Raw genomic sequence first — 144,179 nt, forward strand, 5'->3', positions numbered from 1 at the left:
TCCTCCTGTCTTCTTCACACATCCTGCCTGATCTGTCCTCCTGTCTTCTTCACACATCCTGCCTGATCTGTCCTCCTGTCTTCTTCATACATCCTGCCTGATCTGTCCTCCTGTCTTCTTCACACATCCTCGGTCAGAGGATGTTGGTAAATAGAGGAAAACCCCTGACAATAAGCCCCTTTCTATTGCTCTATTATTGTCCTAGAAGTACACAATGTACTGACCCATCAAGTTGCCCATCACATAAGAACAATGAATTGACTAAATGGTCAGGAATGCTAAACCACAAAGCTGGGCCATATATTGTATACATGTTCTGTGACCCATTTTCACCATCTTCCCTAACATCTTCCTTACACTCTCGAATTGTTAACTTTTTGGTAGCACCAACTGGTAAGACACTTCTGGAGGGCGATCACGTGTGCTAGCAAAGCTGAGGTCCTGGGTTCAAGCCTCGGTGTAAGCCGAATCTGGAGGAAGTGGTACTCACTAAGCATGTAGCGTGACGTCCTGTACTTAAGGGATAATTGTTTTAAATGTTTTTATTTAACCTTTATTTAACTAGGCAAGTCAGTTAAGAACAAATTCTTATTTACAATGACAGTCTACCAAAAGGCCTCCTGCGGGGACGGAGGCCTGGGATTAAAATACATAAATAAATACAGGACAAAACACACATCACAACAAGAGAGACAACACAACACTACATACAAAGAGACCTAAGACAACAAAATAGCAAGGCAGTAACACATGACAACACAGCATGGTAGCAACACAACTTGGTAGCAGCACATAACATGGTACAAACATTATTAGGCATGGTCAACAGCACAAAGGTCAAGAAGGTAGAGAAAACAATACATCACACAAAGCAGCCACAACTGCCAGTAAGAGTGTCCATGATTAATTCTTTGAATGAAGAGATTGAGATAAAACTGTCCAGTTTGAGTGTTTGTTGCAGCTCGTTCCAGTCGCTAGCTGCAGCGAACTGAAAAGAGGAGCGACCAGTGATGTGTGTGCTTTGGGGACCTTTAACAGAATGTGACTGGCAGAACGGGTGTTGTATGGGGAGGATGAGGGCTGCAGTAGATTTCTCAGATAGGAGGGAGTGAGACATAAGAGGATTTTATAAATAAGCATCAACCAGTGGGTCTTGCGACGGGTATACAGAGATGACCAGTTAACAGAGGAGTATAGAGTGCAATGATGTGACCTATAAGGAGCATTGGTGGCAAATCTGATGGCCGAATGGTAAAGAAGGTCAAGCAGCTCGAGAGCACCCCTACCTGCCGATCTATAAATGATGTCTCCGTAATCTACCATGGGTAGGATGGTCATCTGAATCAGGGTTAGTTTGGCAGTTGGGGTGAAAGAGGAGTGATTACGATAGAGGAAACCAAGTCTAGATTTAACTTTAGCCTGCAGCTGTGATATGTGCTGAGAGAAGGACAGTGCACCGTCTAGCCATACTCCCAAGTACTTATATGAGGTGACTACCTCAAGCTCTAAACCCTCAGAGGTATAATAACATCTGTGGGCAGTGGGGCATTCTTCTTACCAAACCACATTACCTTTGTTTTGGAGGTGTTTAGAACAAGGTTACGGGTAAAGAAAGCTTGTTGGACACTAAGAAAGCTTTGTTGTAGAGCATTAGAACGCCTTAGAAGCCGGTGTTTGGAGAATATATTTGCACGAGTGTTGTTAGGCCCGAGAAGACGTTGAGGGATGCAAACCATGTCAATATATCCTTCAAACACCGGCTTCGAGGGCATTATCACCTTTGTACAATGGATTACCAACTAACAACAGTAGCTGCATTTGCACTTGTTTAAGCTGTTTTCTAGTGACATTTATGAGCTAATGAGGCGCGATTTCACCTTGCATACAACATGTGCTCTCTTGTCAGGACACTGTTGTTCAGAGGAGCTAGCCAACAACACAGCTAACACAATTACTTCAAACTGAAGCTGGAAACACTGCAAACTAGCTGCACGTTTAATTTGATCTTTATTACATTTTTATAGTGTAGTTCAAGTTTATAAATTGCTTGGCTGGGCTGATGAGACAGTGGATTGCGCAGTCAGACGGAACAGAGTAAGTAGGCATTCTAACGTCGTAGATTTAGCCAGTGATAACTTGTAGAATAGACACGGACTAGAATGTGGTTTTAACCAATCAGCATTTAGGATTAAAACCACCCGTTGTATAAATATGCATAAAGAAGCAGGACTTGGGTCAGTGACTGTATGACTGGTAGGGTTTAGGGAGGCAGAGGGCTAACCACAGTATACCCAGTCAATTCCCTTGTTCCTGTCTCCTCTTCCCACCACAACTTAAAGCAGAAGCATCAGTAGAACATGCAGAGAGTCCTGGACTGGAATGTGTTTTGGTTGTGGTTTTAGATTTGTTGACTGCTTCAAGAGAGTCAGAGCTTCACATCTGCCTAGCACAGTTTCCCCTTCTTTACTGACACACACACACGCATACACACCCACACACACCTATAGTATACCTTGTATAGATTTTAAACCAGGGTCAAAAATAGAATGCACTGTAAATCTATACAGCATGTCAAGACAGTAATGGCATTTTTTACCCCCTCACTGATATGCTTAAACATGCACGTCTGTCAACTGAGAACTCACGCTACTTTGACCCATGTCAACCCCACCCAAAACATACTAAGCACTAGTAAGAATACACCTACCAAGTTCTTACTGCACAGTCATGAAAACAAAACAGATAGACAGGCAATGATCTACTGTTTTATAATCTTCTTCTTCTTCCTCCTCCCATGCACCCGCCTCTATGAAATGTTTTCTTCCCTTCCGAACAAGCTACGGTGGGCTGTATTATTGGCCTACTAATACACAGCAAATTGGCTGTGTTGATTTTTCAGTGTAACATTTCTAGTGTTGATTCAGATGTTAAATGAACTCTGTAAGTGTTAAATTAACACCCATTGGCGTAAAATAACCACAGTATTGGTGTTAATAACCAGTGTTAAACCAAAACCACACCCATCATTATCATATTTCCGAGCACACTCTATTGAAGGTAGATTTTTTAAAATTATTTGTTTCAATATCTATGTTTCTGCATCGATTAATTCACCTTATGTTACTGAATTATAAATAACATACATTTTTCTAAACAAATCCAATCTGTTACTTTGACTTATGGCACCGCATTACTGAAATGCATGTTCCAGTTTAGATGGTTTAGGTAGTCTCATATCTCAGTCTTCCCAACCCGACAGTCATTCTGAATCCCTTTTCGACTCTGGTTTCTCTTCATTAAACACAACCCTGCATGGTGGATATTTTCTGGGGTTGTGTCCCTCTCTCTCTCTCTACCTTCTCTCACTAACCTTTTCTTTGGACAGACCAGATGGCAGCAACGGTACCAGTGGCTTGACCACTGCTGAGGCTGTCTCTCTGTTCCATTGGACAAGGCCGAAACCTGACTCCACGGACCGTCCAGAAACAGAAGCGGACCGGCTGCCTGAGGAAGAGACGACAGACTGCAGGCCTTGAGGCGAGTAAAGTGCTTGTGAGGCAAGCCTTATTTCCTCTACCCTTGGCCTGCAGCTCTCCTCCCCTGCCTTCCTTTTTCCTATCTGCCCTCCAACGGCCACCACCGACCAGAACAGGACCAGCTGACCAGCAATCACCAGGCGCAGACCAACAGAAGTAGTGACCAGACCAGACACCATGCGAACCAGATGCGTGGCGGAAGGACCAAAGACCATAACCAAAACCACCATCTCCCACCTGAGCAAGATGTCCATAATGAACCCAGGAGTGACGCACCGCTACAACGTGGTGTGGCTGACACTAGTCCCCTAAGGGGAGGCTGCCAGGGACGGAGCCGCCAATCGCCGGAGCGCAGAAGCAGCACCAGGAGCAGCAGCAGCAACAGCAACAACCAACAGACCAGAAACCATGACCCGCCTGGAATTCAGCAGGGAAGTTCTCCAGAGAGGTATGGGCTTTGTGCCGTTTGATATGAATTGCCTGGTGAAACCCCCAGGGACACAGCAATCATTTGAAGCCAGTTTCAAGACCGCCAATACAAATTTAAAGAAGAAGAAGTAATTCTGAATGCAGGTGAATAAACATTTCAAATGTTGGATATCCCCACGCTGGCTAGAAATTCAATTACACTCTGCAAACCAGGATGTGTAGTGGCGACTCATCATTCAGGGGGGTTGCCTATTTTGCATGTTATTTTTGCATTAATATGTGTCACATATTATTTATGTGTCGAACTGCTTTGCTTTATCTTGGCCAGGTCGCAATTGTAAATGAGAACTTGTTCTCAACTTGCCTACCTGGTTAAATAAAGCTGAAATAAAAAAATTAAATAAACATATCAGTTTACCAACAATGTAAAAAATAGATAAAAAATAATTGAGTTAATAAAGCCTCCATACAAATATACTCTCTTTTTTGCTTTCTTGAGTAAAGCAAATCCAAAATGCAGGTGTTTCAACCTAGATCAGTGCTTTCTGTGGTGGTGGGGCAGCCAGCGGAAAATACGGAGCGTAGGGGTTGGTAATGTTCTCTATTTGCGCCATGATTGGCTGAGTGTTCTGTCACTCATGGGGACACTACGTCACTGCCAAATCTAAGAGTAGAGCTCGAAAATTCAAGCCCCTTGGGTGCTGCCATAGAGTTACATCAGAAGTGCCCATCCAAGAAGGCTCAAGGTCATTGACCACAGATATAATAACTTCAAATCACATTATATCTACAGTAGCTTTGATTGGCTTTGATTGGACACATACTTTCAAAATCTTAGCTATCAGTCATGAGTCATCATGATGAATCAAGTCGACAATCTACTGGCGAATCGTTTTTAATCCTTGTCATATGAAGAGAAATAATGAAGAGAAATGATAGATAAATGTATCGGTGCTCATCGGCCATTGGACAGAAACATTACACATCAAGTTAGAAATCGCCAATTCAAACAATGAGTGATTTGGAAGGAATCAGTGGCTAACTGCAAGTATTGAAAAGCAATCACTAGCCTGCTACTCAGTGGAGTGTGTGTGTGTGTGTGTGTGTGTGTGTGTGTGTGTGTGTGTGTGTGTGTGTGTGTGTGTGTGTGTGTGTGTGTGTGTGTGTGTGTGTGTGTGTGTGTGGTCCCAATTCTGGGTTTAAGGGTCTATTTCCAAGCTTAAAATGATAAACATTCAACATTGGCCATGCTGTCAATCCATCAGGATTTCTGTCACACTCAAAACAACTTAACTCGGAACTGTGAAATCTGACTTTAGTGAGTTCAAGACAACTGGGAACTTGGGTGATTGTGGAGGCCAGGTCATCTGATGCAGCATTCCATCACTCCCTTCCTTGGTCAAATAGCCCTTACACAGCCTGGAGGTGTGTTGGGTCATTGTCCTGTTGAAAAACAAATGATAGTCCCACTAAGCCCAAACCATATGGGATGGCGTATCGCTGCAGAATGCTGTGGTAGCCATGCTGGTTAAGTGTGCCTTGAATTCTAAATAAATCACTGACAGTGTCACCAGCAAAGCACCCCCACACCACCACCACCACCATCACCATCACACCTCCTCCATGCTTCACGGTGGGAACCACACATGCGGAGATCATCTGTTCACCTACTCTGCATCTCACAAAGACTACTACTACTACTACTACCTACTCTGTGTCTCACACTGCGGTTGGAATCAAAGATCTCCAATTTGGACGCATCAGACCAAAGGACAGATTTCCACCGGTCTAATGTCCATTGCTCGTGTTTCTTGGCCCAATCAAGTCTCTTCTTCTTATTGGTGTCCTTTAGTAGTGGTTTCTTTACAGCAATTTGACCATGATTTGGCCTGATTCACAGTCTCCTCTGAACAGTTGACATTGAGATGTGTCTGTTACTTGAACTCTGTGAAGCATTTATTTTGGCTGCAATTTTTGAGGCTGGTAACTCTAACTCTGGGTTTTCTTTTCCTGTGGAGGTCCTCACGAGAGTCAGTTTCATCATAGCGCTTGATGGTTTTTGCAACTGCACTCGAAGAAGCTTTCAAAGAGGGCCTCCCGGTGGCGCAGTGGTCTAAGGCACTGCATCGCAGTGCTAGCTATGCCACCAGAGATTCTGGGTTTGAGCCCAGGCTCTGTCGCAGCCGGCTGTGACCGGGAGTTCCATGGGGTGATGCACAATTGGCCCGGTGTTGTTAGGGAGAGCTTGGCTGGCAGGGATATCCTAGTGGGATACACCAGTGACCCCTGTGGCGGGCAGTGTGCACTGACCATGTCGCCAGGCCCACAGTGTTTCCTCTGACACATTGGTGTGGCTGGCTTCTGGATTGGATATGCATTGTGACTAGGTTGGGTTGTGTTTCAGAGGACACATGGCTCTCAACCTTCACCTCTCCTGAGTCTGTACAGGAGTTGCAGTGAGACAAGACTGTAACTACTACCAATTGTGGAGGAAAAAGGGGTAAAAAAATAATAAACTGACTGACCTTCTTGTCTTAAAGTAAGTCATTTCTTTTTGCTTATTTGAGCTGTTCTTGCCATAATATGGACTGAGTCTTTTACCAAATAGGGCAATTTTTAAAATGTTTATTTAACCTTTATTTAACTACGCAAGTCAGTTAGGAACGGATTCTTATTTACAATGACGGCCTACCCCGGCCAAACCCTAACCCGGACGACGCTGGGCCAATTGTGCGCCACCCTATCTTCTGTATACCACCCCTACCTTGTCACAACACAACTAATTGGCTCAAGAACAAAATAATTTCCACAAATGAACTTTTAACAAGGCACACCTGTTAATTGAAATGGATTCCAGGTGACTACCTCATGGAGCTGGTTGAGAGAATGCCAAGGGTTTCCAAAGCTGTCGTCAAGAAGAATCTCAAATATAAAATATATTTTGATTTGTTTAACATAGTTTTGATGTCTTCATTATTATTCTACAATACAGAAAATAGTAAAAATAAAGAAAAACCCTTGAATGAGTAGGTGTGTCCAAACTTTTGACTGGTACTGTATGTATACTGTAGCTAAGAAAGTAATACTAAGTGTAGTAAGCTGTTAGCAGCCAATGTGCCTCACCCTAATCATTTGGTCTATTTCCCCCTCTTAATTTCACCTACTGTTCTGACTTGGTGGTGCACATGTAGCCTATAACTTGTTTTAGATAAATATAATCATTGAATATTGTAAGCGCTTTCATTGTCTGCTTATATGGCCCCTTTATTTATCCTACGGTTCTGACTTGGTGTACAGGGAGGACACTGTAAGAATGGCCCATGTTCTGAATTCTGTCGCTGTACATTTCAAAAGTGCTGAAGAAATCTCAATTGTCCATAGATTATTTTTTTAAAGGCAGTAAAGGAGGCTGAATTAACTGTTTTGCTGTCAGAGAAGGCTCTGCTGATAGCCAGGTGTACAGTAGCAGTGGTAAAGTGTTGGGACTGCTGTTGGGACTCTACTGTTGGGACAGTTTTATGTAGACCCTAACAGTTTGTGGGCACCGTTTGTTACCGTTACAGTGCAATTAATGTATTGTTTAGTGTTGTGCTGTGTAGTGGCTTTGCTGGCATTTTATGCCCCACTAAGATTTACATGCTAAAATCGCCTCTGGTTATTTCATAGTTTTGATATCTTCACTATTATTCTACAATGTAGAAAATAGTCAAAATAAAGAAAAACCCTTGAACGAGTAGGTGTGTCCAAACTTTTGACTGTTACTGTATCTCTTATTCCAATGTAAAGGGTTTGGTATAGAGGCAAAAATTTCATCAACGCACGAGGTCTTCGCGCCATTGGCTGCTGCTGATGAGGGCGGGTAGAGCGTGCGAACCCCAGCTCGGGACTGTGAGGGAGCGAGAAAAGTGAGACAAAAAAAAGGAAAACGAGGGAATTGCTCAGGACTCTCGTTCAAGCATCCGAACAAATCTGTCCTCCCAGTACTGCAGTTTCTGCCCAATTTGAGCCATCCAATCTGCCTGTGTTACAGCTAAACTAAACACGACACTGACTATCTTTTCGTGGGACCTGGCATGCGCCACGGGACGCTTCGTAAACTTTGTGCAGCAGAGGAGGCTATCTGACAACGGACTGGAGTGACAGAGTGAATATACAGTTTGCCTATTAATTTACTAACTCGCAGTAGACGTGGAGGAAGAACGGGGAGACGGGTGGATTATTATGCAACAAGTGGAAAGGTGAGTGAGGACTTGGAAGGTTGCCAGGTGAGGTCGTTGCGGTACGTTGTGAGCTCGGATGCTGCGGCTGAGAGGTTCGGGACATGCATTACGCACGATTCTTACTCACTTAATAAAAGTGCTACCGTTTCTATGGTGCATGCTTATTTGGTTTACTCATGTCTGCTCTAGCCTGGTGGTGTTTAAACACAGAAATATATGCCTATGTCAATCAATCAACCACAAATCACCAGTCTCCCTCAGGCAAAAGCACTTGAACAAGACCAGACAACTGATTTGCTGTTTACTTGTCAAATTATTTAAATTGTACATTTTTTATTTCATATATTTTTTTCAATTCAAATTTATTCGGATCCCATTAGCTTTTGCCGAGGCAGCAACTATTCTTCCTGGTGTGCAAAATGCTGGCTAATTGTTTTGAAATCAGGTTTTTGATACAGTCAGACTACACTGTCAAACCAAGTGTTGAGGATCTGAAAACATAACTAAAAACCTGTCTGTAACACTTTTTGAACGCATCAAGGCATTTAGAATGTAAATGAAAACACATAAGTGTTTAGATGGCTGTAACACTTTTAAACACACTCATATATTTATTCAGCACAAGGTGGTTAGGTTAAACACTAAACGCTGGGGGTGTTGTTTTAACACTGTAGGGTGTAAAGCCGTAAAGGCAAGTTTCTAATGATTAAATGCACTCTAAACGGGATGATGGGAAATTAAACACACTGGTGTTTAAAATCTGAACACTTGGGAGATAAAGGTATTTTCCTGGTTGGAAACTGACTGGAAAAAAACTGACTATCATGTTTAATCTTGCATTCTAAGCGAATGTGTTTAAGATGAGAACACTTATTGGCAAATCTAAATGCCTAAAGTTTAAGTTTTAAACACTGACGTTTAGGTTATAAACGTGTCACATGTTTCATGGTTTTACAGTGTAGGCTACTTCTATTGCTTCACAGTCTCAGACATACTCAAATTGTAGCCTTCGGGGTAAGCATATCTCATTACCTCAGCATCCAGCATCAGAATGCTGAAATCACCTGGTTCATTAGATTTTATAATCTGAAGAAGAAAAAAGCTGAGTTTGAAACACAGAGAGAGTAAGTGAATAGGTTTTTATGCACCTGGCCTGAACTCTTAGAGAAGAACCTTCTAAAAGCAGGCATTGGGTCATGGGTCATTTCACAAAATTAGTCCCTTTGATATTTTCAATGTAGACTCAGTGAAATTATGTTGCCTCGAGCAGCACTGTAGGTATTGAGATGAGCGAAATGTAAGACTTCGCTCTCACACACAGTATCTGCGTATGTGCACTGGTTCGTATGTGCACTGGTTCGCTTCACACTGTGACAGTGTGGTAGCCAGAGTACCAAAACAATGGCGAAGTTGAGCCTTGCGCTTTAACGCTATTAGTTGTTGCGGAAATTGACCCACTATGCTGTATACTTGCTGCATCAACGTCATATCACAGAGTCTACCTTTGAGTAGAAAATGTACACCAATATTGCCGTACCAGGCAGTGATGCAATTGCCGTACCAGGCAGTGATGCAACCGGTCAGTATGCTCTCGGTGTTGCAGCTGTAGAACCTTTTGAGGATCTCAGGACCCATGCCAAATCTATTTAGTTTCCTGAGGGGGAATAGGCTTTGTCGTGCCCTCTTCACAACTGTCTTGGTGTGTTTGGACCAATCTAGTTTGTTGTTGATGTCTTGGTTACGTTGAGGGATAGGTTGTTATTCTGGCACCACCCGGTCAGGTCTCTGACCTCCTCCCTATAGGCTGTCATGTCGTTGTCGGTGATCAGGCCTACCACTGTTGTGTCGTCAGCAAACTTAATGATAGTGTTGGAGTCGTGCCTTGCCATGCAGTCGTGGGTGAACAGGGAGTAGAGGAGGGGACTGAGCACACACCCCTGGGGAGCTCCAGTGTTGAGGATCAGCGTGGCAGATGTGTTGCTACCTACCCTCATCACCTGGGGGCGGCCTGTCAGGAAGTCCAGGATCCAGTTGCAGAGGGAGGTGTTTAGTCCCAGGATCCTTAGCTTGGTGATGAGCTTTGAGGGTACTATGGTGTAGAACGCTGAGCTGTAGTCAATGAACAGCATTCTCACATAGGTGTTCCTTTTGTATAGGGGGGAAAGGGCAGTGTGGAGTGCAATAGAGATTGCATCATCTGTGTATCTGTTTGGGCGGTATGCAAATTGGAGTGGGTCTAGGGTTTCTGGGATAATGGTGTTGATGTGAGCCATTACCAGCCTTTCAAAGCACTTCATGGCTACGGACGTGAGTGCTACGGGTCTGTAGTCATTTAGGCAGGTTACCTTTGTGTTCTTGGGCACAGGGACTATGGTGGTCTGCTTGAAGCATGTTGGTATTACAGACTCAATCAGGGACATGTTTGCCTGTTTGATGGTTCGTCGCAGGTCATAGCGGGATTTCTTGTAAACTTCCGGGTTAGAGTCCCGCAACTTGAAAGCGGCTGCTCTACCCTTTAGCGGTATGGGGTATGTACGTACAGTCACTGTGGGGACGACGTCCTCAATGCACTTATTGATAAAGCCAGTGACTGAAGTGGTGTATTCCTCAATATCATCGGAAGAATCCCGGAACATGTTCCAGTCTGTGATAGCAAAGCAGTCCTGTAGTTTAGCATCTGCTTCATCTGACCATGTTTTTATAGACCGAGTCACTGATGCTTCCTGCTTTAGTTTTTGCTTGTAAACAGGAATCAGGAGGATAGAGTTGTGGTCGGATTTACCAAATGGAGTGCGAGGGAGAGCTTTGTACGCGTCTCTGTGTGTGGAGTACAGGTGATCTAGATGTTTTTTCCCTCTGGTTGCACATTTGACATGTTGATAGAGATTTGGTAGAACTGATTTAAGTTTCCCTGCATTAAAGTCTCCGGCCACTAGGAGCGCCGCCTCTGGGTGAATGGTTTCCTGTTTGCTTATTTCCTTATACAGCTGACTGAATGCAGTCTTAGTGCCAGCATCTGTCTGTGGTGGTAAATTAACAGCCACGAAAAGTATAGCTGAGAACTCACTAGGCAAGTAGTGTGGCCTGCAATATATTGCAGTATACTCTACTTCAGGCGAGCAAAATCTAGAGACTTCCTTAGATTTCGTGCACCAGCTGTTGTTTAAAAATATGCACAGACTGCCCCCCCCTCATCTTACCGGAGGGTGCTGTTCTATCCTGACGGTGCAGCGTGTATCCCGCTGTCACGTCCTGACCTTAGTTCCTTTTCTATGTCTCTATTTTAGTTTGGTCAGAGCGTGAGTTGGGGTGAGCATTCTATGTTTTTGTTCTAGGTTTTGTATTTCTGGTTTTGGCCTGGTATGGTTCCCAATCAGAGGCAGCTGTCAATTGTTGTCTCTGGTTGAGAACCATACTTAGGTAGCCTGTTTTCCCACTATGAGGAGTGGGTAGTTATTTTCTGGTTAGTGTTTGTTGCACCTGTCAGAACTGTTCGTTTATCGGTTTTGTTCGTGTATTCATTCTTGATTCAAAGTATTATGGATACGTACCACACTGTACTTTGGTCCTCCTTTCCTTCCACCAACGAAAATCGTTACACCCGCTAGCTGAATATCCATGTCGTCATTCAGCCACAATTCCGTGAAGCATAGTATATTACCGTTTTTGATGTCCCGTTGGTAGGATATTCGTGATCTTACCTCGTCTAGTTTATTGTCTAATGATTGCACGTTGGCGAGTAATATTGACGGTAACGGCAGCATTCCTAGTTGTCTTCTGCGGGTCCGGACGAGGCATCCGGCTCTTCGTCCTCTGCGTCGCTTCCTTTTGCGAATAATTGGGATGTCTGCCCTGTGGGGTGTTTGGAGAATGTCGTGTGAGTCCTGCTTGCTGCTGTTGTTGTTGTTGTTGAAGAAATCTTTGTCTAATCCGAGGTGAGTGATCACTGTCCTGATATCCAGAAGCTCTTTTCTTCCATAAGATGTGGTTGCAGAAACATGATGTACAAAATAATTTACAAATATCGCGAAAAACCCCCACATAATAGCACAATTGGTTAGGAGACCGTAAAATGGCGGACATCTCCTCCGGCGCCATTTTCAGTTGCCCTTTAATATAGATCACATGGGCAATTCAATTAATCCGTTTTTTTATATGAATAAAGACATGGTAAAGGGCCGAAATTCAGAATTTCTGCCCCTCTGTGCACACTCTGTGACATCTCTGAAGATTTTAACCCACTTAACCCCAACATTTCTTCAAATTTCATTGTAAAGCCCTAGGTATTTTGTTGCTTTGACGAAGTCATTTCGAAGTTATTTATTTAATGTGATTCAAACTGTCCCTCATTTTAGGGTCACCCCTTTTACTTGAACTGAACTATTGTTTTAATTTGGTGAAACTGTTCCTCTTTAAAAACAACAAAACGAAGAAACATTGAATCTCTAATAGTCAAATCATCATAGTGTAAAAGCAGGTGAGCTGGTTCTACTCTTTTTGGCAATTTTCTGGTGTTTTTTGGTGGAAAACTAAATGGGTCGAGCATAACACGTCAACCCTGTTACCATGTATAGACAGGCTAGAAATGTTTGAACTACTACATTTTTTGGGGGTGAAGTTTGCATTCAATTGCCCATCCCTGTTGCATAAAACCAGCTTTGAATGTTAAAATTAAGTTACATTTTTTAAATTAAATCCCACCAACTCATTTCGTGGAACGACCCTCCTGTTAATTTAAAAGAACAGGATGTCTTTGATCAAGTATCAGCCTATGTTCTTTCTACATTGGTATCGTATTCTGTGGCATACAGTTACTGTGAATATAGAGTAGGTGCGGTGTTTGACTCAGGTGATGACATAAGCGTTGACTTTGTCTGCTTGGCGACATTAGATATTTCACACTTTGTGTAAAAGTCTTAAAAAGAAGATATTTCACACTGAAGAGCTGGGCCCCTTATGTGTCTACCCATGTTGGGAACTGGTGCCACTGGTGTTTATTTCAAGAGGTTTATTTCCAAAGGTCCATTAAAATGTTATTTTGAAATAAATTGTAGCCATTTGATATCAGGCTGGGGACAATGCAGCGGGCCCACCCCACCCTATTTAAGTAATAGTAGGGAAAACTACAGCCAGGCCTATATGCTGGCAGATAGTTGTTCTCAGGTGGTCTCATTTTTCCCATGCTATTCTCTTTGATGTGCTGGAATGGAACAGTTCAGGAATCTTAGCTGTTGTAGCTTATACTCCAAACTATCTGCAATATCCATGTACTGTATGTCGTGACTGAAATTGTTGTCAGGATTTTGCAGGAAGTTTGGAGTATATCAAAAACAGTTAGGATTCCTACGCTGTTTCATTCCACCACATCAAAGAGACTAGCATGGGGGAAATGTGATGAGTCAGAAAGCACCAGTTAGTTACCACCACCACCCTGCCCCTGGCAGCGGTTTAACAATGTCAGAGGAAGCCTCAGCATCAGCCACCACATCCCACCCCACACCTGCCTGCCCGGGTTGAGCCACACTGGCCCATCTGAGAACAACTCTGCCAACATCCTGTTGTTTCCCCTGCTATTATCTGTCACTGGCATGCTACCATGACAAATATGGCGACCAGATCCCAATGAGACAACTTTAATTTGCTGTGCAAAGCCCCTCCTCTCCCTCTGTTTTTTCCCCTCATCTCACTTTTGTTTTTTCTCACTCTCTTTCTCCCTGCTATGTTCTCTATTTTCCTGTCTGTCTGTCTGTCTGTCTGTCTGTCTGTCTGTCTGTCTGTCTGTCTGTCTGTCTGTCTGTCTGTCTGTCTGTCTGTCTGTCTGTCTGTCTGTCTGTCTGTCTGTCTGTCTGTCTGTCTGTCTGTCTCATTCCATCCCTTTCTGTGAGCTGTTATGAATTAAGCGGTCATCTGTATCAATGGTTTCAATCGTGTGTTCCATTCCCTGGGAAACTTCTGTCTTTGCTGTGGGTTTCTGCCTTTTGCTGGGGTTTTTTAACCTCCCCAGTGCCACAGCGACTGAGACTGCATAGTCCCCCCTTCTCTGAATTGTCTTTATTTCCTCCTCACCTTCTCTCAATAATCACTTTCCTGTCTCTCCCTTCCTCTCAGACTTCACTTTCACCCCTCTATCCTTCTTTTTCATCCATTCATTCTGCTACTCCTCATCCATGATTTGTTTGCTGCTCATGGCGTGCCACTTTCCTGGGCTGTGTAGTGTAGAGACCTGGACGGTTACCAATCGTGTCATCTGTGGAAGGGAAGACTGCTGTTGGTTACTGTCTGTTTGCTGTGTTAGTCCATGTTGGTGTTGTCAGGGAGCTGATTCTCTATTGTCTTCAGAGAGTTTTTGAATAGAAATGAAGTAAAGCTGAGGTAGTGTAAGGTATTTATAAAGGTTGGGGAGGTCTAGACATACGGTAGTATAGAAATGATCTGACTCTTGTGTGGGTTTAGTGTTAGATAGCTGACTCTTAAGTGGTCATTAATGTCTCATGGAAAATGAACAGGACAAAGGCTATAATCTAGACAGGAAAGAGTATCTTTGTATGTTTGCCTCGGCTTCTCTCTCCTTTCTCTGTGTCTATGTGGCGAAAGTGACTCATGACTTTCTTATAGATGTTCTCACAGTGAGCCAGGTGAAGATGCACCAGAGGCAGGGAAACTTGCAGAGCTTAAAGAAACCTAAAAATGTCTTACAGTGAAAAGTCTTTATGTTTGGAGACAAGTTCATGAGGTCCCTGACATTTCATCTGCTACATCTTGTAATCCCCAGGGGCATGTTGGGAGCTTGTGCAAACAGGGTTATGGACCTCTCAAAGACAATTGATCAAAATGGAGTCTCTTTGTTTAGTTTGGCTGATAAGAGAGTGTGGACATGACCGAGCTTGATGCTGTAGTGCGTTCCCTGATAGTCGGAACTAGGAAACTGATACATTTCCGACCTGGTAATTCGATGAACGCGGCACGTGTTTAACTACAACCAGTTAGCAAGTCTGACATTTCAGAGTTCCCATATGCACTTTAATGGGGCATTACCATGGAGGTCACTGACTGGGTTGTCTGTCCTTTTCTTGACTTCAGGCATGTACTGTAGGACTATACAGTAGAGTTCCTCTTTAACGTGACTCCCATTATAAAATCGGACAAATGCTGTGTTACCCAGTGTACAGTAGACTGTACAGAACACTTAGGCCTACACGACATCTCACCGGTGAGTAAAATAGTGTGATAATTGACTGCGACATTTTCCCCCCCTGTCCCCCTCCCCTCTGTCCCCCTCTGTCCCTGTGTTGATGTCACGCCAAAGGAACCTTGCTGTTACACAACAGTCCTCTCTGTCACTCCAGGCGAATGGCATCTCTCACCAACTGTAACACTGCCATTTCACAGCTGCTCTCTTGGGAGAAAGTACAGTGTGTGTTCACTGTCTCCTTACTTTCCTTCCATCTCTTCTTTTCTCCCTTAGCTACTCTTTCCTTTTCTTGTTAATTTCTTTCTATCTCTCACTCAGACCCTCTCATTCTCTTTCCCCTGCCTCTCTCTCTCTCTCTCTCTCTCTCTCTCTCTCTCTCTCACACCCCGCCTCTCCATCAATGACTATGTAAGGAACACAGCTCAATCAGTCAGTGGTCTATTAGGTCACCCCAGGGCAGCAGTGTCATTGTTACCAAAGGGATGACCTTATGACCTCAGTGCTATGCTTCATACCCCAGGTGGGTTACAGTGGGTGTGGTCATACACAGGTGTGAAAGCTGCTCCCGGAATGTGCTAATGCTGCGTTCATAACCATGTGGGAAGGTGGTAATTACCAGTTGTGAAGTCATAAATACCAGTTGGATGCATTCACGTGCTTTGAACTCATTTAGAAATGCAGGTTAGCTAATGGCCAACAATCTGCATCAAACATAAACTAAAAGTACAGCTATCATGCTTGTAAATAAATTATAGTTCTTAAAAAAACATATGAATCGGCCTACAAGAACCTGTCGGATGTCGCATTGAGTTTTTGCTGGGGAAAAAGCCAAATGCAATGAAATTCCGTTTCTGTGGAATTTGCGATTTTGGTTGTTTTGGATACTTTAAATCCTTTACTTTATTGTAATATAACAATATTGTATGATTACTTAAGGAAAATGGTTAATTTCCTAGTTTTTTTTTACATTAGCTAGCATGCCCAATGTGAACACTCTATCTCAAACTTCCCAGAGTGTCACAGCTGACTTGGTCCATTCAAGATAGCCTAACATGCTACAGATGAATGGAATCAGCTGAATTAGCTAGCTAGTTAGTAATGTAGTAGTATAAAGTTGTAATTTACAATCAATGTAATGTAGTTATCAATACAAGTGGTTCAGATTTTCATTTTGTCTACAACTAGCCGTAGACCTGGAGCAAAAGCCAAATGTTCATAAAAGAGGTCCACACTTTCTTCCGGTGTTGCTTGATCAGTGGGTAGGCCTATTAGCTGGCCAAAATGACATGAAAAGTGATCCAAATATATGAACAGTATTGCAGTATCCTAAAACTTGGTGTAATCTTGCTATAATTTTTCTGTCATTTTGAGCCGCATTCAATTTCTTGCTAGCCCTGGCCAATCACCTTTACTCCCCTCAAGATGTAAAAGCATTGGATAGGTGTAGATGAATTATCTACCAACACAGGTACAACAATCCACTGCTTTTAATATTTGAGGGGGTGTGAATGAGTGCCCAGGTAAGAAGGGGTGCAATTGGGATTGGGTTCCTGTCATCGTAGCACACGTAGGCCATCTTCCCATTTTCTAGTTGTAATCAGCTGACAGCTGACTTTTACGAAAAATAGCGACATTTGCTTGTTGTTTGATTTACAAAGTTAGTTGTCATTACTTTGAGCAAAGCTGCCAGTATGCGCTGAATTACCGGTAATCAAGGATTATTTTACAATCGTCTGTCACCTCATCATGAGTGGAGAGATGAGAAAGCATCTTCACTGACGAGCAAGGTATGTTACACTAGTTAATTAGCTAGCTAGTTAGTTACTGTAAGTACACAATGCATTACCTAGACTTTATAAACTATCAGGCCTTCACTACCTGCATCTACTTTGTATTTGTTTAAGGTAAGCTATGGCCAATGTTGTTGGAGTGAATACAACTGAAGACAGGTTTGAAGACATGCTGGTATAGCTAACATTAGCCTAAATGTTTTACTCACTATTTTCAGTGCCATGGTATTTTTCATCCCTATATCCCACACAACAAGTTAGCTAGCTAACAAGTTCATGTTAATTCATTGAAAGCGAGATACAGATTAGAGACACACAAAGGTTTGAACAGGAATAGAGCCACTTTGTTTTAAAACAGTTGTCTCCATGACAATTGACTTTATTGTGGACCCAAATAAATAAGACTGATAAAGCACTGAAACATGTCCCCCCCCCAGGGTAAGATGATGAAGGGAAGGGGCCGGCTCATGGTTCTGGTGGCCAGAGCTGGATCTGAGGTGGCTGTCACCATTGAGCATTCAGCAAAGGTAATAATTATGAACGAGTAGTTTTTGTCTGAATGTTTTAGAGATCTCTTTGATTGTATGTTTGTCATAGAGAGTCAAATTCATTATTATCAATATGAATTAAATCCTTCTTTCACATTGCCATCCGGGCCTTCAACAAAACCAGGTATCAGTCAACACACAAAACTACTCATTCACTTTATTGGCTTTTTCACACTATTACTATACTATTTTCCTTGCCTCTCCACAGTTATATTGATGTTTTGTGTGATTGTGAGTATTTTGTATTGTTTTTACTTTTCCTAAATGACAAATGAATCTAATCTCTCAGCAGATGAGATTGTCTCCATGACCAGGAGAAACATGGGCAACTCGTTCCAGTACCCATTCCTGCAAGCTGAAGCCTTCCAGTGTTGTATATAGCCAAATCAAACAGATCTTTCTTTACTGTTTTTCTTTTTAAGAATTTGTTGTTGACGGTTCTTACATGTTCTGTTTGAGCTGCTTTTGAATGACAAGTTGTATTAAAAACATTATTGGCATTGTTGAATTCGATTTTCATAATAGCAAGCTAGGACTGATGGTTTGGTTAGCTAAACTACTGTAGCAAGTCTGTTTGTTTGGTTATCAAGGCAACTACTAATTTGCTAGCTAATTTATTGGTGATTGTTGAATACAGTTCTACTGTCAAATAACCATTTCTAGTGGCAAATGTGTTAAATTATAGCCATGGTACAGTATAAAAGGGATAATCAACTCAGGGCTCTATGCATTCTCTGGAAAATAATGTAACTCCATTGAAGGTCAGTTCCACTCCACTAGGGCGTCTTGGAAACACCTTCCATGTCGTTCATTATTTTTCATAGAACTCATAGCCCCTTCGTTGATTATCTCATATGTATAATAATATGATTATTTAATGCAAATGATACCAGCAGTTTTAAAAATAATAAGTATAGTGACAATCTCTTTTGAAACAATCAAGCTGAGTGTTGGTGTTTTTCTCTCATTCGTCTCAATGGAATTAGAAATAAACTTAAAGGAATCTTTCATTGCCATTTTCTCAGTTTTAACATTTTGGCTGAAGTCAACTTTAAAAGCTCATAACTCGGGTTCTGATAAAGCTATCTCAGTGATTTAAAAAAAATCTGGATTTGGGACAGGGTAGTTTTCAGAGATATAAAGAATTAAAAGTTTAGCGTTTTCCTAAGCCCCCACACATATTAATTGATAGCTTTTTTATAAATAATGTTTTGTTACATTTAACTGCAGAAAATGCTGTTATCGAGGTCATTTCTTTAGTAGGTGACGTCAGAGGTCAGTTGTGGGAGAAGTCGGAGTTCAGGGATGATTGATGATTTTCCCACTAGTAGTTACAAGTTGGGAGGGCGTTCAAGTGGAATTTCCCCAGTCGTATGTGGTAAATACCACCTTTCCACTTCATTGTGAACGTAGCATAAGTATGGACTCTTATGGGGGTGTCCTTGGATCACACCATGTGGTAATAAATGATGGTGTTATAAAGCTTTTAATAGCTATGTTACATTGATGAATACCAGAAGGACAGGTGCAGTCTCAGAAGGTAAAACAAAATGTGAGCGAGAGAGTCAGAAAGGATGGAGAGCCAAAGGAAGAGAGAAGCTGGCATATACATTTGTATTATTATTATCTTTTTACTTGTTATATTGTATTTACTTTGCCACCATGGCCTTTTTTGCCTTTACCTCCCTTATCTCACCTCATTTTCTCACATTATATATAGACTTATTTTTCTACTGTATTATTGACTGTGTTTGTTTTACTTCATGTGTACCTCTGTGTTGTTGTACCTGTCGAACTGCTTTGCTTTATCTTGGCCAGGTCGCAATTGTAAATGAGAACTTGTTCTCAACTTGCCTACCTGGTGAAATAAAGGTAAAATAAAAAACTTTTAAAAAACTAAGAGGGGAGAGAGAAGACAAGAGAGACCACGTGAATGCACTTTGTAGGATGTTTACCATGCTACAACTGATCATATAGTTTTCAACTGGTGTTGTTTTTATATCTAACTGTCATCGACATATAGTGTTTCAGTTGTAAATTTAAGATCTTAAAAACATGTGGTCCAACTGTGTTCTCACAATCTGGTTTCCTTAACTCTACCTTCATTTATATATTACCTCAATTACCTTGACTAACCGGTGCTCCCTGCACATTGACTCTGTACCAGTACCCCCTGTATATAGCCTCCACATTGACTCTGTACCGGTACCCCCTGTATTTAGCCTCGCTATTGTTATTTTACTGCTGCTGTTCAATTTTTTGTAACTTTTTATTTTCTATTTTTTACTTAATACTTTTTTCTCCTTAACTTCTTAAAGCATTGTTGGTTAAGGGCTTGTAAGTAAGCATTTCACTGTAAGGTACCTGTTGTATTTGGCGCAGGTGACAAATACAATTTGATTTGATTTAATTTCACCATAAAAGAACTGTAACTTTATGGATTCCGCATAAAATGTAAAAAAAAATAACATGAAATGTAAGAGGGTGGATTTGGTTTCTGTTAATTGCGCAATTGTGAGTAATTCCATTTTCTAGGTGAGGAACCCATATAGAGGATCTTGATTTGTCTTAGGGTTTCAGAAGGGACAGGGACACTACATCTGGAATTAAAGATGTATGTCGGTTGCTTACGAGAAAAGTTCAGGAAATGGCGGTTATGTGGTTTTTAAATAATTCAAGGGGAACAAACATTTCAGACTCATGAGTTTCTGCCTTCAGACGATTATCTAAAAGGGTTGTTTTTTTAATCTGCAGATGCTTTTATCCAAAGCGACTTAGTCACCTAAAGGATCTAAGATTGTGTATGTTTCTAAATTTGTCCTGCTGTCGATTGTTGAGATACAAGAAGTTCAGCACGAGTTCTGCATACCAGTACCAGGACAAACATTTACCCCTTCACAAACAGAGTGAGCTTTGTGTTAGATATTCAAATCGCAACTCTAAATAAATTCGACCCTTGCTGAAGGCAGGTGTGCTTGTCTGTGTTTAGTGACTGATAGGATGAGTCAGACATTGACTCATTCATCCCAACCACAAGCCGCGGGCTGTATATGTGTGTGTGTACCCAATATGTATGTGTGCGTACATGTGTGTATGTGTGTTGTGTATGTGCGTGTGTGTGTGTCTTTATGGACATATTGTAGACTACACAAAGTAATGCAGTGTCAGCTTCTAAAGGTCTCCAGTCTAATGTAGTTGTTAGTGAGTCTGGCAGTTTATTTGCGTGTTAATTGGTGAGTCCCAACATGACCTCTTTCATGTGTGAGAACAGCTTGACATTGTCTGCTCTATGGGCTAGGGTTAGTTCATTAGTGTGACATGCTATGCTACTGTAAATACTTACAGATGCTGGGATTTTGATTCACTTTACAGACCAATACATATACTCTGTCCTCTCTGCCTCTGTTACTCTGTCATACCTACATATAAACATACAGTTGAAGTCGGAATTTTACGTACACCTTAGCCAAATACATTTAAACTCAGTTTTAAAAATTCCCTGTTATAGGTCAGTTAGGATCACCACTTTATTTTAAGAATGGGAAATGTCAGAATAATAGTAGAGAGAATTATTTATTTCAGCTTTTATTTCATTCAACACATTCCCAGTGGGTCAGAAGTTTATATACACTTAATTAGTATTTGGTAGCATTGCCTTTAAATCGTTTAACTTGGGTCAAACGTTTCGGGTAGACTTCCACAAGCTTCCCACAATAAATTGGGTGAATTTTGGCCCATTCCTCCTGACAGAGCTGGTGTAATTGAGTCAGGTTTGTAGGCCTCCTTGTTCGCACACGCTTTTTCAATTCTGCCCACAAATTGTCTATAGGATTGAGGTCAGGGCTTTGATGGCCACTCCAAGACCATGACTTTGTTGTCCTTAAGCCATTCTGCCACAGCTTTGGAAGTATGCTTGGGGTCATTGTCCATTTGGAAGACCCATTTGCGACCAAGCTTTAACTTTCTGACTGATGTCTTGAGATGTTGCTTCAATATATCCCCGTACTTTTCCTTTCTCATGATGGTATGTATTTTGTGAAGTGCACCAGTCCCTCCTGCAGCAAAGCACCCCCACAACATGATGCTGCCACCCCTGTGCTTCACGGTTGGGATGGTGTTATTCAGCTTGCAAGCCTCCCCCTTTTCCCTCCAAACATAACAATGGTCATTATGGCCAAACATTTCTATTTTTGTTTCATCAGACCAGAGGACATTTCTCCAAAAAGTACGATCTTTGTCCCCATGTGCAGTTGCAAACCGTAGTCTGACTTTTTTATGGCGGTTTTGGAGCAGTGGCTTCTTCCTTGCTGAGCGGCCTTTCGGGTTATGTCGATATAGGACTCGTTTTTACTGTGGATACAGATACTTTTGTACCTGTTTCCTCCAGCATCTTCACAAGGTCCTTTGCTGTTGTTCTGGAATTGATTTTCACTTTTCGCACCAAAGTACGTTCATCTCTAGAAGACAGAACGCTTCTCCTTCCTGAGCGGTATGATGGCTGCGTGGTCCCATGGTGTTTATACTTGCGTACTATTGTTTGAACAGATTAATGTACTTTCAGGCATTTGGAAACCAGACTTGTGGAGGTCTCCAATTTTTTTCCTGAGGTCTTGGCTGATTTCTTTTGATTTTCCCATGATGTCAAGCAAAGAGCCACTGTGTTTGAAGGTAGGCCTTGAAATACATCCACAGGTACACCTCAAATTGACTCAAATGATGTCAATTAGCCTATCAGAAGCTTCTAAAGCCATGACATCATGTTCTGGAATTTTCAGAATTTTAAAGGCACAGTCAACTTACTGTATGTAAACTTCTGACCCACTGGAATTGTGATACAGTGAATAATAAGTGAAATAATCTCTCTATAAACAATTGTAGGAAAATTACTTGTGTCATGCACAAAGTAGATGTCCTAAGCGACTTGCCATAACTATTGTTTGTTAACAAGACATTTGTGGAGTGGTTGAAAAACGAGTTTTATTGACTCCAACCTAAGTGTATGTAAACTTCCGACTTCAACTTTATTTAATTCAAAGGTTTGTAATCTGTATAGCCAACAGTAGTTATGATTATGAAGGTCTACGTTTGTTATGGTATCAGAACAGAACATGGCTTTTTCCCTCTCTTAACCCATGGCAGGTTTGAAGTGGTCCCTGTTGGGACGACTTGTACCAAAGTAGCGTCTGGTTGTTATCTGTAGTCGCTCTTCTGTTGAAGGATTGCGAAGTGAGAGGTTTCACTCTCGCCAAAATCTGCACTGCAAATTGGCCAGTATTACCTAGTGTTGAGTTTTCAGTGTAACATTTCTAGTGTAGATTCAGGTGTTAAATGAACTATGTAAGTGTTAAATTAACAATTGTTGGTGTAAAATAACCCCAGTGCTGGTGTTAATTACCAGTGTTAAACCAAAACCACGCCCATCATTGTCATATTTCCTAGCCTAATCTATTGATTTTTAGAATTAATCTCATGCTATTCAAATATTAATAACATACATCTTTCTAAACTAATCCAATCTGTTACTTGGACTTTTGCACCTGTTACTGAAATGGTTGTTCCAGTTTAGGTCGTTTAATTTCGTAGTTGTCCCAGTCTGGCAGTCATTCTGAATGCAGTTTGTGGGTTATATAAAAAATAACAAAACATGTTGGATATCCTCACTCTGGCTGGATTCTAGTGATGTTACATTTGATACCGGAGCTCTGAGGCATGTCTCGAAATCGCTAAGCAACTAACTTCGAAGCAGTGTGCCGATGTGTGTATCACTTTATCAGAAGTAATGACTTCCGAAGCTTAGTTTGATCACATGCTTTTTCAAACCGTGTGTTGGAAAATGCGAGATCCCAATGATTTTGCCGTGGTTCCGGTGCTTTCTTTCGATTCCAAGCTGCTTTCAAACACCGACCCCTACTGGACACTGTACTTACAAATCTAGTTAGGATTTTGTACAAACTGTTTCACCTGACCGGTAGTTTAGCAGAGTAGGGAACTATGGAATATTCAGGGACGTGAGGGTGAATCCCATTAAAAATACACACTATTTAGATTTTTTTTCATGTGAAACCACACTTTCTGCACTGTTGTTCAAATAATTAGTTTTATTTAGTATAGTATAAGCTTCTGTCTTAATAAGCATCCTATATAATGCCATAGATTCTGTTTTTTGAAAAATATTAAACTAGAAGGCGAAAAAGGGATGCATGATGTAAGATGCGGACCTGGTATTCCAACTGATTCTAGGCTACTTCAGATAATGGCTTACCGCTGCTCCATGGAGTTTTAATCAACAAATAAAAAGCTTCCGTCTGGTATTCACACGCTGCTATTTATTGACCAGCAGATGTCACTATGGTAGATCTCTGCGGATGGTTATGGTTAATCGAAAATCCGGATTTCCGAACAGACAGACGTTAGTGTTTAAACACTTATGAGAGTAGGCTATCCATTTGTGGATATATTTTTTAAGGCACATTTTTAATAACGAAAAAGCTTTGTTTAAATGAAATTGTCCATGTTATATTGTTACACAGAACGATATACCATGACATTTTAAATGCTTAATTGAATAAAACAGCAAACTTTAGAATGTAGTGTTTATACGGCACATTAAGCTACTCTGCTTCAGATGTCACGTGTCTTTGACCGTCCATTGTGCACTGTAAGTGTAACCTACAGTTCTGAGGATGTTGATAACTGATTGTTTTAATGTTGAAGCTCATTTTCTATCATGGGTTATGGGATGGGTTTTACATGAAAAGGCATTTTACTATCATAGAGCATTTAGCCCTCCGGTCAGACCTAACAGCGGTATGCTATTTTCACCTCTTCAAATAGGAATTAACCTATAGGCGCACACCAACAGAGGGTCCAGAAGACCTGACACAGATCAATGCTAAACACTCAACAGAAAACTATTTTTTTTTTAAACTCAGAATTAGTTCTATGATGGTGAATATCAGACTCTTTCACTGTTGATGTTGGCCTAAGCTCCTGTTAGCCAAATACTACTGGAATAGCACCCTGTTGTGGCATATTGCATTATTCTGATTGGGCAATAGAGTAGAGAATTGTAGTTATTTATTTTTAGACTAATCATTATATTATTTGAATAGTGAAATAATTTCAAATGTCCACCCCTACTTCTGTTGTGCATCACCTTGCCTGAACAGCCATGTCGCGGAAAGAAACAGACCCTATTGCCAGATCCTAAACCATTGGATGACGCAAGGTATTTCATGAGGCAAGGTATTGCATGATAAATAAGAGATGGCTCTGAACAGTGATCACTAGCTAATCGTCTGAGGCCTGTGCTTAATAGCTTGGTTAAAAAATTCCAAAATAAATAATAACTTGTATCCTTTTCCTCCTGACTAAGGCCTCAGACTAAGGCCAGGAGTTTTTTGTTGTTGTGATATTGGTGTTCAATGTGAGTAGTCTTTCTTCACTGAATGTTAGTTAGTTAGTTAGTTAGTTAGCTCCATTGACCTGTGATATGGTGAGGTCCTTGTAGGGAAGTGAGGGGGATGCAAGGCAGGCTGTAGAGTGATGTGTCCCTCAACTCTGTGACCCCCAGAGAGACCTCACTGACTTATTGAGGATAGACTGTGGGACAGCTGTGAGGCAGACCACACTCAGGCTGTGTTTATGTGTATATTTTACAACTCAGTGTAGATGTGTGTCTACAGTGTAGATGTGCATGTGAATGTGTATTTTGTAACGGTTGTGTGCGCCTGTGTGCAGGTTATGAAGATGTGGTGCTGGGTTTTCCCCCTGGCGTTCCTGCTGTCCTCAGTGCACCAGGCTGAAGCCCAAGGTAAATTGACCCCTCTGCCTACAGTAAAAGAGCTACGACTCCCAGAGCTAAGATACAGAGACTCACTAATGCACCTCTCCTCAGGCAGGTGTAATAATGTTGGACCAGCAGACATAGTGTTCCTGATAGATGGCTCATCCAGTATCGGCAGGGCCAACTTCCTGCAGGTCAAGGGCTTCATGGCCGGTATCATCAAGCCCTTCACCAGCTCCGTGGGCCAATCAGGGATCCGCTTCGGCGTTGTGCAGTACAGCGACACCTCAAGGTCAGACACTGAGAGTTTTGTCTGTTATGTTTGTTTCTAGTGACAATATCTATCTATAACACTTGACTCTCCATTCTTGTCTCTTCCTCTCTTTCTTTCTTACTGCCATAATAATAGTGTATGGTTTTTCCCAGGTAGTTAAGTTGTTTATTGTTGTGTGTTTTGTCCCGTTCAGAGTGGAGTTCACCTTCACCACATACCTGAATGGCACAGAGCTGGTCAGCGCTGTGGAGAACCTCAACTATAAGGGGAGGCAACACTCGCACCGGTGCTGGCCTCAAATTTGTCGCTGACAACTTCTTCAACCCCACTTCCATCCGGAACGTCTCAAAGGTTTGAGGGGGGATAGAGAGGGCTGAAAGACAGACTATATTTTGTCCTGTGACAGACCATGACATATTTCTCCCCCCCCCCCCCCCCCTCTCTCTCTCTCTCTCTCTCTCTCTCTCTCTCATATATATATATATGCAGGTCTGTATACTGATCACAGATGGGAAGTCTCAAGACAGTGTAAGCGACCCAGCTCAGAAGCTACGGAGTCTGGGAGTGGAGATGTTTGCAGTGGGTAGGTTTGGGAAGACATTCAAATCAAAGTTTATTTGTCACATGCACAGGATGCAGCAGGTGTAAACAGTACAGTGAAATGCTTACTAGCAAGCACTCCTCAACAGTCTAGTAGAAATATCAATATGAAAATATCAAAGTCAGATGACAAAATCGAAATATTAACAAGAAATATAGAAAAGCACTAGAAGTAGGCGAATAGAAGGTCTGTGCAGGTATATAGCTAGGTTTAACTGTTCCGCAGTCTTATGGCCTGGAGGTAGAACCTGATGTTCCATGACCTGATGTTCCCGACACCGTCTGCCAAATGCCAAATTGACTCATTAAACCCGACCACAAGCCTCAGGCTGTATATCTTGATAGTTTGGGTGTGTACAGTATTTAACTGGTTGTTTTTGTCTCTGTCAGGTATAAAGAGTGCAGACCAGACTGAGTTGGCTCTGATAGCCACTCCTCCTCAGAGAGACTACACATTCTTTGTGGGGGACTTTAAGTTGCTTAACACACTGCTCTCCCTGGTGGGCCCGCGTGTTTGTTCCAGCTCTGGTGGAGTGTACGCTAGCGATGGTAAACACACACAGCTCAGTACAATACATTACAGTCTATTACACTATAAACATCCCCTCTCTATATTTATCTCCCTTTCATTGTCTTACCTCTCCTCCACTCTACCTCTCTCTTTCTCTCTTTTTTTTGCAGATGCCTTCTCCGGTCCCTCTAACCTCCAGTTCTCAAGCCAGACCTCTGATTCGCTCAGGTTCCGGTGGACTCCCGCAGGGGGGCCTGTGACGGGCTATGTGGTGCAGTACACTCCCCTCTCTGGCCTTGGCCAGCCAATCACAGCGGAGCTGCGTCAGGTGGGCATTGCTGGTTGGGTGGTGGGGGGTGTGGTGTTCATTCCTGACTCAGGGGATGGGCAGCAGCTCATACTGTAGATGTGACCCAGATTCTAATGGCTCATTGCAGTTCTGGGAGTGGGTGCAGCCAGGGAGCCTGATTACATGGCATACAGGCAGAGAGAGAGGGATTGGGTTGAGTAGGAACATGTTTCAATGGATGGATCTGGAGTTTAATTGAATTTCTGTGTCTGTGCAGATTAAACATTGGCAGGAAAATAGTGAAATTCCACCTCTGTGACTGGGTGTGTGTTTTGGCAATCATGACTAGGGTTGCAAAGCTACTGGTAATTTACCAAAGTTACCAGAATCCTCTGTAATTCTGGTAATTAACAGGACATCTCTGCTAATGTTGGTCATTTATACAATAATTACCTTTTTTTTTATTCATATATAGCATTCATTTGTTATACTGTATCTGTTTCCATATGGTTCATGAGTTTCTAGTGGATAGACCATATGGTTCATGAGTTTCTAGAGGATAGACCATATGGTTCATGAGTTTCTAGTGGATAGACCATATGGTTCATGAGTTTCTAGTGGATAGACCATATGGTTCATGAGTTTCTAAAGGATAGACCATATGGTTCATGAGTTTCTAGTGGATAGACCATATGGTTCATGAGTTTCTAGTGGATAGACCATATGGTTCACGAGTTTCTAGTGGATAGACCATATGGTTCACGAGTTTCTAGAGGATAGACCATATGGTTCATGAGTTTCTAGAGTATATACCATATGGTCAATGAGTTTCTAGTGGATAGACCATATGGTTCATGAGTTTCTAGAGGAAACTCATTCATCCAAACGCCAAACTTTCTTCCACATTAACTCCATAATATCGGCTGAAACATGGTAAACGTTGTTTAGAATCAATCCTCAAGGTGTTTTTCACATATCTCTTCATGATATATCATTTCTGGAAGTCTCCTCTCTGTCTCAATCACATGGATGAATGCGAGCAGCTTAGAGATTACGCAACAATTTCAACAAAGGACACTGGGCAGACCCCTGGTAAATGTAGTCTCTTATGGCCAATCTTCCAATGATATGCCTACAAATACGTCACAATGCTGCAGACAACTTGGAGAAACGATAGAAAGGGCAGGCTAATTCGTGGCGCTTTCACAGCCATATAAGGAGACAATGAAAAACAGAGCGTCAAAAATCCTGCTCATTTCCTGTTTGAAGTTTCATCTTGGTTTCGCCTGTAGCATCAGTTCTGGGGCACTCACAGATAATATCTTTGCAGTTTTGGAAACGGTAGAGTGTTTTCTTTCCAAAGCTGCCAATTATATGCATAGTCGAGCATCTTTTCGTGACAAAATATTGCGCTTAAAACGGGCACGTTTTTTTATCCAATAATGACATTAGCGCCCCCATAGGTTGAAGAGGTTAATAAAAAAAAGCATCTAATCAACAATTGCATTATTTGTAATTAACTCTGCAACTCTTCCAACTTTGACTTTTTTCACAACTGCCACCAGTTTGGTGCCAAAACATTTACAACAACATTACATTACATTTAAGTCATTTAGCAGACGCTCTTATCCAGAGCGACTTACAACAAAGAGATATTGACATACAGTCGTATAATAAATAAATAGATTTCATACTGAATCCCTCAGATTGAACACCAATGGTATTCACTATAAGTTGATGGTTTATATTTAGGATAATGTTTTACAGCTTTGTCATTCTTTTCTTTTTTAAATCATCTTATTTTAATATTTTATATATTTGATGTGATGAGGCCACACGGAGAGCCAGAGGTAATTACACTTTTGATAATCTGAAGAACCCAAAAGGGCCACTAGATGTCTTGTGATAAATACATAAAATCCTTTAAAGTTACCAAAATTCTGGTAGTTTACTGGTAAACTTAGAATGTTTCCAGTAGTATACCATCCCTTTGAAACCCTACTCATGACCATAATGAGGAATGACATAGATTAAAGGAAACATTTACCCCAGTCAAAGGCTTTGACAAAACCTGTTGCTATGTTATTACATTGAAGACCCATTTACAGCAGTAGCTTTGTATGTCAGCTTACATATATGTATATGTCAGGGGTGCACAAGTGCAATCCTCAAGTTCTGCAATCCTGCTGCTTTTCTTTTCTTTGTGATCCTGTTTGGCTAGAAAGTGCACACACGCCTAGTTTTTCAGGTAGAAACCAGTCTCTTCAATTCAGATGACGCTGCAGCCCCTCAGGGGAGCAGAACAGAGCACCTCTGTCTCATGTTCTAAGCCCTCCTTCTCCCCCCTGCAGGAGACGGTGTCTGCAAGTCAGAGGAGCTTCGTGGCTAGAGAGCTGAAGTCAGGGACAGACTACCTGGTGACGGTCATCGCCCAGTATCCCAACAGTGTGGGAGAGCCTGTGTCCGCCAAGGCAAGAACCAGTGAGTTCACAGAGAGGGTGGGACAGAGGCAGCAGAGGGAGGGAGGGGGGAGGGGAGGGGAGAAGCTGAGATAATTAGAAACCAATGCACAAATCAGTGAGTACACACGGAAAGATGCAGAGGGGAAGAGGGGGGGTGGAAGCCTGGAGGAGAGAAGGAGAGAGTAAAATGTCAATGCATTTCAATTCCATTTCACAGACGGGTGTGGAAGGGGAGGATATGGGGATGACAGGAAGAAGCAAGACCACTTTATGAATGGAGCTTTATCTTTACTTTCAACCTATGTATATTTAAGATGAGTTCTGGATACCATACCAACACAGTCTTTCTTACCTCTCAATGACATGTCATATCATCTCCTCTCTCCACATCTCTTTCTTTAGGCACTAACAAGTTCTCTCCCGTTTCTCCTCAATGTGTCACTCTCCAATGTGAAGCCAAACCATCCTCGTTGAACACAAGTATGTCTCATCTGCCTCTCATCCCTCCCTCTCCACCCCTTGTTTCTCAGACTCGCTTCCGGGGGTGTCCGGTCTTCGTCTGGTCCAGGCTGGTTTCTTCTCCCTCTCGCTGACCTGGGACGCTCCCACCTCACAGTTCCAGGGCTACCGACTCACCTATGGTCCCCGAGGTGAGACACGTGCACGCATGTACAAACACACACACTCATGCTCACACTCACACAGACACACCTATACTCCGACTACTGCTCAGTCAAGCATACTCTCATTCTTTGTGACAACTGCTGATGTAAACATGGCTTTATAACATAACAGATGAAGGAGATACATGCTTTCATGTTACAAAACACTAAACTCCTTACATCTTTTCTTTGCAGGTGAGAGTGTAACAGACACAGAAAGGGGGGAGAGAGGGAGGGATGGGGATAAAAACCTACATGTGGCAAGTTGAGAAATGTAAATCTGTGTGTAGTTTTAAGGACAGCAGGGTAGTATGCAGTACTATGGTGGAGATACGACGTCTCACCTTATACCGCCCTCCGTCGCTCCCTGCCTGGCAACGAAGAGTTGTATTACCCAATCATTACCACAAATATCACATACACTTTTACAGAGACGTTAAAAACTATGCAGGAGAGACATAGGGAAACTTCAGGTGTGTAGTAGGGATTGAATGTGGCTGCAATTCTATACAGGGAAAGGGTGTGTTATGTCAGATAGATCTATTTATGGGGTGTGTTGAGGTGCGTGGTGTGACGTGCCCCAGAGGAACTACCACCATACGCACACAACATAACTCAGCGAGGCAGCTCCATCCCTGAGTCAGGGTGTGGCAGGAGTACCAGTCTCACATGGAGAACGTTTAGGAGGACAGATTGGCACTCGTGTTTGTTTTAAATTAGGTCAGTGTGTATTCTATTAAGGGTGCTACACACAATTTCCATAATATATCTGCAGTAATAGTGGAATGATAGTGTTTCATAATATCCCCCCCCCCCAAAAAAAAATTATTTGGACACATGCAAAATCGCATTCTAAAATGCAGAATTTCTATTTTACAACAAAGGGAAATCTGTTTTGAATTTGTGACTGGCCGTTTCCACTAAATGACAGTGTAAACATCGCTCTGTCATTTCCTGGTTGCTAAAATTCTACACTGTTCGCTCAATTTCAGAAAACAATCACTGAATAGTGTAGGAAATCATTCCTTTGTACCATCTAAATCGCTGTGAAATATATTTTCAATATAAAAAAAACATGTTTTTACAGTTTTTATAGCCGTTTGAAGCCGGTGTGTTAAACGGCTCAAGCGCGAGTCTCCACCATGTTACGTAGGGTATTTACCAACAAGGAATTCAGCAGGAGAATTTCTGCCCTCATTCATTTTCAACAAGGGCATGCAGAGAAGTGTTTGGGGGATTGTGAGTGGCGAGAACCATGCTGGCGCCAGAAAAAGTTGAGCTCTTCACTAGTTTATGAACATTTCAAGCAAAGCGTTGTCAAGAGGAGGCACCGACTCTGGTTTTACGAGTTAAAGGAGCAGACATTGAAATGGGTTTAGAATATTTATGGAAAAATTTGAATGGATGCAAGAAGGATTCAGGAGGGGATGAGAATGGGCTGGATGAAGCCTAAGGCAGGTAGACATCATCACGCCATGGTAGTTGCTGTGGTGATGGCAACCCCCCCAGGAAGAACCTAAGAGACACCTGATAAGGCTAGTACCACACAGTGCCGTAGAAAGCGACATGCACTGCACAACACAGAGGAGGAATCTTAGTTTGGTGAGGTTTAAGTAGGGTGGCAGTGGTGATTACGGAGAGTGAGGACAGGTGTGGAGGCTGATTAACAATGAGTTGCAGCTGATGATGTTGAGGAGCTGCGGTCACGTCAACTAGTTAAAACGTTGCAACAGGCGTGGAAGCTGATTGGCAGTTAGTAGCAGTTGGTGTTTGTTGAGTTAGTAAGTAGCTGCGTTGAGGGCAACTAGTCAAATTGTTGCATTCAAGTCTGGTCCTTTCTCCTGATTTTATGTTAATTCTTAACCCCATCAAAACTCACCGTTACGGGGAAATGGGATGCAATAAGGCGGGAGATTTGTTTTGAATGCAGCCTAGTACTGTTGTAATTCACCTAGTTTTCACATGGGGGAGCCATTCTTTGAGTAGGAGCAAGCAACTGCAGGCCCTAATTCATGCACCCAGTACATCCACACCCACAGAGATGGGCAAAAGATACATTTTGATGTGTCTTGTTACAAATACAAGATACTCTAAAGACCAATGTATCAAACTAAAATACAGGTATTTTGTATTTTCTAAATACAAAATACATTTGCAAGGACTACAACAACATTCTCAGTAATGGTAACAAAAACATTCCACTTGCTATGACTGTGATATGTGGTTGTTTATCTACTTTAGTTGAATGCAGTATGCACTGACTGTAAGTCGCTCTGGATAAGAGTGTCTGCTAAATGACCAAGCATGCTTTGCAAGTGTTCATATTTACATTTTCTTATCACACCATAGTGTCATCAGACTTCTGATACTAATGCAGGGTGAAAGGGGGTCACTGTTATAAAAAATGATATAGAATAAGTATTTTGTATTTCAAAAATATAAATTATAGGTCTTGAAAGTATCTTGTTACAAAATATGTGGATTGTAGTTTAGGCCAATGACATACATATGACAAAATACTCAAAAGTAATTGAAATACGTATTTTCCTCTCACTAACAGAAATACTGCCATCTCTACACAATACACACACACACACACACACACACACACACACACACACACACACACACACACACACACACACACACACACACACACACACACACACACACACCCTTGTCTGTGGTAGGATGAAGATCTGTGCCCATTTCGCCAGGCTACACATTCCTCTCAGGCTGGCGCATTGCCTTGGCAACAGCCTGAAAGTGCGTGTGGAGCTGGGTGGGGCTGGGGTTGCCTCAGACTGCAGGTCAGACAGACAGACATACAGAGAGGCAGGCACGCACACACACACACACACACACACACACACACACACACACACACACACACACACACACACACACACACACACACACACACACACACACACACACACAAACAGTTCTCCAAACTGCTCTTGATCTTCCTCATATTATACACATGCACTACAAGTACAAGCATGTGCATTTAAAGATGTGTATAGTCAGCTGTGTATTTACTTGCCTGTTGCCTGCTCTAACCCTTGTGAATGGCTGGCTGTGATTGATTGACAGGTCAGCCCAAGGCCCAGCTATTGGAGCAGTCTCTGGCTGCAGACTCTACTTCTGTCACCCTGGAGAGGCTACTGCCCGACACAGAGTACGTCCTCACCCTCTACCCGCTGTTCCCCCGAAACTCTGCCTCCCCCGCCACCCTCACCTCACGGACATGTAAGTACACCACACCCTCTTTCCCATTACCCTCAGTCAGTACTTGCATGATGCATCATATCATCTTCTGTTTACCATGAACTTCAAATTATTGGTGTATTTGTATTTGTTATGGATCCCCATTGTTATGGATCCCTACTCTTTCTGGGGTCCAGCAAAAGTAAGGCAGTTTACAGTGCCTTGCGAAAGTATTCGGCCCCCTTGAACTTTGCGACCTTTTGCCACATTTCAGGCTTCAAACATAAAGATATAAAACTGTATTTTGTTTGTGAAGAATCAACAACAAGTGGGACACAATCATGAAGTGGAACGACATTTATTGGATATTTCAAACTTTTTTAACAAATCAAAAACTGAAAAATTGGGCGTGCAAAATTATTCAGCCCCCTTAAGTTAATACTTTGTAGCGCCACCTTTTGCTGCGATTACAGCTGTAAGTCGCTTGGGGTATGTCTCTATCAGTTTTGCACATCGAGAGACTGAATTTTTTCCCCATTCCTCCTTGCAAAACAGCTGGAGCTCAGTGAGGTTGGATGGAGAGCATTTGTGAACAGCAGTTTTCAGTTCTTTCCACAGATTCTCGATTGGATTCAGGTCTGGACTTTGACTTGGCCATTCTAACACCTGGATATGTTTATTTTTGAACCATTCCATTGTAGATTTTGCTTTATGTTTTGGATCATTGTCTTGTTGGAAGACAAATCTCCGTCCCAGTCTCAGGTCTTTTGCAGACTCCATCAGGTTTTCTTCCAGAATGGTCCTGTATTTGGCTCCATCCATCTTCCCATCAATTTTAACCATCTTCCCTGTCCCTGCTGAAGAAAAGCAGGCCCAAACCATGATACTGCCACCACCATGTTTGACAGTGGGGATGGTGTGTTCAGGGTGATGAGCTGTGTTGCTTTTACACCAAACATAATGTTTTGCATTGTTGCCAAAAAGTTCAATTTTGGTTTCATCTGACCAGAGCACCTTCTTCCACATGTTTGGTGTGTCTCCCAGGTGGCTTGTGGCAAACTTTAAACGACACTTTTTATGGATATCTTTAAGAAATGGCTTTCTTCTTGCCACTCTTCCATAAAGGCCAGATTTGTGCAATATACGACTGATTGTTGTCCTATGGACAGAGTGTCCCACCTCAGCTGTAGATCTCTGCAGTTCATCCAGAGTGATCATGGGCCTCTTGGCTGCATCTCTGATCAGTCTTCTCCTTGTATGAGCTGAAAGTTTAGAGGGACGGCCAGGTCTTGGTAGATTTGCAGTGGTCTGATACTCCTTCCATTTCAATATTATCGCTTGCACTGTGCTCCTTGGGATGTTTAAAGCTTGGGAAATCTTTTTGTATCCAAATCCGGCTTTAAACTTCTTCACAACAGTATCTCGGACCTGCCTGGTGTGTTCCTTGTTCTTCATGATGCTCTCTGCGCTTTTAACAGACCTCTGAGACTATCACAGTGCAGGTGCATTTATACGGAGACTTGATTACACACAGGTGGATTGTATTTATCATCATTAGTCATTTAGGTCAACATTGGATCATTCAGAGATCCTCACTGAACTTCTGGAGAGAGTTTGCTGCACTGAAAGTAAAGGGGCTGAATAATTTTGCACGCCCAATTTTTCAGTTTTTGATTTGTTAAAAAAGTTTGAAATATCCAATAAATGTCGTTCCACTTCATGATTGTGTCCCACTTGTTGTTGATTCTTCACAAAAAAATGTTGTGGAATAACGTTCCATGTAGTCATGGCTCTATGTAGTACTGTGCACCTCCCATAGTCTGTTCTGGACTTGGGGACTGTGAAGAGACCTCTTGTGGCATGTCTTGTGGGGTAAGCATGGGTGTCCGAGCTGTGTGCCAGTAGTTTAGACAGACAGCTTGGTGCATTCAACATGTCAATACCTCTCATAAATAAAAGTAGTGATGAAGTCAGTCTCTCCTCCACTGTGAGCAAGGAGAGATTGACATGCATATTATTAATATTAGCTCTCTGTGTACATCCAAGGGCCAGCCGTGCAGCCCTGTTCTGAGCCAATTGCAATTTTCCTAAGTCCTTTTTGTGGCACCTGACCACACGACTGAACAGTAGTCAAGGTGCGACAAAACTAGGGCCTGTAGGACCTGCCTTGCTGATAGTGTTGTGAAGAAGGCAGAGCATCGCTTTATTATAAACAGACTTCTCCCCATCTTAGCTACTGTTGTATCAATCATTTTTGACCATGACAGTTTACAATCTATGGTTACTCCAAGCAGTTTAGTCATCTCAACTTTCTCAGTTTCCACATTATAGATTTAGTTGAGGTTTAGTGAGTGTTTTGTTCCAAATACAATGCTTTTGGTTTTAGAAATATATAGGGCTAACTTATTCCTTGCCACCCACTCTGAAACTAACAGCAGTTCTTTGTTGAGTGTTGCAGTCATTTCAGTCGCTGTGGTAGCTGATGTGTATAGTGTTGAGTCATCCGCATACTTAGACACACTAGCTTTATTTAAAGCCAGTGTCATGTCATTAGTAAACATTGAAAAAACAAGTGGCCTAAACAGCTACCCTGGGGAATTCCTGATTCTAACTAGATTATATTTGAGAGGTTTCCATTAAAGAACACCCTCTGTGTTCTGTTAGACAGGTAACTCTTTATCCACATAATAGCAGGGGGTGTAAAGCTATAACACATATGTTTTTCCAGCAGCAGACTATGATCGATAATGTCAAAAGCTGCACTGTCTAACAAGACAGTCCCCATAATCATTTTATGATCAATTTCTCTCAGCCAATCATCAGTCATTTGTGTGTGCTGTGTGCTGTGCTTGTTGAGTGTCCTTCCCTATAAGCATGCTGAAATTCTGTTGTCAATTTGTTTCCTGTGAAATAGCATTGTATCTGGTCAAACACAGTTTGAGCCATTGTTGTGAGCCATTGTTTGTGAATGGAAGAGGAGAACAGAAGATCTACAGTTGTCATGCTCCTGAGCCTGACCTCACAGCAAGCACAGTGCCTTGTGGCAGTCATGTGAAGGCTACATTAAGAGGAAATCATTTGGAACTGTTTTTGGATGGATGGATTTCATGCCATGTAAACCATACCGATTGGCCTCATGGCCTCATGACTTTATTTGAACCATAGGTAGAAAGGTAACAGTGATCAGAAAGGTTGTCATCGCCAGATAGGGAGCTTTGCACGTCTTTCTCTGACACTATTCTTTCAAATTGTTAGAAAGTCATACTTCCATCTGGTGGTAACTATTTGCGCTGCAGTAAACATAAAAAGTCTGAAGCTCTCATATATTGTTCTTCTGTGCCCCTATTTCAGTATGTGCACTGTGTTTACAACTATTTTTGTGTGTGTTTGCGTGTGCGTGTTATGTCTGTCTTGCAGTGCGTCTAGAAGCGGCCCAGCAGCTGTCAGTGGATACTGTGTCAGAGCGTAGTGTCCGGGTGTTGTGGAGAGGAGTGGGTGGAGCCAGGGCCTACAGACTGGTCTGGGGACCATTCACTGGTAAGGAGAGAGACAGTGACATTTGACAGCAGATTATGTGCCAGTATACCCATGCACCAATCAATATAGACTTACCTTATTAACATGTATATTTACACAGAGAGGTTGTTCTTCAGAAATTTATAGTGACACAGAATGGAGTTTATGAGAGAATCAGCAAGGCTGTTAATACTTTGAATAGTGAGCAGTCAGTGACACAATTTATACGTGCACAACAACTGTCCTTTTCTTTCACCCCTCCATACCTTCCTCTATCTTCTCTCCTCTGCTCTCCTCTCCTCTCCCCCACCCATCTCTCCCTCTCTCCTCTCCCCCATCTCTCCTCTCTCCCCATCTCTCCTCTCCGCCCTCTCTCCTCTCCCCACACCCTTCTCTCCACTCCCCTCTCTCCTTCTCCCCACCCATCTCTCATCTCTCCCTCTCTCCTCTCCCCCATCTCTCCTCTCTCCCCATTACTCCTCTCCGCCCTCTCTCCTCTCCCCACCCCTCTCTTCTCTCCCCCGTCTCTCCTCTCTCCCCCTCTCCCCTCCCCCTCTCCTCTCCCCTCTCTCCTTCTCCCCACCCCTCTCTCCTCTCTCTCCCCTCTCTCCTCTCCCCCACCCACCCACCCACCCATCACTCCTCTCACCCCACCCCCTCTCCTCTCCCCACTCCCCTCTCTCCTTCCCCCCACCCCTCTCTCCTCTCCTTTCCCCCACCCTCCTCTCCTCCCACCCATCTCTCCTGTTTCCTCTCCCTCCATCCCTCTCTCCTCTCCCCCTGCCTCTGTGTCTCTCCCAGGTCGTGATGTGGAATCTGTGGAGGTGGCTGGTGACAGTGAGACTCACACCCTGTTGAACCTGCAGCCAGACACTGAGTACATTGTCACTGTCATTGCTCTCTACGAAGGCAACACAGAGGGTCCTGGTGCGACCACCAGGTTCAAGATAGGTATAGAGCTACACACACACCCATGTATGCATGGCAGACACGCATACACACACACACAACACGCATACACAACACACACACACAATTCAGTAACTTCCTAAGCACATTACAAAGTTAAGCAAATTTGGAGAGATCACTGAAACAGATTTCCCTCTCCTCCTCTCTCGCTCTCATTCTATTTTCCTCTCGTTCTATTTTCCTCTCACTCTATTTTCCTCTGTCTTTGTCCCATTAACTTCCACTTGTGGTTCATTTTAGCCAATGAAAGAATGCCTTTATGAAAGACTATTTCTGCTGCGTCCAACAGACCATAGTGTAAAGGAGGATAATAGAGGCACCTTTTTTGGAAGTTAAATCTGTTGCACACATGCATACTGTGCAGAAAACACACACACAAACACACACACACATACAGCTTCCTGTGTATGACACATTTTTGAGGGATGTCTTCACTTAACAGGGATTTGTGTTGTTTGAGTTAAAGCTGAGTCATCATCATGTTTATTGGTCTGGATTATAATCAGAGAGGGGGTAGCGTACTGTAGTTATTTAATACAGAATGCCTCCTAATGCTCCTCTCTGGGATCTTTGATCTCAAATGAAAGGGGAAACACACAATGTTTGTGTAGCTAAGAGTTGTTCTAAATAAGTGTACCGGCAGTCCAACTAAGATGCATTATGAATTGAAATCCCGTCTAATAGCTGATTATAAACTGGGTGGTTCGAGCCCTGAATGCTGATTGGCTGAAAGCCGTGGTATATCAGCTATAGCACGGGTATTACGAAACATTTATTTTTACTGTTCTAAATACGTTGGTAACCAGTTTATAATAGCAAGGCACCTTGGGCGTTTGCGGTAAGAACAGCCCTTAGCTGTGGCATATTGGCCATATACCACACCCCCTTGTGCCTTATTGCTTAAATATCCCCTTGTTGGTTCCGTTTTTCTGTGCTCTATTTTATTTACTTATCAAATAAGGAACACTCAAAATGTGCACTTATAAATCATAACAATTTTAATCAAAATACAGCTGTAGACAGAAGTCAAAGATCAAACATCACACATACAACTGATGTCTCTCCTGAGTTCTGCCCCATAGGAAAAGTCCCAAGTTATTTTATTAAGCCCGAAGTCCAGCCCTAGTGATGTTACTGCATACGTCATTACCTGCTACTCATCCGACCAAGCCCATGCATACGCAGCTATACAAACTTACAAGAGAGAAACAATAGTTCCAGTGTTTTCTAAAGCCTCAGCAGTAAATGTCCACTCCCCCAAGTTGATTTATAGAAGTATGTCTGACTAGCCTCTTATCTATTTTACTCCCCTGCAGGGCTCTATGTTTATCTTTGAAGTGCTTTCTCACAGACCCCATGCAATAATTAACACATTTCTCAGACCATTTCTTTATAATATGCAGAGACTTAGTAAAGACTGTGGAACAATTTAAAAAACTTCAAATTAATATATACTGTATATTGTTAATCAGTAGTCTAGGACCCTATAAATGTGGAGTAGGAGGAGTCCCATAGCCCCCCCCTCCTTCTATTAATACAATATAAGCATAGTCAATTATTATATTACATCAAACATTTGGTGCAGCCCCTATCATGACCCCAATTTGACCCCATCACCCTGAATGGGTTTTTAAGAGGTTCTGGCATACCATGATATATCAGTTGATAAGACCCATGGTTGGGTTGTGTCTCTGTTCCCCCCATGCAGAGCGTCTGGAGCAGCAGGTGCTGAGGGCAGCCACCACCGGGCCCTCCTCCATCCGCCTCACCTGGAACTACATCCAGTCTGCCAGGGGATACCGCCTGGAGTGGAGGCAGGGGGAAGGTCAGACACACACACACACTCATGCTTGCATACACACGTAAGGACACACACACGTACACTCACACATACAAGCAAAAGTTTCATGTACTTTCGAACCCCTCAACATTGAGTACACCGATCCACGCACACAAACATAGATGTACCCTCGCTGACTGACTGCCTTACTGTAGTCTCTCTCTCCTCAGGTGGCAGAATGCAGAGTCAGTCATTCTCCAGGAACACCACTATTTATGATCTGTCAGGGCTGCAGCCCAGCACTGAGTATGTCATCACCTTGTTCACCCTGTATGAGGGACGAGAAGAGGCCACCCCCGTCTCCACCTCTCCCACAGGTCCGAGATAGGGTCAGGCGCGACCCGCTTTGTTTTAGCCCCTTTGTATTTTATATTTACTTCTATATTTCACTTATTATTTGTATCTTATTTGTTTCGCCATTTTACTGACTTCCCCCCCCCCTCATGTGTACAGTGGAACAGCCGGTGGGGAGGGTGTCCAACCTGCGAGTGGTAGAGTACCTGGGCAGCACTGTGCGACTGGGATGGACAGGGGTAGCCGGGGCAACGCAGTACCGTATCCTCATGGTCAACACTGAAGGTAAGGGCACATCTCAAATGACGCTTTATTCTCTCCCTATATAGTGCACTACTTTAGACCGGATCTCACATATGTTTTAACACTCTGTACTTACAGCGCAAACAGAGGAAACCCGCAGTATCCCTGGAAGCCAGACGACCCTTGACCTTAGGGGTCTGACAGAGGGCGTGTCTTATGGGGTCAGCGTGACAGCTGTGGTGGGAGACAGCGAGGGGGACCCAGTCACTGTCTACATCAAATCAGGTGAGACACACACACACACAAACACACTGATTGTATGCTAGTACATGCTCCAGCCTGTGAGAGAGAGGATGTGGATGGATTGAATGCGTGCAGATCTTGGCTAAGGGCTGCAGGGTGTTTGCCAGTTTGGTAAACAGTGCTTTGCTGTGGCTTTGTGATGAATGGCTGCCAGCTGATTGTCAATGTGAATAGGTGGTGAATAGTGATACTGAGGGGAGGTGAGCTGAGGCAAGCACAGACAGAGATAAAAGAAGAGGGCTGTGTTTAGTAGGCAAGATGTTTTGAAATGGGAAATGTAAGTTTGATATTGTGCATGGGAAATAGTTTGGTGGTGCACTGAACCGCAATGTTCTTATCGATGTGTGATTTCAGAACAAGCATTGGAGAGAGTGACAAACCTGCGTGTGACAAACACCAATGGTCGGCGACTCCGAATCGCCTGGACAGGGGTTTCCGGGGCGACAGGGTACAGGGTCACTTGGAGACAAGGCAACAGTAAGTGTCAGCTGAATTATGCTTGGAATGATTTTGTGATAAACTAGTCCTCAGAAATACAATGTTGTGATAACATAATTATAGCAGCAGTCCCTATTTTATATGTATGTGTTACTTTCTCTCACCTCGTCTTTTATATAGAGCAGTGTCCCAGTGTGTCTTTAACATTGTGTATCTCTCCTAGATGCGGAGCAGTCCCGTGTTCTGGGGCCAGAGGCCTCGTCCTACACGGTGGAGGGGCTGCAGCCAGACACAGCTGTGGTCCTGGGCGTGGCGGCTGTGATTGGTCAACGTATCGGGGAGGTGGTCACCCTCTCGGCCAGGACCAATGGCAACAACGGCTCAAGCACGGTTAGCGGCCTGCGTATCATTGATGCCACCTCTCAGAGGATACGCATCACATGGTCACCAGTCTCCAGGGCAACTGGCTACAAGATTACCTGGCGCAGTGGAAATGGTAGGCGTGGTTAGGATAAGTGAGATGGGTGTTATCTGACGTATAAATTACATTCCTAAGGATCCTTACCTTAGGTCTCAAAGCGCATTAAGGCTCAAAGAACACATTGTATTGGGATTGTCTAGTAGTTGCTGTAGTCTAGTAATACAGTAGTAGCAATCCCCAGTAGCGTTCACCTCGTTGCCTGACCCATAGAGAATGATAGAGGCCTCTAGTGGCCAAAAGGCTGTTTTAGCATGGCCAGAGCCATTGAGGGCTTACACCATTTTAATGTAGTCAACTGTGTGTGGCTTACAACTTTATTGGCTGATATCCCTGTTGGAGTCATGTTCAAGCAGTTCATCAGGAGGGATCAGCCAATTGTAAAGAAAAACATTTACTACTTCAAAATGGAGATTGCCTCAATGGCGCTACCTGTGCACTCCCAGACCGCATAATTGGAACTAAACTCAGCAAAAAAAGAAACGTCCCTTTTTCAGGACCCTGTCTTTTAAAGATAATTCGTAAAAATCCAAATAACTTCACAGATCTTCATTGTGAAGGGTTTAAACACTGTTTCCCATGCTTGTTCAATGAACCATAAACAATTCATGAACATGCACCTGTGGGACAGTCGTTAAGACACTAACAGCTTACAGACGGTAGGCAATTAAGGTCACAGTTATGAAAACTTAGGACACTAAAAGAGGCCTTTCTACTGACTCTGAAAAACACCAAAAGAAAGATTCCCAGGGTCCCTGCTCATCTGCGTGAATGTGCCTTAGGCATGCTGCAAGCAGGCATGAGGACTGCAGATGTGGCCAGAGTAATAAATTGCAATATCCGTACTGTGAGATGCCTAAGACAGCGCTACACGGAGACAGGATGGACAGTTGATCGTCCTCGCAGTGGCAGACCACGTGTAACAACACCTGCACAGGATTGGTACATCCGAACATCACACCTCCGGGACAGGTACAGGATGGCATCAACAACTGCTCGAGTTACACCAGGAACGCACAATCCCTCCATCAGTGCTCAGACTGTCCGCAATAGGCTGAGAGAGGCTGGACTGAGGGCTTGTAGGCCTGTTGTAAGGCAGGTCCTCACCAGACATCACCAGCAACAATGTCGCCTATGGGCACAAACCCACCATCGCTGGACCAGACAGGACTGGCAAAAAGTGCTCTTCACTGACGAGTTGCGGTTTTGTCTCACCAGGGGTGATGGTCGGATTGGCGTTTATCGTCGAAGGAATGAGCGTTACACCGAGGCCTGTACTCTGGAGCGAGATCGATTTGGAGGTAGAGGGTCCGTCATGGTCTGGGGCGGTGTGTCACAGTATCATCGGACCGAGCTTGTTGTCATTGCAGGCAATCTCAACGCTGTGCGTTACAGGGAAGACATCCTCCTCCCTCATGTGGTACCCTTCCTGCAGGCTCATCCTGACATGGCCCTCCAGTATGACAATGCCACCAGCCATACTGCTCATTCTGTGCATGATTTCCTGGAAGACAGGAATGTCAGTGTTCTGCCATGGCCAGTGAAAAGCCCTGATCTCAATCCCACTGAGCACGTCTGGGACCTGTTGGATTGGAGGGTGAGGGCTAGGGCCATTCTCCTCAGAAATGTCTGGGAACTTGCAGGTGCCTTGGTAGAAGAATGGGGTAACATCTCACAGGAAGAACTGGCAAATCTGGTGCAGTCCATGAGGAGGAGATGCACTGCAGTACTTAATGCATCTGTTGGCCACACCAGATACTGACTGTTACTTTTGATTTTGACACCCCCTTTGTTCAGGGACACATTATTCCATTTCTGTTAGTCACATGTCTGTGGAACTTGTTCAGTTTGTCTCAGTTATTGAATGTTGTTATGTTCATACAAATATTTACACATAAACGCAGTTGACAGTGAGAGGACATTTCTTTTTTTTCGCTGAGGGATGCTTTCTCTATCATTCTTTATGGCCTGACCCCATCTGTCTACAGGAGTGGAGTCCTCCCGCACGGTGGCCGCTGATGTCACTTCCTTCACCATCGACAGCCTTCAGGAAGACTCCTCCTACCGGGTCTCAGTCTCCTCACTGATTGGGTCTCGGGAAGGATACCCCACCTCCCTGAACACCAGAACAGGTAGGTACCCTATCACTCCATTACCAAATTGACCCCTAACCCCTTCTCTTCTTGATAACCCATAGTAGATTTGAATGAGTTGGTTAACTGTCAACAATATGGTAACAGCTTCACTTAGCCCTCACTTAGTAAATAAAAAAATTGATTGAATTAATTAAACGAGTGCTATCCTATAGAACAATGCTTGTAAATTGGTGACTGATCTCTTCCACTTCTCTGTCCTCAAGAGTCAGACCAGTTGGTGGTGGGAACAGTGACTTCACTCAAAGCCCAAGAGTCCCGCGGTGAGGTCGTCAGAGTAACATGGGTGGGCGTGCAGGGAGCGACAGCCTATCGTGTGGCTTGGAAGCGAATTGACGGTGAGAGATTTGATTAGCTTTACTCTTTTGAAATGTGAATGATATTCCCATTATGTTTCATTATTAAATAGTGTACTATCCATAGCTCATTATAATATAGGAATTACCTCTATTCCCACCAGCCACACTTAACATAAATATATATATATATATATATATACACACACACACAGAAAATTGGCCAGTGTTACCTCGTGTTGAGTTTTCGGTGTAACATTTCTAGTGTTGATTCAGATGTTAAATTAACACTCGTTGTTGTAAAATAACCCCGCTGTTGGTGTTAATAACCAGTGTTAAACCAAAACCACACCCATCATTATCATATTTACCAGCATCCTCTAATGCAGGTGGATTTTTAGAATTGCTGTTTTCAATTTCTATGTTTTTGTATGTGCATTGATTGACTAATTCACCTTGTGTTACTCAAATATAAATAGTATACATTTTTCTGTTACTTAGACGTTGCATCCGTTACTGAAAGGTTGTTCTAGTTAACCCATAAGAGTCTAAGGCTTTATGCTTTGTATTGTGTTAAATAATTACATTTTAATGATAACATATTCACTTAGGATCTCACTAGGATTGCCTGAAAATGGATGGATATATGAAAATGGATGGATATATGTCTTTGTCACTAACAAATACAGTCGTAGGTGGTAATTTTACACTTCACACGAAAGGCAAAGCTCTCTGGGAAATATGTACATAAGGCTTGAACCTAAGCAGTTTGTTAATTTAACACTCCGTATAGACACTGGACCAGTGTTAAATGTCACACTGTCACTGTTGATTTAACAGTGGAGAATTTGCTGTGTATTAATAAAACATGGCAGCCATTTTGTGCCAGCCCACTCACCACCACCCCTTCTGTCTTGGTATAGGTGGGGAGGAGAGGAGTCAGCTGGTAGGTGGTGACCTCACAGCGGTGGACCTGGAGCAGCTGGACCCAGGGGCTCAGTATGAGGTGCAGGTCATGGCCCTGGTTCAGAACAGAGAGGGATCCCCAGTCTCTGTCAGAGTCACAACACGTGAGTTACACTACAGTCTTAAAGAAAAGAGACTGTGCAGTTACATTGTACCTCTGTTTGATTAGAATGGATATGAAAACATTGGAAGGTACAACTTTACAGAATTACTATGAAGCAAGGTTGGGGTAAATTACAGTCAAATCACAAAGTAAACTAAATTCCTATTCCAAATGGTCCTCATTGAAAAGCACTGAAGATAATTGGAATGTCAGTGTACTTCCTGAATTCACTGGAAAGCGTACTGCTCTGTACTGTGTTCCCTCTTTCAATTTTTTCAGTATTTCCTTGCTCATTGTGCATTTCTGTGTGTGTGTGTGTGTGTGTGTGTGTGTGTGTGTGTGTGTGTGTGTGTGTGTGTGTGTGTAGCTGGGGAACCTGTTGCTGTGGACCGTGTGGAGGGAGTCAGGGTGCTGGAGGCTACCCCAAGGGTGCTGCGTCTGGTCTGGAGAGGAATGGCTGGGGTCACAGGGTACCGCCTCTACTGGAGATCAGCCCTGGGTAAACACACACATACACACACACACACACACACACACACACACAGGTATGTAGATAAAATGCTCATCCAAACAAATGTTTGCAATTTAATATTTATTTACGTTTTCTAATATTCTCTACTGGTTCCATGCAGGTGAGGCTGAATCGAGCCGTCTGATACGCCGAGATGCGACCTCGTTTGACCTGGATGGTCTGCGGCCTGGGGTGAGCTACACAATGAGGCTGGCTGCCATCTTCAGGGACAGAGAGAGTCAAGCTGTCACTATCACAGCCTCCACAGGTACACTTCTCTGCCCACACCATCTCCTCTCCTTTCATTCACTATAGTTATGGACTGGAGTTTTCCTGGCCATGTGACCAGACTAAGATCAAACCTTATAAAAGCCCAAGGTTTTTGTGGTTATGGCTATAGGTTCTAACTGTTGTATAGTCACAACCTCTTAATGTTCTCTATCACACGATTACTGAAGTCACTCACATACGGTTGTCTCTCTCTTAACTGATCACTCACTCCTCCTCTCCTCCCTTTAGCTCCCCTACAGCCTGTAACAGGTCTGCGTGTGGCAGAGGTTACCCAGAATTCTGTGTTGTTAGGCTGGGTTCCACTGACTGGTGCCACAGGATATATCCTGCGCTGGAAAGAGGAGAGAGGTGAAACAAAAACACTGCATAATGGGGTCACATTTGGTAGTTTATTGACTATGTTCCACAATGAAAGGTTGATCGCTAATCGTTGTTTGTGTGTGATTGTGTGTGTATGTACTTGTACGTACTTGTCTGTGTGGGTGCCTGTGTGTGTTTGGTCTCTAACCAGATACTGGTCCGGGTCAATCCACCACGCTGCCTGGGTCATCCAGCTCCTACAGGGTGACAGGGCTACGTCTGGGCCTGAGATACCGCTTCACCCTGCAGCCCAACTTCCAGAGGGAGGTGGGCCCTGAGACCTCAGTGGACGAACGCACTGGTAAGACTGATCACTCCTTTTTAACCAGTCACTCCATTCCATCCCTTCTCCTTAGTCCTCATACTGGCCCATTATGTTCCAACCCCTCCTCTCTCACTGTGTCTCTGTCTTCAGTGTGTGTGGGTGGTCGTCTCGACGTGGTATTCCTGGTTCCAGCTTCCAGGGGCCGGGCCAGCCTGGCTGATTCTCTGCTCTCCCTCCTGACCAGCGCTGCTGGCTCCCTCACCACCATTGGAGAACGGGACTCACAGGTACTGTACACATACAGACGTCTGTGATATGTGTGTGTTGGCTGCTAGTTTTCTTCTGTGTGATTCTGTGGCATGTTCTTTCTGTATCCTCCAGCTGGGGATTGTAGTGTACAGCGCCCGACCCAAGGTCTGGTTCCTGCTAAATCGCCATAGCAACAGTGAGACGCTGCTTCAGGAGATCCTGTCCACGCCTTTTGAGGATGGCCCAGGGAATGCTATAGGTGTGTGTGTTTTGTACGTACTTGTGTGAGTTTGTGTGAGTGTGGATGCCTGTGCATGTGTATATGTAACATTGAGAGGTATAGAGATCCTTACTTCAAATAACCCGTTTTTGCATGGACATTGCCATTGAGGGCTTCTGCCATTTTAGTGTTAACTTGGTGGGGATTTCTATAGGTTGGGAGCGATCAGCCAATGCTCAGAGCATTGCCTTCTTCAAATTGGTTTGCCTAGTTTGTAAATGGTTTTAAGCTATATCACCGCCATCTAGTGGCCACAATAAATGAATGACACATAACATTTGGTTCAAGACTGCAGGTGGCAGTAAATCACCAATATTAGCTATACACTTTTTTCAAACATCAAAAGAAGAAGAAAACGTACTACTTTAAAATAGATATAACCTCAGTGGCGATTCCAATGCTGTCACAGATACCATAATGGCACAGATACAAAGTTGAGATCTCTATACATCTCTATGGTGATATTTAAATGTATATCTCCCCCTGCAGGCCAGGCAATGACTTTCACCAGACAGTTCCTTCTCAGCCCCACAGCTGGTCGTAGACCCAGAGTCCCTGGTGCGGTGGTGATCATTGCAGATGAAAAATCCTCCGACAACATCACTGTCCCAGCCAGTGTTGTCAAAGCCTCAGGTAGCCTCACACAGACTGTGTTGAGAGCATTAAACACACAAGCACATATACAGCAACTGCACATCTCTACTAATGGAATTTTCTACAGTCAATTTTAACCTACAGTCCCTTGTCACACACTGTTTTAAAACTAACATTTTGAACAATAAATAGAAACATGCCCAATATTTTGTGTGTGTGTGTATCAGGAGTGACGGTGCTGGCGGTGGGTATAGGTAGGGCGGACTCTGAGGAGCTGCGCCAGGCAGTGACAGATGGCAGCACCCAGAACATTCTATATGCCCGTGATGCCACCCAGCTGGGCACCCTGCACGCCGACCTGGCTGACCTGCTGTGTGGCGTCGCCAGGATACCAGAGGGAGTGGTGAGATAAGAGGGGAAAAGTTGGTGGGGAGGGGAGGGGAGGTGAGAGAGAGAGATTAGAAGTCAGACCATGCTGTAGATCCCATGATTTTGCTGTCAATGTAGCCTCTCCCGGTCAGTCAGTGAATCATTTCCAGGGACTCAGTGACAACAATATGGTGGAGTGCTCTGTGTCTCAGTGTGTATGTTGCTGTTTTCTATATCAGGGGCCAGTGACAGAGCAGTGTACCGTACAGTGTCCTCGGGTGAGTTACTGTACTTTACCTCATCCATCCACACACACACATAGCCATCATTACACTCTCACCACACCTTTCAACTTCTGTGTGCTCTCTTTTTCATCCCTCTTTGCCCTGCTATCTCTCATATCTGTCCATTTTACTCTCTAGGGTGACAGGGGGGAGCGAGGAGGAAAGGTAACAATTGAATTGTTTTAATACCATTTTCTGTTACTGTATGTTGTCTTGGAAGCTCTATGGTCAGTAGTTGTGTCAGATGTCCTGATCAGTTACTCTGTTACAGGGAGAGAGTGGAAGAGACGGTGCTGACGGACGCAAAGGAGAGCCTGTGAGTCTTTCACCACTGATTACTGATCTAATACTGATAGCTCAAACATTAGCATCCACGTATCATCAACTGAGATTGTGTGTGTGTGTGTGTGTGTGTGTGATTTCCAGGGTCGTGATGGTTTGCCTGGCAGGGAGGGCCCCAGAGGGCCTGAGGGGCGACAGGGTCAGCCTGGCCGAAGTGAGGACCCCTCCGTGGGGGTCAGAGGGGAGAAGGGGGAGAGGGTGAGTACACATTAACACTTATACTCAACACTTGTACTGTTGTAGTGTACTGCTGTAGTGATGTAGTGAACAGATGTAGGATCTTAATTTGATCACTCTTGTTGCTAAGAATGTTGCTGAGGATATGCAAACTTGTAGTGTATCTGAGGTTTAAAAAGGCTTCTAAAGTTTGTAATTTCCACTTTAAAATGTCAGATTTGATTTAACCCAACTAAAAATGTATCAACCTCTTCAAACATGTATGTTCATTATAATCCACATTTCCTGTAGGATTATTTTCCTGCTGTAGGATTATTTTCCTGCTGTAGCAAACTGGCTCAAATTAAGATCCTACATCTGTACTGCTGTATTTACTGTTGTTTATTCTCCAGGGTTTTCCTGGTCTGGATGGGAATCCAGGGTTGCCAGGGCGACCAGGGACTCCAGGCCCTGGAGGTGTCCCGGTGAGTAGTCAGGGGCCACAGTTACTGCCAGGGGCAATCACAATGTGTAAATCAACTTGCCAATAACATAGGTTTTTTATCCTGATGTTCTAATACTGTAAGTAGTTGATGGTCAACCTGCTGTAAGTATGTAAGCCTTTTCTGAGTGGCCCATAGGGGCAGGCAGCTTGATGTACAAGTACATCCCCTGGAGAGGACACTAGGCTGTCGCAGGGCCTTAGCCCCAATCCATCTCCTTAATGCTGAGTGCCAAGCAGAGAGGCATCTGGTCCCATTTTTGGAGTTATCAAACCCCCAACCTTTCAATCTCAGGGTGGCACTCTAACCACATTGCCACTGAATTGGTCCAACCTGCTGTAGATGTGGTTTAACAAAATATTGTTTTATGTTTTGCTATTTATGTTTTGCTCTTTTGTCTTTTTCAGGGTTCACAGGGGCTATCGGGTGTCAGAGGAGATCCTGTGAGTATTCCTCAGCAACGCCAATGGGATCTGTTTATACTGTATCTTGTCTTTATGTGTGTGTTGTTGTATTATGAAGTTTGATGTTTTCTCTGTGGCAGGGTGATCCTGGGGTTACAGGAACACCAGGGACAAAGGGTGACAGGGGCGACAGGGTGAGTACAGCACATCTCTTCATCCTCTGTGAACTATTGTAGGTAATCCCATCTGCTGTGTGTGTGTTGGATGTTCACAAAGCTGTTTCTCTGGTGTTGTTCCAGGGTGAGCCAGGGTCAGCTGTTTCAGGAGGAGGTCTGCCCGGGAGGAAAGGGGAACCAGGGATCCCAGGAATACCAGTGAGAGACACACACACACACACAGTCTGACACGTGTGATGGTAAGTCATATTCTCTTCAGTTTAAATAATTCTGAATGACGATGAATGACGTTCTCTCTGTTACCTAGGGTACCCTAGGGCGTCCAGGGAATGACGGGGCCAAGGGCTTTGTGGGACCTGCAGGGACCCCTGGACAGGATGGTCGCCCAGGGATACCAGGCACCCCCGGCCTCTCCATTAAGGTCAGTTACCCTGGTCAGGTCTGGCCCTTGACACAGTAACTAGTAACAGAACACATGGGGGGGAGAAAGAGATGAGTACCAGCAGAGGGGTACCAGCAGCCTGTAACCTGTATAACCTGTAAGGGCCTTTCGTGGACTACAGGAAATGGAGGAGCGAGCACGCCCCCATCCACATCAATGGGGCTGCTGTAGTGGAGCGGGTCGAGAGCTTCAGGTTCCTCAGTGTTCACATCACTAAGGAATTAACATTGTCCACACACACCCACACAATTGTGAAGAGGGCACGACAGTACCTCTTCCCCTTCAGGAGGCTGAAAAGATTTGGCATGGGCTGTCAGATCCTCAAAAAGTTCTACAGCTGCACCATTGAGAGCATCTTGACTGGCTGCATCACTGCTTAGTAAGTCATCTGCAAGGCACCCAACCGCAAGGCGCTACAGAGGGTGGTGAGTACGGCTCAGTACATCACTGGGTCCGAGCTCCCTGCCATCCAGGACGTCTATACCAGGTGGTGGAAGGCCCAAAAACATTTCTCTACCCACCCAACATTTCTCTCTGCTACCGCACGGCAAGCGGTACCAGTGCACCAAGTCTGGAATCAACAGGACCCTGAACAGTGGTTACCCCCAAGCCATATTAAGGCTGCTGAACAAGACCGCTAAATAGCTAAATACCCAGACTACCTGTATGGACCCTTTTTTGCTCTCTTGTACTGACACTGACACACACTGGACTCTACCCACACACTCACACATGTTTACACTGACAGCCCAACACACACACACTACATACGCTCACACACGCATAACATGTGCACACATGCATACTGATGCCAAACACTCATACACACACACACACTTTCACACTCACCACATACGCTGCTGCTACTCTTTATTATCTATCCTCTTGCCTAGTCACTTTAACCCTACCTATATGTGGGGTGTTAGGTAGCCAAGTGGGTAGCGCGTTGGACTAGTAACTGGAAGGTTGCTAGATCGAATCCCTGAGCTGACAAGGTAAAAATCTGTTGTTCTGCCCCTGAACAAGGCAGTCAACCCACTGTTCCTAGGCTATTGTTGTAAATAAGAATTTGTTCTTAACTGACTTAGTTAAAAACTAAAAATATGTATGTAGTTACCACGCACCATGCACGTTGACAGGTACTCCCTGTATATAGGCATGTTATTGTGTATAGATGGGTTGGTTGTTCAGCAACAAAACTGACGTTTGTGCAACTATGGGGCAAAACAAACTGGGTCAAGGGGTAGGCAACCCTGTTTCTGGAGTGCCTCTGGTACTGTAGGATGTTGTTCCAACTATGCACCACACATGAACAACTGAGCTAATTTATCAGTTCAGTGATTGCCTAAATTCAACACACCTGGTCTTCTAGGTCAGTTAAATCAAAAACATGAAGTACCTGCAGCACTCCAGGACCAGGGTTGCCTACCCCTGGCTTAGATGGTTGACAACATGTAAACTATATTTTGTCTACAATGTTTTTTGAAAACATAAATACATTTGCACAAAAGCACTTGTTGTCTCTCAAATACATCACTACAGTTGTTGGTTAGCTCGCTCGTGAATTTTTGCCATTATAACATTGACATGAAATCAGTCAAAACACCTCAAAACAAGACATGGTATCAAGATCAAAATGAAACTAGATGGAACGAGTCACTTACGATTCCCCACATGGCAGTTTCTTGTCATCGTCAGTTGCTAGCTGGCCATCCAGAATCACAACACGTACAGACTTCTGCCCCATTAAAGCGCTTGCATCGGTTCCCTGATGTTGTCAGCTAATCCATCTATTTATTCCTCATGTCACATTTTTATTTTAACTCTGCATTGTTGGATAAGGAGGCATAATTAAGCATTGCACTGTTAGCGTACACCTATTGTTTACAAAGCATGTGACAAATAACATTTGATTTGATTTGACATGGCCACATTGAGGTGAAAGAGCTGTTACTCGTTTTACAGGCACTAGTGATGCGGGGGTTGACTCATAACCCGCAGTGCCCGCAGTTATATCTGCAAGGGGGATGGGTTTAGGGTCATTAAATATTGTGTTTTGTACTTGGGAACAGGAGTGGAGAAATATATATTTTTTTTCTTCTGCATCTTGAGAACATGCAATGCTCAGTTAGATAGCATCTGTAGAGGTGCTTTATCATAAAAGCTGATAGTATTTCAACCACATAAAGTATGCCAAACTGAAATCTTATCAGAAACATGTTGGGTCGTTTTCACAGCTTTCTTTTCCCTTACAACTGGTCAAACTGATGTAATTGGACATTTTGCGTAGGAAACCTTTCACGTTTTTTTTGGTTGCTTTATTGTATTTTCTCCCAAGTTCCTAAACATCTTAGGAAGCATTTATAAAAATAAAAATAAAAATTATATCGATCTATTAAATTATTCCGTTGGGCAAGGGTTTATTTAGTCTTCTAGGGCAACGTAATGACAGAAGAGAAGCTACATGTTTCTAATTATAGGGCCTCAGATTTCACTTGATCACATAAAGTCAGGCGGTTGCTGATATGGTATTATTAGCAATTGCGGGCGGGTGGGCGGTGAACAAACAGCTGACCTGCGCACCACTAACAGGCACCTTATCAGTTCAAGTTCAATTCAAGTTTCTCCCAAAAACATGCCCCCTTTTCAAAAGTTCTCAGATGGTTCTAACTTGGAATGGTTGAAGTGCTGTGAGGGATGTTCATATATCTTTTACTTCCTCATGTAAAATATATCTTCACCCTAAGAGTAACCCCCCAACAGTATGGTTGTGATACGATAATGTGGGATTACATTTTAAATTTCTAGGTTCTTTTCATTCTCTGCCTTTGAGTATATCTGTCACCATCCTCTTTATGTTTTCATCTTCCACCTGATCATGCCCTTCCATCAGTTTCCTTGACAACCAGCATCTTTAGACTTAGAGAGGCCTTGATGTTTTGTCATAGTGCAGTAGACTGGCATTGTGTGCGTGTTTCTGTGGGTGTGTGTTGGCGCACGTGTGCGTGTCTAGAATTCAAAATGTATTCCTATACTGGGATGTAGAGTCTGCGAAACTACAAAGCTCAATCACTAATCATCTCTCTCTCTCTCTCTCTCTCTCTCTCTCTCTCTCTCTCTATCCCACTCTCTCTTGCTCTCTTCCTCTCCCTCTCTCCTTTCAGGGAGACAAGGGCAGCACCGGAGAGAGGGTGAGTTGTACAGGGCTATCGCTAGCTTGTCTTGTAGATTCATTGCATACATCTCTGGAGGAATGATGGGGCATAATGATTGTGACCTCTCTGTTATCTGTCTCTCTCTGTCTGTGTGTCTGTTTGTCCTGCTGACAGGGACCTCCAGGAGTGGGCAGTGGCTTGGCTGTGAAGGGGGAGAAGGGATCACTGGTAAGCTCGACGTGTGTGTATATGTGCCTACATTTGTATCCTGCAGATCTCTGGGGTGATAATTATACTGTACACATCTATGGTTTGATGTGTTACCATAACTGACTTATTTACCATATCTTGTTGTGTTCAGGGGTCTAATGGAAACCCAGGAGCTCAGGGTCTCAGAGGATCTACAGGACAACAAGGAGCCAAAGGAGACAAGGTTGGTACTGTGTGTGTGCCTGTGTGTGTGCGCCTGTGTGTGTACAGTATATGTGTGTGCACTGAGTGTTTTTTATGTTTCAGGGGGAGAGTGCAGAGGGGTTGCCAGGACTGTCTGGGAAGGCAGGAGAGCCTGGTGATCGGGTAGGATACACATTTACATACAGTGCATTCGGGAAGTATTCAGACCCCTTGACTTTTTCCACATTTTGTTACCGGAAAGGTCCTTTCCCAAACTGTTGCCACAATGTTGGAAGCACAGACTCAACTAGAATGTCACTGTATGCTGTAGCGTTAAGATTTCCCTTCACTGGAGCTAAGGGGCCTTGCCCAAACCCTGAAAATCAGAGCCAGACCATTATTCCGACTCCACCAAACTGTACAGTTGGCACTATGCAGGTAGTGTTCTCCTGGCATCCGCCAAACCCAAACGGACTGCCAGATGGTGAAGTGTGATTCATCACTCCAGAGAATGCTTTTTAAGTGCTCCAGAGTCCAATGGCAGTGAGCCATTCCAGCCGACCCTTTGCATTTCACATGGTGATCTTAGGCTTGTGTGCAGCTGCTCGGTCATGGGAACACATTTCATGAAGCTCCCAACGAACATTTATTGTGCTGATGTTGCTTCCAGAGGCAGTTTGGAACTCGGTAGTGAGTGTTGCAACCGAGGACAGACGATTTTTACGCTCTACGTGCTTCAGCACTTGCCGGTCCCGTTCTGTGAGCTTGTGTGTCCTACCACTTCGCGGCTGAGACGTTGTTGCTTCTAGACGTTTCCACTTCACAATAACAGCACTTACAGTTGACTGGGGCAGCTCTAGCAGGGCAGACATTTGACGAACTGACTTGTTGGAAAGGTGGCATGCTATGACGGTGCCACGTTGAAAGTCACTGAGCTCTTTCTTCAGTAAGGCAATTCTGTGCTCGATTTTATACACCTGTCAGCAGCGGGTGTGACTGAAATAGCCAAATCCACTAATTTGAAAGGGTGTCCACATACTTTTGTACAGTACATACATGCGTACATAAATATATTTTTACTGTAAAATGAAGGACATACTCAAGTCATGTACAACATATTCCAACACGTTTGTGTGTTTTAGGGTCCCCGTGGGCCTGCTGGGAGCATTGGACTCAAGGTTAGACAATGCAAAACATTGAATCAAATAGAATGTATATTTGGGTGGTTGGGTGGGTTTGGGTGGATGGATGACCCTGCTCTCTCTATCTTCTCAGGGGGACCGGGGCCAGCCAGGTGAACCTGGATCACAAGGTGACAGGGTGAGTATGGATACAGCCCCTCTAACCCAGTTAGACTGCTGCTGTTAAACTGGTTTGTCTGCTGTGGGTTGTAACTGACTGTGTTGTCTTTCCAGGGGGAGAGAGGACTTGCTGGCTTGGCAGCGGAGAGGGTGAGTACAGTACCATGCATTTGGTTATGCCTCTTTTCACTGTGACCTTGTTCATGACCATGACGCTAGATATTGTACAGCTACAGTATAGGAGTTTCACATTTGTTTTACGTTTTCATGTGTTCACTAGTATTTATCCTTATCCTTGCTCGCTCACTTTTACTCCTACACTGAACCGAATCCATTTGTATTAGCGTGAAGGTCACAGGTATCGGAAATGCCTGCTGAGGGTTGTCATGCTGTGTGTTGTTCTGACCACAGTGTGGCGCTGTGTGTTTCAGGGGGAGAGTGGACAGCCAGGCTCTACAGGGGCTCCAGGCCTGAGGGTGAGTAACCATGTCTTACTGTACCTCTACATGATTTGAGTCATCTTCACATCGTGACCCACCACTATTGATTGATGTTGTTCAGTTATAGGATTTGATGATGCATGCAGAGTCTTTAAATATTTGTGATATTTTATTACAATGCGTGAGTGTGTGAGTCATGTGTGTGTGTATATGTGAGTAAGTGTGTGTTGACTTGCTCACAGGGTTTGCCTGGCACCAGTGGATTACCAGGAGAGAAGGTGAGGCTAATACTGTCTGACTGACTGATCATTTAAATTGAATCTCCACAAAATAAACATGAGTGAACTATATAATGTAATCAGAACAATGACATCAACTAAACATAGATGAACATCAGATAAAAACACCCTAACCTGTCTGTCTCCAGGGCAGTGAGGGCGCTAAAGGAGAACCTGGCCGGAGTGTGAGTCACCTCATACATGGTTTATTTTGATGCCTCATAATTAGATGGACCGATATGTTTTATTTTTATGGATTTTTATGGAAGAACTTCTCTACATGAATTGAAAAGGCAGAGATCAGTATTGGTCAATGTAATGATATTTCCTCCTTTTGTATATTTCTACACATCCAGGGGCCAGGATTAGGTGGGAAGAAAGGTGAACAGGCAAGTTTCTCACTTTTACTTCCTCATACTTCCCATCTCCATATTAATGGTTGATATGTTGATGTACTGGACACAGTTACAACACATTCTCCATAGACTCATTCTCTCTTCCCCCTCCTCTCTTTCCTCAGGGTGAGCCGGGTCTGCCAGGTCCAGAGGGGCCCAGGGGCCAGAAGGGCGATCCAGCCCAGAAAGGTGAAAAAGTGAGTTGGTACCCACAGGTTACATGATGGTGCGCTGCATGAAACAGGCACTCCATGCCCTTCGGTGGTGTGTGTTTGTGCTCGGCATGTGTGTGTGTACAGGGGATTTAATGATGTTCTCTATGCAAGCGGGTATCAGTGTTTTATGCTGTTCATCTGTCTTTCTGTTACTCACTGTCTCTCATTCTCTAATTTCTCTCCTCTTTCATTCTTCCAGGGTTCCCCAGGTACTGGCTCTCCTGGCCAGGCTGGATCTAAAGGAGAGCAGGGGGATCGGGTGAGTTCAGAGGAAGCTGTGATAATTTATCAGTCTTTATCTAAGCTACAAATCTTCTTGATATACATTTTTTTTCTTTATTGTTTTCTATATTGTAGAATAATAGTGAAGACATCAAAACTATGAAATAAGATATGGAATCATGTAGTAACCAAAAAAGTGTTAAACAAATCAAATATATTTTATATTTGAGATTCTTCAAAGTAGCCACCCGTTGCCTTGATGAAAGCTTTGCACACTCTTGGCATTCTCAACCAGCTTCACCTGGAATGCGTTTCCAACATTCTTGAAGGAGTTCCCACATATGTTGAACACTTGTTGGCTGCTTTTCTGTCACTCTGTGGTCCAGGTCAACCCAAACTATATCAATTGGGTTGAGGTCAGATGATTGTGGATGCCAGGTCATCTGATGCAGCACTTCATCACTGTCCTTGGTCAAATAGCCCTTACACAGCCTGGAGGTGTATTGCGTCATTGTCCTGTTAAGAAACAAATGATAGTCCCACTAAGCGCAACCAGATGGGATGGTGCATCGCTGCAGAATGCCGTGGTAGCCATGCTGGTTAAGTGTGCCTTGAATTCTAAATAAATCACTGACAGTGTCACCAGCAAAGCACCTGCGCACCATCACACCTCCTCCTCCATGCTTCACGGTGGGAACCACACATGTGAAGATCATCCGTTCACCTACTCTGCGTCCCACAAAGACATGGCGGTTGTAACCAAAAATCTCAGATTTGGACTCAGACCAAAGGACAGATTTCCACCAGTCTAATGTCCATTGCTCGTGTTTCTTGGCCCAAGCAAGTCTTGTATTCTTATTGGTGTCCTTTAGTAGTGGTTTCTTTTCAGCAATTTGACCATGAATGCCTGATTTCATGCAGTCTCCTCTGAACAGTTGATGTTGAGATGTGTCTGTTACTTGAACTCTGTGAAGCATTGTTTTGGGCTGCAATTTCTGAGGCTGGTAACTCTAATGAACATATCCTTTGCAGCAGAGGTAACTCTAGGTCTTCCTTTCCTGTGGCAGTCCTCCTGAATGCCAGTTTCATCATAGCGCTTGATGGTTTTTACTGCACTTGTAGAAACTTTCAAAGTTCTTTAAATTTTCTGGATTGACTGACCTTCATGTCTTGAAGTAATAATGGACTGCCGTTTCTCTTTGCTTATTTGAGCTGTTCTTGTCATAATATGGACTTGGTCTTTTACCAAATAGGGCTATCTTCTGTATACCACCCCTACCTTGTCACAACACAACTGATTGGCTTAAAATCATTAAGAAAGAAAGAAATTCCACAAATACATTTTTAACAAGGCACACCTGTTAATTTAAATGCATTCCCGGTGACTACCTTATGAAGGGGTGGTAGGTAGCCTAGTGGTTAGAGTGTTGGGCCAGTATCCGAAAGTTTGCTAGATCGAATCCCCGAGGTAAAAATCTGTCGTTCTGATTTGTTTAACATAGTTTTGATGTCTTCACTGTTATTCTACAATATAGAAAAACCCTTGAATGAGTAGGTGTGTCCCAACTTTTGACTGGTACTGTCTCTGCAGAAAGCCCCCAAAGGTATATTGTAAAACATAGGTATCATTCATTGAGCTTCCCTGTGTAGCTGCTGAAAGATGCTCAGCATGTAGGTCATGTCCTACATACTCAGACTGACAGTCTGTAAACACCTAAAAACATGTTCTTTCCCCTTTAGGGACTCTCTGGCTTAGCTGGAAGACTGGGGATCAAGGTGAGACACTTGCCTTGACTGGCTTTTGTCTTTTTTTATTTGAACTTCTATTTAGTATTTCTGTTGCATCAGTGTTGCTTTCTCATAAAGTAACTTGTACATTCTTGTAAGTAATTCTTAGCTTTCTCATAGTAAAACTACTGTGTCGTGTCCAGCTGATGTGTTCTTATTGGTTTTGTAGGGAGATTCAGGTGAACCAGGAGAGAGAGGGGAGACAGGACGAGCCGGACCCGCAGGAAAGAATGGCATCCCAGGGAAAGAGGTCTGAGACACTACCCATTCGACCCTGGAGCTTTTCACCTCTGCCAAACCCCTGCATGTTATACTATCACGCACCCAATGCAAATCATCCCTGTTTCAATAGTAGTCACTTACTGCGCTAACGACCTGTTATCACTCTAATACTACTACTCTGTTATAACTATACTACTATTATGTTATACCTATTGTATTTTCTCAAACTCTGCTTCTTCACTACTGGGCCCATTACCTTTTTACATCTACACTTTTATTTCTCCAGTTCAATCAACCTAGAGCAGTAGTCACCAACCTTTTCTGAACCAGAATCACTTTCTGAGCCGAAATGCAACCCGAGATCTACCGCTCAGATTTCTTTAAAAACATGACTTCAAAAATGTAAGCCTATGCAACATTAACCAATTAAAAACAGTTCTGCAGTGATGAGGTTCGTGCAGTAGGCTACAGGACCAATATAGTCGTGGCCAAAAGTTTTGAGAATGACACAAATATTAATTTTCACAAAGTCTGCTGCCTCAGTTTGTATGATGGCAATTTGCATATACTCCAGAATGTTATGAATAGTGATCAGATGAATTGCAATTAATTGCAAAGTCCCTCGTTGCCATGCAAATGAACTGAATTTGCACTGCAAAAAAAACATTTGCACTGCATTTCAGCTTTGCCACAAAAGGACCAGCTGACTTCTCCCAACCATCCAGGAACAGTTTGGTGACGAACAATGCCTTTTCCAGCATGATGGAGCACCTTGCCATAAGGCAAAAGTGATAACTAAGTGGCTCGGGAAACAAAACATCGATATTTTGGGTCCATGGCCAGGAAACTCCCAAGAACCTTAATCCCATTGAGAACTTTTGGTCAATCCTCAAGAGGAGGGTGGACAAACAGAAATCCACAAATTCTGACAAACTCCAAGCATTGATTATGCAAGAATGGGCTGCCATCAGTCAGGATGTGGCCCAGAAGTTAATTGACAGCATGCCAGGGCAGATTGCAGAGGTCTGGAAAAAGAAGGGTCAACACTGCAAATATTGACTCTTTGCATCAACTTCATGTAATTTTCAATAAAAGCCCTTGACACCTATGAAATGCTTGTAATTATACTTCAGTATTCCATAGTAACATCTGACGAGAATATCTAAAGACACTGAAGCAGAAAACGTTGTGTAAATTCATATTTGTGTCATTCTCAAAACTTTTGGCCACGACTGTATATTATCACTGCATTTTGGCTACGCTTGAATTGCACTGCCAATGTTGTTCTTCTCAGACCATTTTGACATTATATTTAAAAAATGTAGGTATATGATCACACTGGTAATAGATTGTTTGTTGTATTACTTGTGAGGCACAGCTGAGTGAGTATAATAAATTGCTTTTTTGCTGGACTGATGCCCTGCATCTGAGGGAGGGAACAGCGGTGAGGCTGCCTCTCACCCGACTCACCGTCCCGGCTCTCTCCCTTCCTCCATGAGAAAAGGGACAGACGTTTAGCTCATGGCAATACTTAAGTCAAACTGCATTATTTCTGCTTCATGCACCAATTCATGTTGTTACTCCTATGGCCAGAGAAAGTGAAATATTCCTTGATATAAAAAAAGACACAAGCTGCCAATAATAACAACTTAAACATAGCCATGGGAAGTAGGGATGCTGAGGTTGCTGCAGCAGGCCCTGAAAAGTAAGAATGTAAATTTTTGTATATATATATATATATTTTTTTTTATTCTTACAAAAGTAGTGCACTGGGCCTTTACTAGTCCTGTATTAACGGACCGGTATAGCTGACTGTAGTGCGGGCAAACAAAGTGGTGCACTGGGCCTTTACTAGTCCTGTATTAACGGACCGATATAGCCAACTGTAATGCAGGCAACATTTTTTTTTTGCGTCGAACAAAGTGTTGGCAGTGCTGAATAACAAATGAAACATGAACTTACTCATAAACTCAGCAGCTCTTTGCTGTATTCATTGTGTCTCTCTCTAGTCATGGTTTTAAAAGTTTTCAAATCTGTTCGAGGCTTCTTTTTACAGTCTATAGTGCGAGGAAACTGTACAGACACGGTGATCTGAGCTATCTGATTGGCCAGTGGGAGGCCTATAAGTGCACTTGATTTTCCCTCTGGGCCTGACAAGGGTAGGCCGAAGTTCTACATGAAATGGTTGAAAATGGGAACATTTGCCTTCCTGATGCTAGGGCTGCTGAATCAGGTGCATCTACCACCCACAGTGTGAAACAAATAAAAAACATAGGAACGCAAGGCTTTATCGTTGAGTTTTTCACAGAAATGTTTGGTGATTGACTAGGAATGGGTTGGTGACAATTAAACTATTAGTATGTTATTCAAGACTGTACCACAAAGGGAATGAATGTCATACTGCCATTCCAGTGCAAATAATAACTGTACTAATACAGTGTGTCTAAATCTGACCTCTTTGTTGTGTAAGTGTTGTTATGATATAACGATAACCTAACCAGTCATATAAGGCTTTCTTTCTATCTCTCTCCCCCTCATACCCTGATGACACTAGAGGTACATCACCACTAATGACTATTACTACAACTACTTTTTGGAATAATACCTAAACAATACTACTACTACTAAGTCTATTTCATGTCTACCGCAATCTCTTTTCTATATACAGTGCATTCGGGAATTATTCAAACCCCCTTGACTTTTTTCCCACATTTTGTTACGTTACAACCTTATTCTAAAGTATTGTATTAAATCATTTTTTCCCCTCATCAATCTACACACAATACCTCATAATGTCAAAGCAAAAACTGTTTTTTAGAAATTTGTGCAAATCTATGACAAATAAAAAACAGAAATATCACATTTACCTAAGTATTCAGACCCTTAACTCAGTACTTTGTTGAAGCACCTTTGGCAGCGATTACAGCCTCTAGTCTTCTTGGGTATGACACTACAAGCTTGGCACACCTGTATTTGGGGAGTTTCTCCCATTCTTCTCTGCAGATCCTCTCAAGCTCTGTCAGGTTGGATGGGGAGTGTCGCTGGACAGCTATTTTCAGGTCTCTCCAGAGATGTTCAATCGGGTTCAAGTCTGGGCTCTGGCTGGGCCACTCAAGGACATTCCAATACTTGTCCCAAAGCCACTCCTGCGTTGTCTTGGCTGTGTGTTTAGGGTCGTTGTCCTGTTGGTAGGTGAACCTTTTTTTCTCAGTCTGAGGTCCTGAGCGCTCTTCATCAAGGATTTGCTCAGTTCATCTTTCCCTCAATCCAGACTAGTCTCCCAGTCCCTACCGCTGAAAAACATCCCCACAGCATGATGCTGCCACCACCATGCTTCACCTTAGAGATGGTGCCACGTTTCATCCAGATGTGACGCTTGGCATTCAGGCCAATTAGTTCAATCTTGGTTTCATCAGACCAGAGAATCTTGTTTCTCATGGTCAAAGAGTCCTTCAGGTCCCTTTTGGCAAACTCCAAGCTGTCATGTGCCTTTTACTGAGGGGTGGCTTCTGTCTGGCCACTTTACCATAAAGATAAAAGACAGCCGCACACTCTTGGAGCTCAGATGCAATAATTTAATTACCAACATTTCGACAGCCAAGCTGTCTTCATCAGGGTATAATCACAAACACTGCGGGATGACTCGTTTATGTAGTGGCAAAAGACACAGGTGTCTGTAATCATGGCCAAAAGTGGCCTAATATCATTGGTTAATTATCAAATATTAAAATGGTAGACAAAGAACAGCATACAAACAACAAATGGATAGCATACGATCATAAATTAATTTGACTACACAAGCTTACAAACAATTACAATGGCAAAGTCACAATAATCACAAGAATGGCTTCAGATCAAAGTCTACGTTGAGACCGAAGGGAGCTCTTCTAGATCGCTCTACCATAAAGGCCTGATTGGTGGAGTGCTGCAGAGATGGTTGTCCTTTTGGGAGGTTATCCCATCTCCACAGAGGAACTCAGGAGCTCTGTCAGAGTGACCATCAGGTTCTTGATCACCTCCCTGACCAAGGCCCTGCTCTCCCAATTGCTCAGTTTAGCCGGGTGGCCAGCTCTAGGAAGAGTTTTGGTGGTTCAAAACTTCTTCCGTTTAAGAATGACTGTGTTCTTGGGGACCTTCAAGGTTGCAGACATTTTTTGGTACCCTTCGCCAGATCTGTGTCTTGTCACAATCCTGTCTTGGAGCTCTACAGACAATTCCTTCAACCTCATGACTTGGTTTTTGCTCTGACATGCATTGTCAACTGTAGGACCTTATATAGACAGGTATGTGCCTTTCCAAATCATGTCCAATCAATTGAATTTACCACAGCTGGACTCAAATCAAGTTGGAGAAACATCTCAAGGATGATCAATTGAAAACAGGATGCGCCTGAGCTCAATTTCGAGTGTCTTATCAAAGGGTCTGAATACTTATGTAAATAAAGTATTTCAGTTTTTTTTTTTTTTTTAAGTAATGTGCTAAGGAGTGTTCTAAACTTGTTTTCACGTTGTCATTATGGGGTATTGTGTGTAGATTGATGAGGAAAAATTGTATTTAATCAATTTTATAATACGGCTGTAACGCAACAAAATGTGGAAAAGGCGAAGGGGTCTGAATTCTTACCATTGCCTTATGTGATGTTGTGTGGTTCAGTTTTAAAAGTTTGATGTATTTTGACTGTGTCAGTGTGGTGTTCTCCCCCTATGATTGGACTAAATTATGGATCACTGTGTTTTGCAGGGAGCCAAAGGAGACAAGGGTGACGAAGGCACTCCCGTAAGAAACAATCTCTCCTTCCAGCTCTCTATATATCATTTGTCCTGTGACAAACCATGATATCTCTTTTTCTCTCTCTCTCTCTTTCAATTCAATTCAATTTAAGGTCTTTATTGGCATTGGAAACATATTTTTTTAAGTGAAATAGGTAATAAACAAATGTGAAATAAACAATTAATACATTTACTGTAAACATTTTACTCATAAAAGTTCCAAAGTTCGCTCGCTCTCGCGATCTGTTTCTGTCTCTATCTCTCTGTCTCTCTCTGTCACTCCCTTATTGCCTTATCTGGTTCTATCAGTTCCATTCAAAGTGTTCCATGTTTGAATGCCACTTCTCTCTCTGGCACCCATTCTCTTTATTAATATTGGTGAGTGAGAGATGTGTATTATTGTCACATGATTCAGTCACGCCTCAGACCCTCTGCTCATCTGACAGGGGATTGGTGGAGTCTAGAGACAATAGCAGACAATAGCATAGCATGTATCTGTTTCTATGTCTCCTCACTTCCTCCTTCCCATTTTCCTCTCCTCCATCGGTCTCTCTAATTTTCCGTCTGTTCTCGCTCTCTCCACCAGGGGGAGTCTGGACTCCCAGGGAAGGCAGGGGAGAGAGGACTAAGGGTGAGTAGTCACATGTCTCTGTCACATACATGGTGTAAATGAATGGACAAAGCCATTGATCACATGACACCATTCATTCCAATAGCATATTGAAGCCAAATGAAGTCGGTTAAGATGGCGTCTCAAGGAGACATAACATGCACCGTTTGAGCTACTCCTGGAATGGATGTTGCAGGCTAGCTCAGTGCTGCCGCCTCTCATTGTTGAAGGCCGACCTGTGTACTGCAGGCTGCCATTGGCAACTAAATTATCCTTATATCTTTTTCTGTGTGTGATTTTAAAAGATTTGGTTCAAGGACATATCATTTTTTGTACCATGCATAATTTTCAAAAAATATATAAATGCAACATGCAACAGTTTCAAAGATTTTACTGAGTTACAGTTCATATAAGGAAATCAGTCAATTTAAATAAATACATTTGGCCCTAATCTATGGATTTCACAGGACTGATTTTTTGGTCATAGATACCATTAAAAGGATCTCGTCATGGTATCTCTATGCATTCAAATTGCCATTGATGAAATGCAATTGTGTTCATTGTCCGTAGTTTATGCCTGCCCATACCATAACCTCGCCACCACCATGGGGCACTCTGTTCACAATGTCGACATCAGCAAACTGCTCGCCCACACAATGACATACACGTGGTCTCCGGTTGAGGCCATTTGGACATACTGCCAAGTTCTCTAAAATGACGTTGGAGTTGGCTTATGGTAGAGAAATTAACATTCAATTCTCTGGCAACAGCTCTGGTGGACATTCCTGCAGTCAGCATGCCAATTGCACGCTCTCTTAAAACTTGAGACATCTGTGGCCCTCTTTTCAGAATCGTCTTGCTGTACTGTATATGGTGATTGATCATGACCTACATTAGTGATCAATCAGTGAAATTGCTTATCCATATATTTATAAATTATTATTTCTTTACTTAGATTTGTGTGTATTAGGTATTTGTTGTGAAATTGTTAGATATTGCTGCACTGTCGGAAAAAGAAGCACAAGCATTTCGCCACACTCGCAATAACATCTGCTAAACATGTGTATGTGACCACTACAATTTGATTTGATGAACCATGACCAACATGATATGAAGTGGATGTTGTCAGGACAGATGAAACCCTGATGAAGACCGCTTAGCTGTCGTTGATTAAATGCAGTTTTGCATCTGAGCCATCAGTGTGCAGCTTTTCCTTTCATTTCTAAGATGTTTTTAGGACTACCATGGTAACTAAGCATAATCTGTGTGGGTTTTATCCCCCGTCCTCAGGGCCTTGCGGGTCAGTCTGGACGAGCAGGAGAGAAGGGAGACCTGGGAGACCCTGGAGAGCATGGACGTAATGTGAGACACATGTTTATGTGACAATGTGACACTCCTCTGACAGACTGAGCTGATATACTGTCTGTGTCTTCTGTGTAATAGTTATTGAGAGCATGGAAGACATGTGAGACACATGTTTGTGACGTGACACTTCTGTACACCCATGAATCAGTCAATAATTAATGTGACACTCTTCTGCCAGATTCATCTGATACTCTATATGTGTCAGTATTTGTGTTGGTTACTGTGAGTAATACAGTAGCAGTTGGTGTCTGTCTGTAGTGACAGTTTGTGTGTGTGTGTGGTGTGATGTGTATGGTGTGTCATCCACAGGGCAGCCCAGGACCTATCGGACCAAGAGGAGAGAAAGGAGTTGAGGTCAGAGGTTATGCTGTTTGTTATCTAATCTGATAGAATAGTTCCAATCTGCTCAAAGTAACAAAACTGTATGTTGTTTATGACACAATAGGGAGCTCAAGGCCGCCCAGGACCTCCAGGGAAGGTGGTGAGTCCTGATAAGATTATAACTCTTTAACAATATGTTCATTTAGCAGAGGCTAAATGTGACTTTCAGTCAACAAATATGGCCCTTGTGAGAATCATACCAAAGAAATAGTATTACAAGCACCGTACTAACTGAATGAGCAATCAGAACCACATAGCTACCTACATGTGTCCTCCTCCCAGAGCGCTAAGAACCTTGGCGTGATCCTGGACAACACCCTGTCGTTCTCAACTAACATCAAGGCGGTGGCCCGTTCCTGTAGGTTCATGCTCTACAACATCCGCAGAGTACGACCCTGCCTCACACAGGAAGCGGCGCAGGTCCTAATCCAGGCACTTGTCATCTCCCGTCTGGATTACTGCAACTCGCTGTTGGCTGGGCTCCCTGCCTGTGCCATTAAACCCCTACAACTCATCCAGAACGCCGCAGCCCGTCTGGTGTTCAACCTTCCCAAGTTCTCTCACGTCACCCCGCTCCTCCGCTCTCTCCACTGGCTTCCAGTTGAAGCTCGCATCCGCTACAAGACCATGGTGCTTGCCTACGGAGCTGTGAGGGGAACGGCACCTCAGTACCTCCAGGCTCTGATCAGGCCCTACACCCAAACAAGGGCACTGCGTTCATCCACCTCTGGCCTGCTCGCCTCCCTACCACTGAGGAAGTACAGTTCCCGCTCAGCCCAGTCAAAACTGTTCGCTGCTCTGGCCCCCCAATGGTGGAACAAACTCCCTCCCTCACGACGCCAGGACAGCGGAGTCAATCACCACCTTCCGGAGACACCTGAAACCCCACCTCTTTAAGGAATACCTAGGATAGGATAAAGTAATCCCTCTCACCCCCCCTTAAAAGATTTAGATGTACTACTGTTCCACTGGATGTCATAAGGTGAATGCACCAATTTGTAAGTCGCTCTGGATAAGAGCGTCTGCTAAATGACTTAAATGTAAATGTAATCTCTCTGTCTCTAACTTCTACAGGGCGATACAGAGCAAAAGCTTAAAGGAGAAAGAGGAGAAAAGGTATGTAGATGTCCCTTACTTACTTCTAACATTGTACGAACACATCTTTGTATGTATACAGCACAGTTCTCTCTCTCAGTACACCTAACCTCCCAGTGTCTGACGTCACTTCCTGTGTCTAGGGAGATGCTGGTGACCCGGGAGAGCATGGGGGCAAAGGTCAGAAGGGCGAGGCAGGGTCCTCAGGGGCTGCGGGGCTCCGGGTGAGTAAGACTGCTGTCTCTGTCTCTTATCTAACCTTTATTTAACCAGGAAAAGCCCATTGAGACCCAGAGTCTCTTTTTCAAGGGAGACCTGGCCAAGAAGGCAGCAACAATCAATACATTACAGAATTAAAACACACAACAACATGATCCAGCCTAAAAAAACTCCTCTGTAACAGTCTCTCATCAACATTTTAAATTAATTTAGTGGCGCTAACATATCTAGATGAAGCATAGATTGTAGACTATTCCATGCACAAGACGAGAAGGCAGTCTTGCCTTTTACTGTAAATGTCTGAGGACTTTAAGTAGCAACCACCTAGCAGACCGGGTATGGTGACCAGACTACAGAGGTGAAGAGGAAGTTTACTCAAAAGGGCTTTGTAGATTAACACATTCTGTAGATGAACACATACAAATGTAGCTTAGTGCCATATAAAGTGAGGTCCAACCCACCATTTGGTAAAAGGTGCAATGGTGGGTGAGTGACTTGGCATTTGTAATAAAGGGCAAGAATGCATGATAAACAGAGTCCAGTCTCTGTAAGACTGAGGCTGCATGCATATACAACAAGTCACCATAATAAATTACAGAGAGAAAAGTGGCCTGAACGAGCTTTTTTATTTATTTTGACCTTTTATTTAACTAGGTAAGTCAGATAAGAACAAATTCTTATTTACAATGACGGCCTACCCCGGCCAAACCCGGACGACGCTGGGCCAGTTTTATGCCGCCCTATGGGACTCCCAACCACGGCCGGTTGTGGTACAGCCTTGAATCAAACCAGGGTCTGTAGTGATGCCTCTAGCGCTGAGATACGGTGCCTTAGACTGCTGCGCCACTTGGCTCCTTTCTAGCTATAAGGGGGAAGCAAGCCTTATTACGAAAATAAAAACCCAATTTCTAATTGGGTTTAAAGAAACCTTGTCATCCAACCATATACCTAGGTATTTGTAGGATGACACGTTTTCAATGGATAAGTACCCTTGATGGGTCACTGCCTCTAAACTACCTCTAAACTTTAAGCAGAGTCTTACGGGGCTATCCTTCCAAATCTAGTTTCTTGAGAAACCTAAGCTTCGGCGGTTACTGAGTATACTGACCTGTGATGGCTGTCTGTGTGCTGTAGTCTGTGTAATTCTTACCCTATGTCTTCTCTCTGTCTCACCTGCTCTGTTGTTTGTCTGTGTAGGGTCTCGAGGGACAGCGTGGACCTCCAGGGTCGAGAGTAAGTCACTGTCTGTCTGTCATGTGTGTCTGTCTGTTTTTCTGTCAAGTGTGTCTGTCTTTCTGTCTGCCTGTATGTTTATCTCTTATGTTTGTCTGTCTGTCTAATCACTCTATGCCTCTCTCCTCCCCTCTCTCTATTTCACTCATGGCTCTTTTTTAAAATTTTTCTCCAGGGTGACACAGGAGAGAGAGGAGGCCCAGGAGAGAAGGTCTGAACAACACATGCTACAGTGACTTCTCACATTCTCACACAGGCAGATTTTCTAATTGACAAATCCTGATAGGATATGGTTCTCCAAACTGGCTGGTGATTGGCAGGTTGCGCTGTCCTTCATTCCACCGGATCCTGTTTACCAGTCTGCAGATTCCCAGTGGGATGAAGCTCAGTGGGGCCTGCTCACAACATCACCATAGCCTGAGACATGCAACCTACTACTGTATACACACATGCTCTGCATCCTAAAAAATACCTCACTGTAGTAATTTTCAAACATTGAACTAACTCTGAGTAATGACGCTGAAGCACTGAATTGCCTTTCCACAGTAGTAGTAGAGTTTTATCCTCTTGTGCAAAATGTTCCCAGGTCCAATACAACCACTGTGCAGCCCTTAATCTGATCATACTCTATGCATCATGTGTGCTCCTCTCTGTAGGGAGAGAGAGGTGCGTCTGGGCTGGATGGACGCAACGGTCTGGATGGCAAACCAGGGGCACCAGGAGCGGCCGGCCTGAGGGTCAGTACCTCTGTCTCTGTCATACAGACATTACAACAGCTGTAGATTCTCAGGGTACTGTGAACATGACATAAACATTACTGTCTTTAGTTGTCTCTCAATTCTTTTCCCTTGGTGTTACAGGGAGACCCAGGGAAACTAGGGGATCCAGGAAGAGATGTGAGTACCACTGTTCTCCAGGCCAGAATCAACCCCTAGACTCGGGGTGCACATCCCCAGTCCCAGAGGGCTGCGCTTCTGCTGGCTTGTGTGGCTCTCTGGTACATTCATTAGTCTGTTAAAGTCAGTGAGTGGAGCTGTTGCCATTTGTCTTATCTGAACCTTGGAGAGGTCCCATTAAGAAATGAGAACGGACTTCATGCAAAGATTATCTATTATATTGATGGTCCACTGGCCGCTTTAACAATGGAAATACATGTCTGCAAAGGTGAAAGGCAGGTGGGAGGAGGCGAGATCAGGTGGGAACATTCTGATGATCTTTTGTAGAAAACTTATCAATACACTCGTAACAACCAAAGCATTATGAAATCAAATAAGCCTCAGCTATCAAAATAGCAATTCACTTTCATCTTAAACAAATTCGTCACTTTCACATTGCCCTCCAGACAAAAACACCTCACCTGCTTATAGCGTTAAGCAGAACAAATCTGCTTAATCTGCGCGGACAGAGTTTGGGCGACCCTCTTACTTTGCCTCTTGCTTTCAGCTTCAGGATAGTATCGCATCTGCCAAATTACTAAAATGTCAATATACGTGGAACAAAAATATAAACGCAACATGTAAAGTGTTGGTCCCATGTTTCATGAGCTGAAATAAAATAACCCAGAAATGTTCCATACGCACAAAAACCGTATTTCTCTTAAATGTTGTGCACAAATTTGTTTACATCCCTGTTAGTGAGCATTTATCCATTGCCAAAGTAATCCATCTACCTGACTGGTGTGGCATATCAAGAAGCTGATTAAACAGCATGATCATTGCACAGGTGCACCTTGTGCTGGAGAAAATAAAAGGCCACCCTAAAATGTGCAGTTTTGTCACACAACACAATGCTACTGATGTCTCAAGATTTGAAGAAGCATGCAATTGGCATGCTGACTTCTGGAATGTCCACCAGAGCTGTTGCCAGATAAGTTGATGTTAATTTCTCTACCATAAGCCGCCTCCAACATCATTTTAGAGAATTTGGCAGTACATCCAACCGGCCTCACAACCGCCATCACCTCATGTTTCATCCAACCGGCCTTCATCCGCCGCCATCACCTCATGTTTCAGCATGATAATGAACACCCCCATGGCGCAAGGATCTGTACACAATTCCTGGAAACTGAAAATATCCCAGTTCTTCCATGGCTGCACATGTTTGGGATGCTCTGGATCGACGTGTACGACAGCATGTTCCAGTTCCCGCCAGCAACTTCGAACAGCCATTGAAAAGGAGTGAGACAACATTCTATAGGCTACAATCAACAGTGCTTCATTGAATATGAACTTGCTTATTTATCCAATGGTGTGACAGACTATGTTTGTTCCCAAGCTCTGGACTCTGACTCTATTGGTTACACAGACTCTTGGCCTCCCATCTTATTCTAACTACCTCTCGCCGGCTTTGTATTCATGTTATCTGATGAAATTGCTGTACAATATTATCTTGTTGCCATCTGATGCACATCCAAATGTCATAAACAATCAACACTGCAGAGTTCTCCCAGTCCTCTGCCATGCCCTGATTGTATTACTGCTGATGATATCTGGAAATGTGCATATACACCCTAGCCCATCTACTGTTGCTAGCCCCAATTCAGACTTGTTCTCTGATATCTGTTTCACTGATTTCTGCTCTCGTAAAAGTCTGGGTTTTCTGCAAGTTGACACTTCAAGCTTATTACCTAAAATGGATAAATTCAAAGTGTGGGTTCACAGCTCCAATCCAGATGTGTTGGTCATTACTGAAACGTGGTTAAGAAAGAGTGTTTTCAACACTGATGTTAACTTTTCTGGTTATAACCTTTTTTTGGGTGGAGTGGCAATCTTTACCAAGGATCACCTTCAGTGCTCGGTTGTCTCCACCAAGTCTGTCTACAATCAATTTTATTTGCTGTTTTTAAGCATTAACCATCAGCACTGGCCTGTACCCTACCTGCCCTAAGATCTCTCCTGGCCCCTTACACTAAGTCTGAATGTGTCCTGCTAGGTGACCTAAACTGGGATATGCTTAAAGCACCTGGCCAAGTCCTAAAGCAATGGGACTCCCTAAATCTTTCTCGGATTATTACCAATCCCACAAGGTATGACTCCAAACACCTAGAAATAGCTATTCTCCTTGGTGTTATCCTCACAAATAATCCTGATAGGTATCAGTCTGGTGTTTTCTGTATTGACCTTAGTGATCACTGTTTTACAGCCTGTGTTCGTAATGGCTGCTCAATGAAACAACCTGTCCTGACTTGTCATTGACGCTTGCTAAAAAAAACTTTAAAGAGCAACCCTTCATGACCTCTGTATATTGGTATAGAATCACCTCTGTCGAAGAGGCTTGGTCTTTCTTTTTTGGTATTTTCAGTGGTATTGTTAATAAACATGCCCCATAAAGAAAATTATAATTAAAAACAGGTTCAGGCTCAGGTTCGACCGTGATCTGGCAGAGTATCTCCACCTCAAGAATTTCATTTGGCAGACTAGCTCTTGTTCAGGCAAATGAGAAATAAATGCACTCAGGCTATCCAGAAGGCCAAAGTTAGTTACTTTAAGGAGCAGTTCTCTCTCTGTGGGCCTAACCCCAAGACGTTCTGGAAAACAGTTAAAGACCTGGAGAATAAACCCTCCTCCTCACATCTGCCCATGTCCCTTAATGTTGATGATGTGGTTGTTACTGACAAGAAGCACATGGCTGAGCTCTTTAATCACCACTTCATTATGTCTGGATTCCTATTTGACTCAGCCATGCCTCATTGCCCGTCTAACATTTCCTCATCTCCCACCCCTTCTAATACGGAACTATCCCTAATGCTCCTCACTCTTTTTCCCCTGTCCCACTACAAAGTTTCTCCCTGCAGGCAGTCACTGAGTCTGTGGTGTTAAAGAACCCCTAAAAAAACATCTGGTTCACTGCAACCTTAAAGGTCCTAAATGATGTCACCATTGTCCTTGATTCTAATTCATGTTTTTATTGACTTGGCCAAAGCCTTTGATACGGTAGACCATTCCATTCTTGTGGGCCGGCTAAGGAGTGTCACCAAGGGAGTACCCTAAGACTCGATCCTAGGCTATACGCTCTTCTCAATTTACATCAACAACATAGCTCAGGCAGTAGGAAGCTCTCTCATCCATTTATATGCATTCTTATACTCAGCTGGCCCCTTCACAGATTTTGTTCTTAAATGCTCTACAACAAAGCTTTGTTAGTGCCCAACAAGCTTTCTCTGCCCTTAACCTTTTTCTGAACACCTCTAAAACAAAGGTCATGTGGTTTGGTAAGAAGAATGCCCCTCCCCACCAGTGTGATTACTACCTCTGAAGGTTTAGAGCTTGATGTAGTCACTTCATACAAGTACTTGGGAGTATGGCTAGTCGGTACACTCTTTGTCTCAGCACATATCAAAGCTGCAGGCTAACGTTAATTCTAGACTTGGTTTCCTCTATCATAATTGCTCGTCTTTCACCCCAGCTGCCAAACTAACCCTGATTCAGATGACCATCCTACCCATGCTAGATTACGGAGACATAATTTATAGATCAGCAGGTAAGGGTGCTCTTGAGCGGCTAGATGTTCTTTACCATTCGGACATCAGATTTGCCACCAATGCTCCATATAGGTCACATCATTGCACTCTATACTCCTCTGTTAACTGGTCATCTCTGTATACCCGTCGCAAGACCCACTGGTTGATGCTTATTTATCTCCATCTCTTCATTCAAAGACTCAATCATGGACACTTACTGACAGTTGTGGCTGCTTCACGTGTTGTATTGTTGTCTCAGACTTCTTTCCCTTTGTGCTATTGTCTGTGCTCAATAATGTTTGTACCATGTTTTGAACTGCTAACATTTTCTGCTGCTATGTTGTGTTGCTACTGTGTTTTTGTCATGTGTTGTTGTCTTAGGTCTCTCTTTATGTTGTGTTGTCTCTCTTGTCGTGATGTCGGTTTGTCCAAAATATATATTTTTTATTCTAGCCGTCACTTACTGTGTTTGAACACTAGAGGGCACTGTGTTGCTGTGTGGTTTCAGCCCTCACCCCTCCACTCTGTCTGTCTGTCTCACCAGGGGCTGCCAGGACTAAGAGGTGTACAGGGCCTCCCAGGCCCTATTGGGCCCGCTGGAAATACAGGCACACCTGTGAGTTTGCCAACACTGTCAACCACACAAACAAAAACGCATACATGCACGATGCACCCACACACACACACACACACACACAAAGCTCCACTTTCCAAAGTCTCATTGATGTCTCATAAGCCTAATTGTTGTGTTTCAGGGCAAAGCAGGAGAAGATGGAAAACCAGGGGCTGCTGGGAAAATGGTAAGGGATCAGTCCGACCTGACATCCTGCAGGGCATTACCACACTACATCAAACCTCTGATTAATAACAAACTGAATTAAAACAATTGCATGCGATTCAGTGCTATTCATTATGAGTTTTATAGTCACCAGTTAGTCCTTTGTGTCTCTGTCTGTGTAATTACCATTAAACATGTTTGTCACATCCTCAGGTTAAAGTGCACTGATCAAATGTGACTCTGATGCTTTTATTCTACCTGAGTGGCTGTGCTGACTGTGTGTTCATTCCAAATGGCACCCTATTCCCTATATAGTGCACTACTTTTGACCATGCCTATAGGGCTCTGGTCAAAATGAATGCATTATGTAGGGTTAGGGAGCCATTTGGGGAGTTACCCATCTGTTGTAATGTTAAGTGAGGAGGAAATAGGATGATCAACCAAAGCCTCTGCAATACATTATCTATCTAACTGAGAGGCTTTGCTTGATACAACAACACAGTGAGCTTTTATAAATGCACATTTCAGTGTTGTAAGTTTGTTATTGTGTTGTTTTTCGCAGGGTGAGGATGGCGTACCAGGGGAAGATGGCAGAAAGGTCCGTGTTGGTTAAGGCAACATTCACATAACTTTATTCTGTGGTCCACTGTCTTGTAAACATCACGGTTTCCTCCCATTGCTGTGCTGTTTATGATAATTTGGAGTTAATGTGAGTGTCTTTGCAGTGTCACTGTTGTCTTTAGTTGTGTAATGAAAATTATGTTTCTCTACCTCACAGGGTGACAAAGGAGAGGCTGGGGTTTCTGGAAGAGACGTTAGTAACTTGTTACCCTGTATCTTTATCTCTCCCCTCTCGTTCTCTTTCTATGTTTGTACAATGTCCTTTCTTTCCTCCCCTGCTGTCTCTCTCTTCCTCTCGCTCCCTCTTTGCCTCCGTCTTTATCGATCCTGCTCTCCTCGGCTCCTGAGCATCTCTCGATTATCCCTGTTCCGTTTCTTTCTCGCCATCAATCCTCCTCCTAGTGTGTTTTTATTAAGCGTACTCTCCTGTGACATTGATATTTCTATCACACCCTACCTTCACGGTGGAATCAATAGCGCTCTAAGCAGCAGCTGTATAAATGCAACGGTGGGTAATGATCAAGCTCTGCCTTTGAGGGCCAGACGCTTCTGAGAGGGGATCCGCACGGGCATAGAATGTCAAGGCTTTGGTTTCATGTCCAAATTCATAGAAATTATCTAGGACATCTGCCTCCTTTCTAGTTCAGGCCAGACCCCTTAGGAATAGAATAGAGTGTCCGTGCTGGTCTGAAGTTGTCAAGTGTGTGTGTGTTTCAGGGCCGTGATGGGCTGAAGGGGGACCGGGGCCTTGGCGGGCCTGCAGGGCCAACTGGTCTATCTGGGCCCCAAGGGGTCCCTGGCACCATCGGACCTCCAGGACAGGTACAGAACAGTCATATGCCTCTGCTTCCTAGAATGTGTGTGTGTGTCACTTGGTGCTCTGATTATACAGTTATCTCTCTCGCCCCTCTCTTCTCTCTCAGGTGGTCTATGCGAAGGGAGCTCCAGCACCATCTATCCCTGGCCCTCAGGGGCCTTCAGGAAGCCCAGTAAGTTACTATGTTGGATATGAGCCGTGCAGTATAGCAGTATAGCATAGCCTGATGTAGCAGTACTGTGTGCTTGTCTTAAGTACATTTCTAATGCACTCTGTTTCTGATGCCCATCTCTCTCTGTCTCTCAGGGTGTGCCTGGAATCCCAGGGACCGCAGGAGCTAGAGTAAGGCATTTCCATAGAGATCATTTACGATTATTTATTTCTATGGTCAGTCAGTCTGCTCTAGCTCTATCCATCCATCTGTCCTTCAGTCTGATCTCTGACCCTTTCACTCTTGTATTTCAGGGGGAGAGAGGAGCAGTGGGCAGTAAAGGTGAAAGGGTAAGTGTGTGTGTGTGTCTGACATATGAATGTGCACACATGCTGTTTCCTGAGTGTGTGTATGGGTGTATGTGTTAGTGCATCTTTAGTATTACTGATGTGAGATGTTATTGACAGGGTGACCCAGGAGAGGACGGGCAACCGGGCAGGCCTGGAACAGCAGTGGTAAGAAAATACGCATTCAAGAAAGGAGAATAACCCCAGCATGTGACTGATAAAGGCATGACCATGTACTGTATTCACTCCTCCTTGACACTGTTTGTGCCTCTCTCCCATCAGGATGTGCAGAAGGCCCTCTCTAACCTTGGCATTGAGGTAAGTGGATATTAAATGTTTGCAACGATGTGGCATTAAGGCATAGCTGTGCTGTATTTGAGTCTCCTTCCCTTTTACCAAGCCTGGGTTCTATTCATTAGGACACACTGTATCAAAGTGTTGAAACCTTTACTTCAACTTGAAACAAAGTCCAAGTAGGCCCCTCCTGTTTCAGTTTGCTTCCTTTAGTTTGGTGCCTGATGAATACGACCTTTCTGTCCCTGTACTGTCCTGTCTGTAGATGCAGGACCTGAAGGTGCTTGTGGATAACAGGAATGTGCCAGGCAAGAGTGTGCTGGAGAAGGCTGAGAAGGGCCAGAGAGGAGACAAGGGAGAGGCCGGGCAGAGAGGACCAGCAGGGATAGATGTGAGTGAGCGGTCTCCAATTTGGGGGCAGTGTGGGGAACAAAGAGACTATATCAAGACCCCACGCAAATGTTGTATTAGAGTGAACTAAAACATGGTGTTAGTGTGTTTATTTGACCGATTATGTAATACATAACTCTCTGCTTACTCTAAAAGTGATTCTCTGTATAACTGCATGGATTTTGAAAACAATGATTTCTAGAACAGTATGTGTAAGTAATGTCTTTACTCATTTCCATGTCAGGGTGCCCGCGGGCTGTCTGGGGAGAGGGGTGTGAAGGGAGAGCAGGGGGAACGGGGGCCTGTAGGGGCCACAGGACCCACAGGGAGGGCCATTGGAGAGAAGGGCCCAGTAGGACCCACGGGACAGGCTGGAGAGCCAGGAAAACCTGGAATACCTGGAGTACCAGGGAGAGCCGGAGAACTGGGAGAGGCTGGACGAACTGGAGATAAGGTGAGGAGGAGGAAGGAGTGGTTTAAGGAGAGAGAGAGGGAGAGGAATATGAAAGGAGGAAATAAAAAATAAAAAAGAGAGGAAGATCATGTGGATTAGAGATGTGTCATGTGATACCACTTTGACTTCCAGGGGGAGAGAGGAGAGAAGGGTGACAAAGGAGAGGCTGTGAGTATATTCATCACCACAATAATCATCATTTAATGTACTGTATATACTGTATGGATGTTGACCAGAACATGACTGTTCTCATCTCCAGGGGAAAAACGGGCTAGGTGGCTCAGTGGGCCCTCCTGGACCAAAGGTGACCCATACAGACTACTTTTCTAATAAGTCGTCATTACAGTAAACATATCATAGTTCACCCAGAGGTTACTGAGTGCAGGTTATTTATTGGGGTGTGTGTGTGTGTTTAAGGGTGCTGCTGCAGTAGCGGGTGAATCTGGACTCCCCGGAGCAAGGGGCCTCCCTGGGGTCACAGGGCCGAAGGGAGAGCCTGGCGCCTCAGGGCCACAGGGATCCAAAGGCGACAGGGTCAGAACACCTCACTCTTAATATTGCAGTACTTCATCATGCAGCCTGATGTGAGTCCCTGTGTTTAATAAGCTGTGTGTGTGTGTGTGTGTGTGTGTGTGTGTGTGTGTGTGTGTGTGTGTGTGTGTGTGTGTGTGTTACAGGGTATTGCAGGGCTCCGTGGAGATAAAGGTGATCGGGGTCCATCTGGAGAACAGGGACGCGATGGTTTTCAGGTGACTGTGTGCTTTACAATAAGTGGCTATCCCTCATCTACAACTGAGGTGTCAAACATGCATTCATTGTGCACCCCTTGGTGAAAAGGACTTTGACACCTCCGTGCTACACTGTGAGATGAGATGTGACTGGCTCTAACCATATAGGTTAACAGTTGACACTAACTGATACCAGGTTGTATTACCCTCATCATTGTGTGATTATGGTGCGGAGGAGGTTGTGAAGACAGTGTTGTAGTGGTAGCTAGTAGTAACCAGGTTGTGTTTTGATCATTTCAGGGGACAGCAGGAGAACCTGGCAAACCGGGACAGGATGGGAAGCCGGTGAGAGGAGGAGGGCTGGGGTTGAAGGAAAGATTAAAATGATGATAATATTGTAATCATATGATAAGGTTACTGTAGCTAGGCTACCTAATACATTTTCAGATAAAGTCGGTCTGTCAGGCTTTTATTTTGATTGATATCAATAACCATACAATTATACAGTGATATACTGTGGTGCTTCTTTGTTGATATATTATGCCATTTAGATGTGACTGCATGGATGCATTATGCATACTGTGCACTCATCTGTTTTCAAAGAGACAGCTTCCAGGAGACAGATCCCAGACATCAAAGGACAAACTGGAGTTACACAGTTTTCAGGTCTTCAGTAGAATGGCTGCACTACAGTATATAGTTAAGCAGATAATGTTGTGTTTGAGTTCCAGTGATCATAACATGTCCAACCATACAGTAGGTGAGTAACTGAAGCATTGATGTTGATGTTGTGTAATCAACCATGACTAACTAGGGCCCAGAGTTTCTCCTGGTCTGTAAGAACTCAGAGCCCTAGTAGTCATAACATGAGGAGGATAGAGATGGGTAGAAGGAGAAAGATAAATAGATTTGAAGGTGTGGAGGTGGAGAGATGATAAGATAACTCACGCTTCTTGTTTCATCCCACAATGTTTCGAAGCAGGGTCCACAAGGGCCAGCTGGTCCTCAAGGTCGCTCAGTGAGTAACAGTAACCCAGCCATGCAGCCTCCTTTAGGGCTGGCCCTGCGTAGGAAAGCCTGTGGATTGGCTGCCAGTGCTAGGCCGCTGATGGAGCTGATGTATCTGTTTTCCTTTGGGCTGAGGCTACGTAGAACCTTTAGACTGTAACCTTTTGCAACTCTGCTTCTAACAACTCCTCCCCCTTTCTTCTTACCTCCCCCCATCAATCTGTCTAATTTTGATATATTTTACACCCTTTCTGTCCCTCCCTCTCTTTTCAACACTGCCAATTACCCTTGTGTCCTACTATCCTACTCTTTCCCTTCTTCTTCTCCCCCTCTCCTTCTTCCTCTCCTCCCTCTCTGACTCTAGGGCCTGCCTGGGTTCCCTGGAGTGCTGGGCAGACCGGTAGGTTCTGTGCTGCTGGCTGGCATGCTTGTGACCAGGGAAATGGGGGCTGGGGGGGTACCAGGTGTCAGGTGGAGGGGTACAAGCACGACCCAAGGATGCTGTGACGGTACCAGTTTCCACCGCACTGCAGCAGAGGGGTTTGGAGAGAGGGGAATATTGTCAGGGGACGCTAGTATCATCAGTATCAACATGCACACACAGTCACAGAGTCCTCCACCGCACCATCCTCTGCATTCATGTCTCCACTTTAATTTTCTTTCATTTGAATTAGGGCCCATCTCCCAGGGGTCTGAGACTAGAGTTTGGCTTTGATAGGAAACTCATGAAATATTAATCTGGACCACCTGTTCCCAGAGTACCACTGATGGCTGGAATGTTTTATGTATTAAACACCACACATTTGTAACACATATGCCACATACACTAACCAAGATCAATTGGACACAATAGGGTTGTGAATAGTGAGATGGATTACCTGCCCTGTCAGAATTGTAACAGATGCATTTTTGCTTAGTGTCATAGCTCTCTGTGCATTGTGTGCTAGCTTTCTGTGCTTGTGGCTTCACATGCTCTTTTGTCTGCTTCTCAGTCCTCCCAAAGCACTGTTTGTACATTGAAAATGATGTGTGTGTCTTCGTGTATTGTGTGTGTATGCAGTTGTGTGTGTATGCAGTTGTGTATTTGTTTGTGTGTGAACACTTTTTCTTTGATGTTCACGTATGAAATGTATGTCTTTTCTTATTTATTTTTTATTTGTAACCTTTATTTAACTAGGCAAGTATGTCTGTACAAAGCCTACATGTATGTACAGTGGGGCAAAAAAGTATTTAGTCAGCCACCAATTGTGCAAGTTCTCCCACTTAAAAAGATGAGGCCTGTATTTTTCATCATAGGTACACTTCAAATATGACAGACAAAATGAGGAACAAAAATCCAGAAAATCACATTGTAGGATTTTTTATGAATTTATTTGCAAATTTGCATCGATTAATCAATCTAATGCTACTGAAATATAAACAAATCTAAAGTAATCCAATCTGTTACTTGGACTTATTGCACCCGTTAGTTACTGAAATGGTTGTTCCAGTTTAGATGGTTTAGGTAGTCCAATATGTTAGACTTCCCAACAGGCATTCTTTCTGAATGCGGGTTAGGGCGGGGTGAATAAAAATTCAAATTGTTGGATATCCCCACTCTGGCTGGATTCCAATAGGAATTACACCTCACTTTGCAAGCCAGCAAAATGTGACTTGCATGCCTGAAAACCATGGGTTTCAGGCCACTATATTAGGGTAAACAAAGCCCTCAAAATAATGCCTTATTGAGCACTTGTATTCTGTTGAGTAATTTAATTTTAATGATGACATATTTGCTTAGGATCTCACTTGGTGAAGGCAACAGGACAAAATAATAATTCTGCAACAACCATGTCTCTGTCACTAACAAATGCAGTCATGAGTGATAACTCTACAATTCACCAGAAAGGCAAGGCACTTTAAGGCTTTACACTAAGCAGTGTGTTAATTTAACACTTTCAGTGTTGATTTATCACTGGAGAATTTGCTGTGTATGTGTTTGTGTGTCGTATCATGCATGTGTTCTCTGTGTGTGTTATGTCTTGGGCATGTTAATCCAGCATGCTCTTATCTCTTGTTTGCAGGGAAACCCTGGAGAACCTGGAATTAGAGGGCCAACTGTAAGTATGATATTTTAATATCCGACATGCGCGTGTGCACACACACACACACAGAGCTGCACTTATACTGATGCTATCTCTTTTGTAATTGTAGGGTCCGATCGGTACCAATGGACCTCCAGGTCCGTCAGGAGTAAAGGTGAGAACTTCTTCCGTCATAGACCTACAGTATCATTCATAGTTCTAGCTCTGTGGGGTTATTGCTGATGCATTTAGTAGTGTTGATATTTTTTGGCCTACAGTAGCTTAGTATTACAGCACTGGAATGATCCATTTAAGGGTTGTATTTGTTGTTCTGAGAATGTGTTTTGATCTCTGACAGGGTAATCAAGGAGTGCCTGGGGTTGGTGTTCAGGTGAGAACTTTATATGATAAATATTGTGTTGTATATTATGGGCCAGTTTCCCAGGCTGTCATGATGGCATAAATGGTCGGGAGACAGGCGCAGGAATGTCTAATAGGGGTTTTTATTTACCCAAATCACAGCGTGTCGTGTAAAGGCAAGGGGACGAAGACCAAACAAACACTATACAAAACACAAGGTTGAAACCCAAACAAAAGAGCGAGGAGTACCTCGAATAAATAACACAAGCGCACAATGATTATCACACGGGACGAGACCCGTAATCATCTGCACAATACACGTGGTACGAAAGCCAAAACAACATAGCACAGGTACTCACATGACCAATGGACATCGGAACAATAATCGACAAGACAATGGTGAACCAAGGGCACACTTATACAATTACTCATCAGGGAATAGGGACCAGGTGTGCATAATGACAGATCTGTGGCACAAGCAGAGATTTAGGCTAGTCCAAGTCTAGAAAGTGTTATCAATATAGATTGTCCATTGAGAGAGCTTTTTAGTCCAGGACTAGGCTTAATCTGTGTCTGAGAAACTGGCCTTATATGTTTTCCTATTAGATGTTTATTGCCTCAGTGTTTTTAGAACTACTCACCCACTTTTCACAGTGAAAGTCACAGAGCTTCATAATAATCTATTTGAATTGACCCTCCTGTTCCACAGGGACTTCCTGGTCCCGAAGGCAACATGGGAGTGCGTGGACCTGCAGGGCCTCCTGGAGCTGTGGTAGGGCACAGCATCAATCATCTATAAACCAACTCTCATACTGTATAGTTTTACCGGCTAAACTGGTGTTGTAGTACATTCCCATTGGACTGGGGATTCCTCGTATGCTCACACCTTTACCTTTAAGCTTACTGTAATTAAAAATGCCATTGACACAATAATGTGTGTTTTAATGTTGTTTAATGTATTTTAATGATACCGTCTCTTCCCAGGGTCCATCTGGGCCTCCGGGTCTACCAGGGCAGACAGTGAGTACAGCAGCTCCGTGGGACTCACATACTGTACTGTAGAGCCAACAAACACACACCTCTATCATCGCCATGGTTAACACACAGCAAGCCATTCACACAAACATCAGTTCTGGTGGTGACATTAAGTGTGTCTCTCCACAGGGGGAGGGGGGCAAGCCTGGGGTCCCAGGAAGAGACGGGATACCTGGAAAAGAGGGAACACCAGGGTTGCCAGGGAAACAGGTGTGTACTGTGTATGGTATCTGTCTCGCTACATCCTACTGTATGTCTAGGATGTGTTAGGATGGCATCAGGTTTAGTGTGGATTTTTCTTTGAAAAGGTTTTTTAGAGTGCTGTGTTGGATCTTTATTACAGGGTATCGCTGGACCAATGGGGTCCGCAGGGTTGAAGGGGGAGCTGGGGGACAGTGGCCCCCCAGGAAAGGTGAGTCAGTGGGGTGAGAGGGGATCAGGGAAGTGACGTGAGGTTGAATTGAGCTGTACTCAATTCAACCTCACAATGCAGAAATTGCTCCGCTACTTCTGGGTTGCTAAAATTCACGTAATGTCAGTTTATGTGGCCAAACATACAAGTATAGTGTAGAGAATCATTGTACCATCTAAACGGCTGTGAAATATATTTTCCATAACCCCAAATATTATATTTTCAGTTGTTTGAAGCTGAAAGTAAAAGGCGCAGAAACTAAACTGAAGAACGGGAAGAATAGACATAGAGCACATGGAACAGATCTACCGCTTCTTAGACTTGCTTTCAATGAGAGTGACAAATCTATAACACATATTTCTATGTGAATTTGGTCTGATCGCCCAAAAAGTTACATATTGCAGCTTTCGGACTTTCGGAGTCCACAGCCGCAGAGCCTAGATAGTCCGGCGGCCCATTGTGAGACTACCGTCCGCGGGGGACGCACAGCCTGACCTACTCCCCTAAATTCCCAACCAACGCGGCTCCATGTACTCAGCGCCTATTCATTTGATTGTGGTGACAGTTGGAGAAATAGCTTGAGCTGCTCTGCGATATCGAAAACTATGAAAGCCAACAGTCCAATATTCTAGAACATGTTTTGGACTCTTGAGTGCTTTAATCAAAAGCTCTATCTGCACATGATTCCCTCTTGTATTTACTGTAAATGGCCATGACTCACATCCTCTTTATCCAACGTCTCTCCATTTCAAAGACGAGGAAATCATTGGCATGAATAGGAGGGCAGAGGCACATGTACAAATACACAAACAAGGACACACCAATGCTCAAGCATATGAGCACGGAAGCACACATATAGACACACACACACACATATATACACACACACATACATTCACATCATTCCCCCGGAAGCTTTAGCAGGATGTACTACGGTTCTTGAGAAATAAGAGCTTTTGAAGGGACAAGATGTACTGTACTTATAGACAGCACATCTGTTAAACTCTTCCTCTAGTTTGTGTGAAAACCAAATTAAAACTCCCATTCATGGTCTTATGCTCTAATGAAGGTCAAAAGGCCAAAGCAGTAGCACAATAAAAAAGTGATACTTTGCATAACATAGTGGGTAGGAGTTTCCTCAATCGTTTACTATTGCTGTCCATCTTCAGTGCATTTGCAAACAACCTAATCCAGATATGTGAGTTTCACGTCATGTTCTCCCTACATATCCCCATCACAGGCTGTAGCAGGACCCCCTGGTATGAAAGGAGCACAGGTGAGTGATTGTCATGTTTACTCTTCCAGTCGTGGTAACATCCAGTCATCGTGACTAACCTGACCATGTCTAACTGGTGTATGGAGACACAATAGATACAACTCGGAATCAGTGAATCACAATACTGAATTAAACTGCATCATAGGCCAACAAACAGATGTATTGTAAACATTTCTGAGAAAATGGCGCTGGAAGAAATGGCAGCAGTTTTATGGGCGCCCAACCAATTCTGCTATTGTGTGGGGTTTTTCCGCATTATTTTTAACTTATTTTGTGCATAATGTTTCTGAAACCGTATTTTACGGCAAAAAAGAGCTTCTGGATATCAGGACAGCGATCACTCACCTCGGATTAGACAAAGATTTTTTCTTCAACAAGCAGGACGCACAGGACATTTTCCGAACCCCCGACAAGGCCAACATCCCAGTTATTTGCAAGAGGAAGAGACGCAGGTACAGAGGACACAGAGCGGGATGCCTCGTGAGGATCCGCAGAAGGAGAGTGGGAAAGCTGCCGTTACCATCAATATTACTCATATTACTCGTGGCTGAATGATGACATGGATATTCAGCTAGCGGGATATACGCTGCACCGGCAAGATAGAACAGCACACTCCGGTAAGACCAGGGGGAGTGGTCTGTGCACATTTGTAAACAACAGTTGGGTGCACGAAATCTAAGGAAGTCTCTAGATTTTGCTCGTCTGAAGTAGAGTATCTTGTGATAAAATGCAGACCACACTATTTGCCTTCAGCTATACTTTTTGTGGCAGCTTATTTACCACCACAGACGGATGCTGGCACTAAGACCGCACTCAGTCAGCTGTATAAGGAAATAAGCAAACAGGAAACAGCTCACCCAGAGGCGGTGCTCCTAGTGCCCGGAGACTTTAATGCAGGGAAACTTAAATTAGTTCTACCTAATTTCAATCAACATGTTACATGTGCAACCAGAGGGAAAACTATTCTAGATCACCTGTACTCCATTCACAGAGATGCGTACAAAGCTCTCCCTCACCCTCCATTTGGTAAATCTAGCCACAATTCTATCCGCCTGATTCCTGCTTACAAGCAAAAATTAAAGCAGGAAGCACCAGTGACTCAGTCTAAAAAGAAGTGGTCAGGTGAAGCAGATGCTGAACCACAGGACTGTTTTGCTATCACAGACTGGAACATGTTCCGGGATTCTTCCGATGGCGTTCAGGAGTACACCACATCAGTCACTGGCTTTATCAGTAAGTGCATCGAGGACGTCGTCCCCACAGTGACTGTACGTACATACCCCAACCAGAAGCCATGGATTACAGGCAACATTCGCACTGAGCTAAAGGGTAGAGCTAAAGGTGCGGGACTCTAACGGGACTCTATGTGGCAGCGCTTGCAAACTATTACAGACTACAAAGGGAGGCACAGCCGCGAGCTGCCCAGTGACACGAGCATACCAGACTAGCTAAATCACTTCTATGCTCACTTCGAGGCAAGCAACACTGAGGCATGCATGAGAGCATCAGCTGTGTGATCACGCTCTCCGTAGTCGACGTGAATAAGATCTTTTAACAGGTCAACATTCACAAGGCTGTGGAGCCAGATGGATTACCAGGACGTGGCCTCCGGGCATGTGCTGACCAACTGGCAGGTGTCTTCACTGACATTTTCAACATGTCCCTGATTGAGTCTGTAATGCCAACATGTTTCAAGCAGACCACCATAGTCCCTGTGCCCAAGAACACGAAGGCAACTTGCCTAAATGACTACAGATACGTCCGTAGCCATGAAGTGCTTTGAAAGGCTGGTAATGGCTCACATCAACATCATTATCCCAGAAACCCAAGACCCACTCCAATTTGCATACCGCCCAAACAGATCCACAGATGATGCAATCTCTATTGCGCTCCACACTGCCCTTTCCCACCTAGACAAAAGGAACACCTACGTGAGAATGTTATTCATTGACTACAGGTCAGCGTTCAACACCATAGTGCCATCAAATCTCATCACTAAACTAAGGATCCTGGGACTAAACACCTCCCTCTGCAACTGGATCTTGGACTTCCTGATGGGCTGCCCCCAGGTGGTGAGGGTAGGTAGCAACACATCTGCCATGCTGATCCTCAATACTGGAGCCCCTCAGGGGTGCGTGCTCAGTCCCCTCCTGTACTCCCTGTTCACCCATGACGGCATGGCCAAGCACGACTCCAACACCAACATTAGGTTTGTTTATGATACAACAGTGGTAGGCCTGATCACAGACAACGACGAGACAGCCTACAGGGAGAAGGTAAGAGACCTGGCCGGGTGGTTCCAGAATAACAACCTATCCCTCAACGTAACCAAGACTAAGGAGATGATTGTGGACTACAGGAAAAGGAGGACCGAGCACGCCCTCATTCTCATCGACGGGGCTGTAGTGAAGCAGGTTGAGAGCTTCAAGTTCCTTGGTGTCCACATCAACAACAAACTAGAATGGTCCTAACACACCAAGACAGTCGTGAAGAGGGCACGACAAAGCCTATTCCCCCTCAGGAAACTAAAAAGATTTGGCATGGGTCCTCAGATCCTCAAAAGGTTCTACAGCTGCAACATCGAGAACATCCTGACTGGTACGGAAATTGCTCGGCCTCCGACCGCAAGGCACTACAGAGGGTAGTGCGTACAGCCCAGTACCTCACTGGGGCTAAGCTGCCTGCCATACAGGACCTCTACACCAGGCGGTGTCAGAGGAAGGCCCTATAAATTGTCAAAGACCCCAGCCACTCCAGTCATAGACTGTTCTCTCTACTACTGCATGGCAAGCGGTACCAGAGTGCCAAGTCTAGGACAAAAAGGCTTCTCAACAGTTTTTACCCCCAAGCCATAAGACTCCTGAACAGGTAACCAAATGGCTACCCAGACTATTTGCATTGACCACCCCATTTTTAAGCTGCTGCTACTCTCTGTTTATTATCTGTGCATAGTCACTTTACCTCTACCTACTTGTACATATTACCTCGACTAACCTATGTCTCTGCATATTGACTCTGTACCGGTACACCCTGTATATATATATCCTCGTTAATGTTATTTTATTGCTGCTCTTTTAATTATTTATTTATTTTATTTATTGTTTATTTCAGTTTATTTAGTAAATATTTTCTTAACACTTATTTATTTCTTAAAACTGCATTGTTGGTTAAGGGCTTGTGTAACGGCGTTCTTCGTTTGTGGAAAGAGAGTCGGACCGAAATGCAGCGTGTCGGTTACTCATGACTTTAATGAATGAAATGCGGTACATGAAATAACTCAGAATACAAAACAACAAACAGAACGTGAAACTAATTACAGCCTATCTGGTGACTACAACACAGAGACAGGAACAAACACCCACGAAATACAAAGCGAAACTGAGGCTGCCTAAATACGGTTCCCAATCCAAGACAACAAGAATCACCTGACTGATTGGGAATCGCCTCAGGCAGCCAATCCTTTACCACACCCCTAATCAGCCGCGATCCCAAATATACAAACCCCAATACGACAACAACATATAAACCCATGTCACACCCTGGCCTACCCAAACATATAACGAAAACACAAAATATATTGACCAAGGCGTGACAGCTTGTAAGCATTTCACTGTAAGGTCTACACCTATTGTATTCGGCGCATGTGACAAATAGAATTTGATTTGAAATCTGTGTGGCCCTCCTTTGAATTTCGAAATCCCGGTGTGGCACTCAAACCAAAAAGTGTGCCCATTCCTGCTTTAAAGGAATAGTGCCATAATGCCAGAGTCAGATGAACTCATGGATACTATTTTTATGTCCCTGCATGCAATTTGAAGGAAGTTGAAGGTAGTTTCGCAAGCCATTGCTAACTAATGTTAGCGCAATGATGTGAAGTCTACTGGAACATGGGGCTTAATTGCCAAAATTTTGCGTTATCCCTTTAATAATAAGAGAATAAAGCAGAATGGCAATACTAAGGTGAGGACCTAGATGCAATATAATAGGATGGAACAGAGTTTAATGTATTTGAAGTCTATTGATTGAAATTGGTTCAGGGACCTACTGGTGCGACCTTACCTGGGACAGTGGGAGAGAGCGGGCTGCCAGGGCTACGGGTGAGTCTCATTGGTTGAACCAATTATCAACATATTTCAGCTATTATTCAGGCATTTACTACACACATTATACTATACAGATTATTATAACAAAAACATGTTTAGTGATGGCTTAATTATACATTTTTAAAATGCAATTTTTCTAAAATGGTTGTCCTTTAGGGTGAGAGGGGAGACAAGGGTCCTGCAGGCATCAAAGGGGACCGGGTGAGTAGTCACTTAACACACAATGTTACTCAACATTCACAGACACAGTGATCAGGGAAGTTATTGTGTGTGTGTCTGTTTCGTTGAAATAGGGAGCTGCTGGTGAAAATGGGGAGCCTGGAGAAGATGTGAGTCACCTTTTGACATTTTGTAACATCAAATATTTCACATATCTAACAGATGTCCCTCTTAATAACTTCTCCATCCACTTTCTGTCTCTCAGGGGGGCAGAGGACCAGCAGGGCCTAAAGGAGACAGGGTAATACACATCACCAGATGATTCCCTGTGTCTGTGTTTCCCTGGCTGCTAACCATGTGACAGTACTGACCGGAAATGTGTTGCAGGGAGAGAGAGGCATCGGACTGGCAGGGCCTCCTGGTCAGCTGGGACCTCAAGGGTTAAATGTTAGTATCATGAACTTGACAATACATATAAATGTTCTCATAAACATGTAAATCACATACATGATGTAGCTATGTTCATATTAACATATGCAGACTTCTCAATCTCATCTTCCCTGAGCTAAACATCTCCATAACTACACCATTCCCACAGTGAATGTGAACCCCTGTATGTTTGTGTTTTAGGGGGACACAGGTCTCCCGGGCCCAGCAGGCCCTCCAGGAGCCCAGGGCGTAGCAGGGACCCCTGGTCTGGCCGGCCTGAGAGGAGAGAACGGAACTCCAGGACCCCCAGGACCTCTAGGACCCAGGGTGAGAGGGCCTATATCGCCACTATACTATAGTTATTACTTGGGTGACTGGTGTCTTTTTAGCCCTGCCCTGTGTGGAATGTTTATGATGTCTCATCTCCAGGGTATCCAAGGCTTTACTGGTCAGACAGGGACTCCTGGAGCTCCTGGGCCACCCGGACCCCCTGGCTTAGCTGTGAGTGAACTTTGGATTGCATCATGATGACTTAATTGAGTGTGTGTGTGAGAGAGAGAGAGAGAGAGGGAGAGAGAGAGAGAACCCACTAGGCAGAAACTGGTTAAATCTTCATTGTTTCCACGTCATTTCCACCGAAGAAATCAATGCGATGACTTTGAAACAATGTGGGAAACTAATTGGATTTGCAAAAAGTCATGTAACAGCATTTCATATTTTTTTCACCCAACTTTTTAACTAAATCCAATGACATAGGGAAATGTTTTGTTGAATTCACGTTAGTTGACAACTCAACCAAATGTAAATCAAAGCTAGACATTTAACATTTATGTGTGTTTGCGTTTTTGTGATGTAAGTGTTTATGATCAGTATACCGTTTTTTTCCTTACCAGGGTTCACCGGGCACTGCTGGAGGCAAAGGGGATAAGGTGAGTTAAGAACGAGATAAACACGTCTTCTATACTGTATAATATATTATCAAATATGATCAAATCAAATCAAATTTATTTATATAGCCCTTCGTACATCAGCTGATATCTCAAAGTGCTGTACAGAAACCCAGCCTAAAACCCCAAACAGCAAGCAATGCAGGTGTAAAAGCACATATGCTCATAAATCCCCCTCTTTAGGGAGCGATTGGAGCGGGAGTACCTGGATTGAGAGGCGAGAGAGGAGACCCAGGACCCAGGGTAAAATCACATCACCATTTGAGTTTGAATTTCAATTGTATCTAATTTTGACAGTTACATGTTGTATTGAAGATTTGTGTGTGTGTTGGGGGATTTACAGATCTATGTGTCTTATGTTTGCAGGGGGAGGAGGGTCGAGGTGGTCAGAACGGGGAGAGAGGACTAGCGGTAAATCTCTTACCTACTGTTAACATCACTGTCTTTTTACTGGGAAAATAATAAAACGCATTTTGATAAATAAATATTTTTACTTTCAAACGGCTCTCCTGTGAAGTCGTGACTTACGACATACGCCTAGTTTCCTGAATCGGGTCACAAATGGCAATTCATCCTGACCAATTTTGATTCTACCGCCTCCATGGTGTTTATTTGTTTGTGTTTGTTTATTATTAGAGGTCATTGGCCCATTCCTCGATATTGATCCGACTTAATAGAGAGAGTGAAAATGAGAGAAAGGATGTGCGAAGGCTGAAGTGGACATAGATAGAGCTCAAAAGAACTGTAAAAACGATGTGGCTTACGCAGTGCACAAATAACTCAAACAAAAGGAAAACTAATGAAAGCAAAAGACGTCAACATCATCGTCAGCATCATGCGTATACAGTTCAATCGTTTCACTCTCCATCCCTAGTATATCTTGATTGTAGGAATCAATGCAATCCATTATTGTCATGCCCATTTCCGCTCCAAACATAGAACATAGGTATATCCTGTTTCTCTGAACATATCACTAGTAATGCAGTTCATCTGTCCTTACGATATGTTTTATCCTCCACTTTCATTCAATGATATTGACCTTGTACTACATAGCTCTTTTAAAAGCTGCCAGCCAGGCTCTGACCCTCTTCACTTCCGGTACATTAGTCCTACTGAGAGTAAGGCTTTTGTTCTAGGCTGAGACAACTAAACCTGGTCCTTTGTAGATCAGTTGGTAGAGCATGGCGCTAACGCCAGCGTAGAGGGTTCGATTCCCGGGACCACCCATACCAAAAAATGTATACATTCATGATTGTAAGTCACTTTGTATAAAAGCATCTGCTAAAAGGCAGATGCTGAGTATGTTCTAGCTCTCACCTAGAACATACTCAGCCTCTCTCACATTAGTTGCCTGGTAACCTCTAGAAAGGGGGTTGGATATTGTAGAGTACCATTTAAAACTCAGGTGAGAAACAGACAGCAACTCTTCTATTAAAGTATAGTCCTTCCTCATACAGGAGAGTGCTAGTCAGTGTGGATATAGAGAGTTGTTTATTGCAGTTCTGGATGATTACAACCATAATGGTGATGATTGCTGGTGAGGATGTGCATGTTGGAGTACAAATGTTGGGATTTCTGTGTGTGTCCTGTACTTGATAAATATATTCCTCTGTGTGTGTGTGTGTGGTGTGTGTGTTCTGTACTTGATAAATATATTCCTCTGTGTGTGTGTGTGGTGTGTGTGTTCTGTACTTGATAAAGTTATTCCTCTGTGTGTGTGGTGTGTGTGTTCTGTACTTGATAAATGTATTCCTCTGTGTGTGTGGTGTGTGTGTTGCGCTCGCGTGTGTCTGCGTGTGTTCACCAGGGCTCTCCAGGTGGCAAAGGAGGCAGGGGAGATAAGGTGAATATTATTATTAGATTATTGTATTTTGCATCATGCTCTCTCTCTATCTCTCTGTCCACTGAGCATTCTGCTCATGTAAAATAGTGAATCAAATTGACATGTCTGACTAGTGAGTCCTACTCTCAATATATTTCAGGGTGAATTGGGGCTGCAAGGTGGCAAAGGAGAAAAGGTATGAATTTGAATGTGTGATGAGTAATATTGTTTGTGTGCGCGTGCGTGGTAGAATAATGTGGAGAAGCGCAGAAAAAGAGCTAAGGAGAGACAATGAGAAAAAAAACATTCGAATCAAAAAGCTGTGAAAAGAATTACAAAAAACGACATATACTGCTCTGCCTAACAGTGATGTTGTCCCCTTTCAGGGTGATACTCTCCTGGTGGGAGGACCTACAGGAGAGAAAGGAAATAAAGGAGAGACGGTGAATGACCCTCGATATACCCCACAACACTTATTATTGACTAATCTAATAAACAATTGATCACAAAAATACCGCAGAGCACCAAGTATTGACTATGACACTACTAATCTCTCTGTGCGTCTGTGTGTGTGTGTGCGTCTGTGTATGTGTGTGTGTCTGTGCGTCTCTGTGTGTGCGTGTGCAGAATGGTCATTTACAACTGTTGTTCTCTTCTTTATCAGGGTGACCGAGGGCCCAAAGGGGTGCAGGGGGAGAAAGGCTTGAAAGGCAATGACGGCCCAGCTGGGGAGCAGGTGAGGTTGGCCTTGACAATGACACCATTGGAGTTTTCAAGAGCATAAACAGATCTGGGAGCAGGCTATTAATAACAGGTGTATAACTGTGTGTGTGCGTGCATATGTGTGTCTCCACAGGGTCTGAGGGGTGAGCCAGGAGACAGGGGCTCTACAGGGTTCCAGGGAGCCAGAGGTCCAGGAGGACAGAAGGTGACTTCATGACCTGATCTGTGTCAATGCTTTCATCAAAACTGCTGTGTCATCTATGTCAGAACCAATAGCATCAATAGTCAATCAATATTCATCAATGTCATAAAGTCCTCTGTGTATTATGGATTACTTTGCATGCAGTTTTCCCACCCATCGTATGGGAATATATCATCACACAACAGTGTACCCTGTGAAAATGAGCAGTGTATTTCTCAGACTGGATACTGTAGGTGACCCATTAAAAATGCAGTGCTTTAATGGGTTTGTCTTTGTGTCTGAAGGGAGAGGCGGGACAGCCTGGTGTACCTGGAGAATCAGTGAGTCTCCCATTTCACCTTCAGTTATGAAAACAATGTGTATTTTTTCCTGACCACATGATCTGAAAAACTATATTATAGCCTATAACTAGGATCCAAAGTTCTTCCTGGTCTGGTCACATGGTCAGGAAAAACTCCTGGCCCAATGACTAACTCCCCATTTACTCTCCTGTTGGTGGATTAAAGCCTCTGGTTGATTGTGTGTGTTCTCCCAGGGTACCCCAGGAAAGGATGGAATGCCAGGCTTTAGAGGGGATAAGGGAGACGTGGGAATAACTGGAATGCGTGGAATTAAGGTTTGTACGCACGTGTGTTTGTGTGTGTGTATGCAGCACAATGTATCTGTGTGTGTATGTGTCTGGTGCTTGTGTGCATGCGTGTGTTTGTGTGTGTGTACAGCCTGTCATCATATTTCAACTGTCTTTGAGTGCATCCCCACTTGAAGAAGTTTAGTGCCAACCTTGAGATGTCCTCTAAGCGACTGCCAGCCTCACAGATGATGCCACCGGGCCATAACGCGTCAATGGTTCCAAATTGACGTCACGTTGTAGAGGATTAGTTGAAATTCAGATGTAAATGGATTTTCATCCTCATATATTCTATAAATACCTTTAATGACTGTTGGAAATATAATTTGTGTGTTTCTGTGGCATTCTGACAGACTTATTGCAGAGCCCTCTAACCTTCCTACTGTGTGAATCACTGTCCTAAAGGCAAAGTGTGTCTGAGGAAAACTTTGAGATGTGTTCTGTGTTTTCTTCACATGACCTTGCCACACTAACGGCAATATAATCACAGCATGATAATCTGGGTTTAGAAATGACTAATCCAGACAGCACAATATCTGCCAGCCCACTCAGTCTCACCATGCTATCAAACCCCCTCAATTTCCTCTTATCTGTCACTTGCTATTATTCTCCACAAATCACCCAGTTACTCATCCTTTAATCCATCCAGGATTCAGCGATCACATTTTTTTTTGCTAAATCAACAATATCCTGCATATTATGTGAATTTGACCGGTCATTGCACTATTTGTGCATAAAGTAGTCAAATCAATTGCAATATTTTTGCAAAAAAATGACCCATCACCACAGTACAAAAACAGGGCTTGTGTTTTCAACCAATCACACACATTTACTGCATGATATGGTTCAATCAAGCCACACGTCAACAAACTATTTCCCTCGTCAGCTCATTTTTGCAATACATTTGTCAAAATCATAACATTGTTATATTTTTTTCCTGCAAATATCACAAAAAAAATCTGTGAAATCCTGGATGCACTGCTTTAAGTCTTTTAAGACTGAACCAGTGGTCTGTTCATGATCAAACATGGTCCAACTTAGTTCTGCTGGTCACTGTGACCAGCCCATGTTGACCCCCACCCAACACAGACCGGTTCTGACCAGCTGGTTGTTATTAGCAACCATCTGATTGAAAGTTGTTATTGATGAGTCACTTGGTGAATGAGGGGTTGTGTGCATTAGGCTGGGTTTTCTTGGCAGCTGAAAAGATTGTAAAATCTATCTATAAGTTTTCTTTCATTCTGAATTGGCAGTTTGTGCCACTTTGACTGACAGGGTCCCTCATCTTGCTCTCTGACTAACTAACTAACTGATCGTTTCCAGGGCGACCGAGGATCAAAGGGGGCTTGTGGATCAGACGGACCGAAAGGAGAAAAGGTACAGTGGGAGAGAAAGAGGAGAGATGAGGAGGTTAGAGGGGAAGAAATGTGTGACAGGACGTTAAATTGAATCAACTTTATTTATCCAGAGGAGCCATTATTGTAGTTGCATGGCAAGTTTTATAATGAAAGTCTGTCATAACCACTGTAACTATGACCTCTCTCACTTTAGTTGTTAATGAGGACATTTTATAAGATTAACAGTAGGGGATGCACCATGCTGTGTCTTTCTAATGACCTGGCTCTGTGTGTGTTCAGGGAGATTCAGGGATCCATGGGAGGTCAGGGTTGCCTGGAAGGAAAGGTGAACAGGTAAGAATTATCCCATGAAGTACACTGTAACATAATGTTTAAAGGGCTCTAAACAGTACACCATTGAGTCTGATATATGGAATTTAGTATTACAACTGTATTTTCAGCCTTATCATCAAAGGGTAGACATGTTACCAGGTGTTGTACCTGTGTGTTTCAGGGAGACTTGGGGCCTCCAGGGGCCATTGGAACCCCTGGCAAGGAGGGACTGATCGGCCCCAAGGTATTTGTCTTTGTATGGTGTCTGTGTGTGCGTGTGTACTTAATTGTGTGTGTATCAAGAGAACTGTGTGTTGATGTGTTACTTAATCTCTGTGTGTTTGTAGGGTGACCGAGGCATTGATGGAGTACTAGGACCCAAAGGAACGCAGGGAGAGAAGGGCGAAAGGGTGAGTTCTTTAACCACAATTGAATCCACTCATGAAGTGCAGATCGGCACAAATACTCTGAATGTGACCACAGCCAAACCGCAAGCTGACCACTGACTGTAGATGTAGGGGAGAGTTGGGTAAGTTGAGCCAATGGGGTAAGTTGAGCCACCCTTGTTTCTAGGAAACCATACACAACATGATTCATTTGACTAAATATTTAGGAAGAGGTCATCATTTCATGGGGTCTGTGAAGGAATAAACCACATGGGAAAAGTGGTAAACAGATTTGACCAAGTCAAATGAATTCATTGTGTTAGAGGTTTCATGATGCTTGCATCTAAACCAAAGTAAATATTTTAAGATTGTTCAATACATCAGTTAGGGTCTCTATAAGCTTCTATATGAGGTTCTAAACCTAGCATGAAAGTGTATATTTGTGACTGTGTGGGCGAATAACGTAAAAATGTTTGCCCTGGGGTAAGTTGAGTCAATGGCAAGTTATGCAAATTGAAGCATTTTCTTCATAGGTGTAATGCAAGGCATTATCACTGGGATATGAGGTAACAACAGGGCCTGGCCTATGTTAAAAATGTATTAAAAAGTACAAAGTGTTTCTTAGGTGTTAAGCCTGTGTTAAAAGATGCTTAAAATGATTAAAAGACAAAAAAGCGATTGTGATTGTTTTCAATTGTGTTTGGGAAATAAAGACAGACATGGTTTTAAAAAGGTAGTGGTCATATTTAATTTAGTACAGAAATTTGTGGGCTGCTTAACTGTTCCGCGGATCAACTAAAACCATTCTCGAGATAAGTTGTGCCAAGTGCTAGCAATGTTTTCAAAACTGTAATGTTTACATTAATTCTGATTATTTCCAGGGATACACAGCATCTTGAAATATATGTGGATATCTTTGTTAGAAAGAATACTATATTATCCTTGACAGAGTGATGCTGAATATAAAAACTAGTCTCAACTTACCCCACTCTCCCCTGCTGTATATAAAGTCTGATGAAAACAACTGGTTGTAAATGGTATCTGACTGTGGCTCCCTTCCTCTCCCTCTTCCTCTCTACAGGGCCCCTCGGGTATCCCTGGCCCTCCGGGCCCCACAGGAGTGGACGGGGCCTCTGGACTGACAGGGCCTCAGGGGCCCGCTGGAGCTAAGGGCCCAGAAGGCCTCCAAGGACAGAAGGTACTCACTTGCTTTGTTTGTTGATGCCACCTAGTTATGATGTTGTAAATTTAACATGGTCAACGTGATTGTTGTTGTTGTCAGGGGGAGAGGGGCCCTATTGGTCCTGCCAAGATTGGTCCACGTGGTATCCCAGGTATACCAGGAGAAAGAGGCGGGCAGGTGAGTGTCACCACTTTACTGTGTGGTATTTCTGCTCATAGAGTATCAGACTGCAACTGTCCCTCAATAACTCCCTCAAACTGGCCACAGCACAGACACAGCTCTGACACTGGGGGCCTATCACTAAACATTATGCACTATATGGAACATTTGGGGACTTCAACATAAAATGTAGAAAAGGGTCAAATACAAGTTTTTGTGAAAAGAAATTATAAATTTAACCCCTGAAGAAAACAGCTTTTGTTCCTTTCCAGTGCTTATTTCTGGTCGTTTGAGCCAGATAGGTACCCAGTGTGTAGTACATCTGACCTTGGGGTTGTATAGCTATTAGTTTGCCCAACTGCTCTGAGAACAGTGTCTTTATGTCAGTTGTGTGCTGTGTGTTCTAATACATGTCTCTGCTGCAGGGAGAGTTGGGTCTAGATGGAGCCAAGGGAGACAGAGGAGAGCCAGGCTTGACGGTCAGTGCTTCACCTTGGCCTCAGGGCCCAAATCTGCAAGTTCTACCACCAACCTGCCCACACACACACGCACACACAACCACACAAACACACACACACACACACACATTATAATGTAGTCATGTCTCTCTGCCTGTCCCTTACTCTCCTCCTCTTCCCCTCTGGCTCTCTGTGGCAGGAGGATGAGATTCGTGCATACGTCCGCACAGAGATGAGCCAACACTGTGGTAAGTCTTAAAGTCACCTGCCAAAAACACAATGTCCCAAACTAACATGCTGGTGTTCTCAGTTGAACTTCAGTTCATCATCATCATCATCATCATCATCATCATCAAGTGAAACAAGTAATGGTGCTAACACATGTCTATTGAACGTAATGCGAGTGTTATGCAGATCCTCTGTCCATCTAGAACCTCTCAGTGCTGTTGACTGAAAGAGAGAGTAACATTCTATTTTCTCTTCCCTTCTCTCTTTGTCTTTCAGCTTGTGGAGGTGAGTGGGCTCAGTCTGACACGTGGACTAGGTGGTTTAAGTGCAGTAGCAGTAGTTCGCTTTGACATGAACTATTCAATTAGATTAGCTTTATTATTAGTTGTATGTACTCAGTGTGTTTTTGGTTCTGACATGTGTTCGTACTATATGTAGTCTTGGTTCTGTTGTCATGTGGTGTGGTCCATGTAGGTGTTCTACTCAGTGCTTGAAGTGGGCCAGTACAGAACTGACCTGTACAGAATATTGGCTCTAAAATATGATGACTATCGGCAACTAAATATAAATAGTACCGGCACCCAAAATGAGTACCGGTACCTATTTCAGTCCACTTCAAGCACTGGCTGTAGTGTATGTTCTCATGTGTGTGTATATGTTAGTGTGTGGCTGCCTGTGGGTTTCGGTGGTGTCTGGTTGTTATGTTTGTGTTTTACTGACCAACCTGGATGTCCTGTTGTTTTTATGTTCCTGGACCCTCTTCCTCCCCCCCCTGTACCTTGTTCCGGCCCGGCTCTCAGGTATTGTTGTGACAGAAACCCTGCCCAGCCCCAGGGTACGTCCTGCTCCAGAGCAACAGCTGGCCCGGAAGGGCAAGCAGGGCAAGGACGGTGAGTGTGTCCATCGATCCGTCCAACTGTCCTTCTATCCCTCATCACTCCTCTTGTCTGTCTGCCTGTTTGTTTGTATGTCTGTCTGTGTCTGTTGGTCTGTCCGTCTGTCTCTGTCTGTATCTGTTGGTCTGTCTTAACAAACAGCCCAGGGGGATGCTGTGAACACTGTTTTCTCATCAATAGTCTCTGAACATTAGGAATAATATGTCTGTCTATTGACAGTTTTGCACACTTTTTAACTCTGTGTTTTGTCTGATTTTTAAAGTTAGGGGGTTTGTAAGTGAGGGTATTCCAGCTGAATAAAGGCCATCGCCGTTCCTTGGTGGACTGAGCCCTTGGTGAAAGTCCAGCGTTGTGCTGTAGGAGTTGCGGTGGTCAGTGAGGGGTCGGGGGTTAGGTTTGTGACCGTTGTGGCGGCCCCTGCCCTGTGATATGTTGTAGGGCGTGAGCTGCGTGTAGTGGTGAACACCAACGACCCCGACTACGAACACTTCTACTCTATAGAGAGTTACGACGAACCCATGGCCATGGAGCAGAGCATCCACCTGACTCCCACTGCCAATCAGAGCCATGGTACGTCACACACGCACACCCTTAACCTTGGATCCAACCTCACACACTGAGGTCAGTCTAACACACAAACTCAACCTTGTATCCCTCTCACATACCCAGCCCAACCCTCCACTTAACTAACCTTCAAGTACTAAACCCAGTCCCACACTAAGACCAACCCTGTTTCCTCTTCACACTCTTGCCGTCAACATGCAGGATCCTGGGTGTCTGCAAATCTCCCATTTCCAACAATGGGGGATTTACATGAATTGTTCAATTATGTGCATGTTTCTCAAGTTAGGATTGTATTTGTTTGTGTTAATGTGTCTGAAGTGTTTCTGTTTTGTGTTGTTAGGGTGCTTATTACAGTATGTCTGTTGATAAATGTTGATGTTGGTTGTATGATTACGTGTCGGCAGGTGAGAGAGTCACTGTTGACCCTCTGAAAACAAAGAGGCCCAGGAGAGAGGTCAAAGGGGAAGGTAAACCCGCCCACTTCCTCCTCTCCACTACTGGGGTGTTTCAAGGGCTTACTCCACCAGCCATCTTTGTATGTTATGGACCTCTCCAGCATGATGGTTATTGATGTTCTGAAGAACACGCAAACACACACATACACACTTGCAGAAAAAATATCCCAAATAACCAATTGAGAATATATTTTTTTCTTTGATTGCTGTCGATAACAAATCAAAACACCAAAGAGAGAGCTGTTTATTTTGCATGGGCTGCGTCTCAATCCACCGCATCCACCAATGTCGGCCTTCTGCGGTAGAAGGTGACCAAGCTACAGCGATGTTTGTCAGACCAGGAGGCATCCAGAAAATCTTCTCAGAAAAACGACTGTAGTGTCTGAGCGGTTTGGCATCAAAACTAATGTGAACACTCATGAATATGTACATTGTTTTGCGCTATAACACCCATAAGACTCGTGTGACGGTAGCCCGGTACAAGTTCAAATATTTTATGGAAGTACAGTATATATGGAAGTAGTTTAGTGCCAAAAAAAAGGTGTTAAATATGGGTATAAAAAAATAATATTAGTCTTTCTTATTTCTCTCAGATATAGGACAGACACACAAACTTAATATTTTTACTATCTGTTTACCCTATTCATCTATTCATCTATGGCAAAGATACTTATATGTTTCCCTTTTCATCTGTGTTTGGTGTTAGCTTGTTACTGGCTAGCTAGGTCTCCAGCCAGCATGGAACAAAAGGGGGGAGGGTCATTCAAAACTCTGACGCAGTTGTCATGTCAACACATCCGTCAGTTCCGCTGTGAACTGCATCACAAGAGACATGCCAAACGGAAAATGTATAAAAAGAAATTACATCATTGATGCAATTTGAATGTTGTTTGAGTTGCTTTGTGTGTCACCAAATTTGCTTGAGATGATTTGACATCCAATTTGCGTGACATAAGCGTTTCAAAGAACTGTCAGTCAAGGTGAGCTCATGAATCTAAGCACACCGCCCACTGAGCCTGTCTTTTCAAACTTCCAGGTAGTTAGCCATGAGCGAAAAAGTACTTATCAGAATGACTGTTCAGGACTTTTAAACCTATGACCAGACCCATCCCCTGTGTACTACGGCCCCCCCCTGGCCTCCTACTCATGCTTTTAGTCACTAAAACTGAAACTAAATCATATAAAAATTGAATACTATACAATCAACTATACAATCAAAACTAAATAAAAACTAGCATATCAGGTCTGAAAACTAACTGAAACTAAACTAAATTTGAAAAAAATAAAATAATAATAATATAAATAAAAACGCAAAAATATAATAAACTTGTTATGCAGGAAACAAGCATTCCATTCAAGCTAAACATTGGATATATAGTGTTTTGCAACTAAATCTATTGTAAAAAAAATAAAATAATCAAAATCTGAGGACAGTAGTATTTACGAACACATAAAGGTACCCATAAGCATTCATTTCTGATGAAAAAACATACATGTGAAACATTTGTGGATATAGCATTTTGGAAATAAACTCTTAAATTGTATGATCACTTATTTCATGATAATGATGTAATGTTAAGCAACTGTACAGTAACATTAATACTAATATCACATTCAACTAACATTCACCTATAGCTTTCTATAGCTTTTGAAGCTTGATTTTTCTCTCGCTTGTCTCTCTCTCTCTCTCTCTCTCTCTCTGCCCCTCTCTCTCTGCCTCTCTCTCTGCCTCTCTCTCTGCCTCTCTCTCTCTCTCTCTGCCTCTCTCTCTCTCTCTCTCTCTGCCCCTCTCTCTGCCCTCTCTCTCTCTCTCTCTCTCTCTCTCTGCCCCTCTCTCTCTGCCTCTCTCTCTGCCTCTCTCTCTCTCTCTCTGCCTCTCTCTCTCTCTCTCTCTCTGCCCCTCTCTCTGCCTCTCTCTCTCTCTCTCTCTCTCTCTCTCTGCCCCCTCTCTCTGCCTCTCTCTCTGCCTCTCTCTCTCTCTCTCTGCTCTCTCTCTCTGCCTCTCTCTCTGCCTCTCTCTCTCTCTCTCTCTCTCTCTCTCTCTCTCTCTGCCTCTCTCTCTGCCTCTCTCTCTCCATCTGCCTCATTGTGTGTGTGATGTATTCCAGCTCCAGCGGATCCTTGTGTGTTGCCCCTGGAGGAGGGCAACTGTTGGAGATTTACTCTGCGCTGGTACTTTAACAGCCAGGTCCAGGCCTGCCGACCCTTCATCTACAGTGGCTGTGAGGGCAATGCCAACCGGTTCCTCCAGCAGGAGACCTGTGAGGAGCGCTGCCTCGGGGAGGTCACAGGTACACACACACACACAAGCAAGCAGACCTACTGTGTACACACACACACACGTGCATACAATTAACTAGCAAAATAAAGGAAACACCATCGCAGTGTCTTAATAGGTTGTTGGGCCACCACGAATCTCTACAGAATCTCCCATAAGTGTTCAATTGGGTTGAGAGCTGATGACACACAGACACACACACGCGCGCGCGCACACCCACAGACAGATATACACTCCCCTATACTTAAACTGGCCATTATACATGACCCTAAGCATGATGGGATGTTGATTGCTTAATTAACTCAAGGACCACACCTGTGTGGACGTGCCTGCTTTCCATATACTTTGTATTCCTCATTTACTCAAGTGTTTCCTATATTTAGGCAGTTACCTGTACATTATGCTGAATACAGATACATTCATGCTGCACATACACACGTACACACAAGCAAATATATTTTAAAAACGGCACATTTTCTTTTGTTGCAGGTGCTATTCCTTTGAAGAAGGGGCGATGATGAACGGCATGTCATGACCACCTCTCCACCCTAAAGAATGTCAACAAATGGTTGTTTAATATTGAAAACTATAAACATTGGCAAGGTTTTGAATATATATATATAAAGCTTTGATGGATCTTGTCTCATTGCCACAGGTCACATTGTTGATTTGCTTATTTATTTCAAGTACATTTATATTACATTAACTGCAGCCAAACGTTTTAATCCCTCTCAGAATTACATCTAGCGATTACAGCAGTACTGTATTACTGGAAGACAATGTTGTCCAAACATTGGCGCAACCTTACCACAGAAAGCAGGATCTGCCTTTGGTGGATGTACAGCTCATGAGTTCCAAATCTGTCCACTAAAGAACAGAGCTGTTCTGTATGTATGAAGAGGCACGCACAATACGTTATACAGTATGTTATAATATTTTGCCAATGTGATGTACATATAAATGTATATTTGTATTACCTGGGAAAAAGTGTTTTGTGTGTCCTAATGATTCATGTTAAACTCTGCATGTTTTTACCTGACAGAGGTAAGGTGCTATTTTAAAATGTATATTTGTATTGCACTTTTCATTTGTTGTTTTCAAAGAAAAAACTAAAGTTCGTTTTTTTCATCAAGTTTAATGTTCAAATTGCAAAGGAACACACTCATGTTGGCTTGACAACATTAATCATTGTTTTATTAAATATATAAAGAAAAGTATTTGTACAATGTTTTTTAATGAAAGAGACTTTTTGAAGTGGTAGTTTGTTTGGGCCCTGGGTCAGCACACTGGGAAATATGATAATGTACTGAGAAGACAAGAGTTTTTCCTGGTCAGGTCACATGGTCAGGAAAGATTCCTGGCCTTAGTTTTAGCTATGTTGTGTGCAGTTCCTGTACCTGAGTAAGGATGAATTATTGATGGCACCACCTTGAGCATAGAGAAGATGAGGATATTGATGATGACCATGTTGAGGCTGATGCTACGATCTGTTCACACTTCCCTCCTTCACACGTCTTTACTGCGTGTTGTGCGTTGAATGTTCGAAGGATGTTCTGACAGTTGGGTGTGACTCATCCTCCCCTGTTTTCTCTCTCTCTCTCTCTCTCTCTCTCTCTCTCTCTCTCTCTCTCTCTCTCTCTCTCTCTCTCTCTCTCTCTCTCTCTCTCTCTCTCTCTCTCTCTCTCTCTCTCTCTCTCTCTCTCTCTCTCTCTCTCTCTCTCTCTCTCTCTCTCTCTCTCTCTCTCCTCTGATTTCCCCTGGGGAGACACTTCAGGACAAGCCCTACACAGTTGGTCACAGATTTGCATAGTTTTTAAATAAATGTTATTACATGGTTATTACAGGTTTAATCATGTCTATTACAGTTGTGTGTGGGGGGGGGGGCTTAAGGTCTGGATGTGTTTTAGCATTCATCACACTTCTCTGCACCCAGCCTGGCCCTCAATCTGCTCAGTTCCTCTGTCTATTACTGTTACTCAGGGTGGGTGTGTGTGTGTGTGCGTTGTCTATGGTACACAGCAAATTCTCCAGTGTTGAATCAACACTAAGAGTGTTAAGTTTAACACTATTCCACTGTCTAGATGGGTTCACAAATGTCAGTGTACAATTATCGCTTTGCTCAGTGCTGATACTCTTCATCTTTCTCTAAGAAAGTAACACCTATAGTGTTACAGTAACTCATTTTTTGATGTTTTAACACTGTCTGGTGTAAAGCCTAATTTGCATATTTCCCAGTGTGCCTTGCCTTTTCAAGTGAATTGTAGCGTTACCACCCATTACTTTATTTGTTAGTGACAGCGACATGGTTGTTAAATTTGTTCCTTTTAAAGTCCTGTGGCCGTCAAAAAGTGAGTTCCTTAGTTGACAATACATTACATACTGTATATCAAGGCCAAACTTTGATGGACAAGTTTTACCCTAAACTCCTGGTTTACAGGTCACTCACATCAGGCACTGCAAGTACGTCAGGCCGGCTCTGCAAATAACATTATGCTGGCTTGCAAAGTGATGTGTCATTTTTATTTGAATCCAGCCAGTGTTAGGACTGATTGTATTAGTTTGGGAAAATCTATGTTCCCAAATCTTTGTCTAGCATAAGATTAATTAATCAATGTATATGCAAAAACATAGATATTTAAAACATTGCCCCAAAAAAATGCAGTAGGGCATGCTGAGAAATCTGATAATGATAAGTGTGGTTTTGATGGAAATGTTTTACTCTCATACTCAACACTGGTAATTAACACCAACACTGGGGTTCTTTTACTAGAAATGTTTCACTGAAAAATGAACACTAGGTAACACTTGCCAATTTGCTGTGTAGAGTAAATATTTTCCTCTCCTTATATCTGATCAACAGCATCTGTCGTTGAATGATACAGATTTTAGCAGCCGGTGGTGCATACAGTTACATCTTCTCACCCTGCCTGATCAAGGGAGGAGAGGGGGTTACCCTTCCCATGAGCCTCTGCCTGGGGGGCTTCTTTCCTGCTTTCCTCTGTGGTACCAACTTAGAGAGGAGAGGGGGGCTGTGGTACCTCTGAGAAATGAGAGGGTGACTGTGGAATCTGATAGAGGAGAGGGTGGCTGGGGGCTGTGGTACCTTTGAGGAGAGGGGGCTGGTGGGCTGTGTTACCTCTGAGGAGAGGGGGGATGGGGGATGTGGTACTTCTGATGAGAGAGGGGCTGGGGGATGGGGTACCTGTGAGGAGAGGGGTGCTGGGAGGTTGTCGTACCTCTGAGGAAAGGGGCTGGGAGGTTGTGGTACCTCTGAGGAGAGGGGGATGTGGTACTTCTGATGAGAGAGGGGCTGGGGATTGTGGTACCTCTGAGGAGAGGGGGCTGTGGTACCTCTGAGGAGAAGGGGGCTGGGGGACTGTTGTACCTCAGAGGAGAGGGGCTGGGGGACTGTTGTACATCAGAGGAGAGGGGCTGGGGGGCTGTGGTACTTCTGAGGAGAGGGGGGCTTGGGGGCTGTGGTACCTCTGAGGACAGAGGGCTGTCCTTAGAGGTACCAAATATAGGTGTGCCACGCTTGTAGCGCCATACCCAAGAAAATGTTGGAGATTCCTGGAACATTCAGTTAGTCTTGATGGAGATATTACCACTAACACCTATAACAACAAACATTTGTGCTAGACCTTTATAAAGTACATGGAGATTGTAGGATTTGCGTGCACACACACAGCATACAGTATTGGCATGTTTTCATTGATAAATCAGAGCCATATTATATTTGTGCACTCGTGAGCGAGCTCTTACAACCCTCCTGGAAAACACCCTCTATTCACCTTTTGGTAACACTTTACTGGACACTCAGCGCCATAACACATTAAGACACGGTCATAACCATGTCATAACATCTCACATAACTTGTCATAACCTGTTATACCTTTATTGCTGAAGTATTGAATGTTCCGTGAACTTTATTATAGCCATCATGTCATAATGTCACAGTATAATTTTATGAGATTATCGTAGGAATATCCCCTGCTTGTTGTTAAGGATAACACATCCAGAACGCTCCTGTAATGTTTCCTCAGAACCACTTCTATTGCTCCCACATTTTGTTGCCAGTATGTTCTAAGAACATGATCAGAACACTGTTATTACATTCCCTGGCAACATAATGATAACCTTAATAGAATGTTCTGTAGTAGTTTTTACTGATGTTGTGAACATTTTAGTGAATGTTAAAAGAACTTTACAATTATATTTAATTTCTAACATTTTCTTGAAAATAATATTTGGTGATCAAAAACATTCTTTGAATGTTTGTGGGACGTTTTCATCCTTATGTTAGCTCAAACCCTAACTAGAACTTAATGGGAACGTTAGCTAATGTTCTGGGAATGTTCCCAGTTTGCTGGGCTGTTTGTTGTTGTCAATACATATAATTGGTTGTAAGACCTACAGTATATATGATCTTAATTTGACCACCCCTTTGCAAGAGAAATGTTCCTTCGCCACAGGAAATTAAAGCTTGCATTGTATTTGAGGTTTAAAAATGCTTCTAAAGTTTGTCATTTCCACTTTAAAATGTCAGACTTGATTTGAAAAATGTATCAACCATTACAAAAATAATTTTTGTTCTGGGTGTTTTTGGTTCAAATCTACCATAATAGCAATGTGCCAGCTACAGGTAACTGCCAAAATAAAGGAAACATCAACATAAAGTGTCTTAATAGGGCGTTGGGCCATCACGACCAGCCAGAACAGTTTCAATGCGCCTTGGCATAGATTCTAAAAGTGTCTGGAACTTTATTGGAGGGATGCGACATCAACCTTCCATGAGAAATTCCATAATTTGGTGTTTTGTTGATGGTGGTGGAAAACTGTCTTCGGCACCCCTCTAGAATCTCCCATAGGTGTTCATTTGGGATGAGATCTAATGACACAGACAGACAGACAGACTTTAAACCCCCTATGCTCCTTTGTGACCCCTCTTTTTCAAGTCACTGAGATCTCTTCTTTATACCTTCAGGTAACAAGACAGGACACGTTCATGGATATGTCTGCTGTTAGTCCAAATGCGTAACCAGGATATGATCTCTTCTTCTAGCCATGGTAGACAAAATAATATGAAACTGGGCATTTGTATACATGACCATAAGCATGATGGGATTTTAATTGCTTAATTAACTCAGGAACCATACCTGTGTGGAAGCACCTACTTTCAATATACTTTATATCTGTCATTTACACAACTGTTTCCTTTACTTTGTTAGTTACCTGTATATGAGGGGATAGTGGGCCTAATTGTAGTGGGCCTAATTGTACATGGCTATATTAATGTGCACATGATCGAAGTTATTAAAGGTTCATTATTTAATGGAAAACAATGCACTGACTATGAAAGATTAGTGGAATCTGTGTGGGTAGCTGGACAGGTAGGATGACTGACAGTGAAGGTGAACAGGTGGTCACGTGTCAGGTGACAGAGGAATGTATGAGACTGAGGCAGGAATTCCTTTAACCATAAAGTGGTATATTTACTGGGTAGTCTGTGCTGCATCACAAAGGAAACAAATAACATGTATACAATCAAATATCAAATCATATCAGTCATTATTAACATAAATTAGGGAATTCAACAGTCCAGTTCATTAAGAAGTCAATAGTAATCATCCGCGAGTCATTTAGGCTCACAACTATTTATCATAAATCATGAAAGAATACAAACGGGGAATGTGGTCATTGACAATTCACATTACATAATATGTTTGAAGCTGCGCTCCAAGCCGCGCTCCGCGGTGATAACTATAAACAATAACTGAATGGCCCACTCTCCCGATCGCCACAGATAATTCAGAAAGGTAACATGAACGGTAACAGAGTCGGTGGACTTACGTGGATTCATGGACGCACAGAACTTCTGAATGAGATGGAGTTAAGGAAGAGAAAGCAGCGAGATCAGGCGATGGCAATTTCCTCCTTTTATGGAGTTGAGATCTGTCGGACATTTCCACCTGACCTAATTAAAGCGCCCCTGGCCCAGCTGAGTAAATGGCAATGAATTAAAGGAGTATTCCACCAACTCCATGGGCCTTTTCTACAGCCACCCCGGAAATTTGTTAAATTCCACACTCTTCAAAAAAGGCTCATTGCTCCCCGTCCTCTGTCATCTCAGGGAGAGGAATCAGTCGGGCAACTGGCCGGATATATGTCCGGTTCTTCACCTGGATCTCCACTGATCTAACACGACCATCGATCCCAGGCATGGTCTTAGTTATACGGCCCACCGGCCAGGAGGCTCGAGGCAGCTGAGGGTCCACCATCATTACTACTTGGCCAGTTTCCAGGCTGGCCATTTCTCTCCGCCATTTCCCTCTGTGCTGCAGACTTGGTAGGTAATCCCGAATGAATCGGGCCCAAAAATGGTCAGCTAAGATTTGGCTGTGTCGCCACCGGCGTCTGCCTACGAGGTTGGTATCAGCATACATGGCTTGAGGAAGTGACGCATCTCGTCGTCCCATCAAGAGCATATTCGGTGTAACCGGATCGGGGTCAGCGATGTCTGCAGAGAGATATCCCAAGGGTTTGGAGTTCAGAATTCCTTCCACCTCTATCAGGACGGTCCTCAAGACAGTTTCAGTGACAGTTTGGTCCCCTAGTACGACTCGTAAGGCCGTCTTTACAGATTTGATCTCTCGCTCCCATGTTCCTCCAAAATGAGGAGCGCCTGGAGGGTTAAATTTGAATGAGATTTGTTGGTCCATCAGCTGATCCTGGAGGCTGGGTTCCATGGCTTGGAAGGCTTCCTCCAACCTGGCTTCTCCTGCCTTGAAGTTCGTACCTCTGTCAGCCAGAATCTCGCAGGGTTTCCCTCGTCGGGAGATAAACCGCCGTAGGGCCATGAGGAAGGCTTCAGTATCCAAACTTTCCAGTAGGTCCAGGTGGACACATCTGGTTGTCAAACACTTGAATAGAATGCCCCAGCGCTTTTCCACACGACGACCTAACTTGATCATCAAGGGGCCAAAGCAATCTACTCCTGTTGACCAGAAGGGTGGTTTAAGGAGGCGCAAGCGAGCAGGGGGTAAATCTGCCATTTTGGGCACCGTAGCTCCGGCCCGCCATCTCTGACATTCTACGCAGGCGTATTGGTGCTTACGAATGGCTCCTCGTCCTCCAATTATCCAGTACTTCCGCCTCATCTCCCCATAGACCCTCTCTGGCCCTGGGTGGAGAAGCTGCTCATCATAACTCTTGATGAGGAGCCTGGTAAGAGGGTGTCTGGAGTCAAGGATAATTGGGTGGATAGCATCTGGGTCCAAAACCTCTGCTTGGCGCAGCCTCCCTCCGACTCTGATCACTCCAAGGATTGGATCATATTCTGGGGCAAGAGAGAGAAGACTGCTGCCCTTAGCCACTTCCCTACCTGCTTTCAGAGCTTTCAACTCCTCAGGGAAGCTAACCGCTTGTGCTTGCTGGAGGAGTAGTGTCTCTGCCGCGAGGGAGGTAGGTATAGAAGCCACCCCATCTGAGGTCTGGTCTGTGGCTGTGATCAGATCCGGCAGTGTGTGGGATTGTGTTAGGTCAGGGAGAGCCGTTGTTGGTTCCGTAGAAATGCTGTAGCATTGGGCGGACTTCCTTAACTCATGAGCTTCAGTTGGTTGCGGAGGGGCCGCACGCCTGGGGGCTGTCGGCCACTCTTTCTCTGGTTGGGACAAGAATGGTGGTCCCAAGCTCCAGCGATGGGGTTTAGCCAATTCCTTAAGGGTTTTACCTCTAGTAATGTCATCAGCAGGATTGTTTATGCTATCAACATACCTCCAGTCCTGGACTTCTGTTAGTTCTTGGATTTCCGCAATGCGAGTTCCGACAAACACCTTATACCTGCAGGACTCCGACTTGAGCCAGGTCAATACAGTGGTTGAATCACTCCAGTAGATGACCCGTTGGATTGGCAAGGTGAGCTCGGCTCGCAAGGTAGAGGCCAACTGGGCTCCGGAAAGGGCAGCACTGAGTTCCAGCCTAGGCATTGACAACTGCTTCTTGGGTGCGACCCTGGACCTGGCCATGACAAAGGAGACATGGGTGTGGCCTGCCTTATCCTCCACTCTAAGATAGGAAACCGCCCCATAGGCTCGCTCCGAAGCGTCACAGAACACATGCAGTTCCAGGCATGATCCCAGTTGGTCAGCACAGGATGGTACATAACATCTTGGCATTTGGACATCAGAGAGCTCCGTTAACTCAGTTTCCCAACAGATCCATCGTTCCACTAAGTCAGCCGGGTGGATTGGTTCATCCCAGTCCCTCTTGGTCTGCCACAGGTCCTGGACTAAGACTTTGGCCCGTGTTGTGTATGGCAGGATATACCCAAGGGGATCGTATTGACTGGCAAGGGTCCGATAGATGGTGCGCAGAGTGGGGGTTTCGGTACTCGGGGATGAGCGGTGCTTATACCCCAGGGTATCCGGTATGCAGCTCCACCTCAGTCCTAGAGTGGGCTCTTCTGGCTCGAAGGACCATTGAAAGATTAGTGGAATCTGTGTGGGTAGCTGGACAGGTAGGATGACTGTCAGTGAAGGTGAACAGGTGGTCACGTGTCAGGTGACAGAGGAATGTATGAGACTGAGGCAGGAATTCCTTTAACCATAAAGTGGTATATTTACTGGGTAGTCTGTGCTGCATCACAAAGGAAACAAATAACATGTATACAATCAAATATCAAATCATATCAGTCATTATTAACATAAATTAGGGAATTCAACAGTCCAGTTCATTAAGAAGTCAATAGTAATCATCCGCGAGTCATTTAGGCTCACAACTATTTATCATAAATCATGAAAGAATACAAACGGGGAATGTGGTCATTGACAATTCACATTACATAATATGTTTGAAGCTGCGCTCCAAGCCGCGCTCCGCGGTGATAACTATAAACAATAACTGAATGGCCCACTCTCCCGATCGCCACAGATAATTCAGAAAGGTAACATGAACGGTAACAGAGTCGGTGGACTTACGTGGATTCATGGACGCACAGAACTTCTGAATGAGATGGAGTTAAGGAAGAGAAAGCAGCGAGATCAGGCGATGGCAATTTCCTCCTTTTATGGAGTTGAGATCTGTCGGACATTTCCACCTGACCTAATTAAAGCGCCCCTGGCCCAGCTGAGTAAATGGCAATGAATTAAAGGAGTATTCCACCAACTCCATGGGCCTTTTCTACAGACTACATGTGACTAAACAACTGTGACTAAAACTAGACTAAAATTGTGCAGAGTTTTAGTCTACTAATAGCAACTAAAACTAAGAAGGATGGAATTACTAAAATGAGGCTAAGACTAAAAAGTATTTTAATCATAAAGACTACATCTAAAATAGCTGCCAAAATGACTGTATTAGACAGAGGTGGCTCCCCCTGTCTCCATGTGCCAGTACTGCACCCTAACACCTATCAGCATGAAGCAGAGGCACATTCTGAAGCTGTTCATTTTTCCCCTTGAGTGACCTTGTCTGCTTAAAGCCGCAGGGTCTGTGGTTGGCAGAGCGCTAGAGTGGTAGGAACAAGCCAACAGGAGGACAGCGCATGCCAAGAAGTCACTCTTTCTCCCTCCCTCCTTCTCTCCTCCGCTCACTCCTTCTCCTGCCAACTTCCCTATCCAAGTACCCCAAGGGCTATTGCCATGGCAATGAACATTTACTGGCATGTATTTTTTGCTTCCATTGCTTTTTACCCTCCTCTGTCATGTGATATATGTAACTATGATACTTTTGTTTAATCCTCAGATAACCGTGTGTGTGTGTTTGGTGTGAAGGAGTGTGCACATGTCATGTGTGAGAGCACATGCGTGTGTCCTATTTTAGGCTTCGAACTCATGTCTTATCTGATTCAGAGGGGTTGGGTTAAATACGGAAGACACATTTCGGTTGAATGTATTCAGTTGTACTACTGACTAGGTATCCCCCTTTCCCTTGATCTATCGTGTGTGTGTGTGTGTGTGTGTGTGTGCGCGTGTGTGTGTGTGCGCGTGCCTGTCTGCAGGAGTGTGTGAGTGTGGGCATTCAAAGTTCCCTCTGTCCTCTAAGAATTTAACTCAGAGTAGTGCCCTGTAAGCATTTATTTGGCCTATTGATCCGAACCTTAGTTGCGCCCTGCTGTGCTTTTGGCTGTCTCTCCACTGCCAATAAGCAGTTTCACTACAAACTAATTAGAATTAGAAATGGATATTACACACCTTACTCTCTGCCTCTTTATACATACCCTATCTGCCTTTCTCAATTACCATTAGTAGCAATGTGGGTGCCCCACCTATCTGAGGATCTGTCTTTTTCAGCCATCTATATTTCCTGTGTATAAGGGGTGCAAAATCCACTTGTCACTTAAATATCGCTGAATTGATTGCTTTCATTTCACTCATACAACTCTTTGTAAGGGTTTTCCTCCTCTTCGTCTGTAGCAAGGATCGGACCAAGATGCGGCGTGGTAAGTGTCCATGGTTGTTTATTTAAAAACATGAACTGAACACTCAATGAATACAAAACAATAAACGTGAACAAAACCGAAACAGTACCGTGTGGCGAACAAACACAGACACGGAAACAATCACCCACAAACACACAGTGAAACCCAGGCTACCTAAGTATGATTCTCAATCAGAGACAACTAATGACACCTGCCTCTGATTGAGAACCATACTAGGCCGAAACATTGAAATTCCCAAAACCTAGAAAAACAAACATAGACAACCCACCCAACTCACGCCCTGACCATACTAAATAAATACAAAACAAAGGAAATTAAGGTCAGAACGTGACACTCTTTCATACTCTTGCTTGTGCCTGTTGTTTTTTTCCATTGACGTTATGACCATGGAAATATTTGTAATGAACTATCAAACGCTCTAAAATGAGTAGTTTTGTCACACAATACCACAGATGCCTCAAGTTTTGAGGAAGCGTGCGGTTGGCATGCTGACTGCAGAAATGTCCACCAGAGGTGTTTCCAGAGAATTGAATGTTCATTTCTTTACCATAAGCCGCCTTCAATGTCATTTGGGGGAGGCAGCGTAGCCTAGTGATTAGAGCTTTGGACTAGTAACTGAAAGGTTGCAAGATCGAATCCCCAAGCTGACAAGGTACAAATCTGTCATTCTGCCCCTGAACAAGGCAGTTAACCCACTGTTCCTAGGCTGTCATTGAAAATAAGAATTGGTTCTTAACTGACTTGCCTAGTTAAATAAATCAAATTTTAAAAAATTAAATTGGGGGAGAATATGGCAGTACGTCCAACCGGCCTCCCAACCGCAGACCACGTGTAACAATGCCAGCCCATTCACCTGCCAGCCCATTCACCTGCGGCTTCTTCACCTGCGGAATCATCTGAAACCAGCCACCCGGACAGCTGATGAAACTATGGGTTTGTACAACCGAAGAATTTCTGCACAAACTGTCAGAAACCGCCTCAAGGAAGCTCATCTGCATGCATCTGCATGCTCGTCGTCCTCACCAGGGTCTTGACCTGACTGCAGTTCGGGGTTGTAACCGACTTGAGTGTGCAAATGCTCACCTTCGATGGCCACAGGCAGGCTGTGGAAGTGTGCTCTTCACATATGAATCCTGGTTTCAACTCTACTGGGCATGCATGGCGTGTATTGCATCGTGTGGGCGAGCGGTTTGCTGATGTCAACGTTGTGAACAGAGTGTCTCATGGTGGCGGTGGGGTTATGGTTTAAGGTATTGGCAGGCATTTTTTTTCCCGCCTTTATTTAACCAGGTCGGCCAGTTGAGAACAAGTTCTCATTTACAACTGCGGCCAAGATAAAGCAAAGCAGTGCGACACAAACAACAACACATAGTTACACATGGGATAAACAAACGTACAGTCAATAACACAATAGAAAAGTATATATACAGTGTGTGCAAATGAGGTAAGATTAGGGAGGTAAAGGCAATAAATAGGCCATGGTGGCGAAATAACTACAATTTAGCAATCAAAACACTGGAGTGGTAGATGTGCAGGAGATGAATGTGCAAGTAGAGATACTTGGGTGCAAAGGAGCAAGAACAAAAAAATAACAATATGGGGATGAGGTAGTTGGGTGGGAAATTGACATTAATGATCTGTAAGCTGCTCTGACAGCTAATGCTTAAAGTTAGTGAGGGAGATATGAGTTTCCATCTTCAGTGATTTTTGCAATTTGTTCCAGTCATTGGCAGCAGAGAACTTGGAAGGAAAGGCAGCCAAAGATTAATTGGCTTTGTGGGTGACCAGTGAAATATACCTGCTGGAGCGCGTGCTATGGGTGGGTGCTGCTATCGTGACCAGTGAGCTGAGATAAGCCAGGGATTTGCCTAACAAAGACTTATAGATGACTTTGAGCCAGTGGGTTTGGCTATGAATATGTAGTGAGGGGCAGCCAATGAGAGCATACAGGTCGCAGTGGTGGGTAGTATATGAGGCTTTGATGACAAAACAGATGGCACTGTGATAGACTGCATCCAATTTGCTGAGTAGAGTGTTGGAGGCTATTTTGTAAATGACATCGCCGAAGTCAAGGATTGGTAGGATGGCCAGTTTTACAAGGGTATGTTTGGCAGCATGAGTGAAGGATGCTTTGTTGCGAAATAGGAAGCCGATTCTAGAATTAATTTTGGATTGGAGATGCTTAATGTGAGTCTGGAAGGAGAGTTTACAGTCTAACCAGACACGTAGGTATTTGTAGTTGTCCACATATTCTAAATCAGAACCATCCAGAGTAGTGATGCTGAACGGGCGGGTATGTGCGAGCAGCGATCGGTTGAAGAGCATGCATTTAGTTTTACTTGCATTTAAGAGCAGTTGGAGGCCACAGAAGGAGAGTTGTATGACATTGAAACTCGTCTGGAGGTTAGTTGACAACATTTTTGAGAATATGAGAATATTCATGTCCAAAGAAGGGCCAGAAGTATACAGAATGGTGTCGTCTGCGTAGAGGTGGATCAGAGAATCACCAGCAGCAAGAGCGACATCATTGATGTATACAGAGAAAAGAGTCGGCTGAGAATTGATCCCTGTTGCACCCCCATAAAGACTACCAGAGGTCCGGACAACACTCCCTCCGATTTGACACACTGAACTCTATCTGAGAGGTAGTTGGACTACCTGACATGATGACTCCTTGCTGTCCCCAGTCCACCTGGCCATGCTGCTGCTCCAGTTTCAACTGTTCTGCCTTATTATTATTCGAACATGCTGGCCATTTATGAACATTTGAACATCTTGGCCATGTTCTGTTATAATCTCCACCCGGCACAGCCAGAAGAGGACTGGCCACCCCACATAGCCTGGTTCCTCTCTAGGTTTCTTCCTAGGTTTTGGCCTTTCTAGGGAGTTTTTCCTAGCCACCGTGCTTCTACACCTGCATTGCTTGCTGTTTGGGGTTTTAGGCTGGGCTTCTGTACAGCACTTTGAGATATCAGCTGATGTACGAAGGGCTATATAAATACATTTGATTTGATTTGAGTTGGTGAACCAGGCTAAGCTACGGACAACAAACACAATTGCATTTTATCGATGGCAATTTCAATGCACAGAGATACCGTGACGAGATCCATTGTCGAGTCATTCATCCGCCGCCATCACCTCATGTTTCAGCATGATAATGCACAGCCCCATATTGCAAGGATCTGTACACAATTCCTGGAAGTTGAAAATGTCCCAGTTCTTCCATGGCCTGCATCCTCACCAGACATGTCACCCCATTGAGCATGTCTGGAATTGTCTGGATCGAGGTGTACAACAGGGTGTTCCAGTTCCAGCCAATATCTAGCCACTACTCACAGCCATTGAAGAGGAGTAGTACAACATTCTACAGGCAACAATCAACAGCCTCATCAAGTCTATGCGAAGGAGATGTGTCGCGCTGCATGAGGCAAATGGTGGTCACACCAAATACTGACTGGTTTTCTGATCCACGCCAGTACCTTTTTTCGTAAGGTACTGTATCTGTGACCAACGTGAGGGCCTAATTTATTTATTTCAATTGACTGATTTTCATAAATGAACTGTAACTCAGTAAAAATCTTTGAAATTGTTACATGTTGTGTTCATATTTTTGTTCGGTGTACATGGAAGTGTTACATGTTGTGTTCATATTTTTGTTCGGTGTACATGGAAGTGTTACATGTTGTGTTCATCTGTTTGTTCGGTGTACATGGAAGTGTACATGTTGTGTTCATATTTTTGTTCGGTGTACATGGAAGTGTTACATGTTGTGTTCATCTGTTTGTTCGGTGTACATGGAAGTGTTACATGTTGTGTTCATCTGTTTGTTCGGTGTACATGGAAGTGTTACATCTGTTTGTTCGGTGTACATGGAAGTGTTACATGTTGTATTCATCTGTTTGTTCGGTGTACATGGAAGTGTTACATGTTGTGTTCATCTGTTTGTTCGGTGTACATGGAAGTGTTACATGTTGTGTTCATCTGTTTGTTCGGTGTACATGGAAGTGTTACATGTTGTGTTCATCTGTTTGTTCGGTGTACATGGAAGTGTTACATGTTGTGTTCATCTGTTTGTTCGGTGTACATGGACGTGTTACATGTGTTCATCTGTTTGTTCGGTGTACATGGAAGTGTACATGTTGTGTTCATCTGTTTGTTCGGTGTACATGGAAGTGTACATGTTGTGTTCATCTGTTTGTTCGGTGTACATGGAAGTGTTACATCTGTTTGTTCGGTGTACATGGAAGTGTTACATGTTGTGTTCATCTGTTTGTTCAGTGTACATGGAAGTGTTACATCTGTTTGTTCGGTGTACATGGAAGTGTTACATCTGTTTGTTCGGTGTACATGGAAGTGTTACATCTGTTTGTTCGGTGTACATGGAAGTGTTACATCTGTTTGTTCGGTGTACATGGAAGTGTTACATCTGTTTGTTCGGTGTACATGGAAGTGTTACATGTTGTGTTCATCTGTTTGTTCGGTGTACATGGAAGTGTTACATCTGTTTGTTCGGTGTACATGGAAGTGTTACATGTTGTGTTCATCTGTTTGTTCGGTGTACATGGAAGTGTTACATGTTGTGTTCATCTGTTTGTTCGGTGTACATGGAAGTGTTACATGTTGTGTTCATCTGTTTGTTCGGTGTACATGGAAGTGTTACATCTGTTTGTTCGGTGTACATGTTGTGTTCATCTGTTTGTTCGGTGTACATGGAAGTGTTACATCTGTTTGTTCGGTGTACATGTTGTGTTCATCTGTTTGTTCGGTGTACATGGAAGTGTTACATCTGTTTGTACGGTGTACATGGAAGTGTTACATCTGTTTGTTCGGTGTACATGACAGTGTTACATGTTGTGTTCATCTGTTTGTTCGGTGTACATGGAAGTGTTACATGTTGTGTACATCTGTTTGTTCGGTGTACATGGAAGTGTTACATGTTGTGTACATCTGTTTGTTCGGTGTACATGGAAGTGTTACATCTGTTTGTTCGGTGTACATGGAAGTGTTACATCTGTTTGTTCGGTGTACATGGAAGTGTTACATGTTGTGTACATCTGTTTGTTCGGTGTACATGGAAGTGTTACTTACATGTTGTGTACATCTGTTTGTTCGGTGTACATGGATGTGTTACATCTGTTTGTTCGGTCTACATGGAAGTGTTACATCTGTTTGTTCGGTCTACATGGAAGTGTTACATCTGTTTGTTCGGTGTACATGGAAGTGTTACATGTTGTGTTCATCTGTTTGTTCGGTGTACATGGAAGTGTTACATCTGTTTGTTCGGTGTACATGGAAGTGTTACATGTTGTGTACATCTGTTTGTTCGGTGTACATGGAAGTGTTACATGTTGTGTACATCTGTTTGTTCGGTGTACATGGAAGTGTTACATCTGTTTGTTCGGTGTACATGGAAGTGTTACATCTGTTTGTTCGGTGTACATGGAAGTGTTACATCTGTTTGTTCGGTGTACATGGAAGTGTTACATGTTGTGTTACATCTGTTTGTTCGGCGTACATGGAAGTGTTACATCTGTTTGTTCGGTGTACATGGAAGTGTTACATGTTGTGTTCATCTGTTTGTTCGGTGTACATGGAAGTGTTACATGTTGTGTTCATCTGTTTGTTCGGTGTACATGGAAGTGTTACATGTTGTGTTCATCTGTTTGTTCGGTGTACATGGAAGTGTTACATCTGTTTGTTCGGTGTACATGGAAGTGTTACATCTGTTTGTTCGGTGTACATGTTGTGTTCATCTGTTTGTTCGGTGTACATGGAAGTGTTACATCTGTTTGTTCGGTGTACATGGAAGTGTTACATCGGTTTGTTCGGTGTACATGGAAGTGTTACATGTTGTGTACATCTGTTTGTTCGGTGTACATGGAAGTGTTACATGTTGTGTTCATCTGTTTGTTCGGTGTACATGTTGTGTTCATCTGTTTGTTCGGTGTACATGTTGTGTTACATCTGTTTGTTCGGCGTACATGGAAGTGTTACATCTGTTTGTTCGGTGTACATGGAAGTGTTACATGTTGTGTTCATCTGTTTGTTCGGTGTACATGGAAGTGTTACATGTTGTGTTCATCTGTTTGTTCGGTGTACATGGAAGTGTTACATGTTGTGTACATCTCTTTGTTCGGTGTACATGGAAGTGTTACATCTGTTTGTTCGGTGTACATGGAAGTGTTACATCTGTTTGTTCGGTGTACATGGAAGTGTTACATGTTGTGTACATCTGTTTGTTCGGTGTACATGGAAGTGTTACATGTTGTGTACATCTGTTTGTTCGGTGTACATGGAAGTGTTACATCTGTTTGTTCGGTGTACATGGAAGTGTTACATCTGTTTGTTCGGTCTACATGGAAGTGTTACATCTGTTTGTTCGGTGTACATGGAAGTGTTACATCTGTTTGTTCGGTGTACATGGAAGTGTTACATGTTGTGTTACATCTGTTTGTTCGGCGTACATGGAAGTGTTACATCTGTTTGTTCGGTGTACATGGAAGTGTTACATGTTGTGTTCATCTGTTTGTTCAGTGTACATGGAAGTGTTACATGTTGTGTTCATCTGTTTGTTCGGTGTACATGGAAGTGTTACATCTGTTTGTTCGGTGTACATGGAAGTGTTACATGTTGTGTACATCTGTTTGTTCGGTGTACATGGAAGTGTTACATGTTGTGTACATCTGTTTGTTCGGTGTACATGGAAGTGTTACATCTGTTTGTTCGGTCTACATGGAAGTGTTACATGTTGTGTTCATCTGTTTGTTCGGTGTACATGGAAGTGTTACATGTTGTGTTCATCTGTTTGTTCGGTGTACATGGAAGTGTTACATGTTGTGTTCATCTGTTTGTTCGGTGTACATGGAAGTGTTACATGTTGTGTTCATCTGTTTGTTCGGTGTACATGGAAGTGTTACATGTTGTGTTACATCTGTTTGTTCGGCGTACATGGAAGTGTTACATCTGTTTGTTCGGTGTACATGGAAGTGTTACATGTTGTGTTCATCTGTTTGTTCGGTGTACATGGAAGTGTTACATGTTGTGTTCATCTGTTTGTTCGGTGTACATGGAAGTGTTACATGTTGTGTTCATCTGTTTGTTCGGTGTACATGGAAGTGTTACATGTTGTGTTCATCTGTTTGTTCGGTGTACATGGAAGTGTTACATCTGTTTGTTCGGTGTACATGGAAGTGTTACATCTGTTTGTTCGGTGTACATGTTGTGTTCATCTGTTTGTTCGGTGTACATGGAAGTGTTACATCTGTTTGTTCGGTGTACATGGAAGTGTTACATCGGTTTGTTCGGTGTACATGGAAGTGTTACATGTTGTGTACATCTGTTTGTTCGGTGTACATGGAAGTGTTACATGTTGTGTTCATCTGTTTGTTCGGTGTACATGTTGTGTTCATCTGTTTGTTCGGTGTACATGGAAGTGTTACATCTGTTTGTTCGGTGTACATGGAAGTGTTACATCTGTTTGTTCGGTGTACATGGAAGTGTTACATGTTGTGTACATCTGTTTGTTCGGTGTACATGGAAGTGTTACATGTTGTGTTCATCTGTTTGTTCGGTGTACATGGAAGTGTTACATGTTGTGTACATCTCTTTGTTCGGTGTACATGGAAGTGTTACATCTGTTTGTTCGGTGTACATGGAAGTGTTATATGTTGTGTACATCTGTTTGTTCGGTGTACATGGAAGTGTTACATGTTGTGTACATCTGTTTGTTCGGTGTACATGGAAGTGTTACATCTGTTTGTTCGGTGTACATGGAAGTGTTACATCTGTTTGTTCGGTCTACATGGAAGTGTTACATCTGTTTGTTCGGTGTACATGGAAGTGTTACATCTGTTTGTTCGGTGTACATGGAAGTGTTACATGTTGTGTTACATCTGTTTGTTCGGCGTACATGGAAGTGTTACATCTGTTTGTTCGGTGTACATGGAAGTGTTACATGTTGTGTTCATCTGTTTGTTCGGTGTACATGGAAGTGTTACATGTTGTGTTCATCTGTTTGTTCGGTGTACATGGAAGTGTTACATCTGTTTGTTCGGTGTACATGGAAGTGTTACATGTTGTGTACATCTGTTTGTTTGGTGTACATGGAAGTGTTACATGTTGTGTACATCTGTTTGTTCGGTGTACATGGAAGTGTTACATCTGTTTGTTCGGTGTACATGGAAGTGTTACATGTTGTGTTCATCTGTTTGTTCGGTGTACATGGAAGTGTTACATGTTGTGTACATCTGTTTGTTCGGTGTACATGGAAGTGTTACATGTTGTGTACATCTGTTTGTTCGGCGTACATGGAAGTGTTACATCTGTTTGTTCGGTGTACATGGAAGTGTTACATGTTGTGTTCATCTGTTTGTTCGGTGTACATGGAAGTGTTACATGTTGTGTTCATCTGTTTGTTCGGTGTACATGGAAGTGTTACATCTGTTTGTTCGGTGTACATGGAAGTGTTACATGTTGTGTACATCTGTTTGTTCGGTGTACATGGAAGTGTTACATGTTGTGTACATCTGTTTGTTCGGTGTACATGGAAGTGTTACATCTGTTTGTTCGGTGTACATGGAAGTGTTACATCTGTTTGTTCGGTCTACATGGAAGTGTTACATGTTGTGTTCATCTGTTTGTTCGGTGTACATGGAAGTGTTACATGTTGTGTTCATCTGTTTGTTCGGTGTACATGGAAGTGTTACATGTTGTATTCATCTGTTTGTTCGGTGTACATGGAAGTGTTACATGTTGTGTTCATCTGTTTGTTCGGTGTACATGGAAGTGTTACATGTTGTGTTCATCTGTTTGTTCGGTGTACATGGAAGTGTACATGTTGTGTTCATCTGTTTGTTCGGTGTACATGGAAGTGTACATGTTGTGTTCATCTGTTTGTTCGGTGTACATGGAAGTGTTACATCTGTTTGTTCGGTCTACATGGAAGTGTTACATCTGTTTGTTCGGTCTACATGGAAGTGTTACATCTGTTTGTTCGGTGTACATGGAAGTGTTACATGTTGTGTTCATCTGTTTGTTCGGTGTACATGGAAGTGTTACATCTGTTTGTTCGGTGTACATGGAAGTGTTACATGTTGTGTACATCTGTTTGTTCGGTGTACATGGAAGTGTTACATGTTGTGTACATCTGTTTGTTCGGTGTACATGGAAGTGTTACATCTGTTTGTTCGGTGTACATGGAAGTGTTACATCTGTTTGTTCGGTGTACATGGCAGTGTTACATGTTGTGTTCATCTGTTTGTTCGGTGTACATGGAAGTGTTACATGTTGTGTACATCTGTTTGTTCGGTGTACATGGAAGTGTTACATGTTGTGTACATCTGTTTGTTCGGTGTACATGGAAGTGTTACATCTGTTTGTTCGGTGTACATGGAAGTGTTACATCTGTTTGTTCGGTGTACATGGAAGTGTTACATGTTGTGTACATCTGTTTGTTCGGTGTACATGGAAGTGTTACTTACATGTTGTGTACATCTGTTTGTTCGGTGTACATGGAAGTGTTACATCTGTTTGTTCGGTCTACATGGAAGTGTTACATCTGTTTGTTCGGTCTACATGGAAGTGTTACATCTGTTTGTTCGGTGTACATGGAAGTGTTACATGTTGTGTTCATCTGTTTGTTCGGTGTACATGGAAGTGTTACATCTGTTTGTTCGGTGTACATGGAAGTGTTACATGTTGTGTACATCTGTTTGTTCGGTGTACATGGAAGTGTTACATGTTGTGTACATCTGTTTGTTCGGTGTACATGGAAGTGTTACATCTGTTTGTTCGGTGTACATGGAAGTGTTACATCTGTTTGTTCGGTGTACATGGAAGTGTTACATCTGTTTGTTCGGTGTACATGGAAGTGTTACATCTGTTTGTTCGGTGTACATGGAAGTGTTACATGTTGTGTTACATCTGTTTGTTCGGTGTACATGGAAGTGTTACATGTTGTGTTCATCTGTTTGTTCGGTGTACATGGAAGTGTTACATGTTGTGTTCATCTGTTTGTTCGGTGTACATGGAAGTGTTACATGTTGTGTTCATCTGTTTGTTCGGTGTACATGGAAGTGTTACATGTTGTGTTCATCTGTTTGTTCGGTGTACATGGAAGTGTTACATGTTGTGTTCATCTGTTTGTTCGGTGTACATGGAAGTGTTACATGTTGTGTTCATCTGTTTGTTCGGTGTACATGGAAGTGTTACATCTGTTTGTTCGGTGTACATGTTGTGTTCATCTGTTTGTTCGGTGTACATGGAAGTGTTACATCTGTTTGTTCGGTGTACATGGAAGTGTTACATCGGTTTGTTCGGTGTACATGGAAGTGTTACATGTTGTGTACATCTGTTTGTTCGGTGTACATGGAAGTGTTACATGTTGTGTTCATCTGTTTGTTCGGTGTACATGTTGTGTTCATCTGTTTGTTCGGTGTACATGGAAGTGTTACATCTGTTTGTTCGGTGTACATGGAAGTGTTACATCTGTTTGTTCGGTGTACATGGAAGTGTTACATGTTGTGTACATCTGTTTGTTCGGTGTACATGGAAGTGTTACATGTTGTGTTCATCTGTTTGTTCAGTGTACATGGAAGTGTTACATGTTGTGTACATCTCTTTGTTCGGTGTACATGGAAGTGTTACATCTGTTTGTTCGGTGTACATGGAAGTGTTACATCTGTTTGTTCGGTGTACATGGAAGTGTTACATGTTGTGTACATCTGTTTGTTCGTGTACATGGAAGTGTTACATGTTGTGTACATCTGTTTGTTCGGTGTACATGGAAGTGTTACATCTGTTTGTTCGGTGTACATGGAAGTGTTACATGTTGTGTTACATCTGTTTGTTCGGCGTACATGGAAGTGTTACATCTGTTTGTTCGGTGTACATGGAAGTGTTACATGTTGTGTTCATCTGTTTGTTCGGTGTACATGGAAGTGTTACATGTTGTGTTCATCTGTTTGTTCGGTGTACATGGAAGTGTTACATGTTGTGTTCATCTGTTTGTTCGGTGTACATGGAAGTGTTACATGTTGTGTTCATCTGTTTGTTCGGTGTACATGGAAGTGTTACATCTGTTTGTTCGGTGTACATGGAAGTGTTACATCTGTTTGTTCGGTGTACATGTTGTGTTCATCTGTTTGTTCGGTGTACATGGAAGTGTTACATCTGTTTGTTCGGTGTACATGGAAGTGTTACATCGGTTTGTTCGGTGTACATGGAAGTGTTACATGTTGTGTACATCTGTTTGTTCGGTGTACATGGAAGTGTTACATGTTGTGTTCATCTGTTTGTTCGGTGTACATGTTGTGTTCATCTGTTTGTTCGGTGTACATGGAAGTGTTACATCTGTTTGTTCGGTGTACATGGAAGTGTTACATCTGTTTGTTCGGTGTACATGGAAGTGTTACATGTTGTGTACATCTGTTTGTTCGGTGTACATGGAAGTGTTACATGTTGTGTTCATCTGTTTGTTCGGAAGTGTACATGGAAGTGTTACATGTTGTGTACATCTCTTTGTTCGGTGTACATGGAAGTGTTACATCTGTTTGTTCGGTGTACATGGAAGTGTTACATCTGTTTGTTCGGTGTACATGGAAGTGTTACATGTTGTGTACATCTGTTTGTTCGGTGTACATGGAAGTGTTACATGTTGTGTACATCTGTTTGTTCGGTGTACATGGAAGTGTTACATCTGTTTGTTCGGTGTACATGGAAGTGTTACATCTGTTTGTTCGGTCTACATGGAAGTGTTACATCTGTTTGTTCGGTGTACATGGAAGTGTTACATCTGTTTGTTCGGTGTACATGGAAGTGTTACATGTTGTGTTACATCTGTTTGTTCGGTGTACATGGAAGTGTTACATCTGTTTGTTCGGTGTACATGGAAGTGTTACATGTTGTGTACATCTGTTTGTTCGGTGTACATGGAAGTGTTACATGTTGTGTACATCTGTTTGTTCGGTGTACATGGAAGTGTTACATCTGTTTGTTCGGTCTACATGGAAGTGTTACATGTTGTGTTCATCTGTTTGTTCGGTGTACATGGAAGTGTTACATGTTGTGTTCATCTGTTTGTTCGGTGTACATGGAAGTGTTACATGTTGTGTTCATCTGTTTGTTCGGTGTACATGGAAGTGTTACATGTTGTGTTCATCTGTTTGTTCGGTGTACATGGAAGTGTTACATGTTGTGTTACATCTGTTTGTTCGGCGTACATGGATGTGTTACATCTGTTTGTTCGGTGTACATGGAAGTGTTACATGTTGTGTTCATCTGTTTGTTCGGTGTACATGGAAGTGTTACATGTTGTGTTCATCTGTTTGTTCGGTGTACATGGAAGTGTTACATGTTGTGTTCATCTGTTTGTTCGGTGTACATGGAAGTGTTACATGTTGTGTTCATCTGTTTGTTCGGTGTACATGGAAGTGTTACATCTGTTTGTTCGGTGTACATGGAAGTGTTACATCTGTTTGTTCGGTGTACATGTTGTGTTCATCTGTTTGTTCGGGTGTACATGGAAGTGTTACATCTGTTTGTTCGGTGTACATGGAAGTGTTACATCGGTTTGTTCGGTGTACATGGAAGTGTTACATGTTGTGTACATCTGTTTGTTCGGTGTACATGGAAGTGTTACATGTTGTGTTCATCTGTTTGTTCGGTGTACATGTTGTGTTCATCTGTTTGTTCGGTGTACATGGAAGTGTTACATCTGTTTGTTCGGTGTACATGGAAGTGTTACATCTGTTTGTTCGGTGTACATGGAAGTGTTACATGTTGTGTACATCTGTTTGTTCGGTGTACATGGAAGTGTTACATGTTGTGTTCATCTGTTTGTTCGGTGTACATGGAAGTGTTACATGTTCTGTACATCTCTTTGTTCGGTGTACATGGAAGTGTTACATCTGTTTGTTCGGTGTACATGGAAGTGTTATATGTTGTGTACATCTGTTTGTTCGGTGTACATGGAAGTGTTACATGTTGTGTACATCTGTTTGTTCGGTGTACATGGAAGTGTTACATCTGTTTGTTCGGTGTACATGGAAGTGTTACATCTGTTTGTTCGGTCTACATGGAAGTGTTACATCTGTTTGTTCGGTGTACATGGAAGTGTTACATCTGTTTGTTCGGTGTACATGGAAGTGTTACATGTTGTGTTACATCTGTTTGTTCGGCGTACATGGAAGTGTTACATCTGTTTGTTCGGTGTACATGGAAGTGTTACATGTTGTGTTCATCTGTTTGTTCGGTGTACATGGAAGTGTTACATGTTGTGTTCATCTGTTTGTTCGGTGTACATGGAAGTGTTACATCTGTTTGTTCGGTGTACATGGAAGTGTTACATGTTGTGTACATCTGTTTGTTTGGTGTACATGGAAGTGTTACATGTTGTGTACATCTGTTTGTTCGGTGTACATGGAAGTGTTACATCTGTTTGTTCGGTGTACATGGAAGTGTTACATGTTGTGTTCATCTGTTTGTTCGGTGTACATGGAAGTGTTACATGTTGTGTACATCTGTTTGTTCGGTGTACATGGAAGTGTTACATGTTGTGTACATCTGTTTGTTCGGCGTACATGGAAGTGTTACATCTGTTTGTTCGGTGTACATGGAAGTGTTACATGTTGTGTTCATCTGTTTGTTCGGTGTACATGGAAGTGTTACATGTTGTGTTCATCTGTTTGTTCGGTGTACATGGAAGTGTTACATCTGTTTGTTCGGTGTACATGGAAGTGTTACATGTTGTGTACATCTGTTTGTTCGGTGTACATGGAAGTGTTACATGTTGTGTACATCTGTTTGTTCGGTGTACATGGAAGTGTTACATCTGTTTGTTCGGTGTACATGGAAGTGTTACATCTGTTTGTTCGGTCTACATGGAAGTGTTACATGTTGTGTTCATCTGTTTGTTCGGTGTACATGGAAGTGTTACATGTTGTGTTCATCTGTTTGTTCGGTGTACATGGAAGTGTTACATGTTGTATTCATCTGTTTGTTGTGTACATGGAAGTGTTACATGTTGTGTTCATCTGTTTGTTCGGTGTACATGGAAGTGTTACATGTTGTGTTCATCTGTTTGTTCGGTGTACATGGAAGTGTACATGTTGTGTTCATCTGTTTGTTCGGTGTACATGGAAGGAATGTTGTGTTATCTGTTTGTTCGGTGTACATGGAAGTGTTACATCTGTTTGTTCGGTCTACATGGAAGTGTTACATCTGTTTGTTCGGTCTACATGGAAGTGTTACATCTGTTTGTTCGGTGTACATGGAAGTGTTACATGTTGTGTTCATCTGTTTGTTCGGTGTACATGGAAGTGTTACATCTGTTTGTTCGGTGTACATGGAAGTGTTACATGTTGTGTACATCTGTTTGTTCGGTGTACATGGAAGTGTTACATGTTGTGTACATCTGTTTGTTCGGTGTACATGGAAGTGTTACATCTGTTTGTTCGGTGTACATGGAAGTGTTACATCTGTTTGTTCGGTGTACATGGCAGTGTTACATGTTGTGTTCATCTGTTTGTTCGGTGTACATGGAAGTGTTACATGTTGTGTACATCTGTTTGTTCGGTGTACATGGAAGTGTTACATGTTGTGTACATCTGTTTGTTCGGTGTACATGGAAGTGTTACATCTGTTTGTTCGGTGTACATGTGTTACATCTGTTTGTTCGGTGTACATGGAAGTGTTACATGTTGTGTACATCTGTTTGTTCGGTGTACATGGAAGTGTTACATGTTGTGTACATCTGTTTGTTCGGTGTACATGGAAGTGTTACATCTGTTTGTTCGGTCTACATGGAAGTGTTACATCTGTTTGTTCGGTCTACATGGAAGTGTTACATCTGTTTGTTCGGTGTACATGGAAGTGTTACATGTTGTGTTCATCTGTTTGTTCGGTGTACATGGAAGTGTTACATCTGTTTGTTCGGTGTACATGGAAGTGTTACATGTTGTGTACATCTGTTTGTTCGGTGTACATGGAAGTGTTACATGTTGTGTACATCTGTTTGTTCGGTGTACATGGAAGTGTTACATCTGTTTGTTCGGTGTACATGGAAGTGTTACATCTGTTTGTTCGGTGTACATGGAAGTGTTACATCTGTTTGTTCGGTGTACATGGAAGTGTTACATGTTGTGTTACATCTGTTTGTTCGGTGTACATGGAAGTGTTACATGTTGTGTTCATCTGTTTGTTCGGTGTACATGGAAGTGTTACATGTTGTGTTCATCTGTTTGTTCGGTGTACATGGAAGTGTTACATGTTGTGTTCATCTGTTTGTTCGGTGTACATGGAAGTGTTACATGTTGTGTTCATCTGTTTGTTCGGTGTACATGGAAGTGTTACATGTTGTGTTCATCTGTTTGTTCGGTGTACATGGAAGTGTTACATGTTGTGTTCATCTGTTTGTTCGGTGTACATGGAAGTGTTACATCTGTTTGTTCGGTGTACATGTTGTGTTCATCTGTTTGTTCGGTGTACATGGAAGTGTTACATCTGTTTGTTCGGTGTACATGGAAGTGTTACATCGGTTTGTTCGGTGTACATGGAAGTGTTACATGTTGTGTACATCTGTTTGTTCGGTGTACATGGAAGTGTTACATGTTGTGTTCATCTGTTTGTTCGGTGTACATGTTGTGTTCATCTGTTTGTTCGGTGTACATGGAAGTGTTACATCTGTTTGTTCGGTGTACATGGAAGTGTTACATCTGTTTGTTCGGTGTACATGGAAGTGTTACATGTTGTGTACATCTGTTTGTTCGGTGTACATGGAAGTGTTACATGTTGTGTTCATCTGTTTGTTCAGTGTACATGGAAGTGTTACATGTTGTGTACATCTCTTTGTTCGGTGTACATGGAAGTGTTACATCTGTTTGTTCGGTGTACATGGAAGTGTTACATCTGTTTGTTCGGTGTACATGGAAGTGTTACATGTTGTGTACATCTGTTTGTTCGGTGTACATGGAAGTGTTACATGTTGTGTACATCTGTTTGTTCGGTGTACATGGAAGTGTTACATCTGTTTGTTCGGTGTACATGGAAGTGTTACATGTTGTGTTACATCTGTTTGTTCGGCGTACATGGAAGTGTTACATCTGTTTGTTCGGTGTACATGGAAGTGTTACATGTTGTGTTCATCTGTTTGTTCGGTGTACATGGAAGTGTTACATGTTGTGTTCATCTGTTTGTTCGGTGTACATGGAAGTGTTACATGTTGTGTTCATCTGTTTGTTCGGTGTACATGGAAGTGTTACATGTTGTGTTCATCTGTTTGTTCGGTGTACATGGAAGTGTTACATCTGTTTGTTCGGTGTACATGGAAGTGTTACATCTGTTTGTTCGGTGTACATGTTGTGTTCATCTGTTTGTTCGGTGTACATGGAAGTGTTACATCTGTTTGTTCGGTGTACATGGAAGTGTTACATCGGTTTGTTCGGTGTACATGGAAGTGTTACATGTTGTGTACATCTGTTTGTTCGGTGTACATGGAAGTGTTACATGTTGTGTTCATCTGTTTGTTCGTGTACATGTTGTGTTCATCTGTTTGTTCGGTGTACATGGAAGTGTTACATCTGTTTGTTCGGTGTACATGGAAGTGTTACATCTGTTTGTTCGGTGTACATGGAAGTGTTACATGTTGTGTACATCTGTTTGTTCGGTGTACATGGAAGTGTTACATGTTGTGTTCATCTGTTTGTTCGGTGTACATGGAAGTGTTACATGTTGTGTACATCTCTTTGTTCGGTGTACATGGAAGTGTTACATCTGTTTGTTCGGTGTACATGGAAGTGTTACATCTGTTTGTTCGGTGTACATGGAAGTGTTACATGTTGTGTACATCTGTTTGTTCGGTGTACATGGAAGTGTTACATGTTGTGTACATCTGTTTGTTCGGTGTACATGGAAGTGTTACATCTGTTTGTTCGGTGTACATGGAAGTGTTACATCTGTTTGTTCGGTCTACATGGAAGTGTTACATCTGTTTGTTCGGTGTACATGGAAGTGTTACATCTGTTTGTTCGGTGTACATGGAAGTGTTACATGTTGTGTTACATCTGTTTGTTCGGTGTACATGGAAGTGTTACATCTGTTTGTTCGGTGTACATGGAAGTGTTACATGTTGTGTTCATCTGTTTGTTCAGTGTACATGGAAGTGTTACATGTTGTGTTCATCTGTTTGTTCGGTGTACATGGAAGTGTTACATCTGTTTGTTCGGTCTACATGGAAGTGTTACATGTTGTGTTCATCTGTTTGTTCGGTGTACATGGAAGTGTTACATGTTGTGTTCATCTGTTTGTTCGGTGTACATGGAAGTGTTATATGTTGTGTTCATCTGTTTGTTCGGTGTACATGGAAGTGTTACATGTTGTGTTCATCTGTTTGTTCGGTGTACATGGAAGTGTTACATGTTGTGTTACATCTGTTTGTTCGGCGTACATGGAAGTGTTACATCTGTTTGTTCGGTGTACATGGAAGTGTTACATGTTGTGTTCATCTGTTTGTTCGGTGTACATGGAAGTGTTACATGTTGTGTTCATCTGTTTGTTCGGTGTACATGGAAGTGTTACATGTTGTGTTCATCTGTTTGTTGGTGTACATGGAAGTGTTACATCTGGTGTACATGTTGTGTTCATCTGTTTGTTGTGTACATGGAAGTGTTACATCTGTTTGTTCGGTGTACATGGAAGTGTTACATCGGTTTGTTGTGTACATGTTAGATGTGTTACATCTGTTTGTTCGGTGTACATGGAAGTGTTACATGTTGTGTTCATCTGTTTGTTCAGTGTACATGGAAGTGTTACATGTTGTGTACATCTGTTTGTTCGGTGTACATGGAAGTGTTACATGTACATGGAAGTGTTACATCTGTTTGTTCGGTGTACATGGAAGTGTTACATGTTGTGTACATCTGTTTGTTCGGTGTACATGGAAGTGTTACATCTGTTTGTGTTACATCTGTTTGTTGTGTTACATCTGTTTGTTACATGGAAGTGTTACATCTGTTTGTTCGGTGTACATGGAAGTGTTACATGTTGTGTTCATCTGTTTGTTCGGTGTACATGGAAGTGTTACATGTTGTGTTCATCTGTTTGTTCGGTGTACATGGAAGTGTTACATGTTGTGTTCATCTGTTTGTTCGGTGTACATGGAAGTGTTACATGTTGTGTTCATCTGTTTGTTCGGTGTACATGGAAGTGTTACATCTGTTTGTTCGGTGTACATGGAAGTGTTACATCTGTTTGTTCGGTGTACATGTTGTGTTCATCTGTTTGTTCGGTGTACATGGAAGTGTTACATCTGTTTGTTCGGTGTACATGGAAGTGTTACATCGGTTTGTTCGGTGTACATGGAAGTGTTACATGTTGTGTACATCTGTTTGTTCGGTGTACATGGAAGTGTTACATGTTGTGTTCATCTGTTTGTTCGGTGTACATGTTGTGTTCATCTGTTTGTTCGGTTACATGGAAGTGTTACATCTGTTTGTTCGGTGTACATGGAAGTGTTACATCTGTTTGTTCGGTGTACATGGAAGTGTTACATGTTGTGTACATCTCTTTGTTCGGTGTACATGGAAGTGTTACATCTGTTTGTTCGGTGTACATGGAAGTGTTACATCTGTTTGTTCGGTGTACATGGAAGTGTTACATGTTGTGTACATCTGTTTGTTCGGTGTACATGGAAGTGTTACATGTTGTGTACATCTGTTTGTTCGGTGTACATGGAAGTGTTACATCTGTTTGTTCGGTGTACATGGAAGTGTTACATCTGTTTGTTCGGTCTACATGGAAGTGTTACATCTGTTTGTTCGGTGTACATGGAAGTGTTACATCTGTTTGTTCGGTGTACATGGAAGTGTTACATGTTGTGTTACATCTGTTTGTTCGGCGTACATGGAAGTGTTACATCTGTTTGTTCGGTGTACATGGAAGTGTTACATGTTGTGTTCATCTGTTTGTTCAGTGTACATGGAAGTGTTACATGTTGTGTTCATCTGTTTGTTCGGTGTACATGGAAGTGTTACATGTTGTGTTCATCTGTTTGTTCGGTGTACATGGAAGTGTTATATGTTGTGTTCATCTGTTTGTTCGGTGTACATGGAAGTGTTACATGTTGTGTTCATCTGTTTGTTCGGTGTACATGGAAGTGTTACATGTTGTGTTACATCTGTTTGTTCGGCGTACATGGAAGTGTTACATCTGTTTGTTGTGTACATGGAAGTGTTACATGTTGTGTTCATCTGTTTGTTCGGTGTACATGGAAGTGTTACATGTTGTGTTCATCTGTTTGTTCGGTGTACATGGAAGTGTTACATCTGTTTGTTCGGTGTACATGGAAGTGTTACATGTTGTGTTCATCTGTTTGTTCGGTGTACATGGAAGTGTTACATGTTGTGTTCATCTGTTTGTTCGGTGTACATGTTGTGTTCATCTGTTTGTTCGGTGTACATGGAAGTGTTACATCTGTTTGTTCGGTGTACATGGAAGTGTTACATCTGTTTGTTCGGTGTACATGGAAGTGTTACATGTTGTGTACATCTGTTTGTTCGGTGTACATGGAAGTGTTACATGTTGTGTTCATCTGTTTGTTCGGTGTACATGGTTGTGTTCATCTGTTTGTGTACATTAATGTTGTGTTACATCTGTTTGTTCGGTGTACATGGAAGTGTTACATCTGTTTGTTGTGTACATGGAAGTGTTACATGTTGTGTTACATCTGTTTGTTCGGTGTACATGGAAGTGTTACATGTTGTGTTCATCTGTTTGTTCGGTGTACATGGAAGTGTTACATGTTGTGTTCATCTGTTTGTTCGGTGTACATGGAAGTGTTACATGTTGTGTTCATCTGTTTGTTCGGTGTACATGGAAGTGTTACATGTTGTGTTCATCTGTTTGTTTGTGTACATGGAAGTGTTACATGTTGTGTTCATCTGTTTGTTCGGTGTACATGGAAGTGTTACATCTGTTTGTTCGGTGTACATGTTGTGTTCATCTGTTTGTTCGGTGTACATGGAAGTGTTACATCTGTTTGTTCGGTGTACATGGAAGTGTTACATCGGTTTGTTCGGTGTACATGGAAGTGTTACATGTTGTGTACATCTGTTTGTTCGGTGTACATGGAAGTGTTACATGTTGTGTTCATCTGTTTGTTCGGTGTACATGTTGTGTTCATCTGTTTGTTCGGTGTACATGGAAGTGTTACATCTGTTTGTTGTTACATGGAAGTGTTACATCTGTTTGTTCGGTGTACATGGAAGTGTTACATGTTGTGTACATCTGTTTGTTCGGTGTACATGGAAGTGTTACATGTTGTGTTCATCTGTTTGTTCAGTGTACATGGAAGTGTTACATGTTGTGTACATCTGTTTGTTCGGTGTACATGGAAGTGTTACATCTGTTTGTTCGGTGTACATGGAAGTGTTACATCTGTTTGTTCGGTGTACATGGAAGTGTTACATGTTGTGTACATCTGTTTGTTCGGTGTACATGGAAGTGTTACATGTTGTGTACATCTGTTTGTTCGGTGTACATGGAAGTGTTACATCTGTTTGTTCGGTGTACATGGAAGTGTTACATGTTGTGTTACATCTGTTTGTTCGGCGTACATGGAAGTGTTACATCTGTTTGTTCGGTGTACATGGAAGTGTTACATGTTGTGTTCATCTGTTTCGGTGTACATGGAAGTGTTACATGTTGTGTTCATCTGTTTGTTCGGTGTACATGGAAGTGTTACATGTTGTGTTCATCTGTTTGTTCGGTGTACATGGAAGTGTTACATGTTGTGTTCATCTGTTTGTTCGGTGTACATGGAAGTGTTACATCTGTTTGTTCGGTGTACATGGAAGTGTTACATCTGTTTGTTCGGTGTACATGTTGTGTTCATCTGTTTGTTCGGTGTACATGGAAGTGTTACATCTGTTTGTTCGGTGTACATGAAGTGTTACATCGGTTTGTTCGGTGTACATGGAAGTGTTACATGTTGTGTACATCTGTTTGTTCGGTGTACATGGAAGTGTTACATGTTGTGTTCATCTGTTTGTTCGGTGTACATGTTGTGTTCATCTGTTTGTTCGGTGTACATGGAAGTGTTACATCTGTTTGTTCGGTGTACATGGAAGTGTTACATCTGTTTGTTCGGTGTACATGGAAGTGTTACATGTTGTGTACATGTTGTGTTACATCTGTTTGTTCGGTGTACATGGAAGTGTTACATCTGTTTGTTCGGTGTACATGGAAGTGTTACATGTTGTGTACATCTGTTTGTTCGGTGTACATGGAAGTGTTACATGTTGTGTACATCTGTTTGTTCGGTGTACATGGAAGTGTTACATCTGTTTGTTCGGTGTACATGGAAGTGTTACATCTGTTTGTTCGGTCTACATGGAAGTGTTACATCTGTTTGTTCGGTGTACATGGTTGTGTTACATCTGTTTGTTCGGTGTACATGGGTTACATGTTGTGTTACATCTGTTTGTTCGCGTACATGGAAGTGTTACATCTGTTTGTTCGGTGTACATGGAAGTGTTACATGTTGTGTTCATCTGTTTGTTCAGTGTACATGGAAGTGTTACATGTTGTGTTCATCTGTTTGTTCGGTGTACATGGAAGTGTTACATGTTGTGTTCATCTGTTTGTTCGGTGTACATGGAAGTGTTATATGTTGTGTTCATCTGTTTGTTCGGTGTACATGGAAGTGTTACATGTTGTGTTCATCTGTTTGTTCGGTGTACATGGAAGTGTTACATGTTGTGTTACATCTGTTTGTTCGGCGTACATGGAAGTGTTACATCTGTTTGTTCGGTGTACATGGAAGTGTTACATGTTGTGTTCATCTGTTTGTTCGGTGTACATGGAAGTGTTACATGTTGTGTTCATCTGTTTGTTCGGTGTACATGGAAGTGTTACATGTTGTGTTCATCTGTTTGTTCGGTGTACATGGAAGTGTTACATGTTGTGTTCATCTGTTTGTTCGGTGTACATGGAAGTGTTACATGTTGTGTTCATCTGTTTGTTCGGTGTACATGTTGTGTTCATCTGTTTGTTCGGTGTACATGGAAGTGTTACATCTGTTTGTTCGGTGTACATGGAAGTGTTACATCTGTTTGTTCGGTGTACATGGAAGTGTTACATGTTGTGTACATCTGTTTGTTCGGTGTACATGGAAGTGTTACATGTTGTGTTCATCTGTTTGTTCGGTGTACATGTTGTGTTCATCTGTTTGTTCGGTGTACATGGAAGTGAATCTGTTTACATGTTGGAAGTGTTACATCTGTTTGTTCGGTGTACATGGAAGTGTTACATCTGTTTGTTCGGTGTACATGGAAGTGTTACATGTTGTGTTCATCTGTTTGTTCGGTGTACATGGAAGTGTTACATGTTGTGTTCATCTGTTTGTTCGGTGTACATGGAAGTGTTACATGTTGTGTTCATCTGTTTGTTCGGTGTACATGGAAGTGTTACATGTTGTGTTCATCTGTTTGTTCGGTGTACATGGAAGTGTTACATGTTGTGTTCATCTGTTTGTTCGGTGTACATGGAAGTGTTACATCTGTTTGTTCGGTGTACATGTTGTGTTCATCTGTTTGTTCGGTGTACATGGAAGTGTTACATCTGTTTGTTCGGTGTACATGGAAGTGTTACATCGGTTTGTTCGGTGTACATGGAAGTGTTACATGTTGTGTACATCTGTTTGTTCGGTGTACATGGAAGTGATGTTGTGTTCATCTGTTTGTTGTTACATGTTGTGTTCATCTGTTTGTTCGGTGTACATGGAAGTGTTACATCTGTTTGTTCGGTGTACATGGAAGTGTTACATCTGTTTGTTCGGTGTACATGGAAGTGTTACATGTTGTGTACATCTGTTTGTTCGGTGTACATGGAAGTGTTACATGTTGTGTTCATCTGTTTGTTCAGTGTACATGGAAGTGTTACATGTTGTGTACATCTCTTTGTTCGGTGTACATGGAAGTGTTACATCTGTTTGTTCGGTGTACATGGAAGTGTTACATCTGTTTGTTCGGTGTACATGGAAGTGTTACATGTTGTGTACATCTGTTTGTTCGGTGTACATGGAAGTGTTACATGTTGTGTTACATCTGTTTGTTCGGTGTACATGGAAGTGTTACATCTGTTTGTTCGTGTACATGGAAGTGTTACATGTTGTGTTACATCTGTTTGTTCGGTGTACATGGAAGTGTTACATCTGTTTGTTCGGTGTACATGGAAGTGTTACATGTTGTGTTCATCTGTTTGTTTGTACATGGAAGTGTTACATGTTGTGTTCATCTGTTTGTTCGGTGTACATGGAAGTGTTACATGTTGTGTTCATCTGTTTGTTCGGTGTACATGGAAGTGTTACATGTTGTGTTCATCTGTTTGTTCGGTGTACATGGAAGTGTTACATCATCTGTTTGTTCGGTGTACATGGAAGTGTTACATCTGTTTGTTCATGGAAGTGTTACATGTTGTGTTCATCTGTTTGTTCGGTGTACATGGAAGTGTTACATCTGTTTGTTCGGTGTACATGGAAGTGTTACATCGGTTTGTTCGGTGTACATGGAAGTGTTACATGTTGTGTACATCTGTTTGTTCGGTGTACATGGAAGTGTTACATGTTGTGTTCATCTGTTTGTTCGGTGTACATGTTGTGTTCATCTGTTTGTTGTGTACATGGAAGTGTTACATCTGTTTGTTGTGTACATGGAAGTGTTACATCTGTTTGTTCGGTGTACATGGAAGTGTTACATGTTGTGTACATCTGTTTGTTCGGTGTACATGGAAGTGTTACATGTTGTGTTCATCTGTTTGTTCAGTGTACATGGAAGTGTTACATGTTGTGTACATCTGTTTTTGTTACATGGAAGTGTACATGGAAGTGTTACATCTGTTTGTTCGGTGTACATGGAAGTGTTACATCTGTTTGTTCGGTGTACATGGAAGTGTTACATGTTGTGTACATCTGTTTGTTCGGTGTACATGGAAGTGTTACATCTGTTTGTTGTGTACATGGAATCTGTTTGTACATCTGTTTGTGTACATGGAAGTGTTACATCTGTTTGTTCATCTGTTTGTTCGGTGTACATGGAAGTGTTACAGTGTTACATCTGTTTGTTGGAAGTGTTACATCTGTTTGTTACATGTTGTGTTACATCTGTTTGTTCGGTGTACATGGAAGTGTTACATGTTGTGTTCATCTGTTTGTTTGTACATGGAAGTGTTACATGTTGTGTTCATCTGTTTGTTCGGTGTACATGAAGTTACATGTTGTGTTCATCTGTTTGTTCGGTGTACATGGAAGTGTTACATGTACATGTGTTACATCTGTTTGTTCGGTGTACATGGAAGGAATGTGTTACATCTGTTTGTTCGTTTGTGTACATGGAAGTGTTACATCTGTTTGTTCGGTGTACATGTTGTGTTACATCTGTTTGTTCGGTGTACATGGAAGTGTTACATCTGTTTGTTGTTGAAGTGTTACATCTGTTTGTTCGGTGTACATGGAAGTGTTACATCTGTTTGTTCGGTGTACATGGAAGTGTTACATGTTGTGTTACATCTGTTTGTTCGGTGTACATGGAAGTGTTACATCTGTTTGTTTGTACATGGAAGTGTTACATCTGTTTGTTCGGTGTACATGGAAGTGTTACATGTTGTGTACATCTGTTTGTTCGGTGTACATGGAAGTGTTACATGTTGTGTTCATCTGTTTGTTCGGTATACATGTTGTGTTACATCTGTTTGTTCGGTGTACATGGAAGTGTTACATCTGTTTGTGTTACATGGAAGTGTTACATCTGTTTGTTCGGTGTACATGGAAGTGTTACATGTTGTGTACATCTGTTTGTTCGGTGTACATGGAAGTGTTACATGTTGTGTACATCTGTTTGTTCGGTGTACATGGAAGTGTTACATCTGTTTGTTGTGTACATGGAAGTGTTACATCTGTTTGTTCGGTCTACATGGAAGTGTTACATCTGTTTGTTGTGTACATGGAAGTGTTACATCTGTTTGTTCGGTGTACATGGAAGTGTTACATGTTGTGTTACATCTGTTTGTTCGGCGTACATGGAAGTGTTACATCTGTTTGTTCGGTGTACATGGAAGTGTTACATGTTGTGTTCATCTGTTTGTTCAGTGTACATGGAAGTGTTACATGTTGTGTTCATCTGTTTGTTCGGTGTACATGGAAGTGTTACATGTTGTGTTCATCTGTTTGTTCGGTGTACATGGAAGTGTTATATGTTGTGTTCATCTGTTTGTTCGGTGTACATGGAAGTGTTACATGTTGTGTTCATCTGTTTGTTCGGTGTACATGGAAGTGTTACATGTTGTGTTACATCTGTTTGTTCGGTGTACATGGAAGTGTTACATCTGTTTGTTCGGTGTACATGGAAGTGTTACATGTTGTGTTCATCTGTTTGTTCGGTGTACATGGAAGTGTTACATGTTGTGTTCATCTGTTTGTTCGGTGTACATGGAAGTGTTACATGTTGTGTTCATCTGTTTGTTCGGTGTACATGGAAGTGTTACATGTTGTGTTCATCTGTTTGTTCGGTGTACATGGAAGTGTTACATCTGTTTGTTCGGTGTACATGGAAGTGTTACATCTGTTTGTTCGGTGTACATGTTGTGTTCATCTGTTTGTTCGGTGTACATGGAAGTGTTACATCTGTTTGTTGTGTACATGGAAGTGTTCTGTTTGTTCGGTGTACATGGAAGTGTTACATGTTGTGTACATCTGTTTGTTCGGTGTACATGGAAGTGTTACATGTTGTGTTCATCTGTTTGTTCGGTGTACATGTTGTGTTCATCTGTTTGTTCGGTGTACATGGAAGTGTTACATCTGTTTGTTCGGTGTACATGGAAGTGTTACATCTGTTTGTTCGGTGTACATGGAAGTGTTACATGTTGTGTTACATCTGTTTGTTCGGTGTACATGGAAGTGTTACATGTTGTGTTCATCTGTTTGTTCTGTGTACATGGAAGTGTTACATGTTGTGTTCATCTGTTTGTTCGGTGTACATGGAAGTGTTACATGTTGTGTTCATCTGTTTGTTCGGTGTACATGGAAGTGTTACATGTTGTGTTCATCTGTTTGTTCGGTGTACATGGAAGTGTTACATGTTGTGTTCATCTGTTTGTTCGGTGTACATGGAAGTGTTACATGTTGTGTTCATCTGTTTGTTCGGTGTACATGGAAGTGTTACATCTGTTTGTTCGGTGTACATGTTGTGTTCATCTGTTTGTTCGGTGTACATGGAAGTGTTACATCTGTTTGTTCGGTGTACATGGAAGTGTTACATCGGTTTGTTCGGTGTACATGGAAGTGTTACATGTTGTGTACATCTGTTTGTTCGGTGTACATGGAAGTGTTACATGTTGTGTTCATCTGTTTGTTCGGTGTACATGTTGTGTTCATCTGTTTGTTCGGTGTACATGGAAGTGTTACATCTGTTTGTTCGGTGTACATGGAAGTGTTACATCTGTTTGTTCGGTGTACATGGAAGTGTTACATGTTGTGTACATCTGTTTGTTCGGTGTACATGGAAGTGTTACATGTTGTGTTCATCTGTTTGTTCAGTGTACATGGAAGTGTTACATGTTGTGTACATCTCTTTGTTCGGTGTACATGGAAGTGTTACATCTGTTTGTTCGGTGTACATGGAAGTGTTACATCTGTTTGTTCGGTGTACATGGAAGTGTTACATGTTGTGTACATCTGTTTGTTCGGTGTACATGGAAGTGTTACATGTTGTGTACATCTGTTTGTTCGGTGTACATGGAAGTGTTACATCTGTTTGTTCGGTGTACATGGAAGTGTTACATGTTGTGTTACATCTGTTTGTTCGGCGTACATGGAAGTGTTACATCTGTTTGTTCGGTGTACATGGAAGTGTTACATGTTGTGTTCATCTGTTTGTTCGGTGTACATGGAAGTGTTACATGTTGTGTTCATCTGTTTGTTCGGTGTACATGGAAGTGTTACATGTTGTGTTCATCTGTTTGTTTGTACATGGAAGTGTTACATGTTGTGTTCATCTGTTTGTTCGGTGTACATGGAAGTGTTACATCTGTTTGTTCGGTGTACATGGAAGTGTTACATCTGTTTGTTCGGTGTACATGTTGTGTTCATCTGTTTGTTCGGTGTACATGGAAGTGTTACATCTGTTTGTTGTGTACATGGAAGTGTTACATCGGTTTGTTCGGTGTACATGGAAGTGTTACATGTTGTGTACATCTGTTTGTTCGGTGTACATGGAAGTGTTACATGTTGTGTTCATCTGTTTGTTCGGTGTACATGTTGTGTTCATCTGTTTGTTCGGTGTACATGGAAGTGTTACATCTCTGTTTGTTCTGTTTGTGTACATGGAAGTGTTACATCTGTTTGTTCGGTGTACATGGAAGTGTTACATGTTGTGTTCATCTGTTTGTTCGGTGTACATGGAAGTGTTACATCTGTTTGTTCGGTGTACATGGAAGTGTTACATCTGTTTGTTCGGTGTACATGGAAGTGTTACATGTTGTGTACATCTGTTTGTTCGGTGTACATGGAAGTGTTACATGTTGTGTACATCTGTTTGTTCGGTGTACATGGAAGTGTTACATCTGTTTGTTCGGTGTACATGGAAGTGTTACATCTGTTTGTTCGGTCTACATGGAAGTGTTACATCTGTTTGTTCGGTGTACATGGAAGTGTTACATCTGTTTGTTCGGTGTACATGGAAGTGTTACATGTTGTGTTACATCTGTTTGTTCGGCGTACATGGAAGTGTTACATCTGTTTGTTCGGTGTACATGGAAGTGTTACATGTTGTGTTCATCTGTTTGTTCAGTGTACATGGAAGTGTTACATGTTGTGTTCATCTGTTTGTTCGGTGTACATGGAAGTGTTACATCTGTTTGTTGTCTACATGGAAGTGTGTTCATCTGTTTGTTGTGTACATGGAAGTGTTACATGTTGTGTTCATCTGTTTGTTCGGTGTACATGGAAGTGTTATATGTTGTGTTCATCTGTTTGTTCGGTGTACATGGAAGTGTTACATGTTGTGTTCATCTGTTTGTTCGGTGTACATGGAAGTGTTACATGTTGTGTTACATCTGTTTGTTCGGTGTACATGGAAGTGTTACATGTTCTGTTTGTTCGGTGTACATGGAAGTGTTACATGTTGTGTTCATCTGTTTGTTCATGTTGTGTGTACATGGAAGTGTTACATGTTGTGTTCATCTGTTTGTTCGGTGTACATGGAAGTGTTACATCTGTTTGTTACATGTTGTGTTCATCTGTTTGTTCGGTGTACATGGAAGTGTTACATCTGTTTGTTCGGTGTACATGGAAGTGTTACATCTGTTTGTTCGGTGTACATGGAAGTGTTACATGTTGTGTACATCTGTTTGTTCGGTGTACATGGAAGTGTTACATGTTGTGTTCATCTGTTTGTTCGGTGTACATGTTGTGTTCATCTGTTTGTTCGGTGTACATGGAAGTGTTACATCTGTTTGTTCGGTGTACATGGAAGTGTTACATCTGTTTGTTCGGTGTACATGGAAGTGTTACATGTTGTGTACATCTGTTTGTTCGGTGTACATGGAAGTGTTACATGTTGTGTTCATCTGTTTGTTCAGTGTACATGGAAGTGTTACATGTTGTGTACATCTGTTTGTTCGGTGTACATGGAAGTGTTACATCTGTTTGTTCGGTGTACATGGAAGTGTTACATCTGTTTGTTCGGTGTACATGGAAGTGTTACATGTTGTGTACATCTGTTTGTTACACATGGAAGTGTTACATGTTGTGTACATCTGTTTGTTGTGTACATGGAAGTGTTACATCTGTTTGTTCGGTGTACATGGAAGTGTTACATCTGTTTGTTGTACATGTGTTACATCTGTTTGTTCGGTGTACATGGAAGTGTTACATGTTGTGTTCATCTGTTTGTTCGGTGTACATGGAAGTGTTACATGTTGTGTTCATCTGTTTGTTCGGTGTACATGGAAGTGTTACAGTGTACATGGAAGTGTTACATGTTGTGTTCATCTGTTTGTTCGGTGTACATGGAAGTGTTACATGTTGTGTTCATCTGTTTGTTCGGTGTACATGGAAGTGTTACATGTTGTGTTCATCTGTTTGTTCGGTGTACATGGAAGTGTTACATGTTGTGTTCATCTGTTTGTTCGGTGTACATGGAAGTGTTACATCTGTTTGTTCGGTGTACATGGAAGTGTTACATCTGTTTGTTCATGGGTGTACATGTTGTGTTCATCTGTTTGTTCGGTGTACATGGAAGTGTTACATCTGTTTGTTCGGTGTACATGGAAGTGTTACATCGGTTTGTTGGTGTACATGGAAGTGTTACATGTTGTGTACATCTGTTTGTTCGGTGTACATGGAAGTGTTACATGTTGTGTTCATCTGTTTGTTCGGTGTACATGTTGTGTTCATCTGTTTGTTCGGTGTACATGGAAGTGTTACATCTGTTTGTTCGGTGTACATGGAAGTGTTACATCTGTTTGTTCGGTGTACATGGAAGTGTTACATGTTGTGTACATCTGTTTGTTCGGTGTACATGGAAGTGTTACATGTTGTGTTCATCTGTTTGTTCAGTGTACATGGAAGTGTTACATGTTGTGTACATCTCTTTGTTCGGTGTACATGGAAGTGTTACATCTGTTTGTTCGGTGTACATGGAAGTGTTACATCTGTTTGTTCGGTGTACATGGAAGTGTTACATGTTGTGTACATCTGTTTGTTCGGTGTACATGGAAGTGTTACATGTTGTGTACATCTGTTTGTTCGGTGTACATGGAAGTGTTACATGTACATGGAAGTGTTACATCTGTTTGTTCGGTCTACATGGAAGTGTTACATCTGTTTGTTCGGTGTACATGGAAGTGTTACATCTGTTTGTTCGGTGTACATGGAAGTGTTACATGTTGTGTTACATCTGTTTGTTCGGCGTACATGGAAGTGTTACATCTGTTTGTTCGGTGTACATGGAAGTGTTACATGTTGTGTTCATCTGTTTGTTCAGTGTACATGGAAGTGTTACATGTTGTGTTCATCTGTTTGTTCGGTGTACATGGAAGTGTTACATGTTGTGTTCATCTGTTTGTTCGGTGTACATGGAAGTGTTATGTTGTGTTCATCTGTTTGTTCGGTGTACATGGAAGTGTTACATGTTGTGTTCATCTGTTTGTTCGGTGTACATGGAAGTGTTACATGTTGTGTTCATCTGTTTGTTCGGTGTACATGGAAGTGTTACATCTGTTTGTTCGGTGTACATGGAAGTGTTACATGTTGTGTTCATCTGTTTGTTCGGTGTACATGGAAGTGTTACATGTTGTGTTCATCTGTTTGTTCGGTGTACATGGAAGTGTTACATGTTGTGTTCATCTGTTTGTTCGGTGTACATGGAAGTGTTACATGTTGTGTTCATCTGTTTGTTCGGTGTACATGGAAGTGTTACATCTGTTTGTTCGGTGTACATGGAAGTGTTACATCTGTTTGTTCGGTGTACATGTTGTGTTCATCTGTTTGTTCGGTGTACATGGAAGTGTTACATCTGTTTGTTCGGTGTACATGGAAGTGTTACATGTTTGTTCGGTGTACATGGAAGTGTTACATGTTGTGTACATCTGTTTGTTCGGTGTACATGGAAGTGTTACATGTTGTGTTCATCTGTTTGTTGTGTACATGTTGTGTTCATCTGTTTGTTCGGTGTACATGGAAGTGTTACATCTGTTTGTGTTACATCTGTTTGTTCGGTGTACATGGAAGTGTTACATGTTGTTACATCTGTTTGTTCGGTGTACATGGAAGTGTTACATGTTGTGTTCATCTGTTTGTTACATGTTGTGTTCATCTGTTTGTTCGGTGTACATGGAAGTGTTACATCTGTTTGTTGTGTTACATCTGTTTGTTCGGTGTACATGGAAGTGTTACATGTTGTTACATCTGTTTGTTCGGTGTACATGGAAGTGTTTACATCTGTTTGTTCGGTGTACATGGAAGTGTTACATGTTGTGTACATCTGTTTGGTGTACATGGAAGTGTTTGTGTTACATCTGTTTGTTCGGTGTACATGGAAGTGTTACATGTTGTGTACATCTGTTTGTTCGGTGTACATGGAAGTGTTACATCTGTTTGTTCGGTGTACATGGAAGTGTTACATCTGTTTGTTCGGTCTACATGGAAGTGTGTACATGGAAGTGTTACATCTGTTTGTTCGGTGTACATGGAAGTGACAGTTGTGTTACATCTGTTTGTTCGGTGTACATGGAAGTGTTACATCTGTTTGTTCGGTGTACATGGAAGTGTTACATGTTGTTACATCTGTTTGTTCGGTGTACATGGAAGTGTTACATGTTTGTTCATCTGTTTGTTCATCTGTTTGTTCAGTGTACATGGAAGTGTTACATGTTGTGTTACATCTGTTTGTTCGGTGTACATGGAAGTGTTACATGTGTTACATCTGTTTGTTCGGTGTACATGTTTGTGTTACATCTGTTTGTTCGGTGTACATGGAAGTGTTACATGTACATGGAAGTGTTATCATCTGTTTGTTCGGTGTTACATGGAAGTGTTACATGTTGTGTTCATCTGTTTGTTCGGTGTACATGGAAGTGTTACATGTTGTGTTCATCTGTTTGTTCGGTGTACATGGAAGTGTTATATGTTGTGTTCATCTGTTTGTTCGGTGTACATGGAAGTGTTACATGTTGTGTTCATCTGTTTGTTCGGTGTACATGGAAGTGTTACATGTTGTGTTACATCTGTTTGTTACATGGAAGTGTTACATCTGTTTGTTCGGTGTACATGGAAGTGTTACATGTTGTGTTCATCTGTTTGTTCGGTGTACATGGAAGTGTTACATGTTGTGTTCATCTGTTTGTTCGGTGTACATGGAAGTGTTACATGTTGTGTTCATCTGTTTGTTCGGTGTACATGGAAGTGTTACATCTGTTTGTTCGGTGTACATGGAAGTGTTACATCTGTTTGTTCGGTGTACATGGGTGTACATGTTGTGTTCATCTGTTTGTTCGGTGTACATGGAAGTGTTACATCTGTTTGTTCGGTGTACATGGAAGTGTTACATCGGTTTGTTCGGTGTACATGGAAGTGTTACATGTTGTGTACATCTGTTTGTTCGGTGTACATGGAAGTGTTACATGTTGTGTTCATCTGTTTGTTCGGTGTACATGTTGTGTTCATCTGTTTGTTCGGTGTACATGGAAGTGTTACATCTGTTTGTTCGGTGTACATGGAAGTGTTACATCTGTTTGTTCGGTGTACATGGAAGTGTTACATGTTGTGTACATCTGTTTGTTCGGTGTACATGGAAGTGTTACATGTTGTGTTCATCTGTTTGTTCGGTGTACATGGAAGTGTTACATGTTGTGTACATCTCTTTGTTCGGTGTACATGGAAGTGTTACATCTGTTTGTTTGTACATGGAAGTGTTACATACATGGAAGTGTTACATCTGTTTGTTACATGGAAGTGTTACATGTTGTGTTCATCTGTTTGTTCGGTGTACATGGAAGTGTTACATCTGTTTGTTCGGTGTACATGGAAGTGTTACATGTTGTGTTCATCTGTTTGTTCGGTGTACATGGAAGTGTTACATGTTGTGTTCATCTGTTTGTTCGGTGTACATGGAAGTGTTACATGTTGTGTTCATCTGTTTGTTCGGTGTACATGGAAGTGTTACATGTTGTGTTCATCTGTTTGTTCGGTGTACATGGAAGTGTTACATGTTGTGTTCATCTGTTTGTTCGGTGTACATGGAAGTGTACATGTTGTGTTCATCTGTTTGTTCGGTTACATGTTGTGTTCATCTGTTTGT

The 144,179-nt window shown here is 42.8% G+C and overlaps 2 protein-coding genes across 3 annotated transcripts; both read left to right on the forward strand.

Annotated features, from left to right (window-relative positions):
- The first annotated feature begins 7,794 nt into the window (after positions 1 to 7,794).
- On the forward strand, positions 7,795 to 97,067 carry LOC115142319 (collagen alpha-1(VII) chain-like). Its single transcript, XM_065001808.1, is given in 117 exon segments — positions 7,795 to 8,203; positions 25,456 to 25,528; positions 25,613 to 25,793; positions 25,969 to 26,041; positions 26,043 to 26,126; positions 26,265 to 26,358; positions 26,766 to 26,924; positions 27,057 to 27,214; positions 29,527 to 29,656; positions 30,168 to 30,287; positions 33,396 to 33,551; positions 36,927 to 37,046; positions 37,827 to 37,976; positions 39,703 to 39,819; positions 40,005 to 40,151; positions 40,288 to 40,413; positions 40,510 to 40,656; positions 41,029 to 41,151; positions 41,336 to 41,608; positions 43,579 to 43,722; positions 43,950 to 44,081; positions 44,963 to 45,109; positions 45,476 to 45,607; positions 45,741 to 45,887; positions 46,139 to 46,258; positions 46,422 to 46,571; positions 46,686 to 46,822; positions 46,917 to 47,043; positions 47,554 to 47,697; positions 47,886 to 48,061; positions 48,267 to 48,305; positions 48,450 to 48,476; positions 48,583 to 48,627; positions 48,738 to 48,851; positions 49,223 to 49,294; positions 49,720 to 49,755; positions 49,857 to 49,910; positions 50,016 to 50,090; positions 50,200 to 50,313; positions 53,499 to 53,525; positions 53,664 to 53,717; positions 53,851 to 53,922; positions 54,006 to 54,065; positions 55,025 to 55,060; positions 55,158 to 55,202; positions 55,298 to 55,333; positions 55,615 to 55,659; positions 55,866 to 55,901; positions 56,051 to 56,086; positions 56,258 to 56,290; positions 56,422 to 56,493; positions 56,711 to 56,770; positions 58,474 to 58,509; positions 58,691 to 58,771; positions 63,484 to 63,519; positions 64,099 to 64,143; positions 65,413 to 65,484; positions 65,797 to 65,841; positions 65,933 to 65,968; positions 66,943 to 66,984; positions 67,107 to 67,187; positions 68,380 to 68,415; positions 68,591 to 68,626; positions 69,072 to 69,152; positions 69,276 to 69,311; positions 73,419 to 73,490; positions 73,630 to 73,674; positions 74,215 to 74,250; positions 74,431 to 74,466; positions 74,991 to 75,095; positions 75,197 to 75,262; positions 75,397 to 75,432; positions 75,556 to 75,591; positions 75,709 to 75,756; positions 75,871 to 75,906; positions 76,148 to 76,273; positions 76,517 to 76,726; positions 76,859 to 76,894; positions 76,986 to 77,030; positions 77,144 to 77,260; positions 77,404 to 77,475; positions 77,755 to 77,799; positions 78,827 to 78,862; positions 80,526 to 80,561; positions 80,656 to 80,700; positions 80,884 to 80,916; positions 81,595 to 81,657; positions 81,870 to 81,905; positions 82,050 to 82,130; positions 82,264 to 82,332; positions 83,573 to 83,608; positions 87,646 to 87,705; positions 87,868 to 87,912; positions 88,005 to 88,040; positions 88,136 to 88,171; positions 88,258 to 88,317; positions 88,501 to 88,626; positions 88,729 to 88,800; positions 89,193 to 89,228; positions 89,430 to 89,489; positions 89,613 to 89,657; positions 91,054 to 91,089; positions 91,229 to 91,264; positions 91,455 to 91,511; positions 91,733 to 91,804; positions 91,925 to 91,996; positions 92,278 to 92,313; positions 92,529 to 92,609; positions 93,945 to 93,998; positions 94,259 to 94,312; positions 94,473 to 94,535; positions 94,639 to 94,701; positions 95,759 to 95,875; positions 95,960 to 96,037; positions 96,445 to 96,498; positions 96,677 to 96,725; positions 96,982 to 97,067. Coding segments are annotated over 116 exon segments (9,009 nt in total). The 5' UTR covers positions 7,795 to 8,203; positions 25,456 to 25,458; the 3' UTR covers positions 97,056 to 97,067.
- A 224-nt stretch (positions 97,068 to 97,291) lies between these two features.
- LOC135560237 (kunitz-type protease inhibitor 1-like) lies at positions 97,292 to 102,112 on the forward strand. 2 transcript variants are annotated; one of them, XM_065001809.1, is made up of 5 exons: positions 97,292 to 97,595; positions 98,040 to 98,171; positions 98,570 to 98,632; positions 100,729 to 100,911; positions 101,388 to 102,112. In XM_065001809.1, the coding sequence occupies exons 1-5, from the start codon at positions 97,292 to 97,294 to the stop codon at positions 101,414 to 101,416; spliced, it is 711 nt and encodes a 236-aa protein (XP_064857881.1). In that variant the 3' UTR covers positions 101,417 to 102,112. The 2 variants fall into 2 exon arrangements, with proteins under 2 accessions (XP_064857881.1, XP_064857882.1); XM_065001810.1 differs by lacking the exon at positions 98,570 to 98,632.
- Positions 102,113 to 144,179: the final 42,067 nt, after the last annotated feature.

This window comes from Oncorhynchus nerka, linkage group LG15, assembly GCF_034236695.1.
Source record: "Oncorhynchus nerka isolate Pitt River linkage group LG15, Oner_Uvic_2.0, whole genome shotgun sequence".
NCBI lineage: Eukaryota > Metazoa > Chordata > Actinopteri > Salmoniformes > Salmonidae > Oncorhynchus > Oncorhynchus nerka.

What these genes read in the sequence shown, in the direction of transcription:
- LOC135560237 (XM_065001809.1), top strand. Translation starts at nt 97,292, where the DNA reads ATGAGTACCGGTACCTATTTCAGTCCACTTCAAGCACTGGCTGTAGTG. An exon ending in CACTGCCAATCAGAGCCATG is followed by an intron (nt 98,172 to 98,569) that starts GTACGTCACACA and finishes ACGTGTCGGCAG; the next exon opens with GTGAGAGAGTCACTGTTGAC. An exon ending in GAGAGAGGTCAAAGGGGAAG is followed by an intron (nt 98,633 to 100,728) that starts GTAAACCCGCCC and finishes GATGTATTCCAG; the next exon opens with CTCCAGCGGATCCTTGTGTG.